Genomic DNA, 144,179 nt, shown 5'->3' with positions numbered 1-144,179 from the left:
TGGAAACCTCTGCGCCCCCCGCCTGCCCCCTAACATCCCGGGTCCAGCCAGCCATCTCCTGACCTTTCTTCTACCTGCCTCCCTGTCTCAGATGCAGGATCACCTGGCACCTTTGCCCTCCTCTCCCTGGTTCCTGGCCTTCCACCCCAGCAACCCCAGACCTTGGGTCATTCCTGTCTTCTCTACAACACCTGCGGGCTGCTGGAGAAACATAACGCACCAGGCAGACAGCATCACCACAAGTGGCGATATCCAGCTGTGGGCAGAGTACTCAAGGCTGTGTGGCCGTCCTCCACTTGTCCTGGACCTTCTCCCTCTCCCAGGCTCTTCACCAGCCATGCTACATCATTCCCCCTCTCCCAAGGCCTGTCCTGCTCCTCTTAGCTGATGACTTCCCCTCCTGACTCATAGAGAACGGAAAAGACATCACACACATTGTCACCATCTCATCCCACATGTGCTTCCTCTTCGGGAATTCCCCAGGCTGGCCAGCCCTCGCCGTTCCCTCTGTAAAGCACATTGACCACTGTCAGGGGAGGGCAAGGGAGAGGCAAGTGAGGCAGTCGTTTGAGGCACAAAATTTAAGGGGGCACCAAAAAAGCACAGTAATCAAAATAAATATTTTAAACAATACTTTTGAAAAATCAAAAATAATGCAAAAAAATCCATGACGAACGAAACATCAAAATTTTAAATAGGGACAATCTCCAACTCTGCACTTCCTTAGCCCTGCCTCACTCCTCTCACCCTAATCCCATCCTGCTGCATGTAGCCCACTGGTGCTGAATATTGCTCACTGAAAAGTAATCTTGACTCTGCATTCGTATGCACATCATGGAAACAAAGTTTCATCAAGAAACATTTACACTTACTATATTCAATACATATTTTCACTCAAAAAAAATTTTTTTTGATGGTTACCCACCAAACTCCATAAACCTTTTAGTGGAGAACTGCAATTTGAAGAAACCACCAGTAGAGGGATCCAAAGTTACTGTAAAGGGATCATCTCACCTTTTGGTCATGGACAAAACAAAAACAAATCCCAAAGTTCCATAAAGGAGATAATGTAATCCAAAGGGAAGACTAGGGGAGTAGAATTGGGAGATATTATATGACTGTCAGAAAAGAAAAGAAGTCATTTAATCATTCCACTCTGACTCCAGGTTCCTCTTGTTGGGGAAATAAAGGATTGTAATGAAACCTACCCCTCTGAGTGTCCCTTTATCATATCTATGGAAACACACTCAAACTTTAGGTCTCTTATTCTAGTCTGAATAGTTTCATATGAGTTAGGAAAAAGGACTGGTGTTTTCATTAAAAAATCAATCTGATATTCAAAATGTCTCATGAATCATCAGTATTAAAGGTGAAAGTGTCAGGTTTAAAAGCTATGAACTTAAACTTAAAGGATCCTCTGGGAAGCCACAGTAAAAATCAGTTTTACTCCTTTGTACCTTCTAGTCTTTCAAGTCCCATGGTAGGACAATTCTTGGCTCTTGCCCAGGAATGGCAAAAGAAAGATAAAATTACCTGTAAATTCTTAATGTTACATAGATTTCTACATTCTAAGTTTTTTTTCCCCCTAGCTTCTTCTAATGATCTATTGCTCGTTAAACAAACTTGTCCCTGCTAAAACCAGTCCAGGAGCCAAATGGGCATGTTAAAAGAAGTTACAAATCACCCAGAATTTATTGGAAAGCTTGTAATTTCAACTTTGTAGATTTTTCTCAGGAAACCCATTGCAGCAACTGGTGCTGAGAAGTGTAAGTATTTCCTATTTGATGGTAATTGCTTATCCTATCTTCAGGAAGGGAACAACCTGAAGTTTGAATTTATAACCCACATTTTACGTGTGGAAAATTATGTGTTCTCTCAGTTGTTACATCATTTATCAATTCAAATTTGAGGTTTTCCAATTTGCTTGTCCCCTCCACAAAAACCAAAATTCTACTCACCAGCTGTCTTCCCGTGTTCTGTGGCTGTGACGTAGGCTTTGGAACTTTAGCTCACATCGTGGGCAAAGATTAGGGGCTATTTGGGGTTATCCCTCTGCAAAGAATACATTTAGAGAGTTAGTTCTTGACTAGTGTTAGTCCAAAGACTTAAAATTCCAACTTAGCACGGATGTGAGACCTAGGCGAAACTTGGGTTACGTTACCATTTCTCACTGTTGGCCACTTGAAACCCACCGAGTGTGGCCAGCAACAAAATCCACACCTCCACACCTAATAACTTTCTTCATAAGATACACATGGGATAGGTTTCTATTCATGGATGTGGAAAAATAAAGGCAGCAAAATGCCAAATGAACAAATAGGCAAAGACAAGCCCTGAGTCTTTACTAAGGGAACTGGTGGCACAGGGATTGAGGAGCATTATTATATTTTAAAGGACTTAGGTCTTCCTACTCTAACCCATCATCATTGCTATAAAAGGGCCTGCTCTGTTTCACATCCCTAGAGACACAGTTTCCGTCACTCACGGAGCAGGGCTGCGGAGTCAGAAACTGGCTGCACTTTCATCCGTGACTCATCAGTTTCCCTAATGGCCTCTGGCCTTAGAGCCAGGAGCCTGGACCTGAATTCTAAGCCAGCAATTTAACCTCAGTCAAGTCACTTAACTAGTCTGAATCCTAAGTTCAGCGGTATGCTGGCAAATATTTTAAAACTGGCTCTCAAGGGTTCAAGGGGAAGTGTTGCGGACTTACAGCTTTTGCTGATTTCCTTGGTGTAAATACTCCCACCGTGGCCAATCTCAAGCTGCCAAGATGAAGTCACTTAATGGAAGGGGAGCTGGGAAGAAATATATGCCATCGGCTCTCCTGAGCACGTCCTAATTGTTACCAACCAGCGTCCTTGGACCCTTTAATCATTATAAATTGGTAAGAGGCCAGAGAAGGAATTCAGGCAAGGCTTTATTGGGACTCTTGCTGTAGCAGGAGGGAGCAAAAACAAGTAACAGGTGCCCTTGCTCCATTTGGAAAGAGCATGGGCTGGTCCCTTAAATGAGGTGAGTGTAGGGGTGGATCTCTGGGTGGGGCCAGAGGCGTGGCTTAGGCGGTCTGCCCACCCCCTTGGTGGTGCCGCGTGCAGGGATCATGCGTAGTACCCTTGCTCCTGGCACCTCAGAAGTGACAGTTGGTTTTAGGCCTTTTTGCATCTTATTGTTCATAATTTGCCCCAACTGCACATGCATGCACTTATCTTTAGTCCCTTAAGATTTCTTTGTATTCTGTTGGTCGGGGAGATGTTTGTCCAGGTGCAAGTTCTCCAGTAAAGGGTCCCAGGTCCCAGGTCCCAGTCTGTCTCATGACTCCAGCACAACACTGCTTCTTCCTCAGCGAAATGAGAATAATGATTAGTACATATTCCTGCTCACAGAATTGTTATTTCTGACTTAATTCAATCATTCACTCTTTCAATAAGCATTTGTAGGGAGTCTACCTATGCCGTAGGTGCTGTGCTGGGTCCTCGGGATGAAAAGTCAGGACTGTGCTGGGTACTCGGGATGAAAGTCAGGACTTTTGTGGCTCCAATAAAATAATGCACATTAACCAGAAAATTCCCACATTTTTCATCCTTAAAATGCTATACATACAAATGCAGGGATTGTTAACTTGAATTAGGTTTAATAAGTTGGATTTACAAAGGACTTCAGATCCTCTGTCCAAAAGGGCTTATATATGAAGACCTGTTTTGTTATTATTTAGTAGAATGAGATATTGAAGACCATATATCTAGAGAAGCTTTAATAATAATTTATTTATATTCTACCTACTTCCAAAAAGCACTTGAAATAGTTTTTATGTAAACAAAAAATATTAAAAATAGAAAACAAATCCAATGATCACAGAGATAGAAACTGAGACACAGAAGAAGAGAGGAACGAACAGATGGAAGTTCAGCCACTGAGCAAAATTCTCAAGTACAACATTGGTCTCCTAAGAACCAGGGGAGTGTTTATATTCATCATGTTGTTAAATTAATGCCTAAAAAAAACATTGGTTTCGGGCTTCCCTGGTGGGACAGTGGTTAAGAATCTACCTGCCAATGCAGGGGAAACGGGTTCGAGCCCTGGTCCGGGAAGATCCCACATGCCACGGAGCAACTAAGCCCGTGCACCACAACTACTGAGCCTGCGCTCTAGAGCCCATGAGCCACAACTACTGAGCCCGTGTGCTGGAACTACTGAAGCCCGTGCGCCTAGAGCCCATGCTCCGCAACAAGAGAAGCCACCACAATGAGAAGCCCGCGCACCGCAACGAAGAGTAGCCCCCTCTCGCCCCAACTAGAGAAAGCCCACACACAGCAACGAAGACCCAAGGCAGCCAAAAATAAATAAATTAATTAAAACAAACAAACAGCCCTTCCCTGGTGGCACAGTGGTTGGGGGTCTGCCTGCCGATGGGGGGTCGCGGGTTCGTGCCCCGGTCCGGGGGGGGGGTCCCACGTGCCGCGGAGCGGCTGGGCCCGTGGGCCGTGGCCGCTGGGCCTGCGCGTCTGGAGGGGCCGCGGCAATTGGAGGCCCGCGTACCGCAAAAACAAACAAACAAAAAAACACATTGGTTTCAACATGGTCATTGTATGGGTCCATAGTGTTTCATATTGTTACCATTTATAGTTCTGGGAATTTATTAAGCAATTATGGAACACCTAACCAAAACAGAAGGATGTGAAACTAAGAACATGTTTTCCTAAGTCTGAACCCTTAGGACCTATTCAGTGCTGAATAAAACGGGCTCCTGGACATTTCTCTTCCCCGTTGGCCAACTCGGTCTCCTGAACCTTCCCCTCGGCTCCTGCATGGAGTCTTACCGTAGCCTGGAGTGACAACCGTCTCCTCCATCCGACTCCCCCTGACTCCCACGCTTCCCACCCAGACCCTGCCCCAGCACCTGGTTCCCACAAGGCCCCGGGTGTAGCCACGACTCCTAGCCCTGCTCCTGTTTCCTTCCTCCTGGAACACCCTCCTGTCTTGCTGCAAGTTGGCACCTCTTACACAGGACAGTCCAGATCTCACCTCCACCAAGACCTCTCCAGCCCACGCTGATTCCTTCTCCTTGCCGTCCTATTGTACATGCAGTCACACGTTAACTGTTTAGTTAATTGAGGCTGTAAATGGACAGAAAATCTTACGACCTTTGCTTCTTTTCTTGTGAGAAAAGAAAAGCAAGGTGTGATTTTGCTTTTCATAAAGTTTTTTAGAAATAGAAATATGTTTATAGAATAATCTTAGAGTGAGGAGGGATAGTAAAGACAATCTAGTCTTATTTAATCCCCACCATCAGATGTGCCAAAAGGCTCTGAAGTGTGAAGAAACTGAGGCTCAGGGCAGTTAAGCTTATTGCCAATGTTTTGCCCTCAGAACAAGTTACCCTCTCAGCTTTGCATCAGCAGGCCCAGCCTTGGCTGCACTGGCTCTGCCGCTGCCAGTGTGGGATGCCTGGACCTGTCAGGCCTTGGTTTTCTCGCCTGTAAAGTGAGGACACTAGAACCTCCTGCACAGGTTGCTGTGAGGAGCCAGTGAGTGACGCAGTAGAGAGCTCACTCAGGGCTGACCCCCAGGAAGCTTCCGCAGCGTAACGTGCGGCTGTTATTTTATACATGGAGCAGTCACACCAGCCTGGGAGTGAGGCTGAGGAGCCTCTGCTTCCCTCCAAGAGCGGCATCTGTGAGCATGTTTTGGTACAGCGTTCGCTTAGGGCCTCATGTTCCTCTGACGGCCCCATCTTTACTGTCATCCGAACTTCAGAAGTCCTACCACTGAGCACAGTGAGGAGGGAGCAGGACCTACGTGGGGGTCTCCACTCCCTGGGTACCCGGTACTGAAGGGCTCAGGCTTTCCCATAGAAGCGATGTTGACGCAACAGCTGCGTCTGTACCTTACGTGGAGGGCTGTAGGGCATAGTGATGAGAAACACAGACTGTTGGGCTCTTTGCCTCATGGGATCTTGGTGGGTGAGTGTTGGGGGATGGGGGAAGTTTCTAAGAATAAAACAAGGCGAGATAGTGATAGAATACACCATTTAAAAATTACAAGACAAATGAAAACCTGGGGGAAATATCCACATCATATACTACAAAAGGTTAGTCTCCTTGATACATAATGAGCCCTTACAGATTAATAAATAAAAGATAAACAAAGGACATAGGCAGTTCACAAAAGAAGTAGAAATGCTAATAAGCATATGAAAATATATTCAATCTCTTTAGTTATCAACAAACTTCAAGTTAAAACAACAGTAAGATAGAATTGCTTTGTTTATTCAATTGACAAAGGTTTTTTTGTTAAATGATAATAACCTAGGTAGACTAAAGAGAGAATTCGACCTTGCTCTAAGGAATCGTGGAAACATGCATCAACCCCTTACCGTCCGCATATAGCGTGACCAAGCAAGTCCACGTCTATATTATTGGAAAAAATATCCAAAGATGCTTATGATTATTAGAATAGGTTAAAAGTTACAAACAACCTGAGTGTTCATGAGTAGAGTAGACGAAATCAATTATGTTTTTACTCTTTGGAATGAAATGTTCTACAGCTATTAAAAAACACATTTTAGAAGAATTATGATAACACGATATGGGAACCTGCTTATGATATATTGCTGAGTGGGGAAAGCAGGCTGCCTAATAGTAGGTACAGTACGACTCTATGTATTTGCGGGGAAACCTCTGGGCTATACGTGTCATGAATTGTCTCCCTCTTACTCAAGAGAGACAGACAAATTTGAGCATGTTTTCAGTTGTTTTAGCATTGGCTGAGGTTTTCTGCAGAGTAGATTTACTTGGTATTCTAGTTTTTGATTTACAACGCAGCTCCTAATACAGAGTCTGCTGAGTTTTGCATCTACTGAAGCTTTGGAGGTAGACCCAGGCAACCCCGAAGGAGGTTTGGCTGAGGTACTGGGTGTTAAATATGAATGTTTATGTATGACCAACTGTTACTGGTGCTTGTCTGTGGGTGAGGAGACTGATGGCAGTTTCATCTTCCTTATTTATCTTTACTGTCTAAATTTTCAAAACTAAATATATATCCTATAATGTATGCTAAAAAATTAAAATTTTAAAGGTAATTTTGAAGTGAGGATATCTAGGAGAGTGAGAAATAGTGTTTTCTTCTAGATAAAAGTATTTAATGAAAATTCAAAACGAGGCTTAGAAATAATTGTGTATGTGTAAATGTGTATATAAAAGACTAGAAGTAAATATGCCAAAAATCTCTATGTGGCTACCCCACTAGGATTATTAATAGTAAAATTATGAAGGATTAATATTTCCTCTTTATAATAACTATAATCTATATACATATTTATATACCTATGTAATACATAGAGAGACCACATCAAAGCTCCCTTGGAGAAAACGGTGGCCACTTTAACAGGAGACCGACCCCCAGGTTACAAGGAAATATGTGGCTTAGCAGAGATAAAATTTTATTCACCGACACCGGAATTTGAGCTTCATATAATTTTCATGTCATGAGATAGTAGTTTTCCAAGTTTTTTTTTTTCCAGCCACTTAAAAATGTAAACACCATTCTTATCTTGTGGGCTGTACAAAAATGGGCATTTGGTCCACCCACAGGCTGTATCTGCTGACTCCTGATGGAGAAAACAGAAAGAGGTGGGGGAATTCAGGGAGCTGCAAAGAGCAATCTCTTCTTAGTCGCAGAACTGATGTATTAAAAAACAAAGGAAGAAATCAAATGAGGTTAGAGAGAGAAATACGGTAATGGGGAACCAGACTACATAGGGTTCTGTAGGCCTTTGGGATAACTTTGGTTTTTAGGGACATGATGAGGCATTAGAAGGTTTGAGCAGAGAAACGTCATGATCTGACTTAGGCTTTAAACTTATAAAGTCCAGATTTAACCTGGTTTTCTAATAGGAAGTAGTTGAACTTTAATGGATGAATTCATAAATAAAACACCTAGGGAAAATTCCTTTCTGATACTTAATTTTTCTCCCAGCTGTGTGAACTCAATTCGTTCTTAGCTTAGCTAAATCACAGAGGGAAACACTTCTAAAAAGCCTGTCCACGTGGATCTCAACCAGAATGAAGTTGATTTCTCTCCATGTTTCAAAGGCTTTTCTCTGTTGAATCCAATGCCATAGAAATGCATTCGAATTCCACTTAGATGCTGACTGGTTACCAAAAAGCTCCAAAGTTCGAATACTCAGACTGAAAGAACGGTTTTCTTTTCCGAGACTAGTTTGTGTAACTCAGCAATGGAAGTATTTTCACTGCAAAGGAAGGACCATGGCCTGTAATCTGCTTTAGTCACCACTTCCCTGAGCAGAATGTTGGCTGCAGAGATAAGGCTGAGTAAATAATCTTGATGACTCAATGGAATTGCCTCGTACGTCATCCCACCTTCACAGCACCCATGTTAAAGGGTGATTGTGAGGCATAAATGAGGATTGAATCATAGGGCACCTAGCACCATGCCTGGCACCTGGTAGATGCTGAACAAAGGGCCCCAGTGCTGACTTATTTGTGTACTTAGGCTGGAAAGGAAGGAACCCCTTTGCTTCTGCCAGTTGTAATCACAGGCCCCTCGGTCCCACAGCTTCTACTTTTCATTTCTGGACCAGGCTTTGTGCTGATTCACTTATCCAGATGTTTCCTGCCTCTTTGTACAAAAAGTATATAGCTCTGTCCCTTTAGCTGTCATGGCCAGGAGGGAAAACCTGGGCACCCAAAAGAAGTCTCTCTTTGGAAGCAAGCTTCCTTAGCTTCACTTAGTTCCCTACATTCACTCTCTTAGATTCTTCATTTGGTTGATGTAGCCCTATTTGAAATTCTTACCTCAGAGCTCTTACCTACAAAATGTCCACACGTGAAAATGGTAGCACTTAAACAAAATGAAAGTGACACCTTCTAGTCTCCCTGTGCGGAATGAATACGATGAAGCTCTTGGCACAGCACCTGATTTAGGGTAAGCTTTCACTCATTGGTACCATCAACTGTTTTTTTTCCTCAAAGATAAAACACCTGGGGTTCAGGCCTTCAGACAGGGAAATGGCATACCTCTATTTAGCACTCATTTAGTGCTAGAAAGGGCCCTTAAAAAGTTGTGTATAAAGTGTTTACCTTTCTATTCTTAAAGGAAAAGAAATTTTTTACAGGAAACCAAAACAAAAATGCAGTTTCCTCACTTTAACCCTGTGCGGGAAGAGCCGCTTCGGAACTAGTGGGATCTAGAGTGGTCCCATCTCGCCATCTAGTGGACATGTGGGGAAAAGCCAAACTTAGAGCCAAATAATTGATCTAGCTATGATTTTGTTTTCCAAGTCCCTAATTCACCGAAAATGTGTTTTCTAATCAGAATAATTTAAAGTCCCTATTAGATTCACTAGTTAAGAGAGTTCATTCAGGGCTTCCCTGGTGGCGCGGTGGTTGGGAGTCCGCCTGCCGATTCAGGGGACATGGGTTCGTGCCCCGGTCCGGGAGGATCCCGCATGCCGCGGAGCGGCTGGACCCGTGAGCCATGGCCGCTGGGCCTGCGCGTCCGGAGCTTGTGTTCGGCAACGGGAGAGGCCACAGCAGTGAGAGGCCCGCGTACCACAAAAAAAAAAAAGAGAGACAGAGTTCATTCAATTTGTAAAGCAAAACGACAACTCTAGTATTTAAACTCTAAGCCGCAAAACTATATTTCCTAAATTATGTATTAATGAAGAAGTTCCGCCGGGAGAAGAGAGAATGCTCCCCAGGTGTTATCAGCTTGAGTTTTCATGGCCCATCATTCCCACTCATCTTGTACTTCTCTACCAACAGACCGTGTTTATTCTGGCATATGGACTGGGAGTGCCCCAGAGACCAGGGCTATGTCTTCCCAACACACTGCTGGACACTGGCAGGGACCAGAGTCATTCCATTCATTTTCCAAAAACGCAACTGTCTTTTGTAACCAGAGGGATTCTTGGCAAGGACCTGTGTTCTTGGTTTTGTGTGTGTGTGTGTGTGTGTGTTTCCTCTCCTTTTATTACTAAGGCTGTTCCTGACAAATATAACCTGCTTCCTCCCCTAGATGTTTATGAAAATTTCCTTTTTGCCTAGGATGAAAACAATGGCAGTCAGATTACCTCCAAAACTAAGTAATAGTAGCATATATGAAGTTGTTCTGAGACCCTCTAGTTACTGTTACAATTACTATTAACAACAAATATAGCAAGTGCTATTTTGAGTTCCCAGGCACTGTAAATTATATACATTTTTGCTAATCCTCATAACAATCCTACAAAACAGGCAGTATTATTCCCGTTTTAGAGGTAAGGACACTGATGCTCAGAGAGGTTAAGTGGCTTACCCAAGATCACACAGCCAGTGAGCGAGGGGCAAAGTCAAAACTGCACTCAGGTCTGACTGACTCCAAAGCCCCTGCTCCTACCCCAGGCAATGGGCCTCTCATTCACTCAGGTGCCTGTGACCTGCCAGACCCAGAATCTGGGGTCCCCTCAGTGCTGCCACCTCCATAAACCTAAGACTTAGTACCTAAGACTTTTAGTACCACAGAGCCCATGGCCAGTGAATCCAGGAGGCAGGGCTTAAATATGGAAATGACAAAGATACAGCAAAAGACTGCCGTGAGCTGCACTTTCCTCCCCTGCACAACTGGGGGGCTTTGACTGAGGGACGTTCTCCAAGACTTGCGGGTTCTAAGAATTCTGGGTTTCTTCCAGGAGCCATGAGGGATACTGGGTGAACAGGGTGTTGTCTCTGCTGCCAAGAGCCCAGGGCCCATGGGGGAGACACATGAGGGCTCACCCAGGGCAGATGCAGTTTGCCTCAGAAGAAACTCTCCCTCGAAGGGTCCTGTGAGGAGACTGTGGGTGACCCCGCCGCCTCCCACAGCCCCTCTCCTCCTCTGTCTCCAGGATAGAATAGAACAGAATAAAAGAACAGAACAAACAAATAGACTAGAAAGAACAGAACAGAATAGATGAGGACATCACACACCGTAAGCGCAATATGGTTCCACAAACGTTGGTTTTAATTCTGTGAATGTATTTCTGTGTGTACACTGCATTGGGATGTAAAATTTGCCCATCCCTGGGTCACACTCTAAGGAGTATGGAAAACCCTGCCCTAGACTAAACTGGAGGCCTGTGGGGCCCCAGGCGGCCCCCACCCTCACCTGTGGTACCAGGAGCCAAGGAGCCCATGTGCACCGCCGGCCCCAGCAGGGACGTGCTGTCTGGGTCTTGACTGTGCTCGGAGGATTGATCCTCTTGCCAGCCCAGGCAAATCCGTACCTGGAGGCAGGGGATGGCCTGGATGACCCTGAAATAATGCAGTCAACGCGTGGCCAAGTGTGCAAGGGCCCCTCTGTGCCAGCCCTGTGCCCGGCTGAGGCCCCCGCACACTCCCCAGCCCGCAGGGTCCACAGGAGAGAGGGGAAAGCAGCCCCGGCACCAGGTCATCATTTCACTTACCTCGAGGAATGTCTGGACCTCCTCCTCACGTCTTTCAGTTCCCAGGTTGCCGCCCAGCCCCGCTACCACCCCGGGCTCCTCCCAGCGGGCGGCTCTGGGGCCCCTGGCATCGGGCATTGCCTGGGGCACTGAGGCCACGGCCCCTGCAGACGCAGCTCTTCTATCCACGCAGGGGCTGGTCAAGGGCGCAACCGCTCCTGCTCTGTTCCTCCCTAAGAGCTTTCCAGCAAGACTGCCATCCCTCCGTCCTCACTGTCTGCTCCTGGTCCAAGGGGACCCACGCGGGATGGCCGCCCTAAAGAGGCGTCTCAGGGTTACTGCGGGTGCCCCGCAGTCACACCTGGAGGAGGGCGGTGGGAGGCTCCTCCCAGAGCCATTTTCTCCTCCACCCTCCACCACTTACCCATTCCCCATATATTAGTAATCTTTCACTGTTTAACAAATTCCCCAAACCTTAGTAGCTTAAAACAACAAACATTTATTATCTCAGTTTCTTTCTTCCACCAGGGATTAAACCCAGGCCACGGCAGTGAAAGTGCCTAGCCTTAACCACTGGACCACCAGGGAACTCCCGTATTATCTCGGTTTCTGGGGTCAGCTCAGCTAGGCCGTTCTGGCTCAGGGTCTCTCCTGAGAGTCCAGTAAAGCTGTTCGGTGGGGCTGTGATCATCTGAAGCCTTGAGGACTGGAGGGTCACCTCTAAGACAGATCAGTTCATCATGGCTGTTGGCAGGAAGCCCCCAACAAGGATGCTTGAGGGTCCTCAAAACATGGCAGTTGGCTTCCCCAGAGGGAGTGATCTAAGAGAAAGGAAGAGAACCCAATGCCATTTATGACTTAACTCAATTTAAAAATGGACAAAGGATTTGAAGAGCCATTTCCTCAAAGGAGTTATATGAGTGGCCAATAAACATATGAAAAGATGTTCATCGCTAGTCATTAGGGAGATGCAAATCAAAACCATGAGATACCACTTCACACCCACTAGAATGGCTATAATCAAAAAGACAGACAGTAACAAGTGTTGACAAGGATGTGGAGAAACTGGAATCTTTGTTCATTGCTATAGGGAATGTAAAACAGTGCAGTCACTTTGGAAAATAGTTTGGCAGGTTTCTCAGAATGTTAAGCATAGTATTACTATGTGACCCAGCAATTTCATTCCTAGGTTTATACCCAAGAGAAATGAAAATATATGTTCGCCCAGAAACTTGTATAAAAATGTTTGTAGCAGGGCTTCCCTGGTGGCGTAGTGGTTGAGAGTCCGCCTGCCGATGCAGGGGACGTGGGTTCGTGCCCCGGTCCGGGAGGATCCCACATGCCGCGGAGCGGCTGGACCCGTGAGCCATGGCTGCTGAGCCTGCGCGTCCAGAGCCTGTGCTCCGCAACGGGAGAGGCCACAACAATGAGAGGCCCGCTTACCGCAAAAAAAAAAAAAAAAAAAAGTTTGTAGCAGCATCATTCATAATAGCCAAAGGTGGAAATAATCTAAATGCTGTTTCCATAAATTAGAATATTTTTCAGCCATTAAAAAGAATGAAACATAGATACTTGTTACAACAGATAGGGACCTTGAAAACATGCTAAGTCAAAGAAGCCAGAAAAAAGACCACATATTGTATTATTCCATTTATAAGAAATGCCAAGAATAGGCAAACCTATAGAGGCAGAAAATAGAGTAGCGGTTGTCTAGAGCTGGGGTGGAAATGGCAGTGACTGTAGATGGGCATAAGGTTTCTTTGGGGGGTGATGAAAGTGTTCTACAATTAGATTTTGGTGAAGTTTGCACAACTCTGTAAGTATACTTAAAATCATTGAATTCTACACTTAGGTGAATTTTATGGCATGTAAATGACATCACAATAAAGCTATTTTTAAAGGAATGAATGTATCGATACAACAACAGTGATGAATCCCAAATAACTGTTGAGTGAAGGAAGCCAGACAAAAAAAGAGTACATGCTGTATGGTTGTGTTTATATAAAGTTCTAGAAAATGCAAACTGCTCCATACTGACAGAAAGCAGGTCATTGGCTGTCTGTACAAGGCGGTGGAGGAATAGCATGGGTGAGAGGCAGAGATTACCAAGGGGCAGGAGAAACTTTGAGGGTGGGTAGTTTTATTATCTTGTTTGTGATGATGGTTTTGTATGCATATGTCAAAACTTAACAAATGGTACCCTTTAAATATATGCAGTTTATTGTAGGCCAATTTTACCTCCATAAGGCTTTTCTAATAAATGATTTCATGATAAAGCTATGATTTGGCATTGAAACAAAAAGTTATCATGTATAGAAAAGCAAGGAAACAGAGCAGTGGGACATAAATTTTACGTTAGTGAAACAGATATTCATTAGAGGAAGAATGACCACAATCCCATATTTTCTTGTGAAGCAAGAACAAGTGCTGTAGGACACCTAAGTAAATTATGCTATAATATACTTTGTCACTGAGACTATGTGCTAAAGGGCCACCAATGCAGTGCTAAGGAATGCAAGTGAAGGGTGGGCACATGGCCCAACCTCTGAAGACGGAGAAAAGAAATTTCAAAGCAACAAAATCTGGTTGTGACTGATTCGTGCAATACGAAATCTTATCATTAAGGCATTGTGCCATCTTTCCTTTGCTGGGAGTCACCTAAGATAAAGATTTGTCTTATTGTCAATAGTGTCTTAGCCTCAATGACCTTGGGATAGAACAGGCCACAGACCCCCTAAGAGCTCAGTCTGAGAGAGGAGGCCTGGTAGGGAACTGGTGGCGGGGGGCTGGGGGTGGGGGGGGGAGTGGCCACAGATCAGAGGTATAGGGCTGGCAGTTCAGACCAGACCTTTCTTTTTTAGGAAAATAAACCCTTGAGAGTCCTTGGCTCTGCCCCATCACCAAGATGTAAGAAGGAACTTCTTGTCATCTTTTGCCCCCATGTGGAACCTTTAAAAGTGCAGTCTTGTCTTCTGCATGAGTCTGTTAGGGCTGGAAGTCAACTTAGAGGTCATCTCCAACCCCTCGCTGCTGCGTTTTTGGGCAAAGGTCTCTGTCCTCGCACAGATCACACAGTGAGTTAGTAGTACGTATTTCTAGATTTTTCAGAGTGACTCTAGAATTGTGATTTGCATGATCTAAAATCCTCGAATCCTAGAAGCATGGAGTTACGTGGGTCCCATGTCATCACTGCAGCCATAGTGGACATAGCAGAAGCATCATCAGCTGGGGAGACCCACAGACAGGTGTCTAGCCCTGATGCTGGGAAAGTACTCAACATCTGTGAGCCTCAGTTTTCTCAGCCATAAAGCATCAATTTACTTCATAGAGTTGGTGCAAAGATTAAACAAGATAGTGTATGTCAGAGGCTGCAAACTCAAATGCCTTTGGGGGCCAATCAGGCCAGTGGAGTCTGGCAAACTGGAAAGCACAGCCCCTTTCTAAAGAGAACTTCCCCTACTCTGTTCTGACCAGTTGTTATGTAGGAATATGGCCCCAGTGTTGCCAATTTTAAAAAAAACATTGCACAGTCCAAAGAAAAGATAGTTTTTATCGTTCAAATTCTGATATGTGTAAAGTGTCAAGGAAGCGATCAATATGGTGGTGGTCATTGTTGGGTGGCAGCTTCTCAGGAACTCCCCAGCCCCAGCCCTGCCCTATACAGTGTTCCTGGCAGGCGATGAAGTAGCAACATTCTTTGAGTGTTCATTTGTGTGCCCAGCTCTATGGAAGGTGCCCTAGATACAAAGACCAGCAGAAAAACAGCCCCTATTACAACCCTCCCTTGGAGGCAGGGAGGTTGGTGACAATGTTACAGCCTAGTCTCCAGCCTTGGTTCCTACTGAAAATTTCAGCCATCTTCTAGGAAGATACATTCTCTAAAATCATCTAGAAATAACACTTCTGGCACCTAATTTCTAGTTCCCATCTGAACTGCTACACATTTTACCTACGTTTTTAAAATGGTTTGTTGGTTTGCACTTAACCACTAAGGACGTTTATTAGTTTTTTTTTTTCTATCGTGCTGAATCTCAGTCCACATTATTTTTGGATACTCATAAGAGGTTTTACAAAATCATCTAGGCTTCCTACAGATCACTGCCTTTAAAAGTTCTGGCTTTCATCCCCCTTGTACCACCTACCATTATCACCAGTGATGGTCTCATTTTCACCAGATGCCCATGAACCTGAGTGCTGCCGTTTCCATTTATACAGGGAATTATAGATAATTATTTGAGAGGCTTTCCCCAAATCCCCCGGGGCTCATGTGACCAGGCAGTTGGGAGAGTCAACCCCATCCCACCGTGATGAGAGTGCACAGGGCAAGGTCAGAAAGACCAAGGTTTTGGAGAAAGCTCAATGTTTGTTGGGTTCACGAAAAACTTGCTTTCAGCAGTCCCTAGCTACTAATTGCCACTGTGAATGTAGCCAACTTGAATTTGTAAACTATGTAACATTTGTGAATCTGTGTCATTTCTGAACTTGTCTTATGCCCTGTCATCTTCCTCTGATCACAGGCAAAGTTCCTTTTTTAAAAAAAAATTATTTAATTTATTTAAAATTTTTGGTTGCGTCAGGTCTTTGTTGTTCTGCATGGGCTTTCTCTAGTTGCAGAGAGCAGGGGTTACTCTTCGTTGTGGTAAACAGGCTTCTCTCATTGAAGTGGCTTCTCTTGTTGCGGAGCACAGGCTCTAGGCACGTGGGCTTCAGTAGTTGTGGCTCACAGGTTCTAGAGTGGGATCTTCCCAGACCAGGGATCGAACCCGTGACCCCTGCATTGGCAGGCAGACTCTTAACCACTGTGCCACCAGGGAAGTCCACAGGCAAACTTCTTACAGGGCCTTGAGACTCCTTACCGTCACTTGGAATTCACTCCAGCCACCAAGACCTTTTTACTGTTCCTGAGTAAACTGAGCCTCCTGCCTTAGGGCCTTCGCTTTGGCTATTCCCTCTACCTGGAATATGCTTCCCCCAGATACTGTCTTCACTCAAGTTTCTACTTAACTGTCTCTTTATCAGAAAGGGCATCTGCTCACCCTCTTTAAAGTAGCATGCATATTCTTAACCCTGCTTTACTCCTTTTCAAGCATCTTTACTGCTTGACATTATATTATATACTTGTTTGGTTGTTGCCTGTCTCTACTAGAATGTTAGCTCGTGAGAGCAGGGACTTTTGTTTTGTTCGTGGATGTGGAGCCCTGTAGAATCCTGCCTGGCACATATTAAGTACTCAATCAATATTTGTTGCACTGTTTCACAAAGACTCACTTCATTACTTCCTTCACTAATGCCTACTTATGACTCAGCCAGAACAAAGTCTAACAAAGTCTAATGTATTGTTTTTCCCCCGGGTTTCTATTGTGACCTTTTCTGGGAATGCAACATTCTACTAGGATGCACTTTGATAATTAAAAATTCCAGAATTTCTACCTAGACTAATTTTATCACTGTTCTATAACTATTTATGGCTCTGTCCATATTTCTGGGAAATTACTCATTAGATGCTCCTATTACTATATTTTAATTATGAAAGAATAGAATTTTACCCACAAAAATTCTGTTTGTCTAAGGTCAGACTCATAGGTTTCTTTGTGCAGTCAGATTTTTCCCTCTGGTTTCTACTGTAAGTGTTAAACTAAGGTTTGCCCCTCCTCTCCCCACGCCCCTGCCCTGTCTTTGCCCAGGTCTGCACCCTCCATCCTTGTATTTTTCAAGTATAGGTTGTGACTTGTGACTCATGGCGGGTGATGAAATTAATTTAGTGGGCTGTGAACAGCAATTTTAAGAAAAAATATAACAAGATAGAAAATATTGAAAATGTTTTCATTTTGAAACTGTGGGACATAGTCCAAATAGTTTGAGAGCACTGCTTGGGCCTACATAGGTTGAAAAAAGTTTTAGCCTATTCTTCTCTTTAGTTGTCTTCAGAATATTCTAGAAGAAGGGTACATGTCAGGTTGTAGAAAATGGTCAGTTCTCTTTTAAAACATCCTCAGCAGCAGTACAAGTGGTGGGTACACCTGTTTCTTTAATGTATCTGCTTCATAAAGCAACTGTACCTGGAGCACTGAGACACATGCCTTATTTGCATGAACACTCCATCCAAACCCCTGCATTAAGAAACTTGACCAACCCTTGCATGGCTGCCGGCAGCCTAAGGCCATATCCTGGGGTGACCCGGCTCTCATTTTGAGTTTCTGTCAGGAAAAGCTCAAGGCTCTCACAAGAATTTACCATTCGTTCTAACCAACACCTAATAATAGGCCCCTCACCTCCCTTTCTTAGAGCATTAACTTTTTTTTTTTAATATTTATCTATTTATTTTGGCTGCACCGGATCTAGTTCCCCGACCAGGGATCGAACCCGGATCCCCTGCGTTGGAAGCGTGGAGTCTTACCCACTGGACCACCAGGGAAGTCCCAGAGCATTTACTAAAGAGGGCTTACAATTGTAAATCCTTCCTCTGTCCCTTTTAGATAAATATCTATGTATCTCCTACAACCCAGGCGTGTCTTTCTCAAGGCCCTGAAGCCATTCTTTTGAAGTGTAATTATCAGGAAGGACAGGGCCTCTGTCTCCCAGTTTTGTGGGAAGAGAGTATCTAACTCCATGGTTGCCAGCCAGCAGAGGCCGCTGCCTTAATCATATTTACAATGACCAACACTTTGTGCTTTCTCCCTTCCCTGACTCTACTTGAGCCCCCACTGGTTCCCAGTCCCCACCCCTCACCCTCCCTTTAAATCACCCGGTCACCTCTGCACAGATCATAGTAAGGTTCAGCCCGTTCCCCTACTGTCAGTGGTTACTGAATAAAATGTTTGCACCACTTTAACCAATGTCCAGCTTTGTTTACCTTTGACAGCATGTATGTACGCACACACATGCACGCACACACACCCCTCCTAAGGACAAACACTGCTTCTCAGAAATAGCTGAATCCTGTCATCTTCATTATCCACTGCATTATTTCTGTGCTTATTTCCCTATCTCACCTCTAAGTCATCAGTAAAGTCTCACTGAACTGTTCCAGCCTGGTCTGTGCTGTCCTTTGGGAAATTAGATAGAGTCATGTACAGGACTCTTCCTTTATAGGAGAAAGAGTAGGGATTATAAGATACAACTGTCTGTCCGCACTGGGAGTTTCTCCCTCTACCACCAAACTTGGAGGAACTGGGTTAGTTTTAGTAAGGGAGCAGGAAAGTTTCCTTACAGAGAAACCTTCCTAATGAATTTGTAGCCAAGAAGTCCTATATCCTCTTTTGCTCTTTCTCCAAACTTGAGAAATCAAGAGGCCCTAGGGACACTATGGTGTTGGGGTAGCTAGAGGTCAAGACAAAGAGGGTAGTGGGGTTTCTATGTTTGGAGACCACAGGAGAGGCAGCAGGTAAGGAACCCAGGCAGATGATCAGGGATGGGGCGTGCGTGGGTGTCAAGGTCATGGGTGGCATGCAGGAATCAATAACAAAGGAGACATCTGAGCATGCAAGAAGAAAAGGAAAATCCCCAGGTGTTAGAAACGAATGTGCAAGGAAAAACCAGAGTGACTGGTCATCAGGCAGGCTGATACTGGGCAGCTTGGGGGTGGGTGGGACCTGACCCAAATTAGCCCCCATCACCAAGGATCTTCATTGTGGCAGCATACAGGAAGAGAAAATGAGGCATAAGCCCACCGGAGGAGGCGATGGGGACTGAGATCCTATATAAAGGCAAAATCTCCAGGGAGAAGGAGGTTGGTCCAGGGGAAGCCACAAACCAGCAGAGAGCACCAAGAGCAGGAAGAGGCGCCAAGGAAAGCTAGGCAGATGCCAGGCCCTGGCCAAGCTGTCCAGGCAGCAGATTACCACTTAGATCCAGCAGGGAAATTGGAGGGCTCAGCAGTGAAGTTAAGGTCAAAACCCCATTTTGACTCTCAACTGGTGCACCGGCTCTCTGATCTACGGCCCAGGATTAACTCCAGAGCACTTCCAACCAGTGAGATGGAGCTGTGTTTCCCAAGATTGTCCGCCCAGAATCCCTAAGACTGAGAAGCAAGAACTTCTGTCTCTCGGGAGGCACAGGGGGAATGGTCTAAAGCTATTCATGTGACCCCACATTTCTTTAAAGCCTCAGGTTTTCCTTTTCAATTGCATAGGACCTTTGCATTGAAATCCAAAACAAACTAAATGATGACACGTTTACCAGTGCTTGAGAGTCACAGCTCTCTGGCTCATATGTCCAGTTCCACGTGCTCTGGTTTGAGAAGCACGGGTCAGTTAGGGCTTCAGGGACAACACAGTGACATTGGTGGAGGCAGGGCTGCCAAGTCAGACCAGAAACCAGAAACCTAGAGGGGGGCCTCCTGCGGGAAGGTGTCAGGCCAGGCAGGATGAGGGTCACAGTTTGCAAACGGATTGGTAAATGCTGGCTCGGAGTGGCGATGAGGCATTAGGGAGGGAAAAGCTGTCTACTTTTTTGCCGTTCTGTAAACCAAATCTGATTAATTTTAGCCTATGAGTTTATCTAAACCCCCTTGAATCAACCGAAATGTTTCAAATTTCCCCTCCTAAATTAATTTCTATTCGGATACCACTTACTCATATCAACCAAAACAAGCAAAAAAAAAAAAAATTCAGCCAGTGATTGTACACAACATATACTTATCCACTCCATACATATTTTATTGAATAAATAAAAACTTTATTTGTATTTTTACCTATAAACAATATCTTTAGCTTGATCACTTAAAAAGAAAATACAACTTCATGTAACCAAAATGCTTAAAGGATTTGGTTAACTAAGTGTTGATATTTTTATCTATAAATATGAAAATCTGACCTGTCAGAACTGGTTTTGCAGTAGCCATGTTTGAGATATTTGTGGATTTCCATGAAGGATGACTCTGCAAATTAAAAGATCTCATACAACACCCAGATCAGATACTAAGGGAAAAGAGGATTTTCCAACCCCAAGTTAGGACTTTATATAAGAAATTCCAGTGGTGTTTACCCACTTTGAAAATTTTACTGAGTACTTTCTTTTTCAAAATCAAGTAGGATAAGTGAATAACAGCAGTACCTCAAGGGCTTTTATAAATAGCAAAGCTACACTTTCATAGCTATAAGCAAATATTTGCATTTCCCTGAGAGCACAGTTTCTTTCAGTTCAAGAGCTCTGTGTGCCTGTGTGTCTGCGTGTTTCCTGAAGCCAGTGTATGCAGAATGTGATGAAAGCTAAGAAGAGAACATTTAATCTGTTGATGTTTGGGTGAGCTTAGCTCCCCATCCATTTCAGATCAGCCTTGGCAACTGGGACCCCTTCACCTCCCCAACAGATTCCACCTCATCAGAGCCTCTGGGCCTCACTCTCTCGGTCCAGAACGATAAGAGACCCAGCCAAGCAGCTCAGAGGCCGCACAGCAAATGGGTCTGACGGCTGGTCCTGCTCTAACTTTGTCTCACTTCTGAGAAGTGGGCTTCCTCCTGGAAGCCACTTGCCTGGAACCCCTGGTTCCTTATTCTCCCCTCGCACTTCTTGAAAATGGAGTCGTGCTTACAAACTCCAGGGTCCCTGACATCATTTTCTAGACCTGTGTCCTTAAATCTGACTTTCTCCTCTTCCTACCTCATCCTCTTCCTCCCAGTCAGGGGTACTCTATCCACTCATGGGACCCGCCTCAAGATCCAGTCTGCTGTGCCAGGACATCCTACACACCCTGCCTGAGTCCCAGGGCCCTTTGTCTCTGGCTCATCTGGCACCACCCTGCCTCGTCCCCCTGTTGGTAGTACGGCTTATGAGAGTTAACTTCCTGCAAACTTGATTTTGGTTTGTTTGTTCGTCTCAGAATGGAAGTTAGATTTTAAGAGATTCCATCCCTGGCTACTGCCTAGAGACTTAAATCCTGATGATATAAAGTTTCCCAAAAATGACTTGAAATTCATTATGTCCCTAAAAGTTACAGACTGGCAGCTTCAAGTGCAGAACTCTGGATCTTCTTAGTAGGTGTCTCTGTCCGCCAACCCATGCCGTTATTGAGAACTCTTGCATTGAGAACCAGATTTATAACACAGAGATCCTAAATCCTCAGTTTCCCGGCATAGGGTTAACCTGCTGAAAATTTGGGCTCAAAGTTTGCCAGTTGCTCTTATCAAAGGACCACCAGGACAAAGAGAACACTCTTTCTTGAGGGGAGGTTCTCTGCATTGCCAATGATGCTGTCATTGAACTTCCTCTTTGAAAGTTCTTTCCTGAAGTTGTCTTTGAAATACGGCTGATAGCTCCTATAGCCCAGAAGTGGTTTCTGAAGGCGATCTCAAAGAAAAACAAATATGTAAACAATGGCCACATCATTGACCAAAGAGCACAGCTTCCCAAGGAGATCACTTGGAAGGGCAATAAAGACCTGGATGCAACCTCATAACTTCATACACGTCTCATTTTCTCTAACTTGATGAAAAGAAAAATTATAATATTGACCAAGTGGCCTGTTTACCTGTTTATCGAGTGTTTCTAGGGTGGGGATTGGTCTTGCTCTTTGGAGTCCCTAAGGCTTTGCCAAACAAACATTTCCTGGAATGTTTGCTGAATGGAAGTAGATTAAATTGTTTCAGTTGAGAGCTTCATTAAGGTTATCAGTGTTTGTAAGTGAGGTATGTGTTCTAAATTCCCACAAATATGTTCGTATTTTCCCATCTCACTTTTCACAGCAAGGAGCTGAACTCTAAGCCACAGAGCTTTTCAAACACCAACATGCATTTATATTTATCCTCAATGATCTAAGCATAAATAGAAATCTCAGTTGTAATTTTCCAGGTCTTTTTATATGCTTTGAACTGTAGCTCCTTCTAACCATAACTTTTCTATGAAAGTTAAATTCACCATCAACTGTTAATACCTTCCCAAACTGCTGAGAAGTACAAGCACACAATGGCACATCTGACATGAAATAAAACTCTCTAAAGAGATTTGAAATCATATGATGAAAATAAAGGACATTAAGTAATGCAGTTACTATGTTGTTACCACTGTTGTTGCTGTTGTTGTTGTTGTTCTTTTTTTGGCTGCGTTGGGTCTTCGTTGCTGCGCGTGGGCTTTTTCTCTAGTTGGGGCGAGCGGGGGCTACTCTTCATTGCAGTGCGCGGGCTTCTCATTGCGGTGGCTTCTCTTGTTGCGGAGCACGGGCTCTAGGCGCATGGACTTCAGTAGTTGTGGCGCACGGGCTTAGCTGCTCCGCGGCATGTGGGGTGTCTCCGGACCAGGGCTCGAACCCACGTCCCCTGCACAGGCGTATTCTTAACCACTGCGCCACCAGGGAAGCCCCTGTTACTGCCTTTTAAGTACAGCACATGAAACAGGATCTCTTAATCTGTGTCCCCAATTTGGGGATTAGAATGAATTTCCAGTGAGCTCATATGAAAGCTCCATCTCCTAGAGTGAAGAACAGACACTGTTCTTTGAGTCAAAACTATGCCAAGCTGATCCAAAAACCAAATAGAAGGGAATAAAAGGATCCTGAAAACGAAGGTTCCAGGAGGGTGGGGTCACAGGGACATGGACCCAAATCACTGTCTAAAAAGTAGAAAGTGTGCTGTCAAGAAGAGCCAGTCATTCAGCAGTGGCCAGCAATGTAAGGATGTTTACACTGAAGAAACAAAACCAAAGACAACCCTCCCCCCGCCCTGGAAAAACAAAAAACGGTATTCTGAGTCTCTGCAAAAACCTTTTCTACATTGCAATACAACTGTTGGACACTGAGAGGCTAGGGCACTGGCCTGTGCTGAAGGTACAGTTCTGTCCAGCCATGACAGTTCCAGTCCACAATGGGCCTCCTGTGATCATAAAAAATAGAGGGGAGGACAGAAGTCTTTTACATCTTTCATAGCAAACAGGTCTTCCCAGACCCGTCTCCCCAGAACTGTCAGATGGAACAACCTATGAGATGCTCTTGACAAGGGGCCCAAGGTTTCCACACCAAAGATCCCAAATGGTTTAAATATAAGGGAAAGAAGAAAAGAAAAAAAGAAGCACCTTTATTTCCCTGCCTTGCTGAGTGAATCCTTTAGCAAACTTGTCAGAACAAAAATGAGCTGTTTTGTGTTTACCATGTTCTGAGATAGACAACATGACAGAACCTACACTAACTTTGAAATTGGAAGACCTGGGTTTAGACTCCTGGTTTAGCTAACTTGTAATCTGACTGACCTGGGGCAAATCACTTAGCCTCTCTTAAACTCGGTTTTCTCACCTGTAGAATGGGAGTAATAAAATCCAGTCACCAGGTCATTTGACGGTTAAAGGAATTGGTATACAAAAGTGCCCGGTATCAAACCTGGCATGGGACAGGTGTGTCTTGAATGTCAAGTATTATTCTTCTTTCCTCCTGAGGTAGGTCTCACAGACAGTTCTGGCTGGTCTCAAGTCCCAAAGCTGTGACTTCCAAGGAGCCGCCATGGGGAGCTGCGGTGAGCCCCTGATGTATGCACAGCCTGTAACTCAAGCTCCGCTAGCTGCTTTAGAGCGACCGATGCGGGGGAGAGGGAGGAGGGCTCCCCGCGTGGCTCCGCCCTCCGCGCTCCCGCAGTCAGACCGACACAGCTCCAGGCACGATCCTCCGAATGTGGGTGTACGACTTCCTGATGGTGACACTGCCGTGGTGCGACACCCCCCGGGGCAGGACGCACTCCTCCGTCAGTTTCTGGGCCTCGGGGTCCCAGCACAGCACCGTGGCGATGACCTCGTTCTTCTCGTCCCGCCCGCCAGTGATGTAGAGCCGGTTGTTGCAGGGCGCGATGCCGCAGCTGGCCCTCTCGTGGCTGAGCTGGGTCACCAGGCACCAGCTGTCCTCCAGAGGGCTGTAGGCGTACAGCGCTCTCATGGCCCCTCCTGAAGAGGAAAGGAAATACCGTGGGCATCTCACTGTTTTCTGCTTTTCTTCCCCATTAACCACTAAACTCCTACTCCTGGTTAGGTCAAGTCTACCATCTTGCCAATAGAAACAGCAAATTCACGGCTCTGCTCTCCAGAAAGCCAGAATGGATAACTAGGGGCAGCAAGTCTCATGCTGGAAACACTTCATAGCCCTTTAAACTCTGCAGCCCGGTGCTAATCAGGTTCTGAAGGACGCCTGTCTTCACATGGCTGCCAAAATGTACCATAAAGACTGCTTCCTGGCAGAAATACCACCTGGTGCATCAGATAGGCCCGGCTCCTAATCCCAGCTCTGCCACTTTTGGATCTGTAACCATGAGCACCAAGACCATGGCGGTGATAAGAAATCAGAAGGACCATGCACATAAAGCACCTGGCAGAAGGCCTGGTGCATAGGAGTCTTGCATTGTATTGATCTACATGGCAGTGACTAGACTGAGCATGACCTGGGACACCAGCCCAAGTTACCCATCTTGAGATTAGACCTTTGGGGCAGAGTCACGAGTCTGACCATAAAGACACAGGAAACCTGAAGCAAGGGAGAGAAGGGGTTTTGCCTTAATCTGTTCCCATATTTTGCATTCAGGAAGCCTTCTCTGATTAGCTCTCATTTGCTGGATTTATTTATTTTTGGTATTTCCTTGATCAGTCGTTCTCAATCCTGGCTGTACATTAAAATCACCTGCACATTAAAAACACCTGACACTGTGGCCAGCATCCTCCTTCTCCTTCTGATATTATTGGTCTGCACGAGCCCCAGCTACCCATATTTTTGGAAAGAGCTCCATAGATGACTCTAATGAGTAGTCAGGGTTGAGATCCATCACCCTTAACAATTACATGCCAACTGTGGTCTGGCTAGTCAGGCTTTCCTTCCAGCTAAATGCAACTGTTCAGAGCCCCCAAAGCAAGTCGGAAGAATAAAATTCCCATGAACACAGAATAAGAAATAAAGATAGCTACCATTTATTGGGCACTTACACGGTGCATATTTCAATTTCTGTGCATTGCTAATGCCTACAACACACTTTGCTCCCAAAGCAATTTCTTGCTCCTCCCCTGGGCACCACTGTCCATCTGTCTTGTATGTCTCCTAAATGGGGGCTGTTTCTGTCTCCAGAACTGCAAGGTAAATTCCACCAAGGCCTGGACCAATCCCATCTTCTCTTCTTTTCAACCCCACCCACATCACCCAGAAACTCAAGAATTCCCAGGAGGGTCTCATGTGCTCTACCTGCAGGGCTGCAGGTGTAGGGGACCCTACACTTAAATAAGAAGCCATGTGCTCACTTACCAACCACATAGATACGGTCCCGGAAACTCACTGCATTGATGCATTTAGCCTCTACTGGCATGGTCGACTTTAAATTCCACTTATTGGTTGAAGGGTCGTAACACTGAGTCTTGTCCGTGGCCAGTTTCCCATTGGGCCCTCCCCCAATCACATAGAGCTTCTTCTTATGGCTGGTGGCTGCGAAGGAACTGACATGGATAAGGAGGGGTGCAGCCTGCAGAGACACAGGGCACCGGGAGAAGCTGTCAGTGACACTGCCCAGATTGCTGCCATGGCTCACAGCACGCAGGCCAGGAGCCAGGGGACACAAACCCGGGAATCCTTTGCCTGAAGTCACAAGGCCTGTGGGCCTGACTCCCCTGAGACACAGAGAGGATCAAAGCGTACATTTCCCACCCTCCCGCCAGGCTCCAGATGTTTCTAGCCTGTTTCTCCCAGAGTTCAGTTCTCAGGGCAGGAGGGGTGTACAGGAATAAGTGTTTATACAGATGAAACCAGCCAATGTTGGAGGAGAATGCTTTCTCAGACATGCATATTCATATTTATTCATGTGCTCCTTCATTCAAAAAATATTTACTGAGTGCCTACTATGTGCCAGGCATTGTCCTTGGTGCTTATAGCCAGGAAGAAAAGCTGGTATAAGGGTTTCAGGTGGCCACAGGTACACATATTCTCCCACTCTGGGGCAACATACAGATCTGAGGGTTAAGCCAGACTTGTGTTTCCATCCTGTGAACCCCAGGGCACTAAAGGGGACTTTTAAGAGTCTCTTATCCATTAACATAACCCTCTTGGGTCATGGAGCAACTTTGTGATGGGACTTAAACTGAGAAGTTCTTGGGCACAGCCTTATAAATGTTAAGGGCTCCCCATAAAGTTCTTTCCAGGTTAACAGATCTTGGCTGGATGCCATCATGACCTGTCTACCTTTGCTTGTGCCTGTGATGACCACGTTTCACACACCCCAAAGCTGGAACATGCTCTGACATATAATCTGATAAGGAGAAAGAAAATTTGAAATTGGGAATAATCTGGAAGTACAGGAAGTGAGGTCACCTTACCTTTGTGTGTGTGTTGGGTGGGGGTAAGGATACTTAACATGAGATCTACCCTCTTCACACATTTTAAAGTGTAAAATACAGTATTGTTATCTATAGGCACAATGTTGTATGGCAGATCTCCAGAGCTGGTTCATCTTGCATATTGGAAACTTTATGCCCATCGATGAGCAATGCTTTGCCTTTTCTTGAGTATGATATATACCTGAGATTGCATTGCTAAAGTCTTGTTTGAAGGCACGCAAATGGTTCATCACTAATAGGTAAATAAATAAGGGCTGACTTCTAAATACTACCAAATGACCCTGGATTCAACAAACAGTGTAGTCAAGAGATCCTGGTATGCCCAGTGTGGAGAAGACAAGGGCAGATGGCATCGGAGGAGACAGAGACTCTAGGCCAAGACATGCAGACCAAGACAGGATCAAGCCTCCCGTCTACATCTGGGGTTCTGGCCAGGATAGGACAGGTACCCACATAGAGCTCCCCCACCTGGAAGGAAATCATTTCCGTGACCTGATCAGCAATGCTGACTCGATGGCTCCTATGAGGAGGGAAGCTCAGAGCCACTGAAAATGTTCTCAGTGGGAGCAGGGAGATCAGAAAGCCGTATACCTACATTGGCAGATACCAATTTTTTTTTTTAAGCTTTGAAGCAATAACACAGAGTTACTCATAGAAATAATCTATACCTCTGACCAGCAGTTGTGGAAGGGGTCATAGGTCTCCACATTGTTGATCCTCTGCAAGCCATCGAAACCTCCGATCACATAGACCTTGCCCCCGAGCACCACCATCTTATGCCTCCAGCGGCCTATGTTCAAATACTCAATTTGAATCCACTTGTTGATTGAAGAATTATATTTCCAAACATCATGCTGTGTTTCTTTGCCACCTAGGAGACATAGAGAGCATTTAAGAAACCACTGATATGTCAGAAATGCAGCTTCTCCCATAATTCCCCACTGGCCCAGAGTGTTAAATCCCCAGACGAGCACCAACCCCTGCCCCATCCCCCCAGACAAAAGAAATCATGAAGGTGCACGCAGTGTGGTTGCCAGGACAGAGCCTGCACAGGGTGACAGGGAGACACAGCGTAAGCCTGGGGTGGATCACGCACTGGGCTGTGCCCTGTGTCACCTCCGTGCTGTGAGAATTCAGAGAAGAGGAGGCTCCGTGAGCTAGGTCCAGAGAAGGCTTCAGGGGAGTAGCACCCAAGTCTGCCTAGGTGAGTGGGGACCAACAGGAGCCTGGACTCCCGTGTTTGTGAGGCTCAGGGGCAGGAAGTCAGGCAGGACAGGTAAAGTTGGACGATTGCAGGTGGGGATAGTAGGGCCTTGACCAGCGGGCAAATGAGAAACCAGCTTAAGTTCTCTGTTTGCTTATTTATTCAAACAAATACAAACCTGGGAAATCACCATGAAATCTTACAAAATTCTCTTGGTTCATAACTCTGATCTCTATAAAAACATAAGTGAGGTTTGTCCTTACTTTGAAACAACTTCTATTGGAACAGAATGAGATGCTCACCCCAGATCACCTGAGAGTGAGCTGCTAAAACATTTTTTCAAGACAATAGATAGAAAATATGCAATTCCGTTAGGGAGAGAGACCAGGACAAAGGAGAGCTGACTTTTCTGGTGACTTTAATAAAATATTTTAATGACTTTGTGTTTCCATTTCCCCATCAGCACAGAGTACTACCAACTACCTAAAACAAAGGATGTACCTTTCAGACTAAAATGTGCACCAGTGTGGAAATGAATATCATTAATGACGCTCTGTGTCACGGGTAAGTGTTTCTCAAGGGTGGAGCCCAGAAGTGGGATTCCTAGGTCAATGGTGTGCCCACCTTGAATTTTTACAGGTGCTACCAAAGAACCTTCCAAAGCTGTCCTGGTTGACTTTTCCCCATACCCCACCCACAGCGGATATTAGGAAGGTTTTTTTGGTTGGTTTGTTTTGTTTTACAGCCTGAGGGAGAAAAATGATGCCATAGTTTGGTTTCCCCTGGCTGCTAGGGAGACTGAGCTTCATCCTCTCCTGTTATCTTTTTGTTCATATGGTTTAACCATTCTGGGGGAGGGGTGCTGTATACCTCTTAGAGGTCTCTATTCAAAACACTGTGATATTGATCCCATTCAGGTAGTGTCCAAAATTATAAAATAACTATACACTTTCAAAGAAATGTATGCAAACTTTATTAAAAAGGGAAAAAAATGACAATTTTTTTTACTTCAGGATGTAAAAGAAGACCTGATTAACTGGGCAGGCATGTCATGTGCACAGATGATAAGACAGGTTATTGCAAAGATGTCAACCCTCCCCAAGTTAACCTATATATTAGGTGCCTTCAGGGCTTTTCATGGATTTCAGGACATGAAGTGACCATTCTAAGCTTCATTTGGAAGAGTAGATTTGGGAACATTTCTAAGAAACTTTTGAAAAAGAAGAAGGAATGAGAGAGCTCTCCCTAGCAAATATCAAAATATACTAAAAAGCTGTGATAATAAAAATAATGTGCTACTAGTATAAGACAAACGGATCAAATAAAAACAAGGTACAGAAACAGACTAAAAGATATAGAGATTATTAAATAAATGGCATTAGAACAATTGGCTATCTGTTTAGAGAAAAATTTAGATCCCTATTTCACATTATACTTAAAATTTAAATGTAAATGCTATAGAAGTAACTGGAGAATATATAGGAGAAGATGTTAATGATCTTGGGGTGGGGAGGGGTTTTCTAAGCATGACAAGAAACCTAGAACATATAGAAAAGAAAGTTACTATATAAAATATAAATCAAAGTTAAAAGACAACCCCACTGTCTGGGAGAAAGTGTTTGTAATACAAATAGCAAAGGAGATATAATAAGAACTCCAAAAAATTAATAAGGAAAAGACAACCAATAGAAAAACAAAGGGTAGGAACAGATCATTTTTAAAAAACAGATACGTTTAGCTAATAAATATATGAAAATATATTCAACCTCATTAACGATCTAAGAGTGTAAATTTACACAATCAAGTCTATTAAAAATGTAATTGATAATAAAAAATGTTAACAAGGATGTAGAAAATGGGCACTGACATTCATCATTGGTTGAACTGTAAATTGGTACAAACTTTCTGGAGGACAATTTAGCAATATCTACAAAAACTCTAAATTTACACATCTTATGACCACTTCCAGGAATCTCTCCATATATCAGCGCAAGTTCATAAATATATATGTATGAAAATGCCTATTGCGGTATTTTTTTCAGTGGGAAAATAAAAGCTGAAAAAAATTATGGTTCATTCATTCCATAGACAGCCCTGAAGCTGGTGAAATGAGCAGTAATAACAGTCCTCGCAGTAATGATAAATGACGACTAACACTGCTGAGCTCTCCCCACGTGCTTGGGATTGTGCTGTACTTTACATGTATTACATTGCTTAACACATGTAGTAGATCAATTATACCAACATGTAATGATGTCCAGAACAGATTGTTTGTTGAGTACACATTTCTGTTGATTTAGTACAACAAGTATGCTTTCATGTATCGCCTGTATCATTTTTATTTTTTTAACATTTTTATTGGAGTATAATTGATTTACAATGGTGTGTTAGTTTCTGCTTTATAACAAAGTGAATCAGCTATACATATGCATATATTCCCATATCTCCTCCCTCTTGCGTCTCCCTCCCTCCCACCCTCCCTATCCCACCCCTCTAGGTGGTCACAAAGCACCGAGCTGATCTCCCTGTGCTATGCCGCTGCTTCCCACTAGCTATCTATTTTACGTTTGGTAGTGTATATATGTCCGTGCCACTCTCTCACTTCGTCCCAGCTTACCCTTCCCCCTCCCCGTGTCCTCAAGTCCATTCTTTAGTAGGTCTGTGTCTTTATTCCCATCTTTCCCCTAGGTTCTTCATGACCTTTTTTTTTTTTTTTAGATTCCATATATATGTGTTAGCAGCCTGTATCATTTTTTAAAAGACAACAACAAATTGAAGACGGACAAAAGACAAGTTGTAGAATAAAACACTATGTGTAGTGTATGTGGCAAAGACTGACCATGATTACCAAACCTGCCTTTTCCTCCTGGGCACACGGCTAAACTACATTTCCCAGCCCCACTGCATGGGGAGCGGGGGTGCAGGGAGGGCATGTGGCTGGTTCTTGCCAATAGAATGTGAGCAGAACTGATGCCTCATGTCCAGGCCGAGGCTGTTGTGAGCTGGTGTGTCTTTTCAACTTGTTGGGTTTCTCTCTCTTCCCGAAATGCATCAAGCTTGAAGGTCACGTCTGGAAACAGCCTCATCATGAGATGGAAGGAGCCTAGGTCCCTGAATGACTGAGTGGAGCAGGTGCTCTCCCCCAACCCACACATACTTCTCTGGTGATTCATTGAGAGTCAGGGTTTGTTACAGCAGCTGGCATTACTTACTCTAAGACAATATAAAACCATTTTTGTAAAAAAAAAAAAATTAAAACATGTAGGATTGTGATGGCACAGAGAAGCTACCATATTTTACTTTACACTCCCTGTATTGCTTAAATCTTCTACAACAATTAAAAAATGTTTCTGTAAGACAAAAGAAAGCTAAACCCTAGTCTGTGGTATTAATAGACTCAAAGAAGAACTGACCTGCCCTTTATCTTGGAGGAGACCAGCTCTGGAAATAAGCTCTTTCCAAAACAAGTTCAGATTAAAGAAAACCTCCAAGAGAAGGGAAGGGATGTTTGTCTTTTCCCTTGGTGCTGCAAGAAGAGCTAGGTGGCTTTTAATGTCATGGGAGAGCATGAGACTCAGAGAACATGGATTGGAATCCTGCCTGACACTTACCAGTGTGTGACTTTAGGTAAGTTCCATACTTTTCTGAGCCTCGGTTTTCTCCATTTGTAATCCGGAGATTAAAATCACCTACCTTATAGAGTTGATGTGAGAGGCAATAATTAATTGCTACCAAAGAGTAAATTCATCTACTATGCTGTAAAGATGGTAGAGATTACATCATTTAATTAATATTTATTGAGCATTTACTATGGCCAGACACAGCGCTAGGTATTGGGAATACAGTGTTGATTCATGGAATTTAAGGACTAATGGGAAACAGGCATAGAGCAGTTAAAAACAATTAAGCAAACAACTTAGAAGTAAGAAATGAAAAAGTACTGGATGCTATTGGAGCATCTAAAAGTAAGACCTAATAAACTTGAGGGGAGAGGTCAGATTTGGGGGGAAGAGCAGATATTTTTATCCATTACTGTATTCCCAGTGGCTAGCTCAGTGTCCTATGCCTATAGCAGACACCGAATAAACTCTAGTACCACTTTCCTTCTTCCTTTTCCATGAAGGAAGTCCTATCTGCCTGCTCCTCCAGTTCCTACTACAATACTGCTCAAGGATTAGGGTTCACTCTCCATGATAAGACCATCTGAGTGCCCGGTTTCCATATCCTGACCCAGTTAGTGCTAGATCAGTGCCATCCACAGTAATTCTTCTGGGATGGTTGCCTGTCTCTCACTCAGGAAAACATGTAGTGCCTTGGGGGCTGGCTTTGGCATCACATGGCTTCTGCTTACCTGAGATGTAGACCTCATTTTTTAATGTCACGCATGCAAACTCCACCCACTTCTTATTCTCACTGTCCAGCTCGTGCTCTGTCATGGGGAGCTTGGCCACCTCCAGGCGGCTGCGCCTCAGGGGATCCAGGCAGGTTACCTCCGCCACAAACCGTTCATCCTTCGTGCAGCCACCGATGATCATGAACACCTCAGACTGGAACTCATGCATCCTGGGCTTGGTGCGCTCCGAAATGATCTGGAAAATCAATGGGAGTACAAAAAGGCAGAATGGTACAGTGGTTCAGAGCTCAGGCTGTGGAGCCAGAGGAGCAGAGCCCAATTCCCAACTCTGCCACCATAGGACCATGTGACTTCACCTCCTTGGGCCTCAGGTTTTTCTTCTGTATAATGGAAATTTTAGTGGTAACAACCTCATAGGTTTGTCATGAGGATTAAATGAGATAATATATTTAGTGTGCTTGGCCCAGGGCCTGATGTATAGTAGGTACTCAATAAAGGTTATCGGTTGTAGATTTTGCTACTTTTTAAGAAGTTCAGGTCTGTCTACCATCAAATGCACTTTCCTGCCTCTTCCCTCTTGCTTGGTCAGAAGCACTGAATCCTGGAATTTCATTTCTGGCCACCTTCCACTCCCCCCTGGTTTCAGTTTCTTGATGATATCCCAGACTTTGCTCGCTACCAGGCCTTTTCTGGAAGAGAAGTCCTGAGGGCACATAAGAGCATCCAGAGACTTAGGAGAAAAGAACCAAAAGGGAGCAAGGATGTGTCCAAGGAGGTTTGGGGACTGGGTCCCAACATCAAGCATATGACCCTTCAGAGCCTTGAACAAGCAAAGAAATCCATACCACAGATATCTGAACCCAGCTGAAAGAGCAGAGGTTTGGAGTCAAATACACCAGAGTTCCATCCTGGTTCCACCACCGATGGCCATGTGACCTTGGAGAAGCAACACAATCTCTGTAAATTCCTGTGATCATTCCTATGCTACCATGCCACTGTGAGCATTCATGAGGTTGTGATGTAGAGAGCTGAGCAGAGCACCTGGCACACGCATGGCCCTCCACAGCTAGTCACGGCAGTAGGAGTGGTGGGAGATGTCATATTGATGTAATTAATGAAAAGGGAGAGCTGCCCTCCTCCTGGTTCCAGCCATCCCTGGGCTTGATGGGGAAGGTTCTACAGGGGTACTGATGGGAGACAGAGAGGCGGCAGCACCTATTTCCCACGTGGCCAAAGCAGCTACTCTTTCCTACAAGGTTCAGCTGACCTAATATGGATTATGGAACTTCAATCTTGCCCACAGATGGTGACAAACAGTTTACCTGAGTCCACAAGTGGTGAATCCAATCAATAGTCACATGTAATCAGATCAGCCAACACCCAACCTCTACTTTCCCAGAAGAGACTTTGTTTTTCTGTGCCAATAGTCAGATACAGTAAATGCTGCATCCTCAGTTATTGAGGCCAGACCATGGCCATCAAGTATGTGGCAGGACTCTCCTTTATGGGTCAGCAGAAAGGAGTGGAGGTGTGTGGCAGTTTAAATCCTGGGCAATGGGCTGAGACCGAGGGCACTGACAGTGGAAAGGCCGGCTGGGATAAGGGTGGAAGGGGTGGTCCCGAGAACTTGGAGGCACTGTGAGAATACCAAGCTGGTAGGAGAGGAATGAGCAATGAGTTGGCACCACAGACAAACTTGGCCGATCTGAGATTTCTCCCTCCAGCCTCTAAACCTTCCTTCCCACAGCTGAGGGACAACCTCTAGCACCAATCGGGTCCTCTTGCAGGGAGGATTTAGGGATTATAGGGCAATGCTTAGAGGACAGCACTAGCTTCTCAGAACTGGTTCCCTGTGACCCTTACTCTGGTTCTGAGAGCCAAGCCTCAGCCTCCTCTCTGAAGCGCCCCCCCCCCCCCATCTTATTCACAGTGTCTGCTCTCCTGCATCAACAGCCTGCTGACTAGCAGGGGACCAAACCAGCCATGATCTTACTCCTGACTCCCAGGGCTGGCATCCCGGTCCTGAGTCCTGGCCTGTGGAAGACTCTGCTCCCACTGACTGAAGCCTGCATTCCTGCCTGCTGTCTGCATCTCCCCATAATATCTGTCCTCGATTGCCCACACTACCTTCCCAACCACTTACCCTGTAAGCCACTTGACATTGTTTTCAATGTCATTTTGTTCTTTCCTCCAGGAAGCCATTCTTGCCTTTCCACACCTGTTCCCACAGTCCTGAATTTCCCTATCACAGCGCTTTTCACCCTCATGTAATTTATTCTAATGTCCCTGATGGCAGGGATAGCCCTTTTCTCCAATGGATCCTCAGCACCAAGAACAGTGCCTGTGGGTTTCCATAAATGCTGGCTGAATGAATGAATGAATGAATGGGCAAGTTAGTTAACCCAGGACCTGATAAAGACTTTTTTTTCCAGTCTAGATCATTGTGGTAACCAGCTTCCACAATGGCCCCCAGCAATCCCCACCTCCTGGCATTTACGTCCTATGTTGTTCCCTCCACATTGTTCCTGGGTTGATCTCTATGCCAATAGAATACAGTAGTGTTGGTATACCACTTCTGAAATTAGGTTATGAAGGCACTACAGCTTCCATCTTGACAGCTCTCTCAGTCCTTCTTGGGTCATTTGCTCTAAAGAAAGACAGCTGCAATGGAGAAGCCCAAGTAGCAAGAAGCTGAGGCTTCCAGCCAACAGCCAGCAAGGAAGTGACTTCTGTCAACAATCCTGCAAGGGAACTTGCAAGTGGATCCTCCAGCCCTCTTTGAGCTTTGAGATGACTAACTGCAGCCCCAGCCAACAGATTGACTGCAACTTCAGAAGAGACCCTGCGCCAGAATCACCCAGCTGCATCACTCCCAGATTCCTGCAAACTGTGAGATAATAAATGTTTGTTGTTTGAAACAGCTGTTTGGGGATAATTTGTTGCACAGCAATAGATAACTAATACAATCATCTAGTTGATGGGACTGGCTGGGTATTGAGACCTGCCTTGTAACTCAGAACCACAGGACTGCCAGATGGTGGCACCATTACCAAATTGTAAGTTCAGCTACGTTTTGCAAAATATTAACCCCAAAGGCATGACAAACGCCAATCTGAAGTCAGAGATGGGCAAGTTTGTTGCAGACACACGGAAGTAAGTGTTTGCCAAAGAATCACACGCAACCATCAGGCCTACACAGTTTATTTTCAGATTGTTAGAAGTAGAGCAAAAACGTTTCCCCTTACTGACTACTCGTTGTCCAAAGAACCTATCTGAGAGCACCAAACAGAAGTGACCAAACTGCTTGGATAAAGCTCCTCAGGGTGAGCTTCTGCCCCGCTGCCCTCAGGAGTAGGTCCTCCTGACAGCACACATATCAGAGCAGCCTTTGGTATAGATCAAGTTGGTCCCTGGAGACTCAGGAGGCAATGAAATGAAGGGGTAACTTTCTCTGCCCCAAAAGACCTCTCCCAAGGAAGGTACCAGCTACTACTCCTAAATCAAATGTAAGTTGACATTTGCTTTTAGGGTTCTAAAACTTCCTTCTGTTACCACCTCCATGAGCTCAGAGGAGGGACAAGGTTAAAATGGAGAGATAATGATAGGACGAGCAGGGTTAAAGTTTGGGAAAGGAAGGTTAGGAGGAGAAATGTGTTCACAGAGTATCCTCCAGGCTTACACTAGTGTCATTAGGAATAAAGCCAAGATCACACAAGCAGCGAGAAGGCTGGGAGTTTCAGGGAATCAACTAGCAATGAGACACAACTCAGAGATCACAATGTTTGGTTGGTTCAGTTACCTAGACTATAAAATGAGGATGAGAAAAAGGCCTGAGCAGGATTTGGGACAATAAGGCAGAAAAAAACTAGGAGACAATGAAAAGAGAGATTTTAGCCTCAGAGAAAGAAAATGCTTGATTGTGGGAGATAGAGTACCATAAAGAACTGAGTGAGAATAGGAACAGTCTTTATTTCTGGGGCACTTAACATATGCCAGACACTGTGCTAGCACATCTCATTCATTATCTTATTTCATTCTCAGAACAATTCTATCAGTTGGTAGATATTGTTTTCCCCATGTTACAAGGACTGAGCCTTACAGCAGCTAAGTAGCTTGCCCAAGGTCACACTGTAGGTAAATTGTGCAGTCAAGATTAAAGCCCAGATCTGCCTGACCGGGAGCTCAAGTTCTTGACATTTTCTAGTTATCAGAATTCTCTCTCCTCCTATGTCCAAAGCTTATAATCCCACTCCCCCATCCCCACCCCATTGCACATACAAAAGGCAGAGCAGATATTTCATAGCAGCAGTTTTGCAGAAGACATAGTAGGGACATTTTATATAAGAGGAAAGCCTTTATCACCTGCATTTCAGGGAGTTAGGAAATGGGAAGCAGAAACGAAAATAGCAAGAATGTTGAAAGTACAGTTGATCAAGACCCTATACTTTGGGTTTTTTTTTTTTAGTTTTTAAAAAAATTTATTTATTTTATTTTATTTACTTTTGGCTGTGTTGGGTCTTTGTTGCTGTGCGTGGGCTTTCTCCAGTTGCGTCGAGCAGAGGCTACTCTTTGTTGCGGTGCGCAGGCTTCTCATTGCGGTGGCTTCTCTTGTTGCGGAGCACAAGCTCTAGATGCGCGGGCTTCAGTTGTTGTGGCTCGCGGGCTCAGTAGATGCGGCGCATGGGCTTAGTTGCTCCACGGCATGTGGGATCTTCCCGGACCAGGGCTCGAACCCATGTCCCCTGCATTGGCAGGTGGATTCTTAACCACTGCGCCACCAGAGAAGCCCCAAGATTGTACTTTAAATACTGAACTGAGAGCAGTTGCAGAGATTGATCTTGTCTTCAGGAATATGAGGGCTTTCCCAGTGCTGAGCCAACTGCCAGTGACCCACATATCCAGCATAGGACCCTTGTGGTTATCTGGTCTTCCTCTATCAGTCTGCTTATCACCCTTCATTTGCTTAGTGTCCTGTCTTCTCTGAAAGACCATAAGTTTAGAAAGGTAGAGACTGTTTTGTGGTGCTTGGTGCCATGTCTGGCATATAGTTGGTGTTCAGGATTTATTTGTGAAGAATGAAAGTACAGCATATGAAATTATAACACTAATGGCAATATTAGAAAAAAAAATCTCAAATTAGTGACCTTTATTTCTACCCTAAAAAACTAGAAAAGGAAGAGAAAATTCAACCTGAAGTAAGCAGAAGAAAGTAGTCAAGATTAAGGTACAAATAAATGGAATAGAAAATGTAAAGACTGTAGAGAAAGTCAAGTGAAACCAGAAGCTGGTTCTTTGAGAAAATCAATGAAATTGATAAACCTCTAACCAGACTGATCAGGAGAAAAAAGGAGACACAAATTACCAATATCTGGAATGAGAGCTATAACATCACTACAGATTCTACAGATATTAAAAAGGATAATAAGGGACTACTGTGAACAACTTTATGCCAATAAATTCAGCAAATTCTATGAAATGGAAAATTCTTTGAAGTATACAAACTACCAAAGCTCATTCTAGAAGAAATAGATAATGTGAATAGCCTCCTGTATCTATATAGCTATTAAAGAAATACAATTTGTAGTTTGAAGTTTAAAACCTTCTCACATACACAAAAAATTCCTTCTGGTTCTGATAGCATCACTGATAAATTCTACCAAATATTTAAGGATGTGTTTGCAGAGTGAATAAGTGACAATGGATCTGAGGACAACACAGAACTAGAAAAGGACAGACAGAAAAGAAGGGGCTCCCAAGGGGCCTCTGAAAGACAATTCCTAAACTATTTTGGCTAATATTTCTACCAATGGCCCAATGAAGAAGGCTTGGTAGCCAACCTCAGAACCATTGTATAGTGGTATACACGTGTGGCTGTTCATGTGTACAAACGTAACAAACTGCCCCTCTATCGTTACTTAATGATTATTTTGTTCCTCCCCACTAAGCCTATTCTTGTCTTTATAAAGTTCTGAATATAATATTTCTTCAGGAATTGTTAAGGAGAACCAGGTAGATACAAATGATATGTTTATTCACTATCTTGGTACGCATTTACTCATTCAACAAACATTAACCAATCCCTTGCTATATACCAAGGACTCTCCTAAGGTCTGGATGAAAAGTCCAATAAGACATATTTCCTACCATAACAACCTCCCTGTCTAGAGATATTTACAGATGAGGAATTCAACGGTTGACATGCAGTGGTTGGTGCTATGACAGAGCAATGCTCCAGTGCTATGAGACTGACAGAGGCCTCTGGAGAAGGTGATGCTTAAACTGAGTTTTGAAGCTGGAGCAGAAGTTAACTAGATGAAGAAGAGGAAAAAGTCATTTGAGCCGCACCTGCATTAGCCTGAAGGCTGAAAAAGCGTGTCCGCTTTGGGGAATTACAAGCAGTACACTCAGACTGTAGCAGGAGAGAGAGGTTGCAGATGACACTAGAGCAGCGAGCAAGAGACCAGGCTCAGAGAGTTTAGGCAGAAGTGTGGGCTTTATCCTGAAAGTGGTGGGGAGCCAGTGAAGAGGCTAAGCCCAGGAGTGAAATGATTAGGCTTGAGTTTTAGATCACCCAGCTGATGAATGAATTGCAGGGCGGCCAGATTGGGGGCAGAAAGCTGAGTTTTGAGGAATTCTCAGAGGTTCAGGAAGGAAATAATGAGAGTCTGAACCTAGGTAATGTCAGGGGAGATATAAGAGTCTCAAGGTTTCCCCAGAGTGGACAAACTGGGAAAGCAGCAGCCCTGTGGAATGGCGACTGGACAGGGCACACTCCCTTCATGTGTGTGTCTCCCCCACCAAACTCCCGCCCTTACACAACCGGAAAGGGGAAAGATGTGCCAGCCATGGTGCTGGGTGATTTCCAGATCTCACCTAATTCTCTCAGTAGCTGTCTACCATGTAGTATTATCGGCATTTTACAGATCAGAGATCCAGGGCTTCTGGAACTGCCTGACTCAAACTATAAACATCTACAGCATCTACTTCTTGATGCCCTAATGATTTGTGAGCCAGTCTCACCTGTATCTCTGGGAGGTCTGCTAATTCCTTCACTTCGCTGGTTATATACGGCATCTCTCATCATCAACTCACCTCATTGCCAGAAAGGTGGTACATCCTGGCTTCCTGTAGCAGCGGGAAGACCTCTGGGCATTGTCTGATGAGAGGATCCGCTTCCACCATCTCCACAAAGTACCATGGGTCCAGAAGTGGCAAGCGCACGTTCTCCAGGACATAGGGGAGCAAGCAGAGTCGTTCTGACTGTTTGTGCCTGACCCAGCTCATCACAGTCTCAAACACCTGAGACTCTTCTGTCACATAAAGGTCATCGCTCTTCAAGATGTGGTACAGGGTATCCACAGGAAGTTCAAGGAACTCTTCGGAGTTCAGGATCTGCACAAAGTTCTGGATGATGTAACTTTGAACCTGCTTCTTTAGACTGTCCAAGGAATGTGTGTCTGCCAGCCTCAGTATTCCAACACAGTTTTCTGGGTTCAAGGCTTCTGTGAGGAAGCTCGCACAGGCATCCACCATCCGCAGGAACTAAGAGAACAGAAGGGCAGCAAATCAGGCCAGAAAATGACTAGTCCACAAGGAGGTTTATCAGTGAGTTGTGTGTAGTAGCAAAAATTTAGAAACAACCTTAGTAACCCAAAGTAGAGGACTAGCTAAATAAATGAAAATATATTCATATTTTTGACAGCTGTATGGTCATTAAGAAAGCATGTTGTAGAAGAATAGTAAATGACATGGAAAATGTTCATAAGGTATTGAGTTGAAAAATCCATTCACTGAATCTTGATCAAGTGTCTAGATTTAATCAGCAACTTACAGGAAACATAGGGGAAAGAGGAACATGTTAAATGACACCACGTGAATACAATTAGCAAAACCCAGACTGTGGGAAACGCTACAGAGCAACCAGTTGGGTTTCTTCAACAAATACATCAAAAGGGGAAAGAGGAAAAGGGGGGTGGGGCAGCGAGGGAGAGCCGGAGCACAAAAAGAGATTTAAGAGATATATCAACCTACTACAAAGTATGCAGCTTATTTGGATCCCTGACTTAAACAAAATTTTAGAAGAGAAATGTTTACAGTGACCAACATTTGGTGATATGAGGCAATTATTATTAATTGTAAGTGTGGTAACCGTGTTGTGGTTTTGCTTAAAGAAAACTCATCTTTTGGAGCTATATACTGAAATATTTTCAGGTGAAATGAGAAGGCACTTCACAAAATCATACATACATTATGATCCTCTTTTTATAAAGAAAAATATATATTGAATATAGGCATAAAAAAAGACTGAAGGATATAAACCCAAATATTAACAGTTGTTAATCTCTGTGTATCAGGTATCTTGGGACAAATTATGCTGCAGTAACAAACAACCCTCAAATCTCACGGGCTCACAACAATAAATGTTATTTCTCACTCACATTACAGGGCTCACAGGGCTTCAGTCCAAGACCAAGGATGATGGAAAAGCTCTTGACATGCCAGTTTTGTGACAGAAGGAGAAAAAAGATGGCAAACTACACAAAGGCTCTTAAAACTTTTGCTGAGAGGTGGCACATGCCATTTCCACTCACACTTAACTGGCCAGAGTAAGTCACGGGGCAAAATTTGTTGTCAAGGCAACAATAATCCTCCCACAGAAACAGTCCCATAGGAATAGATGGAATATACTGTATAAATAATACAAGGCACCACACTCTGTAATAACACTATGAGATTTTTTTTTCTTTTTTTTCCTTTTTTCTTTTATTTATTTATTTGGCCGAGCAGTGCAGCATGTGGGATCTCAGTTCCCCGACCAGGGATTGAATCTGTGCCCCCTTCATTGGAATCATGGAGTCTTAACCACTGGACTGCCAGGGAAGTTCCGAGATTTTTTTTTCTTATTTTGTTTATTTATATACTTTTTAAATCTTCTAAAATGAATAAGTAACACTTTTGTAATAAAAAATTAATTTGTAAAATTGGCTTCCATGACGTATTTTTAAATTATCATCATCTTCATAAGAATATGAGTCCCATATGCGTATATAGCACTTTACAACTTACAAAGCCCTTTTGTATTCATCATATTATTTAATACTCATTTTACAGATGAGATGTCTCAAATGCACCTGTCCATTCTATTTGCTGCTCTCTGGAGCTCAGCTTTGAAAGAGTTTAACTTCCTACCTTCCCTCCTTGTCCACTGGGCCCTTTAGAGGGTCAAGTTGTCAATGTTCTTGGTTTGATCAGTTAGAAGAAGGATGGAAAGAGGGAGGCTGAGGGGACAGGGCCTGTTGGGGAGGGGTGGTCTGAAGACGGGGCCTACTGAGAGTACAGATGGGCAGGCCTGACCAAGTGGGAGGGTGCAGCCTGCAGAGGAGAAACTCTAATGACAGGAGCTGGGGGTGGTAGGGTTATGGGTCCTGAAGGGAGGGGACAGGACTGGTCTGAGGGTGGACCATATTGACTTAGGCTTTGTTCTTCACTCCAGAGCATTCTAGGGGGCACACGTCCCTAATATGGGGGGATCAATCCCAATTGCAAAATATTATCTTACCCTGTCAGACCACACTTTTCAATTGTCAATTCAGAAAACACTGACCTGATGGTCAATGTTGCAGAACGCCTAAATTCTGCTTCAGACCACCCTGTGAGCTGGCCCCAACGGCCTGCAGATCTGCTCCTCGCATGAGCAACTGAGGAAACAGTTGAGACTGAGAAATCTAACACCTGTTTAGTTGTTTGCAGATTTTCAGTTCAAAGAGTAAAAATATAAAACCGAGACCAAGGCTCGCTGAGCCCTCAGAAGCTGTAACCAGAGCCCTCTGCGGCTCTGCCCACAGAGACATCATGAGGGCTGAAAGGGAACTCACTTAGACGGCAGCCTCCAGAGCAGAATGGCAGGTACGCCTTGCCAGCATTTGCCTGAGAAAAAGATGATATGAAAATCAAAGAGATTTTCTAAATATGTAGTCTGGCCCTGGGAGGCCCCCTAAGAACCTGGTAACAAGGTTGCCTCTGGGAAGTGGAACTGGTGGGCGGAGTGAGGGTAGACAGGGAGAATTACTTCTCACTGTTTACCTTTTTGTACCCCAATTGGGTGCCATGTGGAGGAATTATCTATTTAAAATAAATGACATTTCTCACAAGTACAGAAAATACTAGAAGGGAATACATCAAAATGCTAATAGTGGTTATTTCAATAGAGTTTTGTAGATAAAGTTATTACAGTAATTTGTTTTTTAGACCTTGCTGTACAGACCAAGTTTTCTACCCTGAGCATGAAGTTGCTTTTAAAATCAGGAAAAAATAAAATAAATACTTTCTTGTGATTTTCAAGTACACAATGAGAAAATAAAATAAAATGTAAAAAAAAAAAAAGTGCACATACTAGGAGCCAGCCTAACCAGCTCATTTAACACAACAGCACTATAAAGTAGATATTTATTATCACTGCTGTTTTATAGATGAGGAACAGATTCAGAGAAGTGAGGTAATTTCCTCAGAGACTTACAATGAGAGGCAGAGCTAAAATTTGAAATAATCTTTCTCAGTCCAAAAATGCATGTTTTTACATTATTTCAAGTTGCCTCCGGTCAAATAGTGTGTGCACAGGACAAGGGCTTCGCAGATGCCGAGGGTCATTTGCACACTTCACTGGAAAACTCAGATGGTCTGATCTGTCCAGACCGAGGAAGGCCTGGCTGATAAGATGCCAGTTGCTACCCCTGTGTGATAAACACCAATGAGCAAAGAAGGGAACAAGGAAGGAGAATAGAATCAAATACCAAAGCTCCCACGTGTGAACAACAGTGACCCAGACGTGTCTCTCCCCACTCAGAAACCATTCGTCCACCTGTTCTTTTCCCTAATATGTATTGAACATTATTAGATCATAGGCCCTCAACCAGGGCTGGGGGTACAGAGGGGAGCAGAAAGAGACACAGTGCCTGTGCTCATCTGAGAAGGTAGACCGGTGCAGGAGGCAAGCAGGAATCAAATAATCACATGGAATGTGTAGAGTTACAGCTAGGATAAACACTATGTAACAGTTCAGTGATTCCACTGCCTGGACTGAGAAAGTCCACTCCTACCCCTCAAGCTGTGCCCAGTGGGGCTCTAAGTCAGCACTGGGACTCTCCCTGATGGAGTCACACCTGTCTACTCACCTTCTCCAAATAGCCCTAAGCTCACCTGTCACAGTGCCTTTCTATGCTCACACCATTTCCTCAGCCAGGACTACCTTTGTCCCTCATTACTACCTGCTAAAATCCTGCTTTCCTCACCCAAGCAAGTCTGACTCTGGGACCCCACTTTTAAAGAAAGGACTCAGGATAGCTTATCCTAATTGCAACTGAGAACTCCCCTTTTAAGTATACCTCAAAAGGAAGGAAGAGTTGAGTACCATGGCCATCACTCTATCTACAGGGCTGTCTCCTTCATTCAGAGTTGTTAGATCTGGGACCAACGGATGCTCCAGAGAGTTTATGAACCCCTACATTGTATGCAAACATTTGTTTGCACATGTGACATTTTTCTGGGAATTGTGTTTGCAGGAGACACTGGGTGGCTCTCTGGTATCCATCCACCCAGAGGACAAAGCCAATACAAGAGGGAGAGCCAACCTGTAGGACCAGAAAGACACAGAGCCAGAGTCTTAATCAGACTGTGCTTTGAGCCTTCCCTGCCTCTGGACATTTAAAATTCTGGGTCGATACTTGGTTAAGAAGGAAGAAGGAGAATGGAAGAGAAGGGAAGGGAAAAGAAGTGGAGAAATCCTACCTATTCATGAAGTTCTTTCTGAAAAGCCATTTCCTCCTTCATGGTTTCTTCAATTGCCCAATATGGAATCAATTCCTCCCTCCTCTGGGCTCTACTAGGCAACTCACTTGCCCCTCTAGCAGAACACTGTACTGCCTTGTACTATGGTCAAGTATCTCAAGGGCAGGTTCTAGGTCATCCGTGTGTTTTTATTTCCAGGAGCACCTAGCACAAACTCTGGCAAAAGGAGAGAAAGAAGGGAAGGAGAGAGAGAGAAAGAAAATATTTTTCAGATACCCAGTAGGTACCAAGATCTGTACTAGACAATTTCCCGTCCATTATTTTGTTTAATGAATAAATTTTATTTTTTAATGAATATATTTTAAGTAGGTATTAATATTGCCATTTGTACAGAGGAGGAAATAGAGAATTCAGAGTTGAGTGTGTTGCCCAAGGTCACACAGCTGGTAGGTGGTAGAAGTGATACTGGAGATCACCTGGCTAATTTTTCTCACTGAGCATCACCTTGCCTTTGTGACTGTTGCATTGTTGAGCTAACAAAATTCCAGGAGAGTCTGAAGAGGCCTTATAAGGAGAAGGGTGAGTGGGGGTTCTCCAAGTTGCCTACATTTCCTCTAAAATATGCTTCAAAAACATTTTTGAGTGCGAGGGTTGTGTAGGGCAGCATCATGGGATACCAACCAATGGCTGGGAAACTGCTGATGTGCAGGGCAGTCATGGGGACAAGAACTTGTTCTCTTTAAAAATATCTGGTTTTGGGCTTCCCTGGTGGCGCAGTGGTTGGGAGTCTGCCTGCCGGTGCAGGGGACGCGGGTTCGTGCTCCGTTACGGGAAGATCCCACATGCCGCAGAGCGGCTGCGCCCGTGACCCATGGCCGCTGAGCCTACGCGTCCGGAGCCTGTTGCTCCGCAACGGGAGAGACCACAGCAGTGAGAGGCCCGCGTATCGCAAAAAAAAAAAAAAAAAAACAAACAAACCTGGTTTTGCTTCTTCATATTTAAGATTATTTAGGACTTTAGGATAAGTTTTCTGTCTCAGCCTGTTCCAATGACACATGAACTTGTTTATTAAAGCTGAGTGATGATAGATAATGGCAACAGTCAACTTCCTATCTGGGAGAACATGTGAGTAAAAATTTACACCCAGGCACCTGACTCTAACAGGGAGACTAAAAATACAATGAAAGAAACCACTTGAAACATGGCTGCAGTTCCCATGAGAAATGTCTGCCTCAAAGAGAGTGCACCCCTCCCTCCCCATCTCTACTGCCCCTCTTCTGCTTCCCTTTATGCTCTCCAAAACCAGGCGTCCTAAAGAACTTCACCACTGTAATTCCACATCTCACTAGAGGTTCCTTCCACTCCAGAATAACTGAAGTACTATTTTGGTCCAAATCAGGAATTCCATTGACCATAGTCCCTACGTGGCCTTGGAGTTCTTGCAAAGGGTCTATAAAGACATTGATATTCTTACCTTCAAGTCCCAACAAATCAGTATATGTGAAGAGTGTGTTAGCTGTTGATGAGATGAATAAAATTCAAATTTATCTGAGAGTGTTTCTGAATTCATTGTGAACTTTTGTCACTATTTTTGTCTTCCCAGACAATAGATACTAAACGTAAAGCCATTCTTTTGTGAGGTCTGTATTGGTATTAAAGAGGGGTCTTCATACAAATTGTAAATTACCACTGATCCTAATCTTCCACCTTTGCCTCTCCCTCCCTCTCAAGCCAGACACCCGCCTCTGACTCTGTGGGAATACACTCTCCCACCCCTCGGATGGCCTCTGCTCCCTCCAGACTTTCAGTCCTTTCTCTAGACTTGACTGAAAGGTCTGCTAGTTCCTGTCCCTGTATAGGAAGCTATACAGGGTGGGCAGGAAAGGAAGGAGCTAAGACCTGCAAAAGGCCCACTCACTAAGGGGGGCAGGTGCTGGGGGACTGGGGCACTTAGAGGTACACCTACCTCAGAAGTGGAATCAGAGGGAAAGGGGAGGGGCAGTGCCCAAGGGTGTGGCAAGTTTGGTAGAGACTCAGGCAACAGACAGCCCCTGAGTTCCCGGAGGACATAGCGGGGGCCCCAACAGGCTAGCAGGGTGCAACAGGGGATATATGTGGGCTACACTAAGATTTAAGGGGATACATGTGGGTCACACTAAGATTCAAGGGACAAGTCACAGCTGCGGCTTAGTGACTCAGCCCAGGGAGAGGGTGAAGGCCAGGGAGGGACATCATTGTAAGGACTAAATAGAATGATTGTGTCTGGGACGTGGTTGAGGCTCAGGATGTTGGGGAGTTGAGTATGTGTGCATGTGTGTGTGTGCGTGGGTGTGGACACGTGTGTAGGGCACAGAAGAAAGTACCTAAGCAGGAGCCAAGTCCTGAGAAGCAGGTCTATGAATGCAGACAGCTACAATAGGTGGGGTAGCAGGTAGAGAAGGTGAAACCTTAAGTCTTTGCTTACAAGTTCCTTCTGCCTGGAATACGCTTCTCCAAACTCAACTGCCACTTGTTGAAATCCTACCCATTCTATGAAGTCCACCTCCTTCAGAGCCAGAAATTTCTCAATTTCTACATTCTACCTTGGGGTCTGGAAGCTCATTGGGAATCCTCGTTTTTGAGGCTTCAAGGGTAGTAAATGGAGGCAGGTACAGGAGCCAGAAGTTCTGGGCTTAGACCCCAGATCAAAGCTCCACCACTTGATGAGCTGGACTCTCTCTGAGCCACAGTCTCCTCATCTGGAAAGTGTTGGGAATAATAAACCCACCTTACAGGCTCATTAGGAGGGTATTACCTGGCTTGCTCACTCTCAGAAATACTGTCAATATCAAATGGGATCATGTAGGGGAAAGAACATGATAAATTGCTACTTAAATGTGATCTATATTTACAATTTTTATCTTTATTTCCCCCTGATAGCGTCTCACAAAGTGCCTTGAACGTAGCAGATACTCAGTACTTTGTGGTAGTTAGGTAGCAGAAAAAGTCAGAATCTGGTAGCAACGTGGATTGTATTACAGCTAAAACCCCACATCCCACTTCCTTATTCCATGATCTATAAACAGCAACTAGGGCATTCCAGGCTTACTTACTCAGGGAAGGATGAAAGGGTAGATGAAAGAAGACAATTTTGGCTTTTGTGTTTCTAAATACACTTTTAGAACTTACACTAGAAAAATAGTTTTGAAATACCGATTAGTGGTAATAACTGGGCCCTTTGACCTTCAAAATCTAGAATCCTAAAGAGTGTGTGCAAAAGTTTATGCCAAAACAGTAGAAATAGGAGAATGGATGATAATATAAGAGTCAGCTTTTCCCACACTGGAGGAAATAACAATTCTCAGGCCTGAAAGAGAGAGGAGAAACGGGGAGTCTAGTAATGGAGTGAGAAGCAGGTGTGGGTCCCTGGGAGGATCCCTCTGTCTCAATGCAGGCCAGAACTCCAGAGTAAGGGGGATGCTGGAAGCCCTTAGAGGCTGTGGATATGAGAACAAAAGAACATGTACCCTGACTGCCGAGATGAAATCAGAAAAGCAGAAGGCCAGTAGAGCAGCAGCAGAAGAGAAACTGCAGTGTGTTGTTTCTAGACAAAGCGGGCCTAGGGCAGTTGCTCCGAGCTCTCTACAGCTCCTGATCGGCACAGGAGAGGAAATGGATGCTTCTTGTGTTGCCCCTGAGAGGGACATGGAAATACTGAGAGGATTGGCAGGCCTGAAGAGGCCCTGAAAACAGGACAGAGAAAATGCAAAATGACCAGCAAGGACTGATGGCCAGAACCAGGTGGGACTGGCGACTTTCAGTTGATGCCAGTGGGGAAGGGGCTGATGATCAAGAGACAGACCGATGGGAATGTAGACGCTCCAGGAGGTGCCAGCATGGACCCATGATGCGAATGACCACGGTGAGCCTGAGCCAGATGCCCCTTTCTACAATGTTCTGGCACTGTGTAAATGCACCCTGCAACTATATAAGCAGCCCAAATCCTGAACTGATAAGGCTCTCCTGAAGTGGGTTGTCATTAAGTTGCCTACAGCTTCTGCCACTGGTAGAATGGGAAGCTCAGAATAGAGATTAAGTTCGATGTTAGAAAAATGATAGGTTTAGAAAGACAAATACCATATGATATCACTTACATGTGGGATCTAAAAAAATGATACAAATGACCTTATTTACAAAACAAAAATAGATTCATAGACATAGAAAACAAACTTATGGTTACCAAAGGGGATGGGGGGTGTGGGGAGAGATAAGTTAGGAGTTTGGGATTAACATATACACACTTCTATATATAAAATAGGTAATCAACAAGGACCTACTGTCTAGCACAGGGAACTATACTCAATATCTTGGAATAACCTATAATGGAAAAGAATCTGAAAAAGAATATATATATATATATATATATATACACATATATATGTATAACTGAATCACTTTGCTGTACACTTGAAACTAACACACTATAAATTAACTGTATTTCAATAATAAATTAAAAAACACAAAAAAAGAAAAAGAATAGGTTAATTCACACTTTTTTTTTTGGCATACCTGAGTTTGTAGCCTAAGATTTAGACCCCTATACTAATTGGAATTCAAGAACAATACAAAATTTAAAAACAGGCAAAATTAATCCATGGTGGCATGGCTAGAGTAGTAGTTACCCCTGGGGAGGTACTTCCTGGGGAGGGCATGAGGGAGCATTTTGAGATGCCAGGAATGCTCTAGAGCTTGATCTGGGTGGTAGTTACAAGGTTCTATACCTATATAAGAAAAATCATCAAGCTGTACACTTAGGATATGCACATTTTACTGAACGTAAGTTATGCCTAAAAATTTAAAAGAGCAAACATTGAGATCAAACACAGAAATGCAAAGTTAAGAGAGATGCTCTGTGGGCAGCAGCAGGCTCACTGGGGAGACACCTGGTAACCCCAAGTGTCCAAGATTCCCCAGAGGGAGTTGGGTGAAAGGGTTTGCAGCTGTGCTGGTCACAGAGCAACATACTAAAGGCCCCAGCTGCCTTCAGGATCATGGCTTGTTTCAGGCCTCGCTCTGAGGGGTGGATACAGTGTGTGTGGTGAAGAACACACAGGCTATGCACAGGAGTTAACTCAGGCTCCTCCTTCTCATTAGCCGTGAAACCCTGAGCATTTCCTTAGCATTGTTGAATCTTATTTCCCTCGTCTATAAATTGGGGGTAAAAATACCTACCTCATTTTAAATGAGATAATACAGGCAAAATAGTTGTTCTGAAATACTCTGAAAATGGCAACCGTTACTGTCCTGTAGACCCAGGAAATTAACCCTGATTTCTTAACACTCACAGTAGCCACACAGTATCACTGATTGACAAGGGGAATGTGTGGGAGAGGGTGCATCAGACAGTAAACGGGTTGATTTTATCTGGATGGTGGTAAAGAAAGCGTTGGGTTGGTTTTCTTGCCTAGATCAACCGGCTATTCTGATGTTGAGTAGACATCATCTGTGGGTCCCTGTCAATAAGAACAGAAATTCATCTGTACCTTACAGTAACGGGACCTACTTTTACCTAGGTGCCTGGCTCTTAGTAGGTGCTTAAAAATGAACAAGTATCAGTATTAGCCTGTGGAATACTTCCTCCTCTACTAGCTCATGGCATTTCCAAGAGCCAGAATTGGGCTTCTTAGTGTCCTGTTATAGGAGGTCAGGCAAATTTTGATGGCATCTTGAGCAGGTCCTCATATTCAGCTGGTGATGAACCAGAGCACCACATATTCACTGGCTCAACATGGTACATTTATGTACCATGTTCCAAGTACTGGGAAGCCAAGACGCCAACCCAGGCTATCAAGTCAGCCACTGACCACATGGCTCCCTCATCATACAGGTCTCACCAGCATCCATCCTGTCATTAGCAAAAGATACAACAGGAAAATAAGCAATGCCAGGACTTTCACCAAAGTCCCCTCAGACTGCCACCATGATGAAAGTTACATCACCTCCCCATGGGGTGCTGTGAAGACACCACATGGGTCTTCTCAGGCTCGGCCCAGGTGATCAGGCTGCCACTCCGACATCCCTCTTTCTTTCCTCACTTCAGCCGTAGGGACTCAGCCTGACCTCCTTTTTCATCCAAGCCCCTTCTAACCAGCTGCTCTGTATCTCGGGGATCCTTCCATCTAAGACTAAATGCAGGATGAGTATGGTCTCCCTGACCTCACATCTTCTTGCTGCCCTGAAGATAAGCTCACAAGCCCTTATTCTTTCATGAGGTTTTAATAATAAAAATGAAACTAACAGATAAGGCAAACTTCCCCAAACAAACATGGCAAAGTCCTCCAAGATTAAAAAATTGCCCAAGTTTTTATAGTCATGGTCCCTGATCTGTAGTTTCTGACCACCTGGCTTATGTAGAGCTCAGAAGCCTAGAAGTCCAGTCAAGGCAAGGGAGGGACATTTGCTTCTCTGGAGCCTCCACTGGATGACAAGCATCTTAAAATCCCTGCCTCACATGTGAACAGGTTACTTGGGCCTTTTCTCTTAGGTGCTTCTCTTACTTTTACCTTCCCCCAAAACTACTTAGAGAAAATATGTTCCTCACCAAAACTGGCTACTAAATTATAGCCAGGTTACTGCAAATCTCCTCAAGTGGGCAGATCATGCAGTACCTAACACACCCAAAGTTCCCTCCAAAGAAACCGTCTGGCCCTATGCCATACCTCACTGGACCAATGGGCCCTTGACCTAAGGGCAATCAGTGTTAACAGGCTAGCCACTCGTGAAGTGGCCTCACGTGAAAACTCTTTTCAAAGAGCCATAGTGGTGATTGGCTTGGTCAACTGAATTCTCCCTTCTGCCTTTCTGGACTGGGAAATCCTGAGAGAGAAGCAATCAGTGTTTAACAGGAAGAGATTAAGAGGAGGCCTGAGAAGAGAAGCAGAAAATGAGAGAGCAGCTGAGCCACATCAAAGGTGTGAAAATTAAGAAAGCTTTACTACTGGATGTCACAGGGAAACCAAGATAATCTGATTCCCGCTGATTTCAGTTCCACAAAGGAGGTATTGGCTTCTGTGGAGGTTCTAAAATGACAAAATAAAATGCCAACTCTGGCACACTTTCCCTGAAAGGCAGGTATTATTGTCATCCTAATTTTACAAATGAGAAAGCTGAGTTTCAGAAAATTTAAGTAACTTGTCCACAGCTACACAGCAAATAAGTGACTGAACGGGGATATAAACCCAGGTTCTGCCTGACTCCAAAGCCCATGTTCTTTCTGTTCCACCACCCTGCCTTATAAGAGACCATTACAGATAACTGTATATGTTTGACATCTAGAGAGACCCCAACGATATTATCCAGCATTGAAAAGAACAAGACAGGGCTTCCCTGGTGGCGCAGTAGTTGAGAGTCCGCCTGCCGATGCAGGGGACACAGGTTCGTGCCCCTGTCCGGGAGGATCCCACATGCTGCGGAGCGGCTGGGCCCGTGAGCCATGGCCGCTGAGCCTGCGCGTCCAGAGCCTGTTGCTCCGCAACGGGAGAGGCCACAACAGTGAGAGGCCCGCGTACCGCAAAAAAAAAAAAAAAAAAAGAAAAGAAAAGAACAGGACAGCTCTACACATGCTGACCTGTAACAACCTCCAAAACTTATCGTGAAGCTAAATAAAGCAAGACATCAAAATAGAGTGTTTACTGTGCCAACATTTGTGTTTAAAAAATGGAGGCAATGAGTGAGTGATAGATGCACATATACACTGTACGTGCATAGAACAGGAAGGACAGCAGGACAGGAAAAAGGAAGCTAAGAGTGAAGATGGCAAATGTTTCACTGTGTCTCCTTATATTTCTGAATTTAGAACGGGCATATGTCTTATCCATCCAAAAGAGTAAATAATATTTTTAAACCACAGAGTGATTTCAACAACCTATAAACATCTGTCCCTTATGGTGCCTTCAGGCATGAAAATATTCCCAGTTTTCTATGTCTGAGACTTCAAAGCAAGTAGTCCAGAAACAATATCAGTCAGAAAGCGAGTTAAACAGATGTCCAAAAGCTCACAGTACTCTTCTCTTATTTTCATAAGAATTAACACTCACAGGAAAATGAATAAAATAGCTTCAGAGAGAAACTATTTTTTTCCAAGAAGGTAAATAAGATTTGGAAAATTTTGAGGTGAGGGATTACCAGAATAGGAGAATCAACAATAAACAAAGCTTGCTGTAGTTCTATCCTGTCTCCATCTTCCTCTTCAATCCCTCTCATTAAAGCTCATTAAACTCTCCACTGAAGCTCACCACTTGGAGAAAATGAAAAGAAGAAGACGACGGAGAAGACAAAACTTTATGCCAAAATAATCTCCAGGTATATTAAAGATTTAGGTATCAAATCTGTAGATGTAAAAAGATTAAATGAACTTATAAGTGAGTAAGTACACAATCAAGCAATGGGGAAGGTCTTTCTAAAAAGGCAAACCAAAGGCAAAAACCATCAAGGAAATGATCAATAAACCTGACTAAATACTAGTTTTAAGCTTTGTACATTAAAAAACTATAACTAACAATTATGAGTCATATTACCAATGGAAAATATTTGCAACAGTATTAAAAAGATTAGAATCTTTACTATCTAAACGGTTTTTATAGGTCTCTTGAAAAATCACCCAAAACTGAAAGGAGAACAAGAAACAGAAACACAAACTCCATCCACAATGAAACCAAGAGACATCAGTAACCCCAAACCACACAATATAAAGACTGGTAAGTGACTTTGCTGAGAGGACAGAGGTCACACTAAGTTTTTCCCTCAGAATCCAAAAAAGTAGGAATATTAAAGTCCCCCCAAACCAGGAAGACCAGGGTAGGTGGGAGCTGACAGCAGGGAGTTGGTTTAAGAAGTTAAGCCTCTTGGTTCTCCTCCTTACTTCTTGCAGTCTAACAACTCCCACTTCCACTGGAAAAGACGATTTATCCTGTGGAGAAACAGACCGGAAAGGTTCTGGACTCAGGGACACCAGAAACTGAAGAAGACACATGAGGACATCTTACTTAAACTACAGGGGTTAAGCAAAGATTTGCACACACACCTACACCTACGTAACCGGTCCAGAATACATGCAGTTGACTTATAACCCCCGGCAAAAGACTGAATGATCTTTATCTGGAGAAACTGAATGGCCCTAGGAAAAGTTCAGCAACTACTGACATTTAAGGAACCCAAATAAAAAAACTGGCAGGCCACCTGATAACCCTAGTAAAACTCTCTAGTCTGCTCACTTCCCATTCTACTCCATGTGCACTGAGTTGAACCTAGTATATTACGGCCTCAGTATAAAATATGACTGGATAGCAAGGGTATTTGAAGAAACCCTCTGTAGTAGCTGAATGGTGGCTCCCCAAAATATATGTCAACGTCTTAATCCCAAGAATCTGTGACCGTTACCTTATATGGCAAAAGAGTAAATATTACTTTACATGGCACGAGGCATGACTAGGTCAAGTAGCATGAGAGGAGAAGCTTACCTGGTGGGCCCTACATGCAATCACATATATCTTTATAAAACACAGACACACAGGACACACAGAAGAGGAGGAGACAAGGTGACATGACTGCAGAGATTGGAGTGGAGTGAAGAGATGTCAAAAAGCCACCAGAAACTGGAAGAGGGCAAAGAACAGGTTCTCCGTTAGAGTCTCCACAGGGAGTATGGCCCTGCTGACACTTTGATTTTGGACTTCCGTCCTCCAGAACTGTGACAGAATAAATTTCTGTTGCTTTAAGCCACGCAGTTTGTGGTAATTTGTTATGGTAACAGTCCTAGGAAACTGATACGCCCTCTAAGATGAAAGTTGGAGACCTAAGCAAACACACAGAGTAAAGGAACTCAAAAGAAAGAGAAGGCAGAAGAAAACTTCAAACATATTATAATAGTCTCCAAGAAATAAGAATAGGAATCTATTAAAATAAATAGCAAGGATACAGTGGCAGAAATTAAAAACTCACAGAAGAGTTGAAATATACAGTTGAGGAAATCTCCTAGAAAGTAGAACAGAAAGGTCATTAGGAAAGAAAAGACAAGAAAAAAATTAAATTCAGAAGGTGTGACACTTAACTAATAATAGTTCCAGAGCACAGAATAGATAAAAGAGTTGGAAGAAAAGCATCAAAGAGAAAATACAAGAAAAGTTCCCAGAATTGAAAGACATGAATCTCCCAATAGAAGAAACGAATATAATAAGTGAAAAAAGACCCACAGCAATTGTAAGTGCTGTTGCAGACATGAATCTATTGACATAAAAAAAAAATGATGATATACAATATGGATGAAATAGATGAAAAAACACGTGTCCAGTGGTAACCTATTCTTACAAAATATGTACATAATAGATAACAATATAGAGCACTGCCTTCAAAATGTCAAAGAAAATTATTTTCAACCTTGAATTTTATACCCAGGCAAAATATCAATCAAATATGAAGGGAAAACAAAAATATTTTTAGACATTTAAGTCTCAAAAAATTTCTCTCTTAAACACTCTTTCATTGTAAGATATTAAAGATTGTGATCCATAAAAAAGTGGGAATATACAAGAAAGAAGATATGGGATCCAGGAAGAGAAAATCCAACTTAGAAATGAGGTAAAAGGAACTCCCGGTATGATAGCAAAGGGAACTCCCAGGATAACAACTGTGCAACAGGCCTAGAGAGTGACCAGTTAAAATTAGAGCAGGAGGAGAGAGGGAAAAGAAGTTATCTAAAATTGATGCCTCAAGAGATAACAGTGCACACAAATCATTTAGAAATCTGGAAGTAGATAAAAGAAGAAACATGTGAAAGTAATTGTTCCAGAAGAGTGAGCTGAAGGAGGGGGTGGGAATAGGAGATTACTTCTTCATTTTAAGACTTTTAGCTATAGTTTACTTTTTAAGCTTGTATTAGTTTCGTACAGCCGTCACAACAAATTACCACAAACTTGGCAATTTAACCAACCAGAAATTTATTCTCTCACAGTTTTGGTAGTCAGAGGTCTGAAATCAAGTTGTCAGTAGAGTTGGCTCTCTCTGCAGGCTCTGAAGGAGATTCCTTTCCATGTCTGTCTCCTATCTTCTCTCTCCTTGGTATTCCCTGGTTTGGTTGTTTTACTGACAAGGAAACTGGAGCACAGCAAAATTATGAAATACACCCAAAGTCACACAGCCAATAAGTGGTGGAGCTGGCATTTAAATCCAGCAGTCTGGCTCCAAGCTGTGCTATTACCACCCTGCTAGCTGCCTCTGTATAATCAATGCACAGAAAAGGACCCAGAAGTGTATATACTAAGGAAGCTGCCATATTGCCTCTGAATAGAAAGAGGTTGTAGGTAATTTTTATGTTCTTTTTGCTTGTATGGATTTCTAATTTTCTGAAATGAGTTTGTAATGTTATTACAATTTATAAATATTAAAACCTGCATTTTAAAAACAACATTATCTCCTCAGCCTATCATATAAGACCTACTTTCAGTTAGTGGGAAAAACAGGAGACCTTGTTACTAGATCCAACGCTGTCACTCAAGGCACACAGTAAGTGCTCAATACAATTTGTATTCATTAAGCATCTACTCTGGTGTCAGACACTGTACTTGAAGCTTAATAAATGCTATTGCTATTATTATTGTCAGTGTTACCTGTCCATCTTTAGACAAGTCAACAACACTTTCTGGACCCCAGGAAAGGATATTAGCATGAAGGTAACAATGACAACTGTGGTTTGATTGAATTATGGTGAATGGGGTGATTCTGCTCAAGCTTATTGGTCCTTTGGGGGGAAGCAGTGAAGAAGGGATACTTGCCTTGTAAGAGAAATTTCCCCAAAAGCATAAAAGCTGATCTAGAGAGAGTCCCTTCCATAACACTAGAAGGATTTCCCTGAAGTTAGACTGGTGGAATAGTGGGTAGAGGGGATGAGTTGGGGATGTTGAGCCTGAGGTTGCTGAGCCCCTCCCTCTACATAACAAAGGAAGTTTCCCTGCCAGTGAATAAGGCTGAGGGTTTAAGCAGATAAGGAGAGAGAAAGGACAAGGGGCTGGGTGAACAGGTGGTAACTGACTTGGCCACATTGCCAGGTAAGGCGTGACCGGTCCTTTGGGAAGTAACTTGTTCTGTATCTTTAAAATGCCCTGAGGAAACTGAGACAAAATTGGCTAATACTGCAGAAACCCATTACTCAGAATCATCAGTGCTCTTCCATGGTTGATTTTTCTCCCTCTTTACACTTTCCCTTCCTTGCTGGGCTTCCTAAATCCTGCCTAGACTCCAGCCTCACAAAGATAATCCAATTGCCCATGATCTTGACCCTAGACTCCTCTTTCCCCACCTTCCCAGACTTTGTTTTCTGTTCTTTTCAACTGCTGACCTACTGATGATCCAAGAGGATGCCAACTCCCAAACTCCCAAACCATGGACAAGATCTGATGCTTGTCTTCAGTCCCTGGGAATGACCTGGCCTGTCCCTGGACTCTGTTTATCATAAATCTCAACATCCTCAGTGGGATAATCTCTGTCATAACCCAATGGAACTGAGCTCAAGGTACAATCTTAGACCTAGGCAAAGATGGTAACTCAAGCTGGATCTCCTGTGATAATTGTGGATGCAATTGACGTAATCTGTGGGTCTAATTATTTTATGAAGCTAACTATAATTATTATAATCAGACTGAAACACAGTTAAATGCAAACAATAAAACTTAATTCTGAGGGTTCTCTATTCATCTTCCATGACACCCCTCATGAGAAGTGCTCTTCTTTCACACCCACCACAAATTGCTGAGCAGCAAAGTTCCTGCTTCCCCTGGAATCTAGACACTGCTCCCTGAGAGGCTGCACAGTATAGTGGCATCCATGTGGCCCCTGGGCTCAGAAAGCCCAGGGTTCAAATCACAGCCTTGTGTCTTATTCTCTATGTGCCTTGCTTTCCCCACCCACAAAGTAGGGGAAAGTGACTATCTCCCTGGGTTGTGCTAAGGAGTAGAAGGTACATATATGAATTGGTGACTGCAGTCCCCACTCCAATTAGGCTTCTATACATTGTAGTCATTGTTCCTGGAGTCAGGAACCAAGTGTAGGTTCTAGGCACCAAGCTCCCCTGGCTTCATCGCATTAAGGGGTCAATGACTCAGCTCTCCACTCCCCGGGAAATTTCAAGTAAGCACAAGCCCAGCTAAGTGTGTATGTGTGTCCCAGGTACAGGCCTGGGAGCCAGGCCAGGCAGGTCTCCAGAGAACTGCTGCTTTTTTCTCTCCAGAGGAGAGCACTGGGCCTGTTTGTTCACACACCTGGAAAAGGTTAGCAGCTTCCAGGACCCGCTGGACGTTCTGCTTGGTGATCAGCGCCTTGCTGGTGTACGTGTAGTTCAGAAGAGTGTGCATGGTCTCCGCGTCGACCCCTTTGATGATGATCCTCTCCTCATACTTTTCCTTTAAATCATTGCAGAACATGGCCCTGGGAGAGAGATATGTGAATGTGAGTCCAACCGTGACTGTTGGTTCCAAATCTAAACAGACCCCCTTCAGACCTGTCTGCCCCCATGGGACAGTGAGGTTCCCAAGGTCGGAACCTGGGGCGATTGCTCTCCATCCCTCAGCACCCAGGACCCACTAGACGTTCCATGAGTGCTTACTGAACTAATGTGTCCTGCTCTGCTGGGCCCAAGTGTCGTCCCCAAGGCAGTCCCAGGCAGGAAGAAAGACATTAAGAAAAGAGAGAGAGAAAGAGAGGAAGAAATCACTGAGAAAAAAGAGAGAGGAAGAAATCACTTGACAAGCTGATTTTTTTTTGTTTAATTTATTATTTTTGTCTCTGTTGGGTCTTTGTTGCTGTCCGCAGGCTTTCTCTAGTTGCGGCGAGTGGGGGCTACTCTTCGTTGCGGTGCGCAGGCTTCTCATTGCGGTGGCTTCTCTTGTTGCAGAGCACGGGTTCTAGGCGTGCGGGCTTCAGTAGCTGTGGCTCGTGGGCTCAGTAGTTGTGGTGCACGGGCTTTGTTGCTCTGCAGCATGTGGGATCTTCCCAGACCAGGGCTCGAACCTGTGTCCCCTGCATTGGCAGGCGGATTCTTAACCACTGCGCCACCAGGGAAGCCCCGACAAGCTGATGTTTGAACCTGTTGTTTTAGCCCATGAGGTCTTCTCCCCTGGGTCTCCCTCTGCCCTTCTTCCTGTCTTTTTTTTTTTTTTGCGGTACGCGGCCCTCTCACTGTTGTGGCCTCTCCCGTTGCGGAGCACAGGCTCCAGACGCGCAGGCTCAGTGGCCATGGCTCACGGGCCCAGCCGCTCCACTGCATGTGGGATCTTCCTGGACCAGGGCACGAACCCGTGTCCCCTGCATCGGCAGGCGGACTCTCAACCACTGCGCCGCCAGGGAAGCCCCCCTGTCTTTGTTTTAATAATAATAATCTTCCTACCCTTCTCCCTCCTCTTCTCTCCTCTCTCAGCTGGCCTCTTCCCCCTCCCCAACAAGAATATGACAGCATGACACAGAGAGCAAATGTGAATTCTGCAAAGTTAACAAATGCCAGCCTGGAACCAGAGGAGCAGTGGTGTCATTTGGGCAGACGACTGATTTACAAGCCAGTTTTTTCAGCCATAAAGTCTCTTGGCCAGAGGGGCACAGAGCCATCTGTGGAACCACACATGTTGTAAAGTGAGGTCATGAAGCACTCACCTGGCTGCCTCCTGATTCCACAGCAAACCTTGCCATCACGGCAACCACACAATTTCTTCCCAGCTCAGCCCGTCTTCCTGGGAGGAGTCGGACAACCTCACTCCCTAAACCTCCCTTTGTTTCAGTCTCTAGAGCAGAGTTGCCCAATAGAAATATGATGCAAGCTGTATGTGTAATTTAAGATTTTCTAGTAACCATAATTGTTACATAAAAATAAGAGATAAAATTAATTTTAATCTTTTATTTAACCTAATACATACAGAAATATTATCATGTCAACAGGTAGTAAATATTTTTGGTTATTAATGAGATAAGTTACATTCTTTTTTTTCATACTAAGTCTTCAAAATCCCTCAGGTATACCTTACACTTAAAGCACATCTCGACCCAGACCAGCCATAATTCATACGCTCAATAGCCACACGTGGCTAGTGGCCACTGTAGTAGGCAGCGCAGCTCCAGAGCATCAGTCCTGAACTCTGCTGTTGGGTCACCCAGATCTGCAATCATCTCAGGGGGTAAAGTGGATGTTACCCACATGAATGTCGTGTACATGAATATATGAGTAACAGGACATTTAGCAGGAGAGGGTGGGCAGTGATGATGGGGTGAAATGAAGCTTCATGTACCTGAGGCAACATATCAGTGGAATCCTACCAAAGTGAAATTTAGAAGTACCCCTTCACCTAAAATGTGGTTTTAAAATTAGTAAAAGGTGAATTTTGTTGAATCTGCATGATCTCAAACATTCTAATGAAAACTGAAAAAGTCTACAGTAGAGATGTTTTAATATTAAATGAGATAGGTATATAAATTGTCTCATTCAATGCCTTGCACTTCAAGGGGCTCTTCTGAAGCCTATGTATTTTGGGGGTCCCATGTGACATGATTATTGGGATCTCTGGGATCATTTGGACTCTTGATCAGGCTGTCACTGCTAGACACAGCTTCTGAATTCTCTTGGAATCAGTCACTGAATAACATCCTGGCCCAGCTCAGCCAATACTTAACTGGGTGTCTGGAATCCCCTGAAGCCAACCCTCAATAGCTAGTGATGTGTTATAGGGGAATGGGGGAGCAAGATGAGGGAGGGGAGGAGGCCAAGCAAAACAGAAGTCATACAGAAAGTCACTTTGGCCTAGTCCTGCAAGGGACCTCTGGAGAATACATTCCAGAATTGTCCCCAAAAGAGGCAAAGAAGCTGGGCTGTGATACTCCAGCACCTTGTGACAGTCTTAGTTACAGGCCACCCCAGAAGGAGGTAAATTCTCACGCCCTTCTGTTTTTTGGGTTTTTTTTTGGCGATACGCGGGCCTCTCACTGTTGTGGCCTCTCCCGTTGCGGAGCACAGGCTCCAGACGCGCAGGTTCAGCGGCCATGGCTCACGGGCCCAGCCGCTCCGCGGCATGCGGGATCCTCCCAGACTGGGGCACGAACCCGCATCCCCTGCAACGGCAGGCGGACTCCCAACCACTGCGCCACCAGGGAAGCCCACCTTCTGGGTTTTGATGTGTGTGGGTGTGCCTGTGCACAAGCAGCGTGATTCCAGGAAGCCTAGAGGAGGGTGGGAAGAAGCGCTGCAGTGCTGGCTTTTGGAAGGTGGAGGGGCTGGGCTGTCTAGGCTCTGACGCTAACTCACCACGTGACTTTGTACAAGGGAGCAAACCTCAGTTTCCTCTTCTGTGGAATGATATAACAATGGTCCTGACCCCAGTAGGCTGCTGGGAAGAATAAGATAATTACCACTCACCAAGTGGCTGGAACAATACCCAGCACTCACTAAGGGAAGGCGTCTCAGACCAGGTCAGAGGAATCTGGGCAGGCTGTGGGAGATACTCGGAGCAGGCAGCCGACCGCACTCTGACTCACAAGCCAGGACCTGCCAGTATTGGGCTTGGTCCAGTCAGGTCCCTGCACGGCTGTGCACCACCCATTCAGCATAGAGTTAGGGCTAGGGCCGCTCACAAACTGACTTAGAGACATTAGCATGGTGTGGGCACACAGTAGGAGCTCAATAAATGCTCATGGGAGAGAGAGGAAAGGAAGTGCTCCAAAGACTGTCCTTCCTCTGGGGCTTTTCTGGCCTGGTTTGGGTCCCAAAGTCCCAGCATTTCTCTGCTTTCCTCTGAGACTTTTTCACTGATTTTCTGCCACCTAAATAAACTCTCCTGGGCCCCAGACACCATGCTGAACACAGATAGCATGAAACTAAGGAGAAAACTACATATTTCTCATAGACCAAACTCCTAGGCCTCCTGCTGCTCTCTAGGAGATCCATGGATACACTTTAGCAAAGTTGGGAGACCCTGGGCAAAATGGGCCATCCCTAGGTTTCCACTTTAATAACAGTAATCTCTCACATTTATGGGTATAGCCTTTGTAGGGCAAACAGCATCATCTCTTTTGATTATTATACCCATTTTATAGGTGATAGACTGAGGTAAAAGTTAAGTGAATTGCCTAGGACCCTACAGGTTGTCGGCAATAGAATGGGGACAGGAACCTAGGACTTTGGGCTCTTAATCTGGAGCTCACCAGTGCACTAAAATCAAGAAAATCAGCAGTAATTCAAAGCCATTTTTAGGGGGTCAAACTACGTGTCAGCACTGAGTGAACCAGACCACATTTTGCTCCCCAAGAGCACAGCTGGGTTAGTTACTAACCATTTCCCCCTTAGCTTTTACAGGAGGTAAATAAAATTTTTGTGTAATAACAATATTTTCTAGACAGACACTGACCAAGTCTCATGAGATTCTTGTAAAACAGAGGTGGCTATGAAGATCCTCTTTTTACAGTTAGAAATAATCTCAGAGTAGGGAGTCAGTTGCCCAATACTTCAGCAGTGAGTCAGTGCCAATCCCGAAATAGAGCTCATCTCCCACAACAGCCATGAAGACAGCCATGGGCCCAATAGTCTCCTGGAATGAAGTCAGGCCATGGCCCCATCACTCTGCCTGGGCTTCGCTCCCCACCAAGCTCTGCCAACCTCACTCCCAACTTCATTCAGGTCTCTACTCAGATGTCCCCTCCTCAGGGTAACCATCCCTGACGCTCAGTCTAAGACAGTCACTCTCTAACATCATCTCTTTTGTTTTTCTTCATAACCCTGTAACAACCTGAAATTATATTACACATCTATTGTTAGCAAGTTTAATAATTGTCTCCCTGCTAGAATGTGAGCTGAGTGAGGGCAGGGGTTGTGCCATGTTCAATGCTATATCCCTGAGGCTAGAATAGTGCCTGGAACCTAGTAGAGACTCAGTAAATATCTGGAGAGAGAATAAATGAATGAATGAGCTTGTGCTTCTAGCCCTCGTATGTTTGCTTTTGACAGGAATCTGCACCTCCAAGAATTATCAAACACTCTCTGAAGGAGGAGGCTGAAGAGGCTGCCCATAGAGAACCGAGTCTAGGGCCTGGAGCTTAAAGAGGACACACCCACACGAGAACTTTCCACTCACAAATTCAATGAGTTCTTGATGCTCCAACAGTTTCTAAATGTCGTCCACTCAGGATTTTTCAACAGCCCAGCTTCGCTATGGCCCACCCCCTCCCCAGGCCTCCACACCTGCCACTGAACTTCCTGCTTCCTGAACCTCTAACCCCAATCACAGTCCTATAAACAAATATTCACCTCCACCACCCCCACTCTCTCATTCTTAGACCAGCTCCCCCCATGCTGACCCCTGCTCTGTTCATCTTCTAATCCCTTCGCCATCCCGTTCATACCAGGAGCTAACTCTTCTGCATCAGTGAGGTATTCAGGGTTGGAAATAGCTCTAACACTGGTTGCAAACTGAGTTAAATTCTACTTAAGGTTATATGTCTATATGTATATGTTGGCTAAAAATATTTTTAAATTAGTAATCATGTGCTGCTCAATGAACATTATACTGTTAAGAAAGGATTATTGGATATAAACCCAATATGGCCAATCAAAGGGGTTTCCACTCCAAAGGAAGCAGCGAGTCAGCAGATGCAAGGGTGACCTAGCAAGGGATGACATCACTATAGTCCCCCAGCACCTCTAAGCTGAAGACACCAAACCTTCCACCTGCCATTTCCTAAACAAAGGATGTATGTGGGCATTTGGCTCAGCCAAGTTTCTGACCTCAAGCTGTTCCCTAAGCCCTACCATGTAGACCCTGTCCCAACACATGAGTCCTGCCCACATCCTTGGCCTGCAGACACTCCAACCTCAAGGACAGTGGGTCTCAAAGTATATTCCATGGGTAGCTTGCATAAGAATTCCTGGGGTGTTTGCTAAGAATGCAGAATTCTGAACCTCACCCACCCTAGACCTACTGAATCAAAATCTCTGGCAGTGGGAATATGAACGTTATCTGGCTCATCCGGCCCCCGCCCATAATTGTTTTGCAAACCAAAGTTTAAGAACCAATGCCCTAGAGGGAGGTCACCTCACTTTCCAACCCAGCTCCCCTTGGCTCACCCTGAGAATGAGGAGATGGGACAAAGGTCCAGGTGGAGGAAACTGGCTGTGGTTCTGGGACAGACATGTCCCTGTAGATGCTCATCTTCTGAGATCCAGCCCTCCTAGAATTCCATGAGGCCTAGGGCTAGCCCCCAAATTGGAAGTGGGGATGGTGGTAGTACTCCTCTTCCCCTTCCCAACCTGGTGGGGTTTTAGATGGAAGCAGGTCTTGTCCTGGCCTCTTAAGTCTTTCTCTAACTTAGCTGTTTATACAGAGCCCCTGCAGCTTATATTCAAGTAACCCATTTCATTAGATCTAGTAGTTCTGAAACAGGATGTGGTGGCAAAACCCTATAGTCACAAACAGTGCACAATTCCCTGTTGTTAATCTGCTGTGCACATGCGAATCTCACACACCTGGAGGGATGCCTTCAGAGGACTGGGAGGTTCATGGGCATCTCTCTTTCCACTCCAGAGACATGACTAACAGCACTTTGTTGTCTCTCTCTGGGGCCTGGAGTCAGCTCCCTGAATTCACAGCTGCTGGCTCAGTATTTGCTCCAAGCTGACAGACGAGCTGGAACCCCAGAGCTGCCCCCGCCTGACTCTAAACATCATCAGACCTCAAAAGAACTGCCTCTACTAAGCTCCTTGCCCAAGTTCACCGTTCCTCAAGGATGCTGAACATGTACCCCTAGGGAACCAGAACGCCAGCCATGTCTCTATAGAATCAGAGTCCCTCTCAGCCCTACTGGACCATTGCTGAGGCCTCTGCATGCCGTGGATGGCCTCAGCCCATCCAAATTTGTGACAGAAAGAAGGGCTTGTACTGACCTGCAGGGTCAGACAGGCTCAACATCAGTCACAGCAAATGCCTGTGGCCAGAATTCAGCAATGATTCAGCCACAAAGACATAACGGGAAGTTCTTGCTTTGGCTGCCCAACATCATTCCTAATCACTTTAGGAGGAGGAACCAGATTTTCCTTTGGGGAACGACCCCTCCTGCAATACCAGTCTGGTAGGATGTCTCCCAAGCCACAGTGATTGGGTCACAGATGGGCCCAGGAAGAAGCCAGTCCAATTGAAACCAATTCCAGAACTTTCTCTGGAATTATTGGGAAAGAGAAGCTCTCTTCCCACTGCAGTTGCTGAGCTGAGAGAAATAAAAGTTCAGAGCTGCTGGAGACCTTCTTGCTTCCATGTGTGAAGACCCCCCTGAGAGAGAGACCAACACAAAGGAGAGACAAGAGATAGACTGTGAAACTGAGCCCTGATGATATTATATGAGCACAATGGTCCAACTAACCCTGAAACCAATACCACTGGACTTTTAAATCATGTGAGCAAATAAATTCTCTTTTTATATGCTTGAACCAATTGGAACTGAATATCTGCCATTTGCAATGCACAGTCCTGACCGACACAACTGGACAAGAGAAATCCTGAATAAAAACTGGGACCAAATGCTAAAGAAGACTAAATAAAAAGTGCCCAGAAAAAGAAACGTTAAAGTACTCTCAACATTGCTATATAAGGCTCTTCACAGTCTGATCTGTGCACCCACTTCCCCATCCCATGATGTATCAATAGCTAGCAGTTTCCAACATGTGCCTCTGTTTACATCAACACCTTTGGGCTGCAGACAGGACTCTCTATGTACACTCTATAGGGCCTATTTTTAATGTGTCTTTTCCCTCTATTAGATTCATGAGGATCTTAATGGCAAGGGTTGGATTTTATTTCTCTCTCACTTCTTATTTACTGGCCCACAGTAGGCACTCAATATTTGTTGGATGGATGGATGGATGAAAAGGAAGCTACACGTGCAGCTCAGTCCTATACTTGCTCCTGTAGGCCAAGTGGACTCCCCTTGTCTCCAAACCCACATTTCTCCTCTAACTGCCATGAGAATAAATAACAAGGACCTCCAAGACCAATTGATTGGAGCAAAGTATGTGTGTGAAGAACTATATTTTCCAGTGATTTTCTAAATCAGAACCCCAAGCCCATGGTGTTTATCCTAAGCCTTCCTACCTCAGATTTTACATTACAAAACATGGTGGTTGTTCTTCACTTTAATTTGCTTTTGCACATCTTCCACTTCCTTGCCCAAAGGTGAAACCTGGCTTCTGCTAACGAAACACTGCTTCCCTCACAACCCCCTTCAATGAGGTCTGCTCTGATTCTCACTTCCCTTAGTCTGGGAGTCAACATTTGTGCCTACTATCCACTGTCACACCCTGACTAGGCTGTTGCCCTGGAGGCTCCTTGTCACTCTCTTTTTCCAAACATTTTCCATCTCAACACCCCCCCACCAAGTACCCCACATTGGTTTCCTTATGGCCTCCATGTCATTATCCAGAAATCAAGGATCAGCCTCTGCTTCGAGATTTTTCTGAGCGTTCTCTGGCTCTGACCACTTAAAAACATGCGAACTGGTCCCAATCCTCACTCCAAGGTATTCAAATGTTGAGGCTTCCCCAGTCCTAAAAGTTATCCCTACTGTGACAGGGCAAAGATGATCATAAATGTGTTCCAGACTTCTCCCACCACCAGCTGCCACAGAGGAATCCGGACTGCCAGGCCTGTTCTTTGGGCTTTTATGATACAGAATCCAGAGGAAAGTGGGAGGGCAAAAGGAGATCTTCAAGCTGGGGATGGAGTGGAGTTTTGAAGCAAGAGGCAAAGGAGGAGTTACCCCAGGCTGGGCTACCCTCAGAGCTGCCCAGACGGGGCCAGAGTTGGGGCTGACATCCAGTCTGCACTCACCAAGTCCTGAGCCCTGATGTGGACAGCAACAGTCCCCAGGGAAAGAAGCACATATTTCTAACTGGTCCACCCAGACAGAACTTTTTAAAATTCATACAAAGATATCCTAAAAGCCAGCAGCGATCAGAGATGTGGATAAGAGAGGGGAACAGATTTTAATAGCTGTGGCGTGTTCTCCCTCAAAGTGTTAAAAACACACACACAAAAGTTCAGAGCTTGAGTTACTTTGAAATTACTTGTTCTGGGACTTCCCTGGTGGTCCAGTGGTAAAGAATCTGCCTTATAATGCAGGGGACGTGGGTTTGATCCCTGGTTGGGGAACTAAGGTCCCACATGCCTCGGGGCAACTAAGCCTGTGTGCCACAACTGCTGAGCCCATGCTCCTCAACTAGAGAGCCCACATGCTCTGGAGCCCACGCCACAACTAGAGAGAGAAGAAACCCGCACGCCACAACTAGAGAGAAGCCCGCACACCACAACTACTGAACTCGCGTGCCTCAACTAGAGCCCAAGTGCTGCAAACTACAGAGCCCACATGCTCTGGAGCCCGCGCACCACAACTAGAGAGAGAAAACCCGCACACTGCAACTAGAGAGAAGCCCATGCACCACAACAAAGAGCCCATGCGCCACAACGAAAGATCAGCATGCCTCAACGAAGATCCCGCATGCCGCAACTAAGACCCGCTGCAGCCAAAAAAATAAAGCAAATAAATAAATAAATAATAAACAAGTCTTTAAAAAAGAAAGAAAGAAATTACTTGTTCTGTTTCCAGGTTTGGCTCTACAGTGGGGTGGCACGGGTGGGTGGAGGACTGATAAAATTACACTACCTTCTCTCTCTCTTTCCAGTCTTGAAGCTCAGAGAAGTATGGTTTGTCTTCCAGTTTAGTTTGTCTTCCAGTCCCCCAGCCCTGCTTTCTTCCTCCCCTTCTCACCAGCCAGTGCTGCCCCGCTCCTTTCTGTCCGGCTCTCTGTTGTCTGGCTGCCTTGAGGGCCCTTAGAGAGGACTCAGAATGTCACTTGAGACTGTCTCCCAATCCCCACTGCCTCAGCCTTAATTCCGACCTCATTTCCTCTACCTGTAATTTCTGCAACCACCTGAGGGTCTCCCTAGATTATCAGGGCCTCCACATCACCGCCCAAAGGGTTAACAGAGAGGTTGGATCCCTCTCCTCATTAAAAACTCTTCCCTGTCTTCCCACTTCCTATAAGGTACATTTCACACTCTCCATTCTAACTCAACAAATTTTTCATGCTATCCTACCCTGCCCATCTCTCTTGGCCTTCTTGGTCCACACATATTCTTTACTCCAACTTTAATCTTCTACCTGTGGTCCCTGTCCTTACGCTGCATGATACTTTCCCAGATGTGGCTTTTTTTGGCCTGGAACACTGCTCCTTTTCTCCCCTTTTCTTGGTCCCCTTGGCCCAATGCCTACTCATCATTTAAAACTCTGCTCAGATATCACCTCCTCCAGGAAGCCTTCGCTGACTGCTTTTTCTCCAGTCTGACTTTGTCACTGGCAAAGCCCACTGGGGTCCCCAGAGAAAAATAAGATGGAATCTAGCTGAAAAGATAAGGTCTAACGTCTTCTTTTGTGCTTAGTTTTGCCTGTAGGGGGTCGTGTGCAGAGGCCTTGCACCTAACTCAATGGATTAGAGTTCCCTGGGCAGAAGCACCGGGCTGGACACCTCAGCTCCCAGACTGTGAGCAGAAGCGCTGCGCTCAACACCGCCATTCAAGAGGGCGGTGGGCCGTGTGCAGAGATGCTGTGCCCTGCACTGCAGTTTGGAGTGTGGGCAGCGCACCTGCGCCAGCCCAGTGAGAACTCGGTACCCTCCCCTCCAAGGAGAGCCTTATAAAAGCAGCCCCACCCACGGCCTCTCGGGAGAGTGTGTGCTCTAGAGTGCCAGCTGGCACTTCTCCATTCTCTGATCAAAGAATAAACCTTTCCTTTGCTTCAGAACCAAACTCGGTCTCGTTCTATGGGCACGAGAGCGACATCAGGCAGGAGGACCCTTGTTGGGGCACGACTCTAAAGGGTCCGTAACAATTTCATGCCCCTTCCATAAGCAGAGCTCTATCATATCCCTTATTACCCAGTACTGAAACACTGATTTACCTGTCTCTCTCTTCCAACATATTGTGATTTCGAAGTCAAACAAGAACCATAACTCATTCATCTTTGTACACTCAGTGCCTGGCCTTGATAAATTTGTGCCAGTTGAATGAATACATGAATGGGTAAGTGGGTGGAATTTCACTAAACTCACTCAACACCATAGTACTGAAAGCTTAATATTTTGTGCCCCCAACCCCCAGATATTTGCACCTTAAGAGAGGTTATATGATCCGGTGTTCCTCAGTTAAAGGCCTACAGATCACTAGTGGTACATGAAGAAGTGTAGTAGGAGTGCAGCTTTTCACAGCAATTACTAAGAATTCGCCCTCGCTCCTTCTTCGGGGTCATCTGTAAAATAGACATCGTCTGCCAAGCCAACCTGCTATCCTAAGCTTTAAGGATACTGCCAGTCATTTGAGAACTTTCCTAAATTTCCTGATCTCCATTCTCTTTTTTTTTTTTTTTTGCGGTACGCGGGCCTCTCACTGTTGTGGCCTCTCCCGTTGCGGAGCACAGGCTCCGGACGCGCAGGCTCAGCGGCCATGGCTCATGGGCCCAGCCGCTCCGCGGCACGTGGGATCTTCCCGGACCGGGGCACGAACCCGCGTCCCCTGCATCGGCAGGCGGACTCTCATCCACTGCGCCACCAGGGAAGCCCCTCCATTCTCTTTGTCCTGTTTCTTTTGTGTGCTGTGTCCACCAACCTCACCTTCCTGGAATTATTCACCAGGCATCTGCTCCTCCCCTAATTCCCCCAACACCAGCCCCCTGCAAGCCTGAGCTCGCTCTTCATGATGTGATCTCTTGAATGCCAGTCAGCTCTTACTTGACCCAAGACCTGGACCATTATATGCAAAGCTGCTGATCATTAATTTTTATAGATCCCTGAGTGTCTCCTCAGAAAAAGCTATGATGCAACTTTTGGTTTGATTGTGTGGTTTTTGTTGGTTTTTTTTTTTTTTGGCCGCATGGCATGCGGGATCTTAGCTCCCCAACAAGGATGGAACCCGTACCCCTGCAGTGGAAGCAAGGAGTCTTAACCACTGGACGGCCAGGGAAGTCCCTGACTGTGTTTTAAAGTCGTAACAGTGTCAGCGCTCCTGCAATTATTGTGGCCTTGAAGCTTTCCATAAAAGTTACATGTACTAAAAGAATAAAAGAATCCTTACAGCTGGCAGAGGACATACAGGTTGGCTAGATGATATTCTTTCATAGCAATGGGGATTTATCTTTAGACAGAAATGGCTTCTCCAAAAGAACTTGAGACGGCTTATACTAAAGCAGCAGAGGTATTATAAAATAAAACAGTAACAACAGAAAGAAGATAAGAACTAAGGAATTAAAGTAGGAGGAGAATATATCACGGAAACCTAGGCTAAGGAAAGCTGACGCACTGAGCTTCCTGACAGCCAAAGCAAATACAGAAGTATAACAAGTTGGCTAATTAAAAAGTAAGCCAGGATCTGTTATCCGTCTTTAATGGAAATTTATTTTTCCTTTTGTCCAGTACCCCTCCTCCTCTTTCTGGAAAATGCTCTTCTCCCCACCCAGGTCCCACTCAAACTATGTGGTTCAAGTAGGAGCTCTCACCTTTTTATACACATCTCTCTCTCTCTCTCTCTGTCACACACACACACACACACACACACACACACACTTACCTCTTTGTCCAACAGTAGACTCCTGAGCTAAGTTGGGCTGACCATTGTGCCCCATGTTCCTGACAGTGATTGGTCTAGGACTGGGTAATTGAATGGAGCTGAGCCAATCAGTCTTTCCTGGGGACTTTTGAACTGAAGCTAGCCTCTCAGTTTATCCCTAGAACAAAAGCTGGGAGAATTGAGTCTCAGAGCTGCCAACAGGCAAATTCCCCATCATGAGGCAGAAGTGCACCTGAGTAATCCTTCCTGAGAGAGAAGCCAAATGGATGGGAAGAAATCTCCCTGACTGCATTCAGGGACTTTGTTCCTCTTCCTCCTGGGCTCTGCTACATTCCGGCCCTTCCTATGCTTTGGTTATGTGGCCAAATACCTTCCTCTTTTGCCTAAGCTGGTTTGACTTTGAGTTCCTATCCCTTGCCACCAAGAGAATGCTGACTAATACGGGAACATTGAGCAATGAGATGGATGGTGAGGTCCAAGGAGGTTTTACCAAAAACAAAGATGTCAGGGACTGTTTGGCATTTACTATAGTAGAATTGAGTTCTGTAAAGGCATTTTCATAAAGAGACTGTTACATATCCATGTACTTGATGCAGGGATAAAGCTCAGAACTTAAGATGTAAATGATGAAAGTATTTCTCTGTTATGTTTTAGTTGAATGCTACACGGAACATTATTCAAAACTGGAGAAGAGAGACATGGGAACATATGTATATGTATAACTGATTCACTTTGTTATAAAGCAGAAACTAACACACCATTGTAAAGCAATTATACTCCAATAAAGATGTTAAAAAAAAAACTGGAGAAGAATATTTTTTTCTGTTCTTGATTGAAAGAAGATCCATATGCTCTAGACACCAGGGTGGAGATGACAGAGCTTACATTTTATTGAAAATTCAAAGGACCTGATTGCACTTCTGCCCTAAGGCAGCAACCTCTGCCCACCATCTTCCAATCCTAAGAAAGGTCTGCAGGAGTCACTTTGTAGGCATAGCACATCTGTGTCCAGATGGTCACATGAGTGACCTATTGAATCCACAACATTCTGAAGCATTTGGATGTTCTCACTGCTCCTTCTAATTTTTCCTATGGTGACCACACTTTATCATCCTTCCCTTTTCTAAAGTTGTGCAATGGCCTCCCAACTCTTTGAGGACTTCCTGCTCTGACCAGGATGCCACTTAGTGACAGAACCTGCAGGAGGAAGATCAAGTTTTTATTCATGTCAAACATTTACAGGGTGTGCTGTATGCCAGCTACTGCAGTGGTAGCTCACACTTTCAGCCTGATTCTAGTCCATATATGATGGATGATGCCATATACTCTCACAGGTATGCCCAGGGCTACCCACAATTTGGAGGGAGAGGAGGAAGGAAAGTGCAAGTAATTGTCCTCTTGTCTTCTAGGATCTCAGAATCCTTATCTCTGATGCATACGTGACAAGAGCAGTGGAATTCCCTAATACTTGTTTATCTCATATTACTTTAAGCCCTATTCTGCCTCTGATGCAGGCCTGTCACATAGTCGCTGCATATAATGGACCCTTGGCAATTTTTGGTTGCCCAGCATCTGAAACCCTCCTGAGGGGTGGCAAATCTCCCTCTGAATGAGATGTAGTTTGTGGCAGAAGCCACTTCCCTATCTAGAAGCTGCAAAGTCCGATGCTCACTTTCCAGCTTGTCACAGTTAATACCCTAACATGTGTAACTCAGACTTGATCAATCAGCTACACCAACACCAGGCTATGAACTGGGAGCTGGTGGTGCAAAGGCAGGAATAGAGGAAAACCTGTTCTGGTCGAGGCAACAGAAGCAGCAGCAGCCTCCAGTTTCCCGAGACTCCAGTGGCAGCAGTGCCAGGGGCCACAGCCGTGCTAGCATTGGCCTCCAAGGTCCTGCAGCAGCAAGGGAGTCCTCCCCACAAGGGTTCTAGGTGGCTTTAGGTTGTGGTCCTGGCCACTGCCTGGCCTCCCTTGCTCCTGTCTGTTTTCTGAGTTTGGTACTCCAGCCTTCTGGAGGATTCTGTGAGTTACCTACCTACATCCCCTTCTCAAAAGAGCCAATTGATTTCTATTCCTTGGAACTAAGAAATATGACTTATTACCATGCATAAAATGTTTAGGCAAATAAATTTATGAGTGAATCTGTTTTATTATGTGTATTTCACAATAACTCACCAGGATAGGTAGACACAAATCATTAGCCTCACTGTATTGTTTTTCTGTTTGTTTGTTTTTTATATAAATTTATTTATTTATTTACTTATTTTTGCCTCTGTCGGGTCTTCATTGCTGCGCGCAGGCTCTCTCTAGTTGCAGCAAGCGGGGGCTACTCTTTGTTGCGGTTGTTACGGAGTTCGGGTTCTAGGTGTGCGGGCTCAGTAGTTGTGGCGCATGGGCTTAGCTGCAATGCAGCATGTGGGATCTTCCCGGACCAGGGCTCGAACCCGTGTCCCCTGCCTTGGCAGGTGGATTCTTAACCACTGCACCACCAAGGAAGCCCAGCCTCACTGTATTGTTGATAATGGTGCTGGGCCTCAGAGGAGCCAAACAATTCCTCCAACATTTGCACAGCCAAGAAAGGGCAGGGTCTGGACTCAAATTCCAGTGACAGAACTTTAAGATAGTGTTCTTTCCACTATATCAACAGCTATTGGTTCCAGCCCCAATGATGTCCCACAGGTTTTTGAGATCCTATACTTTGAAAGCATACTGTCTCTTCACCTCACACTCTGACCTGCCTCCTGATTTCTCACTTAGCCCTTTGACCCAGGCCAGTACCCTAAGGCATGCTGGGTCTTTGCTACCAGCATCTGTCAGCTCAGCCCCCAGACACAAACTGGGTGAGTGTTCCTACTATATCCTGCCTGTGCATGTGTGTGCAAGCACACAGAGGCAATAATTTTTACATCTTCTCCTCATTTTCAGCTTATGTAGACCACACTAGTGCACGGCAAGGAAGGGGAGTTAATGGTCTTGCACAGGAAATGTCCTAACAGCCATATTTCTGCCCAGTGGAGAGGTCTGTTTTCAGTTTGGATCCCAGTAGGGAAACCGTTCTTCCTAGCAAAGTGAATTCTCTGGAGGGTGAAATGGAGACAATGCTACCTACTTGTCATTATTAATTGCCAACATTGTGAAGATTAAATGAAGTGAAAAAGAATCCAACAAAGTTCCTGGCATGCAATGAATGCTAAAAAAAATGTTAGCCTTTCCACTTTCCAAGCTGTGAAAAGTACTTAATACAAGGTGTTTATTACTACATACTTTATAAAAACAAAATTTTGGAAGCAACCTATATTCACGATGAAAGATTTTCTTATTATGCTTCTGTTAAAAATGGTAGCTATATAAATAAATAAATAGTAGTTATGAAAACTATGGAGCACTATGGGGGAAAGGTTATAAGAAAAAAGGGTGCAAAGCAAGATGCAAAGTATACATAAACTATGTTTACAAGTATATTAAAATATGCAGATGAAAAAAGGTAGAAGAACAACACCAAAATGAAAATTAGCTTTATCAGCAAGTTCCATAATCCCTTACCCTAAAATCGTGCAGCTGGATGTGCTCTGGCATTCAGAATTGTTTGGCTATTACCATATCATGAATACCACATAGTACCTCCAGCACTCCTTAATCGAACACATTAGCACCTCAGCAGTGAATATATGAATAGTTGTCCTAAGTGAAATAATAAAGACTCTAAGTAGCCTCCTCTCGGTTCAGAAGAGGAGATGAGTGGGGTCCCAGTTGGATTTGGCCATCTAATAAATTACGAAAAACTTTTCCGTTTTCAGCACTTTGGGGATTTTGAAACTGCAGATAAGAGATTATAGACCTATATATAGTACTTAAATATTAACCACCATATTGGTTCTGCCAAAAGGACAATATTGAAGTGTAAAATACAGAACCCAGTGCCAATCAATGCCAAGTACGATCGTCAGTCCATTTGAGTTCATCAGCAGTACCCACTGTGGCAGTAGCAATCCTCAATGTTTTTGCCATTAGCCAGATTTTCAATCCAGACCCAGATGGCTGTAACTCATCCTTGTTTATTCTATCACCTGCACTTACTGGCTCCTTTCTAGATATCTTACGTCATTATGGAGAAAATGCAAACGATTACATATAAACAGAAATTATGAGTAGCCTCTTGCCCCCCTTTCTGTCATCCAGTAATGGGTTAATATAGAATAATTATTCATAGGTTGTGCCCACAATACCCTTCCCATTCCTGGCCTTGTGCTTGATTTTTGTAGCTAGTGGCTAAAGTCCCCTTATCATAGCTTCAGGGAACCAGACCCAGAGACTGAGGTACTGAGGTGCAAGGCAGGGGCCAAGGAGCAGCAACAAAGGAGCTTGCTGTTGACAGCCTCAGCCTGGAAGCTTATATATTCATGGAGGAAGAGCCAGTCATCACGTAGGACTGAGTAGCCTGGTGACCCCTCCCTACATCAGCACTACCCCCCTCCCTCTGCCAACCCTGGGAATCAGAGCATGGTTGCCCTCATGGGTCAACATCAGAATGTGCCATATTCTGCAGTGAGTTGCTCCCCTGCAAATGGACAGAACCACTGGCTTAAATGGAGATCATTTGGGAAGTGGGGCCCTGTATGCAGGATGCACAAGCCCTTCTAATGACTTTGATCTGGGGACCTGTCCAGAGACAAAACACAAATGGCAGCTTTGGAGCAATCCTATAAAAGACACTAGTAATCTTATACACTTAAAAAAAATATTATTATAAGTGTTAAATCTGCGCTTCCCTCGATTTTTCTAAGCTTTATTCCCCCTCACCCTTTTCTCAGCCTCAACTCTACGTGTTTGCCCAGATTCCTCATTCCATTGCAGGCTTTTAAATAGGCCCCCAAAGGGAACTACATTGTCTGAGTTACTAATATAGTTCCTATTTACAGCCACCGTGGTTACACATGCAGCTAGACAACAGCTGGGCAGCAGGTTCAGAGAAGCTGTATAGGGTAATGGAAGTGATAAGATAAAGAAGTGGTAGATCCTCTGATGCATTTGGACTACATGAAAGATCACTGTGGAGAGGCTGTGAGCAAAAGATACCCCGAAAACTAAGCAAATGGAAAAAAGAGTGAGTTATTAACTTCAGGAAAGACAAGAAGGTTTACAAGAAAGAAAATGTAATCATAAAACACAGTTTGGCTCAACAGGAAACAATGTTTTCATAGATATAATGTAAACTCTTAATCCAAATGTATGAAAAATGTGATAACATTATATTGAGAGAGGATAGGGAAGGGAAGGGAGTTAGGTATAAGTGCTAAATCCTTATCAGACCTACTAGAAAATTAATAAATGATGTCTATCCCTGAGAAATGAAGAAAGAGCAGTATAAGAGTATTTTGTAGAAATATAAATATAATACCAGAAGAAACAGAAACAGCTAAATTTTGAAAATGGTGGGCTCTAGTGACCAAGACTGAAGGGTGGAGGAAGTGAAGAGGAATTTTTGGTTTTCATTATAAGCCTTTAAATACTATTTGACTCTTTGTTAACTACTTGTACATAGTACTTTGATAAAAATTAATTTTGATGAAAAAGATATAAATGAGGGGGCTTCCCTGGGGCGCAGTGGTTGAGAGTCCTCCTGCCGATGCAGGGGACACGGGTTCGTGCCCCGGTCCGGGAAGATCCCACACGCTGCGGAGCAGCTGGGCCCGTGAGCCATGGCTGCTGAGCCTGCGCGTCCGGAGCCTGTGCTCCGCAACGGGAGAGGCCACAGCAGTGAGAGGCCCGCGTACCGCAAAAAAAAAAAAAGATATAAATAAAAGTTTGAAAGGCTATGAAATGAGAGTTCATAGAAATAGAACTGCAGATGACCCTTAAACATATGAAAAGATGTTTGACCTTATAAAAAATAAGAGAAATACAAATTAAAACTAACCTGAGATACTGTTTCTCATCTATCAGATTGGGAAAAACCCCAAAATTAGATGCCATCCTCTTTTGGCAAAGCCATGGGGATTGCAAAATTATTTAACCCCTATTAAGAAGAATCTGGCAATATCCATTAAAACAGCAGATACATTTCTCTTTGACGCAGCAAACCCTCTTCTAGAAATGCACCCCCAGACACTCCTGAATGCATATGAAATGATGTATAAGATTATTTATTATAACATTGTTTATAATAGCAAAAAATTCGAAACAATCCAAATGTCTATCAATAGAGGATTGGTTAAATAAACTACGGTTCACTTAGTGGAAAATATTTATGTTCTCAATGAATAAAGAAAAAAAACCCTACATAATTTTACAACCAGCTTCAGGCCCTCCAGAGCACAGAGGGCTATGTCAGAAGCTTCTCAGACAGAGCAGACTCTCTGCCCTTTCAAAGTCTGAGCATAAGAGGAACTTGGCTACCAACCCTTTTCAAAATCTTAGAGACAAAGCAAGACAGGCGGTGAGGCAATGTCAGACTTAATGTCAGTCCTAGGTCCAAATCCCACTTGGGCACTGCGTTAACTGAGACACTCCAAGTTTTGGTTCCTCATCTGGAAATGGGGAGACAACTCCCCACCTCAGGGGGGTTGTCATGAGGATTAAGTGGGACAGTGTATGTGACACAGGCGGCACAGGGACTGGCCCACAATAAGTGTTCAACAACAGAAGTTATTTTTAATAGTAGTACCGGAAAAATGAATCCTGTCTCCAGGACTGTGGTCATTATAGGAGGACAGTCACCTTGGAAATACCAAAATGAGAATCAAAAGAGAATGGAAGGAATTTCCCTTCATAACCACGCAATTTGGGAAGAGACTCTTCATCCACAGGCAGACACGTGCACTGCATGGCCGCCTCCAACTTCTCGTTGCCCGTTGCTGCCTCTGGGGCTGGCACACACTTTCCCTAAGCACCCTACATCAGCAGGGTTGGAAGGACCTGGGCCCAAACACCTTCTGTTTAGACTGAGAAACCCCAGGACTGGAGACGGCACTGATGTACTTAAGAGCACAGAGCCAGCGGTCCTGTTTCATAGCCAGGTCAAGCAGCTAATGAAATCGCTAATCGGGTATATATTTTATAATAGCAGTTTTCTAGTGACCCAAAACAAAAAGATTAAACCTGAAAGTGAGTGCTCAACACATCAGCTAAGTTGACTCTCATTCATTTCTGAAAGGGGTTGTGATCAATGTGAAATCATATGATCAATATTGGTAGAGTGAATAATGTGTTTATCTGTGTGAACCCAGTGTTATGGCCGTGCCTACACTTTACCTTTTATATACTTCTTGTGGAATAAAGCCTCCAATCTAGGGGCAGTTTGTATTGCAATAAAAACAAAAATTTCTAGAATGTGCCCAATCCTTGCTCCAGCAATGACTAGATATGTAATGTTGGGTTTACATTTCCTCATCTGTAAAAGGGCATATCAGCCACCTTCATTATGCTACTGCAAAAATAAAATCAGATAACTGTCTGTCTGGCATATAGCAGGCCCTGCTTCCTACAAACCCGTATATCCTCTTGCCTCGTGTACATACGGTACCTAATCAGTCCCACAACAATCTGTCAACCTTGCTTTTTGAATTCCAAAGATTTTCTCCTAAGCATATCAAAAAATGAAAAAATAAAATACCTTCCATGATATTTACATAGGTAAATAGTTTTTAATTTCCTCAGCCAGAACAAAGAATTAAGAAGAATCTTATTAAGAAGAATTACAAGAGTATTTCTTTTTCAAGTTTTCCAAGTACCTTTTGCTTCCACATTTCCCTTGGGGACTGGTTCCCACCATGTCTACATCGATCTGGAGAACTCTGGATCCAGCGGAATTCACTGGGTTCCTGATTCTCCCACATTCCTACCCCCAAGCTTTTGCCCAATACACAGCTCTTAGCTGAACTAAGAAGAATGAGGCGAAGAATTTCAACAGAGATATATTGAGCATCTACGAGATGCTAGGCACTATGTGAGACCCTCTTCCCTCTCATATTTAATTATCACAATAATCCTGAGAGGTAAGCATTATTGTCCCCATCTTACAGATGACAAAACAGAAACTCAGAGCATTAAGTGATTTGCCTCAAGTCACAGGCTCAGGAAGGGTCAGAGTGGGATGGAACCCAGATCCCTTGAATTTGTTGTAACTAGTGGCCTCTCACTTCGAAAGCACCTTTGTAACTGCTTTCCCTTCCTACCCATTCACTGCACTTAAACAGAAGCCCCTAATTTTCAGCAGATCATTGGATAACTTTGAGTGGTCACGTTGTTTTCTCTACATCTATTGGTGAACAAAGACAGCATTATGTTTCCAACACACTAGTCAGATGGTGGCGGGAAAATCCCCATAACTTTGGTAATTTTCCACCCTCTGGAACAAAGACATATACACATTAATGTTCACCATAATGTATAAACATTACCCTTAAATGATGCAAGCTCTCTTAATATGACTTAAATTCTAAACTTTAAAGTTTAATAGCTTCCTTTTTGGAATCTTGAATAGACACACAAACAGAAATAAATATACAAACCGTAAATGCAACAGCCAACTAGTTACACTGGGCTCTCACATCAATGCACATTTCCCTGATGACCTGCACCCAATCTGACTCTCGTCTAGGCGTGCTGACCTGAAATAGTTGCTGGCCGCGGCAAGCACCACGCGGTGGCAGGAGAATTCCTGAATGTCCACACACAAGATGACGTCTGTCAGAGCGTTTTCCACTCGGAGGGTCTCCAGGCCATTCTGCAGAATTAAGGAGAGTCCAGTGTCGTCAAATTTTACCTTATCCCCATTTAAGATTTCTACCAGGTCTCCCCTTTTCTGGGAGGGCTCATCTGTAGAAGGTGCCAGGGGCCCTTCCAAACTCTTCTCTACCACGTTGTCCATGGTCCAGGTGCCCCTTTGTCCTGCCATCAACATCCAGACTGAAGAAGTGCCCAAGTTTCAGGCAGGTCACATTGCAGAAGCTGAGCGGATTTCCTGTGCAGGGCCCTCCACTTATCACCAGCTGTCACACACACATAACAGGAAGTCTTGCACTTTCTCATCCTGTTACTACAAATGCCAGTAACTTCTATTCTTCTTCTTTCTGTAATCATCACAAGCTTAGAAATTACTTAGAAGGCTGTGTAGGAAGCCACTCCAGTGAAAAGGAGTGGCTTCTCAGAGTCTGCTATTAGTGCTGTGTGGCTATTTCAGTCCACCTCCCCCACCCCCCTCACATCCGTGAGCAGGAAGCCTCTGGTTCTGGTTATTACATTCATACTTCTGGTGCTTCTGTATCCCAAGGTGTCAATGATGGGACGGGCAGGGGACATTCCAAACCCTCTTCCTCCTTCCTCCCAGGAGTCTGAGACCCCATGATGTGCCCCAGACCAGTCCCTTGGGAACCTTGGAAAACCCACTTAGCTTTGGCATTCTCATTTCTATCAGCTCTGCATGTCATCTGTCTTTGTCTTCCTCCCTGCTCAGGGGAAAACAATGTCATGGCAAATATTAATGTTCCCCTTCCCCCCAAAAATGTCTATTGTTTTAGATATTTCTCTGGGGGCAGAGAAGAAATGGTCTCCAGAAACTCCACCCCCAGGGTCTTCTCTCTTAGAAGACCAATCAGGGTAGGTCGACACCAGATGGCCCTAGGAAGCCTCAAATTGGCCTGACCTCACCCAGCATCTATTGGTCATGCATCTAGTAGTAGATCATGAAGTATTTTCATTGCCTCTGTAGGTCTCCATTACATAGAAATAACTGTCTTTTATTAAACTCCTGCTATATCCTAGGAAATGTATAGGAGTTAAGGTATTTTTAAGCTTATAACAACCCAGTGGCACTAATATAACTTTCCTCATTTTATAGCTAAGGAAACTGATCAGCAGGAGCCCAACTGTCTGTCCTCGCCAGTGGTGACCGAAGCCTCTCCCAGAGTCCCAGTTCTGCCTCAGCTCTTCTTCTCTTCTACGCATGGATACTTACTCCTAAAATTGGGGCCTTTGATATTCTCCCAACACTTGTTCTTCATCCAGAGCTCTGTCAATCAAGATGCTTTTGGCTTCTGGGAATTCCCTGGTGGTCCAGTGCTTAGGACTCTGCACTTCCACTGCTGGGGGCACAAGTTCAATCCTTGGTTGGGGAACTAAGATCTCATAAGCTGCACGTGCATCCAAAAAAAAGATGCTTTTGGCTTCAATGACAGAATATCCCATCAAAAGTGGTTTAAACAATAAGAGTCTCATAAGAAGCTAGCGGTGTGGAGTCCCAGGTTGATCCAGAAGCTCAGTGATGTCATCAAGGACAGAAGATTTTCCCATCTTTCACTCTGTCACCCTTGCTGTGATAAAGGTGTACCCTCATGGTCACATAATAGCTGGCACAGTACCAAACACCATGTCTTCACAGAACCCTGGTCCAAAATCGGGATGAAAAGGGGCAGGCCTCTTCTCCATCTCTCTCTTTTTATGAGAGAAAATTATTTCCTAAAATCCCCATCACACTTTTCCTAGGTCACCTGGCCACCTCAGACCAAACACCAGGAAATATAAATTGAGTACCACAATTGCCTTGCACCAAACATGATTCATGCACTGGGACTAGTCCACCTCCCCCAAGATCAAGGAATAGCCATCTGATAGCTGAACACAATCAGGACCTGTTAACACAGAAGAGCGTGGTGGGCTGGTGTACAGTTATCCCCCTGTGCTTGCCACAAGGACACGCACAACCCGAACTCCTCCTGCAGGCCTGGGCAGGGAAGAGCTCAGAACTGCACCTCCGTGACTCTAACTATGCTCTCCAGTACAGCTGAGGACAACACATGACCCGATGCCTCTCATGGCATTTTGTCCTCTAGAACCTCTCAGATTATAAACAACATTGGCCATAATCCAACTCCATCCAACCACTCCCAAAACACCAAAATTAAGAATATAACTCAATTCTTCATTCATGGTAGATCCTATTCACCAAGTTCCCTCATAGTGTTCCATATATTTACCTTGCAAGTCCACCCACCCCATCCCCTGACATAAGCCGATAACTGCTGTCTTCCCCCCAAACCCTCCATTTTCCTAGTAAGCAAGCACACACAGAGCTGTACCATGAGTGTGATAAGATCTATGATTAGATTTTAGCAGAAACGTTAAAAAACACAATCAGTGCATCTATGTCAACCTGGATATGTTCTGAGATTCAGCATGAACTTATAAATATTCTCTACAGATACAAGCAAAATAAATCTGTTCTGTGGAAGCTTTATTTTCCTACCAGGCAGAAAAATATACAAAGCACTGGCAAAAGCTTTACTACTGAGAAAACTATCTAATTATATCTTACTAAGCTAGTTGGCTTTATGATGTTTGTAAGGAACAGATTCTGTCCCCATACAAATGGGTAGCTGTACTCAAGGAAGATCTCTATTCCTAAGGCCAGGGATTGCCCCTTCTGACCCCAGTCAACCATCTTCCCTAACACAAATTATACTGATAGAAACAAGTCTTGAAGAATACTTTTTTTAAAAATTAATTTTATTTTTGGCCGCTTTGGGTCTTTGTTGCATGCAGGCTTTCTCTAGTTGTGGCGAGCGGGGGCTACTCTTCCTCATGGTGCGCGGGCTTCTCATTACAGTGGCTTCTCGTTGCGGAGCACAGGCTCTAGGTGTGCGGGCTTCAGTAGTTGTGGCACATGGGCTTCAGTAGTTGTGGCTCGCCGGCTCTAGAACACAGTAGTTGTGGCACATGGGCTTAGTTGCTCTGCGGTATGTGAGAGCTTCCCGGCCAAGGGCTCAAACCCGCGTCCCCTGCATCGGCAGGCAGATTCTTAACCACTGCGCAACCAGGGAAGCCCTATGTGTCACTTTCTATATCTATGCTTTGTTTGACAATAAAAAAGTTAACAATAATAATAGTAACATAGTCACCATTTATTGAACACCTACCAGAAGCAAGGGCTTTGCCAACCATTATCTCTTTTAATGCTTACAGTAGTCCTCTGAAGTAGGTATTGTTGTTCCTCATCTTAAGCATGTGAAAACTGAGGCTAATAGAGGATTAATGGCTTGTTAAGAGCATACAGCTCCAGGGACTTCCCTCGTGGCGCAGTGGTTAAGAATCCGCCTGCCAGTGCGGGGGACACGGGTTCGAACCCTGGTCCGGGAAGATCCCATATGCCGCAGAGCAATTAAGCCCATGTGCTACAACTACTGAGCCTGTGCTCTAGAGCCCACGAGCCACAACTACTGAGCCTGAGTGCCACAATTCCTCTGCCTGAGGAAATACAACACATTCAGATTAGAAAACTATACATAGATTTAGCAACACTTTTGTAAATTCAAACCAAAACCATATGTACATCCTAGGACAGAGTTCCCCAGTCATGGCACTACTAACATTTTGGACTGGATAATTCTTTGTTGGGGAAGAGGGAGCTGTCCTGTACTTTGTAGAATGTTTAGCAGCATCCCTAGCCACTATCCACTGGATGCAAGTAGCATCCTTCCTCAGTGGTGAAAGTCAAAAAATGTCTGTATACACTGCCAAGTGTCCCCCCAAGTGGCAAAATCACCCTGGCTGAGACCCACTGTCCTAGATATATACCTATCAAGAATTTTAAATGAGGTTATATCTTGGTGGTAAGATTGGTAATGCTTCTTATATCCTTTTTGCTTTATATGTATATTTGAAATCTACTTAAATTGTTTCTGGTTGAGGGGGATAGTGTTACTTTCTTTTTTTCTCATTACAGAAGTAAGGATGTTCACCGAAGATTTAGGAGCTACAAAGAGTCCAGAATATCATTTCCCAGAAATACCTACAATGTTTTTCTTTTTTTTTTAACATCTTTATTGGGGTATAATTGCTTTACAATGGTGTGTTAGTTTCTGCTTTACAACAAAATGAATCAGCTATATATATACATATGTTCCCATATCTCTTCCCTCTTGCGTCTCCCTCCCTCCCACCCTCCCTATCCCACCCCTCCAGGTGGTCACAAAGCACCGAGCTGATCTCCCTGTGCTATGCGGCTGCTTCCCACTAGCTATATATTTCACGTTTGGTACTGTATATATGTCCATGCCTCTCTCTCGCTTTGTCACGGCTTACCCTTCCCCCTCCCCATATCCTCAAGTCCATTCTCTAGTAGGTCTGTATCTTTATTCCTATTTTGCCCCTAGGCTCTTCATGACATTTTCTTTTTTCTTAAATTCCATATATATGTGTTAGCATACGGTATTTGTCTCTCTTCTGACTTGCTTCACTCTGTATGACAGACTCTAGGTCTATCCACCTCATTACAAATAGCTCAATTTCGTTTCTCTTTATGGCTGAGTAATATTCCATTGTATATATGTGCCACATCTTATTTATCCATTCATCCGGTGATGGACACTTAGGTTGTTTCCATCTCCAGGCTATTGTAAATAGAGTTGCAATGAACATTTTGGTACATGACTCTTTTCGAATTATAGTTTTCTCAGGGTATATGCTCAGTAGTGGGATCGCTGGGTCATATGGTAGTTCTATTTGTAGTTTTTTAAGGAACCTCCATACTGTTCTCCTCAGTGGCTGTATCAATTTACATTCCCACCAACAGTGCAAGAGTGTTCCCTTTTCTCCACACCCTCTCCAGCATTTATTGTTTCTAGATTTTTTGATGATGGCCATTCTGACTGGTGTGAGATGATATCTCATTGTAGTTTTGATTTGCATTTCTCTAATGGTTAGTGATGTCGAGCATTCTTTCATGTGTTTGTTGGCAGTCTGTATATCTTGTTTGGAGAAACGTCTATTTAGGTTTTCTTCCCATTTCTGGATTGGGTTGTTTGTTTTTTTGTTATTAAGCTGCATGAGCTGCTTATAAATTTTGGAGATTAATCATTTGTCAGTTGCTTCATTTGCAAATATTTTCTCCCATTCTGAGGGTTGTCTTTTGGTCTTGTTTATGGTTTCCTTTGCTGTGCAAAAGCTTTGAAGTTTCATTAGGTCCCATTTGTTTATTTTTGTTTTTATTTCCATGTCTCTAGGAGGTGGGTCAAAAAGGATCTTGCTGTGATTTATGTCATAGAGTGTTCTGCCTATGTTTTCCTCTAAGAGTTTGATAGTTTCTGGCCTTATATTTAGGTCTTTAATCCATTTTGAGCTTATTTTTGTATATGGTGTTAGGAAGTGATCTAAGCTCATACTTTTACATGTACCTGTCCAGTTTTCCCAGCACCACTTATTGAATAGGCTGTCCTTTCTCCACTGTACATTCCTGCCTCCTTTATCAAAGATAAGGTGACCATATGTGCGTGGGTTTATCTCTGGGCTTTCTATCCTGTTCCATTGATCTATCTTTCTGTTTTTGTGCCAGTACCACACTGTCTTGATTACTGCAGCTTTGAAGTATAGTCTGAAGTCAGCGAGCCTGATTCCTCCAGCTCCGTTTTTCATTCTCAAGATTGCTTTGGCTATTCGGGGTCTTTTGTGTCTCCATACAAATTGTGAAATTTTTTGTTCTAGTTCTGTGAAAAATGCCAGTGGTAGTTTGAAAGGGATTGCATTGAATCTGTAGATTGCTTTGGGTAGTAGAGTCATTTTCACAATGTTGATTCTTCCAATCCAAGAACATGGTATATCTCTCCATCTATTTGTATCATCTTTAATTTCTTTCATCAGTGTCTTATAATTTTCTGCATACAGGTCTTTTGTCTCCTTAGGTAGGTTTATTCCTAGATATTTTATTCTTTTTGTTGCAATGGTAAATGGGAGTGTTTTCTTGATTTCACTTTCAGATTTTTCATCATTAGTGTATAGGAATGCTAGAGATTTCTGTGCATTAATTTTGTATCCTGCTACTTTAGCAAATTCATTGATTAGCTCTAGTAGTTTTTTGGTAGCATCTTTAGGATTCTCTATGTGTAGTATCATGTCATCTGCAAATAGTGACAGCTTTACTTCTTTTCCAATTTGGATTCCTTTTATTTCCTTTTCTTCTCTGATTGCTGTGGCTACAACTTCCAAAACTATGTTGAATAAGAGTGGTGAGAGTGGGCAACCTTGTCTTGTTCCTGATATTAGTGGAAATGCTTTCAGTTTTTCACCATTGAGGACGATGTTGGCTGTGGGTTTGTCATATATGGCCTTTATTATGTTGAGGAAAGTTCCCTCTATGCCTACTTTCTGCAGAGTTTTTATCATAAATGGCTGTTGAATTTTGTCGAAAGCTTTCTCTGCATCTATTGAGATGATCATATGGTTTTTCTCCTTCAATTTGTTAATATGGTGTATCACGTTGATTGATTTGCGTATATTGAAGAATCCTTGCATACCTGGAATAAACCCCACTTGATCATGGTGTATGATCCTTTTAACGTGCTGTTGGATTCTGTTTGCTAGTATTTTGTTGAGGATTTTTGCATCTTTGTTCATCAGTGATATTGGCCTGTAGTTTTCTTTCTTTGTGACATCCTTGTCTAGTTTTGGTATCAGGGTGATGGTGGCCTCATAGAATGAGTTTGGGAGTGTTCCTCCCTCTGCTATATTTTGGAAGAGTTTGAGAAGGATAGGTGTTAGCTCTTCTCTAAATGTTTAATAGAATTCGCCTGTGAAGCCATCTGGTCCTGGGCTTTTGTTTGTTGGAAGATTTTTAATCACAGTTTCAATTTCAGTGCTTGTGATTGGTTTGTTCATATTTTCTATTTCTTCCTGATTCAGTCCTGGCAGGTTGTGCCTTTCTAAGAATTTGTCCATTTCTTCCAGGTTGTCCATTTTATTGGCATAGAGTTGCCTGTAGTAATCTCTCATGATCTTTTGTATTTCTGCAGTGTCAGTTGTTACTTCTCCTTTTTCATTTCTAATTCTATTGATTTGAGTCTTCTCCCTTTTTTTCTTGATGAGTCTGGCTAATGGTTTATCAATTTTGTTTATCTTCTCAAAGAACCAGCTTTTAGTTTTATTGATCTTTGCTATCGTTTCCTTCATTTCTTTTTCATTTATTTCTGATCTGATTTTTATGATTTCTTTCCTTCTGCTAACTTTGGGGGTTTTTTTGTTCTTTCTCTAATTGCTTTAGGTGCAACGTTAGGTTCTTTATTCGAGATTTTTCTTGTTTCTTAAGGTAGGATTGTATTGCTATAAACTTCCCTCTTAGAAGTGTTTCTGCTGCATCCCATAGATTTTGGGTCGTCGTGTCTCCATTGTCATTTGTTTCTAGGTATTTTTTAATTTCCTCTTTGATTTCTTCAGTGATCACTTAGTTATTAAGTAGTATATTGTTTAGCCTCCATGTGTTTGTATTTTGTACAGATCTTTTCCTGTAATTGATATCTAGTCTCATAGCGTTGTGGTCGGAAAAGATACTTGATACAATTTGAATTTTCTTAAATTTACCAAGGCTTGATTTGTGACGCAAGATATGATCTATCCTGGAGAACGTTCCATGAGCACTAGAGAAAAATGTGTATTCTGTTGTTTTTGGATGGAATGTCCTATAAATATCAATTAAGTCCATTTTGTTTAATGTATCATTTAAAGCTTGTGTTTCCTTATTTATTTTCATTTTGGATGATCTGTCCATTGGTGAAAGCGGGGTGTTAAAGTCCCCTACTATAAATGTGTTACTGTCGATTTCCCCTTTTATGGCTGTTTGTTAGTATTTGCCTTATGTATTGAGGTGCTCCTATGTTGGGTGCATAAATATTTACAATTGTTATATCATCTTCTTGGATTGATGCCTTGATCATTATGTAGTGTCCTTCTTTGTCTCTTCTAATAGTCTTTATTTTAAAGTCTATTTTGTCTGATATGAGAATTGCTACTCCAGCTTTCTTTTGGTTTCCATTTGCATGAAATATCTTTTTCCATCCCCTTACTTTCAGTCTGTATGTGTCTCTAGGTCTGAAGTGGGTCTCTTGTAGACAGCAAATATATGGGTTTTGTTTTTGTATCCATTCAGCCAATCTGTGTCTTTTGGTGAGAGCATTTAGTCCATTTACATTTAAGGTAATTATCGATATGTATATTCCTATTCCCATTTTCTTAATTGTTTTCGGTCTGTCACTGTAGGTCTTTTCCTTCTCTTGTGTTTCTTGCCTAGAGAAGTTCCTTTAGCAGTTGTTGTAGAGCTGGTTTGGTGGTGCTGAACTCTCTCAGCTTTTGCTTGTCTGTAAAGGTTTTAATTTCTCCATCAAATCTGAATGAGATCCTTGCTGGGTAGAGTAATCTTGGTTGCAGGTTTTTCTCTGTCATCACTTTAAATATGTCCTGCCAGTTCCTTCTGGCTTGCAGAGTTTCTGCTGAAAGATCAGCTGTTAACCTTATGGGGATTCCCTTGTGTGTTATTTGTTGTTTTTCCCTTGCTGCTTTTAATATGTTTTCTTTGTATTTAATTTTTGACAGTTTGATTAATATGTGTCTTGGCATATTTCTCCTTGGATTTATCCTGTATGGGACGCTCTGTGCTTCCTGGACTTGATTAACTATTTCCTTTCCCATATTAAGGAAGTTTTCAGCTATAATCTCTTCAAATATTTTCTCAGTCCCTTTCCTTTTCTCTTCTTCTTCTGGAACCCCTATAATTCGAATGTTGGTGCGTTTAATGTTGTCCCAGAGGTCTCTGAGACTGTCCTCAGTTCTTTTCATTCTTTTTCCTTTATTCTGCTCTGCAGTAGTTATTTCCACTATTTTATCTTCCAGGTCACTTATCCGTTCTTCTGCCTCAGTTATTCTGCTATTGATCCCATCTAGAGTATTTTTAATTTCATTTATTGTGTTGTTCATCATTGTTTGTTTCATCTTTAGTTCTTCTAGGTCCTTGTTAAATGTTTCTTGCATTTTGTCTATTCTATTTCCATGATTTTGGATCATCTTTACTATCATTATTCTGAATTCTTTTTCAGGTAGACTGCCTATTTCCTCTTCCTTTGTTAGCTCTGGTGGGTTTTTACCTTGCTCCTTCATCTGCTGTGTGTTTTTCTGTCTTCTCATTTTGCTTATCTTACTGTGTTTAGGGTCTCCTTTTTGCAGGCTGCGGGTTCGTAGTTCCCGTTGTTTTTTTTAAAATTAATTTATTTATTTATGGCTGTGTTGGGTCTTCGCTTTTGTGCGAGGGCTTTCTCTAGTTGTGGCAAGTGGAGGCCACTCTTAATCGCGGTGCACAGGCCTCTCACTATCGCTGCCTCTCTTGTTCTCTGCAGAGCACAGGCTCCAGACGCGCAGGCTCAGTACTTGTAGCTCACGGGCCCAGTTGCTCCGCGGCATGTGGGATCTTCCCAGACCAGGGCTCGAACCCTGTCCCCTGCATTGGCAGGCAGACTCTCAACCACTGCGCCACCAGGGAAGCCCGTTCCCGTTGTTTTTGGTGTCTGTCCCCAGTGGCTAAGGTTGGTTCAGTGGGTTGTGTAGGCTTCCTGGTGGAGGAGACTAGTGCCTGTGTTCTGGTGGATGAGACTGGATCTTGTCTTTCTGGTGGGAAGGTCCACGTCTGGTGGTGTGTTTTGGGATGTCTGTGGACTTATTATGATTTTGGGCAGCCTCTCTGCTAATGGTTGGGGTTGTGTTCCTGTCTTGCTAGTTGTTTGGCATAGGATGTCCAGCACTGTAGCTTGTTGGTCGTTGAGTGAAGCTGGGTGCTGGTGTTGAGATGGAGATCTCTGGGAGATTTTCGCCGTTTGATATTATGTGGAGCTGGGAGGTCTCTTGTGGACCAGTGTCCTGAAGTTGGCTCTCCCACCTCAGAGGCACAGCACTAACTCCTGGCTGCAGCACCAAGAGCCTTTCATCCACACGGCTCAGAAGAAAAGGGAGAAAAAGTAGAATGAAAGAATTAGTAGAAGAAGAAAGAAAGAAGGGTGGGAGGAAGGAAGGAAGGAGGGAAGGAAGGAAAACAAGAAAGAAAGAAGATAAAGTAAAATAAAGTAAAGTTAACATAAAATATAATAAAGTTATTAAAATAAAAATATAATTATTAAGAGAAAAAACCAAAAAAATGTACGGATAGAACCCTGGGACAAATGGTGGAAGCAAAGCTATACAGACAAAATCTCACACAGAAGCATACACATACACACTCACAAAAAGAGGAGAAGGGGAAAAAATAATAAACCTTGCTCTCAAAGTCAACCTCCTTAATTTGGGATGATTCATTGTCTATTCATGTATTCCACAGATGCAGGGTACATCAAGTTGATTGCGGAGCTTTAATCCGGTGCTTCTGAGGCTGCTGGGAGAGATTTCCCTTTCTCTTCTTTGTTCTCACAGCTCCCAGGGGCTCAGCTTTGGATTTGGCCCCGCCTCTGCGTGTAGGTCGCCTGAGGGCGTCTGTTCTTCGCTCAGACAGGACGGGGTTAAAGGAGCCACTGATTCAGGGGCTCTGGCTCACTCAGGCCGGGGGTAGGGAGGGGCACGGACTGCGGGGCGAGCCTGCGGCGGCAGAGGCCACCGTGACGTTGCACGAGCCTGAAGCGCGCTGTGCGTTCTCCCGGGGAAGGTGTCCCTGGATCACGGGACCCTGGCAGTGGGGGGCTGCACAGGCTCCCCGGAAGGGGTGTGTGTGTGGATAGTGACCTGTGCTCGCACACAGGCTTCTTGGTGGCGGCAGCAGCAGCCTTAGCGTCTCATGCCTGTCTCTGGGGTCCGCGCTTTTAGCCGCGGTTCGCGCCCGTCTCTGGAGCTCCTTTAAGCAGCGTTCTCAATCCCCTCTCCTTGCGCACCAGGAAACAAAGAGGGAAGAAAAAGTCCCTTGCCTCTTCGGCAGGTCCAGACTTTTCCCCGGACTCCCTCCGGGCCAGCCAAGGCACACTAACCCCCTGCAGGCTGTGTTCACGCCGCCAATCCCGCTCCCTGCGCTCCTACTGAAGCCCGAGCCTCAGCTCCCAGCCCCGCCCGCCGTGGCAGGTAAGCAGACAAGCCTCTCGGGCTGGTGAGTGCCAGTCGGCACCGATACTCTGTGCGGGAATCTCTCCGCTTTGCCCCCCGCACCCCTGTGGCTGTGCTCTCCTCCGCGGCTTCGAAGCTTTCCCCCTCTGCCACCCGCAGTCTCCGCCCGCGAAGGGGCTTCCTAGTGTGTGGAAGGCTTTCCTCCTTCACAGCTCCCTCCCACTGGTGCAGGTCCCGTCCCTATCCTTTTGTCTCTGTTTATTCTTTTTTCTTTTTCCCTACCCAGGTACGTGAGGGGTTTCTTGCCTTTTGGGAGGTCTGAGGTCTTCTGCCAGCGTTCAGTAGGTGTTCTCTAGGAGTTGTTCCACGTGTAGATGTATTTCTGGTGTATCTGTGGGGAGGAAGGTGATCTCCGCGTCTTACTCTTCCGCCATCTTCCCGGAAGTCTCCATGGGTTTTTTTTTTTTTTTTTTTTTTTGTGGTACGCGGGCCTCTCACCGCTGCGGCCTCTCGAGTTGCGGAGCACAGGCTCCGGACGCGCAGGCTCAGCGGCCATGGCTCACAGGACCAGCCGCTCCGCGGCACGTGGGATCCTCCCAGACGATGCATGAACCCATGTCCCCTGCATCGGCAGGCGGACCCCCAACCACTGCGCCACCAGGGAAGCCCAATGTTGGGTTTAAAAAATATATATATTATAGGGCTTCCCTGGTGGCGCAGTGGTTGAGAGTCCGCCTGCCGATGCAGGGGATACGGGTTCGTGCCCTGGTCTGGGAGGATCGCGTATGCCGTGGAAAGGCTGGGCCCATGGGCCCATGGGCCCACTGGGCCTGCGCGTCCGGAGCCTGTGCTCCGCAGCGGGAGAGGCCGCGACAGTGAGGGGCCCGCGTACCGCAAAAAAAAAAAAAAAAAATTATAGCCATCTTCATTGAAACTATTTCCATGAAGCCTTCTCTGATAGGTTCGGCTATATATTCTCTCTCATTTTCCTATATTTTTATTTCTCCTAAGACATGATTAAATATTTCTTGAGGATGTGGATCTGAGATCGTTTTCTAGATTATAAAATCCTTGAGAGCTGGGAGGTGTCTTCTGTTTGTAGGGTGACCAACTATCCTGGTTTGCCTGGACTGAGGGATTTCTCAGGATACCAGACTTTCTAGGCTAAAACTGGGACAGTCCTGAGAAAACTGAATTTGGGGACTTCCCTGGTGGCACAGTGGTTAAGAATCTCTTGCCAATGCAGGGGACACGGGTTCGAGCTCTGGTCCGGCAAGATCCCACATGCTGCAGAGCAACTAAGCCCGTGAGCCACAACTACTGAGTCCGTGTGCCACAGCTACTGAAGACCACGTGCCTAGAGCCCGTGCTCCGCAACAAGAGAAACCACCACAATGAGAAAACCACGCACCGCAACGAAGAGTAGCCTCTGCTCACCGCAACTAGAGAAAGCCTGCACACAGCAACGAAGACCCAATGCAGCCAAAAAAAAAGAAAAAGTAAAACAAAGCCTCCACATTAAAAACGAAACAAAACAGGGCTTCCCTGGTGGCGCAGTGGTTGAGAGTCCGCCTGCCGATGCAGGGGACGCGGGTTCGTGCCCCGGTCCGCGAAGATCCCACATGCCGCGGAGCGGCTGGGCCTGTGAGCCATGGCTGCTGAGCCTGCAGGTCCAGAGCCTGTGCTCCGCAACGGGAGAGGCCACAACAGTGAGAAGCCCGCGTAGCGCAAAAAACAAACAAACAAAAAAAACAAAACTCTATTTGGTCATCCTATTTCTGTTCCTCCTCCAGCATGCCAAACACCCTGCCTATTATAGGCATTCAATAACATTTTCCCAATTAATGTTGGAAGAGAGAAAATAGTAATGTTTTCCTTTGATGGAAGTGAAAGTGGTCCCGTCTTAGTTTCTTGAGGAGCCTCAATACTGTTTTCCATAGTGGCTGCACCAATTTGTATTCTCACGACAGTGTACTAAGTTTCCCTTTTCTCCAAGTCCTCACCAACGTGGTGGTGAGGTCTTTTTGATGACAGCCATTCTGACAGGTATGAGGTAATATCTCATTTTGGTTTTGATTTGCATTTTTCTGATGATTAGTGATGTTGAGCATGTGTCTGTTGGCCATCTGTATATCTTCTTTGGAAAAATGTCTATTTAGGTCTTCTGCACATTTTTTAACTGGGTTTTTTGTTTTTCTGACATTGAGTTTTATGAGCTGCCTATATATTTTGGATATTAACCTCTTATATGTCATATCATTTGCAAATACTTTCTCCCACTCAGTAGGTTGTCTTTTAGTTTGGGCAATGGTTTCATTTGCTGTGCAAAAGCTTTTAAGTTTAATTAAGTCCCATTTCTTTATTTCTATTTCCTTCTTAAAAATAACTTTTGTTAGGTGTTTTTCTGACTATAAAACAAAAATAAATCACCTTGTTGGAAACTTGGAAAATTTAGAAAAAAAAAAAGTTAAAATTTGGTGCCCTGGAATAGACTCATATTGATTCGAGAGATTGAATAGCACGCATTTCTTCCCAGCTTCAAGCTCAAAGACATCATATTGGTTGAAACTGGCCGTGACAGGAGTATTTACACAACAGAATGATAAATGCTATGAATCCGGGCTTTTTTTTTAACCAGCACACAACTGATATACCGTCTTCCCCTTTACACAACTTAGGTCTCGAGGCCACCTTGAGACCGTAACACCCTCCAACCCCACTTAAGGCTGTACTATCGGATTGCAGGGGCGTTCTGCCTAAATCCCCCTTTTCTCAAAGTAACTGGATTGAGCCTCTGCTCCTTACATCTAAACAGGCTTCACTAGAACAGAGACAGAGCAGTATCAGGATGCTCTTCCAGCTGACCCGTACCCTGGTCAGCACACCGCCCCTCCTCCTCGGACATTGTTGTCGTCCCCACCTCCAAGTACTTGACATGGCAGCCACATCTACAGCCCAGCTTGGTACCTCCAAGCTTCTACACCTGCCCTGAAGGCAAATGCAGTTTTCCTGTAAAGGGAATTTCTCAATAGACACTGATTTTTGAGCCACTTAGCCCATGTAACCTCTCACTCCTTATCCTATTATGACTTCATGTCACAGTTTGCCACTTAGCTAAGCTTGCTCAAGCTATTAAGGGGTTCTATTTTTCTCTTTTTTGGCTGAAACTTCCAACTTCCAGTAATTTGCCAAAATGACCAACACAAAGGGAAAGAAGAGAGGCACCCACTATGAGTTCTCTAAGCCTTTTAGAAAACATGGAATAGTTCCTTCAGCCACATCCATGTGAATTTACAACAAAGGTGATATTGTAGATGTCATGTTCAAAAAGGAATTCCCCACAAATGTTCCCAGGGCAAAACTGGGAGAGTCTAGTGTTACCCAGCATGCTGTTGGCATTGCTGGAAACAAAGAAGTTAAGGGCAAGAGAAGTAATGTACACACTGAGCATATTCAGTCCTCTAAGAGCTGAGATAGCTTCCTGAAATGTGTGAAGGAAAACGATCAGAAAAAAGAAGGAAGCCAAGAGAAAAGTGCTTGGTTTCAATTGAAGTGCCAGCCTGCTCCCCCGACAGAAGCACATTTTGTGAGAACCAGTACAAAGGAGCCTGAGCTGCTGGAACCCATTCCCTATAATTCATAGAGTAAAACGTGTAAAAAAAAAAAAAAAAAAAAGACCTCTGGGCTGTGAAAAAAAAAGTTATTAAGGGCTTTGGTGGCAGCCCTCAGGTTTGGAATTCATGGAAGAACACTGGCAGTGGGAAGAAAGAGGATGCAAGGCAAGACTCCAGTCCTGGAACAACAGCAATACCAACCATGGCACTCAGAGGACTGAGGACTAGAGATGGACATAACGTCAAAGCAAGGTCAGCTGGTTACAGCTTATGGAAAGGATTTTAAGAAACAGATCAATGTCTCCGTTTCTTTATCTGTAAATTGTAGATATTCACCTTGATGTGTTGTGAAGAGGGGGAAATGAGTTAATACATGTGAAGCCTTTAGCACAATGCCTGGCATATAGTAAGCACTATGTAAGCATTAACTATTACTATTTAAACATTTCTGTAGAAAAGAAATTGTGTGCATTTCATTCTAAATCTGGCTTCTGGCTCCAGACCAAAAAACTCCTTCAGTACAATAGCCTTTGTTAGTATCCACAGGCTGTTTATTGTCCCCATGTTATCTTGGATCATTTCCACATAGTACAGAGGGGCCAATAGACCACCATCTCCCCGGGGAAAAAAACATTCCCATCACTCCACCCTGTGCGTCAGAAATATTATTCTACCTAGAGTCACAATTTATAGAAGTATTTATCCATCTGAGAAATTCTTCCCAGAAGTAAACTGGATTAAAGAGGTAGTTTGAAACTACATTATCCCATATATCTCTCTCTATATATATATCTCACATTATATGTATTATATTTATTTATAATATGAAAGTATATTATTTTCAAAGAATATATTCAAAGATATAATGTATTATGTATATTCATTATAAACATTAATATGTTATAAATGATACTATTACAATGAAGAGATGTAATAGTACCTCTTACTAGTTGAGATGCTACTGGGTCAAGTGTTCTGTGTGTTTTATCTCATCTTATTTCCTTATGTCCTGAGAATTTGATAAAATAGGTTGCTTTCCTCCTTTTACAGCTGAGGAAACCAAGGCTCAAAACTGAACTTGGGTGTTTTGTTCCAGGTCACACAGGCTGTACTAGGTAAGTCAGTAATAGCGTCTGATTTGTCCATGCCCTATTCTAATGGAAAATTCCCAGCCCACCTCCTCTGTTGCCCAGGAAGCCATTTTTGGGACTACATGACTCCACTGCTTCCCCTTGTTACTAACTAGAGTGGATGCCCCCATCCAAAGACAGCCACGTGTATATAGAGATTAGTTCAAGGACATATACAACTGGCTCAACAAGATCAGATGGGACAGCAAGAGTCTCTCTCTCTATTTTGAAATAAGAAACACAGAGTTTGCCATTTGAAAGCAGAAAGAGGTGGCAAAAAGATGTATCAAGAGATGCCACAGATAGAGTCAGAACCATGCCAAGTTAAAGCCATTTGCAAGCCAAACTTCTGAAAAGCAAAAACTGTAAGTAAGCAGAGGGACTTGGAAGGTTAAAGAGGAGACTGAAGCTGACATGTAGAGAGTAGCCGAGACAGGTCACCCTGAGACTGGGTGGAGAGCCATGGGCTGGATCTGGATCCACCTTCTAGCTCTAGTTACAGCTCTGCTCTTGGATTTCAGAGAGATTTCTGCCTAGATCCCACTTGTCTTGAAGTAGCTTGATAGGGACTTTGCTCATTATATTCACCTGGGCCTCGCTGGGACAGAAGCAGAGCAGTGCTGAGATGCTCATCTGTCTGACCCTCCACACGCTAACCACTGCACTACCCTTCCTGCGTGGACCAGGGTTGTTGCCAGGTGCCAAGATGGGCCTCAAAAAAAGATCAGAAGCCATAGCTGCAGCCAGTGCTGATTCAGTTTTGCTATTTATACCCAACCCTACAGTGGACTTTCCAAATGAAAAGTCAAGGAGTAAATTGGAAACAGCAAAAATTCCAAAGAGTGGGTTTTGTCAATAAAAGCAGCCCCCAAATGTTTGCTTACTGCTAAGTACACGAGGAAAGCTACAGAATGGTAGGTACAAGATGTTTCTGTTTCTGCAAACATAATAGTGTATGAAAATAGATAAAAGACCAGAAGGAAAGGCATTCATTCATTCATCAGATGTTTCATGAGTATGTTCTAGGTGCTCAGGATACAAGGGTGAGCAAAAGGAGACACAGTTCCTACCCTCAAGGATATTTCAGTCTAGTGAAGGAGATCAACACACACACTGCAATCATTCTAAATGTTTGAGGGAAATGTACTTGGCGGAAAACTTTATCAGGGGCAATGTGACCCAGTCAGAGAAGTCAGCGAGGGCTTCTCTGATGACTGAGCTGTGATGGATGAGTATGCAGTACCCGCATGAAGCGTTGTCCAGGCAGAGGCTATAGCATAGGCAAAGCGCAGTGAGGAGGGACCACAGCAAGTATAAGGAACTGGAGGAAGGCCATATGGTTGGAGTAAAAAAAGTAAAAAAGGTTGGGAGAGAATGGTGTGGGATGGAGCTGGAGAGGTAGGCAGGGCCAGATCATGTAAGGTCTTACAGGCCAGGTTAAGGAGTTTTGTCTTTACCTCTGAGAGATTCGGGGAGCCAGTGAGGATTGAGTGTGTAAGATATAATCAGATTTGCACTTTGACGATAGCTGTCTCTGTATGGAAAACAAATTACTAGGAGCCAGCACGGATAAGCAGGAAGAAAAGGGGGCCAGTGTGGAGTCTATCACAGTAATCCAGACGGCATCCAGATGGGAGCTCATTTTACTATTCTTTTATATTTTAAATTTGAAATGTTTGGAGGAGTGTTTAGGGAGCACATAATCTCCAGGGAGCACACAATCTCTAGCATGGATGGAGAACGAGGCTTGAAAGGTGCAGCTAAGAACAGGCTCAGAATCACTCTGAAGGATCAGCCCGGTAAGGACACCACTTTCCTTATGCCCGAGTTAAGATGCTGCAGTTGGGACTTCCCTGGTGGTCCAGTGGTGAAGAATCTGCCTTACAATGCAGGGGACTCTGGTTCGATCCCTGGTTGGGGAACTAAGATCCCACATGCCTCAGGGCAACTAAGCCCGCGTGCCACAACTACTGAGCCCGTGCTCCTCAAGTAGAGAGCCCACGTGCTCTGGAGCCCGCACCACGACTAGAGAGAGAAGAAACATGCATGCCACAACTACTGAGCTCGGGCGCCTCAACTAGGGCCCATGGGCCACAAACTACAGCACCCACGTGCCCTGGAGCCTGGGCACCACGACCAGAGAAGAGAAAACCCTCACACCATAACTAGAGAGAAGCCACAACGAAAGATCCCACGTGCCTCAATGAAGACCTGACGCAGGCATAAATAAATAAAATAAATAAATAAGAAATCTTAAAAAAACAAAACAAATCCTGCAGCTTGCTTCACTGACACAGTAGAGGGCAGGGATGCCACTGCCAGAGCCTCACCAGGGACTCAATCTTACAACAAGCTCCCAGCTGAGTAAATAAATCCAGCAGAGATGGTCACCTCTGAATGTACCCTTAGAATTAAAGGGTGAACCTGAACCTCTAAGGGTAAGACCGTAGCATAGTGTAGGGTGTAAGAGTTGGGGGACGGGAACTTCCAATCAATCTCATTTTGAAACAGCCAGGTGGCCTTCTCACCCTTAAAACATTTCATCTAGGGTGAAAAAACGTGAGCAAGTCTGTTTGACATTTCAAGCTACAGAATTTCAATACATCTTTAGACGAGAGATGAAAAACAAGGAAAACATTGGGTCAATGAAGTCTACTCGTTCTATATCTCCATTTCAAGGGAAGCTTTCATGTATGTCTCTGGATATATCATCCACATTATCCAGAGATTCTCAAATTAATCTAAATTCTTTTAAACTTGACATACTGGAAACCTGATACAATAAATATGATTCAGTAGCTCTGATCTTTTATGATTCTCAGAATATATGTAGAAACATTTTAACACATACCAAAAGCATTCAGGAAGGACTTTTAGATGATCCCCATTCTGGGTTAACAACACTGCTGCTCAGAATTGTGGATATAATAAATGAGAAGATAAAATATTATTAAAGGGTACCATGTATAGCCAATAGTCTATCCATCAACATACTTAGTCATCATGTTAATCCTTCCAGGTACAAATATAGCAGGAAATATTGAGGGGGACAGCACTCAAAAGTAGAAGTTCATGCTCACTTTTGAATCTCACACTGCCTTTTCGTAAATTGTCTCCTTCAGTATGGTGTGTGGAAAGGTGAAGTTATAGTAAACTAATTTAAACCAGGGACTGGAAAACTTAGCCATCACTTTCTCAGAGGGATAATTGGAACTAGAGTGCTTATACCTGGAGAGAGGATCCTAGTGTGGAGAGAGTCAGGAGATCTGTCACTCCATTCTAAGGGTCTAGGGGCTCTGCTTGAACAGGAAAGCAGAAGACCATTAGAAAGGACCAAACTGGAGTCAGAACGACCTGAATTTTAATTCCAGTTATTGCATTTACCACAATGTGGCCTTGACAATTTGCTTAACTTTGCAGATCCTCAGTTTCTTCATCTATAAAATGGGTTAGCCATCTTATAGCATTGTTGTGGTTATCAAATGAGAGATGATTATGTAAAGTCCTTAGCACCAAACCTGACATACCATAGTGCTAAATAAATAACAACTATTATTAAATAACAAAAGTTTCAAACTCTGGGCTTCCCTGGTGGCGCAGTGGTTGACAGTCCGCCTGCCGATGCAGGGGACATGGGTTTGTGCCCCTGTCCGGGAAGATCCCACATGCCACGGAGCGGCTGGGTCCGTGTGCCACGGCCGCTGAGCCTGCGCGTCCGGAGCCTGTGCTCCGCAATGGGAGAGGCCACAACGGTGAGAGGCCCACGTACCGCAAAAAAAAAAAAAAAAAAAAAAAGTTTCAAACTCTAAGCAAAAAAGAGCAGAGACATAAATTCCCTCCAGACATGAGAACCATTTGGGCCACTGCCTGACTGACTGACATGTAAATTATGTCTAGCCCTCTCAAAATAATCCACCTTAACGGAAAGTCATTTCTCTGTCTGAAGTCGACAAAATACACTCCTCTTGCTAGGCTGCCCCTTTCCCTGCAGGCTCTGTCCTGGATCATAGACAAGTCCAAGATGACACTGATGATGGGGAGTTGAAATGGGCCCTTTTCCAGAATTTAAGTTTAATCAATATGTATTAAATGCCAAGCATGGGCCAGCCACAGTGCTGGACACTAGGGGATACAGAGGGGACTAAATATCCTCCAGCCCTGCCTCAAGGACCTCCCAGCCTAATGAGGCCAACATGAGAACAGAAAATCTCTGAATAGTACGTGGAACATGCAGGCTACTATGAGAAAATAAGACACCCTAAATTATATGAAGTTTTAAATCCAATCTTCATATATTTTCAACATTTTATTCTGTTCCTCAGTTTAGTTCTTTTCCTTAACAATTAAACACTCAGCAAATGGGCTTAAGTCCAATGTACATTCAAATGAGGAAACAAAGTCTACCTCTCTGTTTGCTTCAAAAGTTGCCGTCTTTGTCTCGAATGTGCTAAATTTGTGAGTTCTACGGTCCTCGTCCCTGGCATCAGAGGAGAGATACCTAATACGGTCTGGAGGAGTCTATGCCAGAAAGGATCTTTATGTCACACTTTCTGTGAGAGTCACATTGGGGATTAGGGCTTTCAACGTATGAATTTTGTGGGGACGCAATTCAGTCCACAGCATTCTGCCCCTGGCCCCCAAAATCCACGTCCTTATTGCATGGAAATTACATTCACTCCATACCAACAGCTCCAAAAGTATTAACTCATTCTAGCATCAGCTCTAAAGTCTAAAGTCCAAACTCTAAATATCTAAATCAGATGTAGGTGAGACTAGAGGTATGAGTCATCCTGAGGCAAACTCCTCTCCAGCTGTGAACCAGTGAAATGAGATTAAGTTATGTGCTTCTAAAATGCAATGGTGGGACAGGCATTTCCATTCCAAAAGGGAGAAATAGGAAAGAAGGAAGGGGTGATAAGTCCTGCAGGAAAGGCAAATTCCATTAGATCTTAAGTTTCGAGAATAACACCCTTTGGCTTGATGCCCAGCCTTCCAGACCCCCTGGGGCAGCAGCCCCACCTCCACAGCCAGGGTCATGCCCACAAGTCTCCAGTACTTTTAATAGAGAGAATTTAATATAGAGAATGTTTAACTAGGTAGTAAAGAATTGTTAACTAAGCAACCGAAAAGGAAAAAAAAAAAACAAAAAAAAACACCACTAAGCTACCATAGAGGTAGCAAAAGCAGGAAGGAGTTCATAGCCCAGGGGAACCAAGGGAAGAGGTTGGAATTATTAAAACTTAGGGATCTGGAGGAGGGTACCAATGGATTGGGACCCAGACTTCTGAAGAAAGGGGGCCAGCCAGCAGTGATGGTATCTCTGCAGGGATGCCATGAGGTTGGCTTTGCAAGTTGGTTAAACCTCAAACTGGATTGAACTGTATGTTACTTGCTAGGGCAGTAACTGGGTGACTTAACAGAAATTTATTGTCTCACATTCTGGAGGCTAGAAGTCCAAAATCAAGGTGTCAGCAGGGTGGGTTCCTTCTGAAAGCTGTGAAGGAAGGATCTGTTCAAGGCCTCTGTCCTTGGCTTGTAGATGGTCTTCTCCCTGTGTTTCTTCACGTTGTTTTCCCTTTATGCATATCTCGGTGTCCAAATTTCCTCTTTTTATAAGGACATCAGTCATATTGGATTAGGGCCCACCCTCATGTTAACTTGATTACCTCTATAAAGACCCCATCTCCAAATAGGGTCATATTCTGAGGTACTGAGAGGTAGGACTACAGCATATGAGTTTTAGGGGAACACAATTCAACCCATAACAAACTGCTTCTGGAATGAACTACCTCTGCCAGAGCGAAGGAGCAGCATTGCTGGATGCTGATGACAGGAACAGGGGGCCAACCAGAAATAAACCAAAAGCAAAGAGGAAAAAGTCCCTTCTTCCTCATCTAGCCCTGCAATCTCCCTCCGACGTCCCTCATTGACAGAGCCTAAAAGAAAGCAGCTGGCCAAGGAAGAATGTTATTCGCAGAATGCCAGTCCCTGCATCACAAAGCAGAATACAGACGGGTGGGTTTGAAGCTGAGAGATGATACTTTAATAACCGACACAGCACTGAATAGTTTGTACTTATTAATCACTAGCATCAGAACTTTTCTTTTCATTTTCCACACATTTTATAATATAAAAGGAAAAATTGCAATAAAATATTTAATGGAACAGACATACTGGCTATGCTGTTAAAGCTGTACTGACGGCCGGTGGGCTGGAACATCACCGTGCCTCAGCTCACATTCTTCTGTCCACTGATACACAGCAGTGTATGGGTGGCCTTCAGAACTGAACTGCCGAAGGCCAACGGGTAATACGTATGGTGCGTAAGAAAACAGAAACATTGGAAGTCAAGTCGTCAGCAAGTGTTGTCTCCATTTTGTAGCTCAGGAGGTGAGAGTTCAGAAGGGGAGGTCATTTGCCCAGTGTCACACAGCAAATAAGTGATAGAGCATGGATTGGAGCTGGGGCCTGATTCTCTGCACCTAATCTGCCAAACGAAGATGACAGTACTTACCCAGAAGAACTGTTCTGAGGATTAAAGGAGTTAACATGTGTATTGTGCTTAAGACACATCCTGGCAAGTCCCAAGAGTACAACAAATGTTGGCCGAGTCTGGGGATTTTTCTACCATCCCAGGCTGTCCCGTTACACACAGTCATCAAAACTTTGTGGCATTTGGAGGATAGAACTGCAAAGAATAGAGATGGGGTTGGGAACAAAATTCCTTTAAATTTTTTAAAAATCATAATATATTTTGCTATCCAATCTTTCTGCAGGGAGTCATGCCTTTTGGACTCCCAGGATCTAGTGACAAACATTGATGGGGCAACAGCCACATGGTAAACACTGAGACAGACAGAGTCCCACCTTCAAGTGACAAGCAATGACAACACAGAAAAGGGCTGTGATGAGGACATCTAGTGTGGGAGCCTGTATCAGGGAAGCCTGTTGTGGACTTGAGGAAGAGAAAGCTTTCATGGAGGAAGTCACGTTTAAGTTGAAATCTGAAAGACAAGTAGGAGATTGGTAAGCATTTCAAACATAGGCGAGAACTTGAGAAAAAGTCTAGAGGGAGCAAGGAGTATTCAAAGAACTGAAGGAGGCTGACTGTGGCGTGCAAGTTGAGGTGGGCAACAGACAAAGCTGGCAAGATCCCCAGAGCCTATTCCTGAAGGACTATGTGAGCCACAGGACCCTGGACATTACCTGGATGATGGTGTAGGACCACAGAAGGGTTTTAAGCAAGTGAGGGACCATTAGACATGCACCTTAAGAAGATCAGCTCTGGACGCAGCATGGGGGATGGTTTGGAGTGAGGTAAGAGGGGAGGTGGGGAAATCAGAAAAGCTGCTACCTGCCAGCAAAAGCCAGATGAGAGTTGACAGAGGTCTGAGATAGAGAAGTGTCTGGGATGGAGAAAAGCACATGGATTCAAGTAATATTTAAAAGGTAGAGCCCACAGCATTTGGGAGGTGATTAGAAGAAAGGAGTGAGGGGCAAGAGGAAGAAGAAAAGAGAGAAATAAAGGAAAACACCCAAGTTTCTACTTTGGGCAACTGGATAGATGGTGATATCCTTTACCAGGATAGGGGCACAGGAGGTAGAGCAGGTTTAAGGCAGAAGAAGAAGGGTTTAGGTTGACGTTTAGGGGCTGAGTTTGAAATGTGAAAGGGTCATCCCGATGGATGTGATCCCTAGGTAGCTGGATTCTTTGTAAAACATCACATCTTATTTTCCCACTTCTACTGGTGACCAGTCCCACTTCTCCAAGCAGCTGAGCTCTCTATGAACCAACCAATAAGTGCCTTGAGTACCACCTGCTATCTAGAGTATTATTAGCCTCTCATTTTAATAACCGATACATTTAAATTTGCTCCCCTCCAAAATTCATTCTTAACAAGAACAGGATGTGGGTGTACCCCACACCTAATTATATATGTATTGTGAACTCTATTTAAAATGAGACCATTGTTATTCAACTGTTAGATACTTTCTAAACCCATACCGATTTTGTGCTCTTTATTTTGCTACCACCAACTAGGATAGAGGGTCCCATTTTTTTTTGTAATGTTGTCCTGTCTTATTATTCTTCACAAAAGTAAACACTAAGAAATGGAACACAAGTTATTTGAATTTTTATTCTTGAAAGGAAAATTCTAAGCTTCACAACATCAAATCAGATTTCTTAATCTGAGAATATGGCCAGCTTAGATTCAGAAAATGTAATGGCAAGAACATTTACATAAGTGGATATTACTTTTAATTCAGCAATCCCTATGTACAAGGCTCTGTTTAACAAATTTTGGCCTGCTTTGGGGGAAAGATACCTAAGTGTAATTCTGGTCTCCTCCACAATGGGTCAAGTAGCAGCTGCAGTGGAGGAAGCGGTGAAGTTTTTTCAGGTGTAGGCTTCTGCCAGGTGGGAGCTGCTTTCCCCAGAAGGAGCGGTGGCCAAGCCCCAGGCAGAACATCCAGTGGGACTACACCTTTGAAGACTGAGAGAATAGGAAAGCCATAGCCCACCCAATCCAAAGGAATAATATATGTTGAGAGGGATTCAAAGAAGCCACTTCCTCCAGGAAGCCTTCCCTCATTCCATTCAACCCCGGTTACGTGTGCCTCCCATTTGCTCACATAGAACCCAAGTGCGGTGGCACTTGACACCCATTGTTGGAAACATGTGTTCTAGTGCCCATTCCTCCACTACACCAGTGTGCAGTGTGAGGGCAGACACTGTGCCTGGGATATTTGCATCTCCCTAGTGTCAGGCACAGTAGATACTCAATAAAATCTGATAAATAAAACAGTGAATGCCCTCGACACATGTTTCTCAGGCAACTGAAACATCAATAAAGACACTCTGATGCTTAAATACATAAAAACATGTAATTTTATAAAATCTTATTAACTCAGCTCTACTACTAAGGCAAACCCCAGCTCCCTGTAAATTCCTTTTAAAGAAGGAATTGTTTTAGATGTGCTCCACATAAATGTGGTTTCACTTGATCAGCCACTATGTGAAGTTTACCTTTTCTCCTCTGCTCTGATCCACCTCCATGGGGCACCATTCATGCATCCTTCAATTCACGCGCATTTACTGACTGCATACTCTATGGCAAGCGTTGTGCTAAAGGCAGGATGCGCAGCACTGAACATAATAGAACCAGGTCCAGGCCCTCATGGAGCTTAGGCCTGGTATCCACTGGCACCTACCCACCTCCAGAACTCCAAAGACCCTGAGACTGTCACGTGGGCATAATACATTTTTATCTTTAAGCTCTTGAAAATGTAATGTGTTGATAAGGCAAGCCCGTGCTAATTCAGGAATATCTAGCGGTTTGCCATCCAGAGTTAAATAACAAGTCTGCTAAATATTTTAATTTTCCCAAGCCAACAGGGAACTGATCAATTCATACTGAGGCATATCCAAGTTTCCTGTGGCCTCCCTCAGTGTGGGCACCTCCCCTGGGATGTCCGCCCTGATTGCCGTCTTAGAATAGCCAAAGGGAGACAATGATGCCCACGTCATGCAGCATCATTTGCTAAGGTCTTTCCATTGCCTGCTTACAGGCTGCCCTGGTGTGAATTCGGGAAAGGCGCCCCCTCTGGGCAGGCACTTGAGTAAAAGGCCTCCCTTCCTCCCTAGCAGATATAGCCCCACTCAGGGGCGCACAGCTGGGGGAGGGGAGGTCAGCCAGGATTTCAGTCCCAGCGTGCCCCCTCAGCACAGTCCCACGCTGAAGCCCTGTTACCAACTCCCTGTTCCATGCACCGGGTACAAAATGCATTAGTGCATTTACATTACGTGTGTTTAAATTAACGTTCCTAACTAAGGAAACCAGTTTTTCTGGGAAATTACTGAACTATATGGAAAGCCTTTCCTAAAATCCCAGCAGAAGCCACAGAAACTTTAAGCACAATTGAAACTCATTAAACTTTTTCCAAGACTACAACTCATTTCTGCTAAATAACTAACTCTTCAACACCTGTGACTTCACTGAGCTGTGAGCAATTCAGAAATGGAAAACGAACAGAGCCCCCCAGTTGTGCGTTTTGGGACTAAGGCCCGGCACCTCCCTGGACAAATATCAAGGTCAGTGTTCCCCACAACTCGCCAAAGTCACATCACTGAGGAAGTGCAGCCTGGTAGCCTTTGAGTCTCTCAGAGCTTGAACTCCCAGCAAGTCATTTTTCTCAAGCAGCAAGTCAATGAATCCCCTCATCCTAGCCACTCATTATATAAAAATAAGCCATTCGCTCTAGCCTTTGGGTTCAACCACTTCCAAATGCCCATAAACTGGTTATAGTTCAAGCACAGGCCTGAGGAAAATGCATAATCTTAATCATCTTCTCCATCACACCATTCAATAAACCTCACTTGAAATGTGGCCCTAATGTCAGCTGGGGTAGCCCTGCCCCCTTTAAGATCTAGATAAGACAGACTCAAATCCCAATTCCAGGTCCTGTGGAAAGTCCAGGGCTCTCCTGAGATTTCTACAAATGGGGCAGGGCAGCCCTGATTCCCAGCCTCCCCGGAATGGGCTCTCCATTCTGCGCTCTAGGGTTGCTCCTTTATCCTGGCCCTAGTGCAGTTCACCCAGGACCAGCCCCTTCACTTGTGACTCCGAGAAGCGACTGTGAAAATGAGGCTGCCATGGGGAGAGTAATGGTCCCTCAGACACCCGGCACTGGGCAGATCTCCCGACCCACTCCTAGTCCAGACCTCCTGGCCTTGCTTGTGCCTCTCCCTCCTTCTCCTCTCCCCTCTTTCCAGTCACCACCACCCCCTGGTCCAAATTCTCCTCTCAGTTTGAGAGGAGCCATTCAGTACCCCTTTCCCAAGCCACCCCAGGCTCAACTTCCTAAAGCAAGCCCTTCAAGGGGCTCAGCTGAACAAATAGGCCATATGAGTGTTTCAACAGAGGCCTTGATTTTATAGGTTTTTTTCTTTAACAAAATTCACCATCCCTGAAGACAGCTGTGGTTTCAGAGAGCCATCTTCTCTTTGCTTTTGTTTTTCCGATGAATGGCACAATGGAAATCAGGCGCTTGAACCTCCTTCTTCAGCTTGATTAAACAGTGGAAACCGTTTTTCTCTCCCAGACCAGGTGTCTGGTCTATGGTAAGTGCATTCAACTTTTCCAAGCTTAAAGTACTGAAATTGCAAATCAGCAGGTGGTTTAGACCTACTGGTTTAGAGTGCTAGCTACCTAGGGTTAAAGACAGAAAGAGTTTAGTTTAAAGTCTCGGTTGGGCCAGGGCCCAAGACCTGGTCCCCTTTGGTTGACGAGCTCCGTGGGACACAGCCTGTCTCAGGAGCGCTGCTGCACAGTGGCTCCTGCCCACCTGGACGTTCGATGGGCTACACGTGGCAAAGGGCCAGCCTCGTTTACTCTTGTGGCTTCTTTGGGTGACAGTCATTTTGTTGTTTCCTCTGATCCTTCTCTGCCATCCCTGCTCACACATCAAGAGCAGAAAGGGGGCAGCTTCCAGGCTCAGCCTTCCATCTGTGTACCCTGTACAGCTACTTTAAGGCCTTACACCCACCCCCAGAATCACACAAGCCCCACAGGGAAGGGAGACTTCCGCATAAACTTGCTGTTCACATCCTTTGTTTTGAACAAGTCCATTCTGATGCTGCTGCTTGTTTGGGGGATGATTTTTGATTCTCCACCCTGGCCATGTGGCCTCAGACTGCTTCAAGCAAAGAGCCCTCCCTACCTGACCTGCCGGGGATCCTCATGCCCTGGCCCCGCTCTTGTAAGTAGAACATTCTCCTGTCCTGAGAATGGCATCGGGCCACCATGAATCCACAGTCCCAGGCCCAGGAGCGCTTGCTCCTCCCTGGTTCCCTTGTCCCACCCCCTAAAAGCCCCCAGCAATACCTCCCCCCAGGGCTGCTAACGCAGCCCTGAGAAGAGGCCTCAGCCACGTAGGCTGAGGACTGACAGCTGCGGCAGCACTGTCACGGGGCCACTCCTTGCCCGGTTGCCGTTGCTGGAACATTTTCTGGCAAATGAATGCAGCTGCTTAATTTCTCCATGCAGTTTGTGCTTCCATGGCTGTGACTCTCGGCGGAGGCAGAATGAGTAGTGTTTTGGTTCCCTGCCTGGTGAAAGTGATCCACATCCAAGGACACATTCCTTATGTGATATGTACTGCTTTTCCAACTATCTCTGGCAATGGTGAGCTCAAACAGCAGAAAACACCACTGCTGATGGCAAGGATTACGAAAAAGAGACTCTGCGGCTCAAAGAGGTCATGCTGTCTGGGAAAACGCCCCCACAAAGACATGCAGAAATTTTCTTCCAGCCCTTTGGATGCCTGCAGTCGTGAAGCCAGCTGGAAGCCAGGCCCAGTTTGGGGCAGCAACAGGGAAGAAGGCAGCAGCTGTTACAGGGTAAAGTCAGACAAAATGCAGAGGGGGCCAAGAGGCTGGTGTGAGGTCAGGCAGGGTCAGGCAGGACATGGATCAGCTCAGGCCTGTAAAATGCCCGTGAGCTGCGGACTTACAGGAATGGCCCATCTAAGCACTGTCAAAGTGAGAAAACTCACTGCAGGGATCTAACAAGACTTCCTTCATAGAACGCCACCACCAGATCCATTCTCTTACTCTCTGCTACTGCGGGCTCCTTCAGGGAGGTTGAAGAATCCCTGTTTCCTGTTATCAGATGATTTTACTAACAGGAAATTCTTTTTCCTAGTTGGTGGCATATTGAATGAATGAATGGATGGATGGATGAATGAACGAATGAATAAGAAAGCAAGAAGTATGTGCAGGTGTATTTCGTAGATAGAACCAGTAGCAAGGATTGAGTTTAAGGCCAGGATTTATCACCCTCCCCAAACTATCTCTGAGGACCACACTGACTGTTGAGTTTCCAATGAGGTTAGGAGTATGATTTTCATGGACCGGTACCACAGCAACAGTACTGATAACGTGATCATTTGTCGGAGAGCTGCTGCTATGTACCAAACATTGTGTCATACACTGTATTAAATAGGACTCTTGTGTGTTCTGTGCAAGCAACTTTGAGAAGAGTGTTATTTCAGGGAGTGGATGTGATAGCTGTTCTGTAATGCATTTAAAGAAGTGCTTAGGGCTTCCCTGGCGGCGCAGTGGTTGAGAGTCAGCCTGACGATGCAGGGGACACGGGTTCGTGCCCCGGTCCAGGAAGATCCCACATGCCGCGGAGCGGCTGGGTCCGTGAGCCATGGCCGATAAGCCTGCTCGTCCGGAGCCTGTGCTCCGAAGAAGTGCTTAAAAACACACATAATAAAGATGTTTAAAAGAATTGTACATGCAGGATACTTTGAGAAGAGTGTTATTTCAAGGAATGAGACTGATAGCTCTTCTGTAATGCATTTAGAGAACTGTGTATAAACATTTGTAATAACTATGTTTATTAAAAACTGGTACCCACTTGGGACAAATAAACAAAATCACTGTTTTACTTGTATTTTTTAAAAATTATTTTATTTATTTATTTATTTTTGGCTGTGTTGGGTCTTCATTGCTGCGCACGGGCTTTCTCTATTTGCGGCAAGAGGGGGCTACTCTTCATTGTGGTGCGCGGGCTTCTCATTGCGGTGGCTTCTCTTGTTGGGGAGCACGGGCTCTAGGTGCGCGGGCTTCATAAATTGTGGCTGGCGGGCTCAGTAGTTGTGGCTCGCGGGCTCTAGAGCACAGCCTCAGTAGTTGTGGTGCATGGGCTTAGTTGCTCCACAGCATGTGGGATCTTCCCGGACCAGGGCTCGAACCCGGGTCCCCTGCATTGGCAGGCGGATTCTTAACCACTGCGCCACCAGGGTAAGCCCAACAATGTTTTTTTAAGTGAAAAAAATAATAGGGCTTTTGTTGTTTCAAGTAACAAAACCCAACTCAAGTTGACGTAAGCATAAAAAAAGAAATTGTTACAGATACAAGGAGCTCACTTTGAACCCATGAAGAGGAATGCTCTTAGGCTTTCCTAGGGCAGGGAATGAACCAGTAGACGCTCTTTTCTCTTAACATCTGATTTATTATTTTTCTCAGACTGACTCTTTTAACTTCTTTATCCATGGGTAGAAAACACGACTGCCTACCACCCACATTTATGTGCAATCATTTCATCTCTCATAGCAAACAATTACCCAGCGCTTGAGGGGATATTTAAGATACATTCTTAAAGGGCTAGAAAACAGAGGCTTTGAAGCAACCAAATGACATGACAGGGTAATTAACATAGTCTCATGGCCTGTGGAAAATAGTTTTCCATTTGTCTAGGAAGAAATTGAACTGGCCTAGAATGCCATTCCCCTGTTTAAACTTAATCTCTTAAGTCATGATTCAGCCTGCCATCTTATAACCTGCTACTTCTTGGTAACCTCCTATCACTTGGAATTAGGTTGCGTTTCTTTCCAGCATGGATCACAGGTGCCACCAAGTCTTAAAATACACTAATGATATGTTGGATGTCAACCGTGACCCAAATTCACTGGAAATCAACTTCTTTAAAGCATTCAGCTTCTCTAAAAGGCTCAGATCCTCCAAGGTTTACAGAGATGTGTCAACAAAAAAATTAATCAATAGTCAAACTAAGAAAGAAATGGAGGGGGATTCCCTGGCTGTCCAGTGGTTTGGACTCTGCGCTTTCACTGCCAAGGGCCTGAGTTCAGTCCCTGGTCGGGGAACTGAGATTCCACAAGCCCCATGGCCAAAATAAATAAATAAATAAATAAATACCAGGACTTCCCTGGGGGCACAGTGGTTAAGAAGCCGCCTGCCAATGCCAGGGACACAGGTTCAAGCCCTGGTCTGGGAAGATCCCTCACGCCAAGGAGCACCTAAGCCCGTGCACCACAACTACTGAATCCCACACGTCTAGAGCCCATGCTCCACAAAAAAAGAAGCCACCGCAATGAGAAGCCCACACACCGCAACGAAGAGTAGCCCATGCTCGCTACAACTAGAGAAAGTCCACGCGCAGCAGCGAAGACCCAACGCAGCCAATAAATAAATAAATAAATACCCAGTGTGATTTAAAAAAAAAAAAAGAAAGAAAGAAATGGAAGTTTTATTCCAGCCAACCTGAGGATTATAACCCAGGAGACAGTCTTTCAGAAAGCTCTGAGGACTGTTCCGCCTTTTAGAGGTCAAAACACAGTTATACAATTTTTTGAGACAAAGAGTTATACATCAAAGTAACATACTGACAGTTTACATAGTCCAACAAGGTGAGTAGTGGGTTACTGTGACCTCTTACAGGACTGAGAAAGGAAGGTTATCTCCTAAGGAGTTACCTTTCTTGGGCAAGGAGGAAATGGCTTTTCTTTTTCTTTTTTTTTGGCAACTAGGCGTTCCTGTGTCTCCTAAGGGGATCTAGTTAATGTATTATATAACACAGATGCACAATACACACTAAAGGGGAGGGGGTAGTGGCTCAAGAAGGCAGAGAGAGAATTTTACCTTTAAAATTTTTCTTGTCCTGCCTTAAAAATAATTTTATTTCATCAGATGGGAAGATAAAGTTAAGCCAGGCTTTGCATTTTATTATGTCTGTGAAGCGTTTTAGCACAATGAGATAGAAATTGAAAATCTCCCACCATAATGACCATACCATCATTTGTCGGGCCCTTCCCATGTATCAGACGCTTATACGCAAACAACTTTGCGAAGATAATTATTTCTTAGATAGAGAAATCAAGATTCAGAGAGATTAAGTGACTTGCCCAAGATCATTAAGCCAATAAGTGACATAGATAGAATTTGACCCCAGATGTCTCTGACCCCAAAGCCCATGAGTTTTCCACCATACCATGCTGATCAAACAGTCATTTTCATCTACTGCTATTTGCAATTTGAATTTGTTGTGGAGGAAAGAATGGAAGTTTTAAACATAGGGTGGTATCCCAGAATTTCTCATCACTTCTGTGTTTCACCACACCCCACCCAAGTCACCTTGGATTTTCTACCAGTTGGGTGTACACGAGATATTTTCAGCCTTAGGAGGTCTTGAGGGCTCCAGTGTAAGCAAGTATCCTGTCCCCAAGGAGGGAGGTCTTCATCTGGGCCCTGAAGGACTGAGGGATTTGTCCTTCAGTCTGGCCGTTATAGGGAGGAATGCTTAAAGTGTTGCCCTTTTTGCCATTCTAACAAGATTTTCTTGGAGAGAGGCTGCCCAGGCCTTAAGTAAGTTTCCTTCTCTGTCATATTCTGACTGCAGAGAAGACAAAACTAATCACTATTAACATCTATCCTCCCCAGACCCTGAGGATCCTGTCCTCCTCTTCCTAGGTAAAATGTGGGGTGAGGCAGTGTCCCGCTCAGTTGGAGGAAACACCACATTGAAGTGGCATCCTCCCCGCTGAACAAGTTTAGGGCCCTGTAATTTCTCTCTGGGCTCTTCTAACTCGGGTCCACGTGGTTCCTCCAGAGGATGACTACTCCTGGATGTTGCCCCTTTCATTCATTTATTCACTGTGTATTTACTGAGCACCTACTATCTGCCAGATACTATTCTAGGTGGCAAGAATACTGGTGTGAACAATTTAGGAATGCTTCTCTCTTCATGAAATTTACATTTTGGTAAAAGAAACAAAACAAAATAACTAAACAAAGAAGTAATAAGGTTCTTTAAATTTGTGATAAGTGCCATGGATTAAAAAAAAATAATAAGGCAATTGGATAAAGAGTAACAGAGGTCTCAGGAAGAGCTACTTTAGAAAACGTACTCAGGAAAAGCCTTCTCAAGGAGGTGATATTAGAGCAGAGACCTGAAGGCTGAGAAGGATGCAGCCTTAACAGAGTCAGTAAAAGAGCATTCCAGGCAGAGGCAACAGAAAGTGCAAAGTCCCTGAGGTAAGCAAGAGACTAGGTCATTCAAGGCAAAGTGGTTGCAGCATAGTGAGTGAAAGAGAATGGACCATATGAACTTAAGAGGAAGACAGGGACTAGATCATTAAGGCTTTTGTATTTGATGGTAAGGAGTTTGGATTTTATTTTATAGGAAATAGGAAAATAATAGATGATTTAAGCAGAGCATTGACATGATTAGATTTAAATGTTTAAAATTCACTCTGGTGATGTAGAAAACAGATTTAACATGGGAGGGGTGGAAAAAGGGAGACCAGATAAGAGAGCTTGTCAGTAGCCCAGGAAAAGTTCATGGTGCCTGGGAGTAGGGGATGACAGTAGAGATGGAAAGGAAAGGATGGATTTGGGATATATTCTTCAGGTAGAACTGACAAGACTTGGTTATGGACTGGAAGTAAGGGATGAGAAAAGGGGAAAAGTCCAAAATGACTCTTAGATTTTAGGTTTAAGCAACTGGTTGGAAGGGGATGCTTTTTATTTTTATAGGAAAGAACTGAAGAAAAATAAATGGTGGAGAGGGGAAAATTTGGGGCATATTAAGATGCCTATTAGACTGGCAACGAGTAGAATTGCCAGTACCAATTAGATTCTTAATTCTGGGGTTCAGAGAAAATGTTTGGGCTAAAGGTACACATTTAGAAGTCATCAGGATAAGGAGAGTTAAAATCATAAAATGGAAAGGGAGAGCATATCAAGAAAATGTAGGCAATGAAAGGAAGAAGACCCAGGACTGGTCTCGGACACAATCTCATTTAGAGGTTGGATAGAAGACGAAAAATCCAGTCTTAACAGTACATTGAGCAAGAGGAATGCACTTGGAATAATCAGAAAACCACTTTATTCTTTTTCTCCACTACCTGTTCAGACCATCCCCTTGGAACTACTGCTCCTTGAACAAAATCAAGGACAATTTTGTGACTTTTTTAGACATTCTTAAGTAATAAAAAACCATCCAGTCACCTGTGGTCAGACACACACACAGAGTCTAATTTCAATCAGTAATATGAATGGTCCAAAGTAATTACCAAATCTTCCAAACTCATGAGTTGAAGTTTCTCCCCCAGCTGAGGCGGGCTCCAACCTGGCTGTCTCTAGTGGGAGAAGAGAGTATAGATGGGTCTTTATTTCTCTCCCCTAAAATGTGCAGTCCCCTTCCCCCCCACTAGGCTGCTCCTTATTCCTCCAGGGGTGAAGCAGAGTGGGGAGGGTGAACTAAACAAAGATACCTGGGCTTGGCAGGTATTTAGAACTTATTCTTTTTCCCATGGGACGATTTATGGTTTTGTTTTGTTTTTTTTTTAGAGACTCCACCATCTCAGGAAATCTTGCAATGGCGGTCCCCTTCTGGAGGTAAATGCATGTCCTAGGGCTGGTCACTTAAAATTGTTCCCTCACCACCTCGGAATTCAATAGTATATCTCCAGGGTTTGTTTGTGGTTTGTTTATTTGTTTTTCTCCAAGGAGCCCTCTTGGGCAGGATCTAAGAAAACCCCATGCCTGCTCTTTACATGTGTACTACATCAGGTCCATGGAAAGCACTCAAGCCTCATTTGCCTAAAACTCTGGGAGAACAGCCACCCTCACAACACAGCATCTCTTTGCCATCAGAGGAGCCACCAGCCACCGTCAGACTCCAGTCCTCTGTGCCCCACTCTCCAAGTGCTTCCCAGTAAAGCCTCTTTCACCAAGCTACCAGGGAAGAGCAAGTACTCTCACTGCTTCCCTACTGTGAGGGAAAACTTACATTGCAGATCTCTCTAAAGTAATTTTCTCTCCAATTTCCTATGCACTTTGATATCTTCAACCTTTTTCATAAACTGGAGGTATTTAATCAACTAAGGGACATAAAACCCACTCTTGGCTGGTCCTTTGCAAGTCCTAGCTAATTATCTCCTTGAATCATTTTCTAAGATTGTGTAAGGAAGATAAAGCTGAAGAAAAAATAGGACGAGTCCTGTTTTTCAATCGTGTACCTAGAAATCTGAGAAAGAGTAACCAAAGGGAAAAGTAAAACCTGGAGAATATGATATAGCAGAGGCTGAAGGGTACCCAAGTAGTCACATGTTGCTAAAATGTGGAAAAGATGAAGACAAAAAATGCTCACTGAATTTGGTGCCCTGTGCCACTCCATTTCAGTGTAGTGTTAGGGACAAAAGTTAAATTGATACGTTAGATACTTCCCCAGAACCTGTTCTCGCCTTCTTCCTTGCAAACAAACCCCCTACAGCCAGCTCCACTGTAAATCCTGGTAGGTCCAAGTCAACCACTACAATCTACTTTCCTCTGGCAATGATTCCTTTAGGAATGTGCTTGTGATACAATTCTGGCCAAGATGTGAGGGGAAATCTGTTGGAAGATTTCTTAGAGGTCTCTTTTTTCTTAAGAAGAGCCACGAGGAGAAGGCAGCTCCTCACTTACACTGGCTATTGTCATTTCTACATGTGACATTTAGTTCTGTAGAAACCATCTTGGTAAAAGCCTGAGGATAAAGTCAATGCCAAAGAGGAGGACAGAGCCAAGATAATTGCCCCAAAGCAGAGCCAGAGCCCATGCCCGGAGCCCACTGTACCTGTGTGTGTGGGGGGGGTTCTTGTTATTTAAACTCATAAATCTCCATTTTATTTGACACAGTTGACTCCGAGTTTTCTGTTATTTAATGCCAAAAGAATCCTGAAGATAAAGAGGAGGCTTGAGAGAGGTGAAGAATTGGAGACAGAGCATAGGTAATTCTTTTGAGATGTTTTTTCTGGAAAGAGAGGCAGAGAAATGGTCTGACAGCTGGAAGGGGATGAAGAATCTAGTGAAGTCTTTTTTAAAGATGGGAGACACAATAGCCAGGTTGTGTGTGTGTGTGACACCTACTGATGGGAATGATCCAGTAGAAAGGAGAGAAGGCGGAGCTGCAAGCATCTTCCTGCCACCTCACTTAAAGTGCACAGCCTTTCCTGGAGTCTCCCTCACTTATCTTGCTGATGCCCCCACAAAAAAAAGGGCCACCAGTTCTCATAGTATTGTTTCCACTGTCTGACTGCAACTGCTTGCGGGCTCCCTCCCTAGTGGTCTGTTAGTGGAATCCCTCCAGCCATCTCTGAGCTTTTTCTTTGTCAGGAGTAAAAGCAACAGCTGATCTCTGCAGGGTGGGTCTCTCTAGGACAACCTCTGCTCAAGCAGGAGTCCAGCTTTTTATTTTCTTGAGGTTCTTCCCAAGGAGATCCCAATCTTTCAAAGTTTTGCTTCCCCTCACAGGGAAACACAGGCTACCAGCTTGCAGTTAACTGTTTATCCTCCAACCAGAGCCTGCCCCTAAGCCCCACTTCACCCAGGGCTGCAGGCAGCTCAACTTAATGAAGTTTGTTGTTACTTAACCCCCTCGTTCCATAACATTTTACTTTCCAGTTACAGTTGCACAAAAGGACATGCACTCGTGTCTGTTGGAGTATAGAGCCCCTCTCCTCCAAGGTGGAAAACCTGGTCTTCAGGTCATCTGCTCTCTCCCCTCCCTAGCCTACTGAAGTCACATACAAATTAACTTAGGGTACCAGGTCTTTCCCCAGGGGAACAGAAAAATTCAGTCCCAGCTGGCTCTTGAGCTACATTTGACTGCATATTTACTGAACAACGGTGATCCAAAAGGGCATTGCTGTAAAGCATTTCCAGTAAAAATATAAAAACAACGCAAAGGACCAAGTGAAGAACAATGTTGATTTGCCTTTCTATTGCTTCCTGTCCAGAGTAATGATTTGTTCCACATTTCACTTCCCCTACTCATTTAACAGTAAAACAAGATATGTAGCCTAAAATGTTTAACACACAGGCTATTAGGTACGATTATCTTCAGTCATATAGGAACACCTGGTAAAAGCCAGACAACTGAGTTTCATTTCCCTATAAAATTTTAACAATTCGTTAACTAAAACGTTACAATTAACCAAAATATTTTAAATATCTAAAACCAGCTCCCTTTGTTGATTAAATTCAAATTGATTTACTAGTTCTTGTTTTACCACATTTTCTTACTAACGTAATTTTGGCTAAACTATAGACCGTGTTTAAGTAAAGAGAAACAAACCAGCCAAATACTCACTTTCTAAAATCTTCACACTTACCTGTCATCACTAGGAATGATACTTCCCACTTAGAACAATAACTTAAACTAAGTCACACTTGAAATTTTTAATGATTTAGAGTAAAGAATTTTAATACTAAATTAATTTACTCTCCGGGTTTGTTATATTAAAATTTGCACCTGTGCATACTTTAAGATTTAGCTGTCTCACATCCTTTTTTAGAATAGGGCAGTTATTAATTAATTAAATATTTTTGTGATGATCTTTCTCCAGATGATGAGTCCTTGCAACGAACATCAACAATATATGGCTGTGTGGAACTCTACTCAGTGCTCTGTGGTGACCTAAATGGGAAGGAAATCCAAAAAAGAGGGGTTATATGTATACATACAGCTGATTCACTTCACTGTACAGCAGAAACTAACACAACATAGTAAGGCAACTATACCCCAATTTAAAAAAAATAATAATAATTTATGGTTGTAGGAGACTCCTTTTGGGATTCTCCCCTGAAAACTGCCCCTTCTCATGGGGGTAATTTCCATATACATGTTCTTGCTGATTTCACTTTCTTGGCCACATTTGATTGGCCCAGAGACAGACACTCAGCCAAGCTGGGCCAATCAGATTTTCTCTTATGGTAATTTGGAATTGTATATAGCCATTCTAGTCAGGCTTTATGGGTACTTACGAGGATCGATGGGACACAGAGCAGACAAAAAAGCAAAGGAAAGAAAAGAATGAAGCACACTCTCAGAGAGAACAGAAATAAAAGACCATGGAGCCTCAAAAAGAGAGATAAGGAAGGAGAGACAGCTTGGTTTCTGGTGGCTTTCCAGCACCTAATCTGGTACCTCAGAGACTCTCTTTCATTTGGTTCTCTGAAATACCCTTGTAGACTTGTGCCTTTATTTAGTTTATGAAAGTTTAAGTGAGTTTCTGGAACTTTGAATTAAATCTTCTCTAAAATGACAATGAAGCCCGCAGGGCTACTAAAGTATAGAGAGCAACTGGCAACAAGAACAATGCTAAATTTCAACAATACACTTTCTTGAGTTCCTGGGTCTGATCTTTGTTTCTTTGATATGTTAAGCACTTATATAGACTGACTAATGCTTTCAAAGTGTTTCTGACCACAACGCACAGAGTGACATCATCAAAATGGTGAAATAGGGCTTCCCTGGTGGCGCAGTGGTTGAGAGTCTGCCTGCCGATGCAGGGGACACGGGTTCGTGCCCCAGTCTGGGAAGATCCCACATGCCGCGGAGCGGCTGGGCCCGTGAGCCATGGCCGCTGAGCCTGCGCGTCCGGAGCCTGTGCTCCGCAACGGGAGAGGCCGCAACAGTGAGAGGCCCGCGTACCAGGAAAAAAAAAAAAATGGTGAAATAGGAGTTTTCTACTATCTTACCCCCAAAGGTCACTGATTCTGACAATCACCCATGGACAAGAGTGCCTCTGTGGAATTCCAGGAGTCCAATGGAGAAGTTACAGAACACAGTTGGAGAAAAAAAAAAATCTTATGTTGGACACATTGATGAGAGTAAGAGGAAACAGTTTCACTTTACCTGTGTCACCCCTCCCCCAAGGCAGCACAACTCAGTGCCAATAGAGACCTACTCAGCCCATGATTTCTCCCACAGGAGAAAGTGAGAGTGTGTACCTAGCTTCCCCAGCTGTGTAAGATGCTGCCAAAGAGACCCACTTCTTTCTCACCGCATCTAGAATATTTCTGAGTGCTGCAGGACTTGGGGACAGAAAGTGGCCGATAGACCAGCAAACGGGGCTCTTGGAGGGTATCAAAGGGACAGAGGTCCTATTAACTGCGTCATGGACTCCATCAGGAAGACTTTCCACGAGCTGTCAGGGATACCTCACCTGCAGATCCCCCAAATGGCCCACAGAAACCCACAATGCTCCACATGCCTCACCCACACACACCCTACCCCGTTGCAGGCTCCCTGTGTGCGCACCCTGGAGGGAAGGGAGAGTGAGCCTTTGCAGACAACTAGCGAGCACACACAGAAAGCTGGCCCAGCACTTCAGGACTGGGAGAAAGTAAACAAACTTGTGCTTTAAGCACCACCCTAGGGGAAGCAAACAGGAGGCTATCAGCATCCAGCCTGGTTCTGCATACAATCTTCAGAATTACCCCCACCACCCCTTCCTCCATGTGAGGACAGAGCGCGAAGACGCCATCTATGAACCGGGAAGTGGGTCCTCACCAGACACCGAATCTGCCGGCCCCTTGATCTTGGACCTCCAGCCTCCAGAACTAGGTTGCTGCAAAAGAGGAGGAGGAGGAGGAGAAGGAAAAGAATAAGAAGACCATCAGGATTACTGAGAACGTCTTGGCCTGGTGATGGGAGCATAACCAGGAAACCTAATGATGCTCAAACGGGAGCTGCAAAGTGACGGGCAATCACTGGCAAGAATAGTTTTAAATTTTAATGAAGTCCAGCCTATCAGGACTTTCTTTCATGAATTGTGCCTTTGGTGTTGTATCTAAAAAGTCATCCCCCTACCCAACGTCATCTAGGTTTTCTCCTATGTTAACTTCTAGGAGTTTTATGTTTGGGTCTATGATCCATTTTGATTTGATTTTTGTGAAGCATGTAAGGTTTGTGTCTAGATTCATTCTTTTTTTTTTTCTGTATGTGGGTGCCGAGCTGTTCCAGCATCATTTGTTGGAAAAGCTACATTTGCTCCATTATACTGCTCCTTTGTCAAAAACAGTTGACTGTATGTGTGAGCCTGGGCTTTCTATTTTGTTTCATTGATCTGTCTGTTATTTCACCAGTGCCGCACTGTCTTGATTACTGTGGCTTTCTAGTAAGTCTTGAATTCAGGTAGCATCAGTCCTCAATTTTGTTCTTCTCCTTCAATACTGTGTTGATTCTTCTGGGTCTTTTGACTCTCCTTAAAAACTTCAGGATCAGTTTGTCACAATCCACAAAATAGCTTGCTGGGATTTTGATGGGGGGTTGCGTGGAATCTATAGATCAAGTTAGAAAGAACTGACAAATTGACACTTTTGAGCCTTGCCATCCATGAATGTAGACTGTCTCTCAATTTATTTAGTTATTTGATTTCATTCATCAGGATGTTGTAGTTTTCTCATATAAGTCTTTAAGTCTTTTGTTAGATTTACACCTAAGTATTTTATTAGGGAGGCTGTTAATGTAAATGGCATCGTGTTTTTAATTTCAAATTCCACTTGTTCATTGCCAGTATATTGGAAAGCGATTGACTTTTATTTATTAACCTTGGATGCTGTAACTTTGCCGTAATTGCTTATTAGTGTCAGGAGAGTTTTTTTGTTGATTCGTTGGGATATTGTTAATTTTTTGCAAATGTATTTAACTTCTTAGAACAACAAGATATTTGAATGAAAAGGATTATGAAATTTTCACCAATAGAGGTTAAATGACTGTCCCAAGCTCAAATTAATGTCATTTCATCAGTTTTCACAGTGCTTATTTTCCTAGTTTCTTTGATGCTCTAGGACACTATCATTGAGTTCTTTGTGTCACTGCCAGCAGTTCTTTATAAACAGGGTAATCGAACTTGTTCTGCATTTAGATGGTCATGCACTCAACGTGAGGGGTGTTGATGTCTTGACTGAAGATCTCCTCCAGGGTGGAAATTAAGCTAATTGTATTGTATTGATCATCACATTCACATTGTGAACTGTTCTCTCAAGATTCACTTCCCATAACTTGCGCTAGAAATAAAGAAAACTAAACTCCACCAAAAAAAAAAAAATAAAGAATTACCCCCACCAAGAAAGAACAAGAAATGTGGAGTAGAGATATCCATAGAAAAAGTCTGAGAAAGTGTCAGAATCCCTAACAGGGCTGACAGAGGTAGTTCTATTTCTCTCCCAAGCCGGTCAACAAGGACTGAAAGAGGTGACTGCTTCTTCAAATGCGAAGATAACAATGCAGGACTTAAAGAAACATGAAAAATCAAGGAAACATGGCACTACCAAAAGAATACAATAATTTTCCAGTAACTGACACCAAAGAATTGGAGAACTGTGATTTGCCCAATAAAGAGTTCAAAATGGTTGTTTTAAGGAAGCTCAGTGAACTACAAGGAAACACAGAAACACAATTCAACAACATTGGGAAAACAATACTTGAACAAAGTGGGAAGTTTAAAAGAGAGATAGGAATCATAAAAAAGAACTAAGTAGATATTCTAGGATGAAGAATGTAATGAATGAAATGCAAAACACAATAAAGAGCATCAACAGCAGATTGGATCAAGCAGAAAAAATCTGCGAAGTAGAAGACAGGTCATTTAAAATTATCCAGAGAACAAGGGAAAAATGAACGAAAAAGAGTGAAGAAAGTTTAGGTGATCTATGGAACACCATTAAGATAATATTCTAGGCATTATTAGAGTCACAGAAGGAGAAGAGAAGGAGAAAGGGGGGGAAAGCTTATTTAAATAAATAATGACTGAGAACTTACTAAATCTGGGGAGAGATTTAGACATACAAGTTCATGAAAATCACAGGTCCCCAAAATAGTTCAACTCAAAAAGATCTTATCCAAGATATAATAAAACATTCTAAATTCAAAGTTAAAAAGAATTTTAAAAGCAGCAAGAGAAAAAAAATCCTCACATACAAGGGAACTCCCATAAGACCATCAGTGGATTTCTCAGCAAAAACCTTGCAGGCAAGGAGAGACTGAGATGATATATTCAAAGTGCTGCGAGAAAAAAACTGCCAGTCAATACTTTACCCATCAAAGTTGTCCTTTAGGGCTTCCCTGGTGGCGCAGTGGTTGAGAGTCCGCCTGCCGATGCAGGGGACATGGGTTCGTGCCCCGGTCTGGGAAGATCCCACATGCCGCGGAGCGGCTGGGCCCGTGAGCCATGGCCACTGAGCCTGCGCGTCCGGAGCCTGTGCTCCGCAACGGATGAGGCCACAACAGTGAGAGGCCCGCGTACCGCAAAAACAAAAACAAAAACCAAGTTGTCCTTTAGAAATGAAGAAGACTTTTCCAGACAAGCAAAACCTGAGAGAGTTCGTCACCACTAGAACTGCCTTACAAGAAATGCTGAAAGGAATTCTTCAAGTTGAAATGAAAGGATGCTGTTAGTAACATGAAAATATACAACATGCTAGTAAAGGTATGTATACTGTCAAATTCAGAATACTCTAATATTAGAATATGGTGCTGTGTTAATCACTTAACTCTAATATAAAGTTAAAGGCCAAAAGTATTAAAAATAAACATATCTATAATAATTTGTTAATGGATACACAATATAAAAAGATGTTAAGTTGTGATGTCAAAAACATAAAATGTGGGGGCAGAGTAAAAGGGTACCATTTTTATATATGATCAAAGTTAAATTGTTATCAGCATAAAACGGACTGTTATATCCATAGAACATTTTGTGTAAGCCTATGGTAATCACAAATTAAAAACCTACAGTAGATACACAAAATATAAAGAGAAAGGAATCAAAGCACACCATTATGAAAAATCATCAATTCACAAAGGAAGACTGCAAGAGAGGAAAAAAGGAATAAGGGAACAAAACAGCCAGAAAGGAAGTAACATTTCATAAGGCTATAGCTGCCAGAGATAGTGAGTGATTCCTCTGATAGATCTGGGCAAAGTAAATTGAAAACCATCTGGAAAGGATTCTCCATTCTATGTTCCATTAAGAACATTCATGGTTCATGGGAAGAGGTCAAAATACCAATGTTAACAGGAGTTGGAAAGAAGTTGATTCCAGCCCTCATAGATGACTTTGAGGGGTTCAAGTCTTCAGTGGAGGAAATATCTGCAGTGGTGGAAACAGCAAGAGAACTAGAATTAGAATTGGAGCCTAAAGATGTAAGTAACTGAATTGCTGCAGTCTCATGATAAAACTTTTCAGTATTTTTTTCTCTCTGTGCCTCATTTTGAATTTGAATTACTACGGCTTCAGGTTCACTGATTTTTCTTTCTTCTGTAGTATCTTATCTGCTGTTAATCTCATCTACTACTTTTTCATTTTACATATTGTATTTTTCATCTTTAGAAGTTCCATTTGGATCCATTTTGCATCTTCCATTTCTATCTCAGGTGTTCCTTTACCTTCTTAACCATATAGAATGTATTTATAAAAGCTGCTTTAACATTTTTGTCTTCTCATTCCATCATCTCTGTCATTTCTGGGTCTGTTACTATTGGTTGACCTTTCTCTTGCTTGTGGATCATATTTTCCCACTTCTTTGCATACCTGGTAATTTTTTTATTGGATGCCCGACACTGTGAATTTTATACTTGAGTGCTGGGTTTTGTTTAATTTCCTCAATTAGTGTTGGATTTTGTTCTGGTGTACAGTTAAGTTACCTAGAATCAGTTTGTTCTTTTCAAAGCTTTCTTTGAAGGCAGAGCAGCCTTTAGTCCAGGGAGAATTTAGTCTCACTACTAAGGAAATACCCTTCTGGCATCTCTAGTTGATGCTTTAGAAATTATGAGATCTTTCTACTCTGGCTGCTGGAACACAAACTATGCCCAGCTCTGTGTGAATTCCAGGAATTGTTCAATTTACTGCTTTGTGGTGATCCTTTCCATGGCCTCAGTAGTTTCCTCTCACACATGTGCAGGTCACTCAGCCAAAGGCTTAAGGGAATCTCTCTGAAAATATCCAGAGCTCTTTCTTTGTGCATTTCCCTCCTCTCCAGTACTCTGCCCCCATGAGTTCTAGCTACATTAACCTCTCTGAACTCCAGTTTATATTTTTAGCTCAGAGAGTTCCTTCTCCCTGCGCTGAGTCCATCCAGGCGGCACACTGAGTCAACTGTAAAACTCACCTCATCTGTTTTCCTTCTCTCAGGGGCCGCAGATCTGTCCTATCTGCTGACCAAATTCCAAAAACTGTTGTTATATACTTTGTCCAGTGTTTTAGCTGTTAAAGGCTAGAAGGTAAATCCAATCCCTATTATTTAATCATGTCTGGAAGCAAAGTCAGCTCACGAAAATCAGACAGGAATCACCCATTTTATTTAAAATACCACTAATAATTATGGCAAATATTATTAGTCAGGACAAAAGAAAAAAAGAAAAAAAAATCAAGGTAACACCACTATGTATTTAGCAAATACATACTACCTATATTGTGCCAAGACTATTTCTGGTCATGCGAGTCTTATGCCGTTCTTTGAGGGTTGTAATCAAGAAGAGTAAAATGTTCCAGTCCTCAACACACAGGAGATCTTGGGGAACCTATGTACAGAAACCAGTGAGATGATGGTCCACTCTTCTCTGCCTATTTTAATCAACACTTAATCATGAAGTTACAATCATGCTGCCCTCTTATTCTTCATTTCATTACCACTAAAGATCCTATATATCATATTTTTCTTATTTTTAAGTGTATACTGTTCCTGCATGTTCACTACAGAAAAAAATCAGAACATACAGATAAACTAAAATGGGAGGAACATTCACCCAAAGTTTAGACAGAGATTACAGGAGATAACAATTAAAATACCATAAGAGGGCTTCCCTGGTGGCGCAGTGGTTGAGAGTCCGCCTGCCGATGCAGGGGACGCGGGTTCACGCCCCGGTCCGGGAAGATCCCACACACCGAGGAGCGGCTGGGCTCGTGAGCCATGGCCGCTGAGCCTGTGCGTCTGGAGCCTGTGCTCGGCAACGGGAGAGGCCACAACAGTGAGAGACCTGCATACAGCAAAAAAAAAAAAAAAAGAGCCAAGAACCCAGAAATAGATTCAAAACACCAGACGTGAAGCACCTACTACACAAAATAAGTAACACATATGAAACATTAAATAAATATTGGCAAATGAATTAATATTGTCTTTAACACACACTGTTCACTATTTTAAGCTGCAGGTGTATTAAAGAACTAAATATTTTAATAAAATTTTTATTTTTGTGTATGATAGATAAGTTTAAGATTATTAAAGAAAAATAAAATGCATTTATATTATAAGAGATACATTTTATACATAGATATATACCAAAACCTCAGTGCAATGAAATGGAATAGGACCCAACCACAAATATGCAGACTGGGGAAAAGTATACAAGGCAAATGTGACTGAAAAAGCTCATAAAAATTCTGAGAATCTGAACCTTATATAAAAGCAGGTCTCAGCAGCCACCACAAATGTAAACATTTTTAAAGTATCCTTATTGCCCAGACTTTGGAAATAAATACACCTAGGGGTCACATTTGCATTTCAAATTGGTCCAATTTTTCTTAGCACCAACTGGCAGGCTACAAAGCTGTTGACACATTTGACCTAATTATTTCACTTCTAGGAATACAGCACCAAAGAAGTTTGCATTCTGGGCAAAAGCTTTTATGCTAGTACTGTTTTGAATAGTTTAGACAAACAAATCTTAGAAAACTGAGAAACTTCAAAAACTACAGCTACAGTAAGTATTTAATCAAACTAAGACACTTTAGTTTGATGGAATACTAGACAAAACCATATTAACAATTTTAACCACCTATTGAGCACTTGCTGTGTGTCAAGTACTGTGCTGGGTGTTTTAAATATTCTATTTTGTACTTTCATTTAATTGCTTAATAGTCTGTATCTTAGGTACATATTTACAGATGGAGAAATTAAGGCTCAGAGAGGTTATGTGATGGGCTCTGCAATTAATAATAGCAGACAGACAAATCAGGTCTGTTTGACTCCAATACCTTTCAAAAACTCTTTCCACTTTATCATGGAATTTCAGGATCCAAATAGGGCAAACCCCAAAGTTTGTAGAAAAAGTCAGAAGACATAAATCTTTGAGACCAAAAGGATGCGGTATTCAGAATAAAATTCTCTATTACTGGCCGCCTACAGAGATCTTCCCAGGAAGATTTGTAATTTTTTTCCTTAAATTTATCTATTTTATTTTTGGCTATGTTGGGTCTTCATTGCTGTGCACGGGCTTTCTCTAGTTGAGGTGAGCGGGGGCTACTCTTCGTTGTGCTGTGCAGGCTTCATTGTGGTGGCTTCTCTTGTTGTGGAGCACCGACTCTAGGCTCGTGGGCTTCAGTAGTTGTGGCACGTGGGCTCAGTAGTTGTGGCGCACGGGCTTAGTTGCTCTGAGCCATGTGGGATCTTCCCAGACCAGGGATCGAACCCATGTCCCCTGCATTGACAGGCGGCTTCTTAACCACTGTGCCACCAGGGAAGCCCCAAGATTTGTAATTGTGATTGCTATACAAATTTTCAACACTGTACTCTTTTTTAATCACCTAAATACCAGTGTTTTTGTTGATGTAATACCATTTTTAATCAAAAGCTTCATGCACCCTTCTTGGCCCTCTCTCCAAACCCTTTCTCTGTACTTTCTCTGCCTCTTTGACACCCTTGTCACAAATCCTCCCTCTTATTCAATCAATTCCTGCCAGTCGCCCCCCTCCCTGCCTCTTCCCATCACATCTACCCATCCCCCATTCCTCCCCACCAAAGAAGCAGATCTCTCTGCTGCGGAAGGGACCAAGCACATCTTTCAAGAGCTGGGAAAGAGAATTCAAAACTGCTGCGACAAGTGGTCCTGAAAACTCACTCCTGAGAGCTGAGCAGGGTAGAAAGACACTGAAGCTGCTGGATCTGGCAACTCCAGGAGACCACTATGACGATAGCCCCCTTCTCCAGATGAGGGAACTGAAGTCCAAGGGAACAGCCACACCAGGAGCGACTAGTGGTATGTTTAAAATTTTTTTCTATGTGAAATATAATAAATATGTAGTTTCAATGGTTTTATTTTATTTCACAAATTCTGAGATAAATACAGAAAGACCAATATTGCTATTATGCAATCATAACCTGTACATGCATTGTTGATGAATGTAATTGCTTCATCAATTTCTGTGAAGGGACCCAGAATGCCTTTGATATGTCGAAGACATGAATTTAAAATGTAACTGGTTGGGGAGGAACTGTAGATATTTAAATGATCTGAGAATCATCAGGAAAACCTTCAGATACAGATTGATAATGAAAGAGGAGAGAAAGAAACTACCCGCATTTACCTAGGACTGTCCGCAGGAGAGAGACAGGACTTAATGAATTCTAATCCCTACAAAAGTGCACCTTATAGTGGAAGAGAAATTCTCCATGCTCTGTCATAGCCAAGCTAATGCAATGGGTGCATGTGCGTATGGGTTCACACACACACACACACACACACACACACTGGGCTGAACTCAAGAGGTACAAACAGGAAATGGCTTTATTTTTCTCCTAACACTGTCCTTTAACATGCCTCACCGGATCTCTTTTTTTAGCCCCTGGACAGAATCTCAGGAACATCTTAACGATTTTCAGGCTCTTGTGGTTATAGGAATAGCCTCTACTGGGGACCTTAAAAAAGTCCAGTCCATAGTAAGTTAAAAAACTCACATCCAATTCAATACTTCTCTCCACCTCCCCCCGAGGCTTGACCAGTGGCTTGGGAATCAACACTGGGTAAGAACACATGTGTGGTCTGCAATGTCAACCCTTGTTTCACCTCATCCACCTCATCTTCTGGCTCTTCTAGGGTTGGGTTAGGGGAAAGGGAAGGGGAAGGGAAGGGAAAGTTCTTTTAACTCAGGCTGGTGCAGTCTGTGGTCTCTCTTGACTAACTTAGTTGGCTGAGGTTCACATACTAGGTCTTTAGAGGGGAAGCATCTGTGGGTTCTTCAGAGGCCATCATAGTATCTTTGTAGTGCATGGTTCCCTGATGTGGGTGATGTCCTGTACTCTCTGGTTAATCTACTACAATCCACCCCTGCCTCTCCTGACCTCTGGAGATAACCACCACTTCCTCATACTGCTGGAGTCCTGACAGGTAGCCCTCTGGGACAGGACCCCAGCAAGGCAACTGAAAGCCCACTGCCCAGTTCAGCTTCCATTTGGCCAGGGAACTCACCATCCTTACCCCACCAAACTATTGCCCTCTCTCTAACTACACCATCATAGTCTTCTCCAGCCTGCCTCCTACTTTCAGAATTCTTCAGGCTGGAAGAAAACACTGGTCCCTAACCTCACTCCCAGGGTCTGTATGTCAGGCTTCCCTCAAACTCTCTTAGCCCTAAACTCTGGTTCTATGGAAGCATGGAGGCTGTAATCCCTTGTCAGTCCATCACTTAACCACATCACTCCCTCCTAGGCAGACTCTCAAATGAGCCGCCTTTGAAATCCTAGTCTCCTGTGAGGCTGGAGGTGGGTGACAGAGGCTGATAGTCACAGGACCATCTCTGCCATCTTTTAGGAGGCCCTAAAGGTATGTCTAACAACACTCTTTAGAAGGGGGAGAGGTGTTTATCACTGGCTTTGAGAATTTAGCCAATATTCTGAGACATCAGAAAAATCCCATTTCATACCCTTTTATAACAGCAATTCAGTTCTATTCCTTGACATGGTTATTGGTTACTCAAGTGTGTTCACACTAAGAAAAATTCATTGAACTGTTGTTTGTGCTTTGTGTATTTGTCTTTTTGTAGGTTATACTTGCATAAAAGTTTACTTACAGGAAATGATTCTGAACCCATTGTGTGCTGGATTCTGTGTCAAGCATTTTACATATCTTATCTCATTTAATCAGGCTGACTACCATTCATTAAGCACCTACCGTATGTCCACACAATGCTATATTCTCTCTTTTAATTTTTATTGTGATATATAACATATACACAGAACATGTTCAGTTTAACAAGTAAAGTGAACACACATGTAACCACCACCCAGATAAAAAAAATATATTGATTGCCAGCACCCCAGAAGCCCCTCATGTATCCTTTCTTGGTAACAACCCCCTGCAATATTCTTCACATGAATAATTTGATTTAATCCTTACAACAATCCTGGGAAATTATCAGTGGTTGCAAGCTTGAAAATCCCCAGAGCTCACCTAGATCTAGGATACATGTGAGTTCTGATCAGGCAGAGTGCAGAAACCCCACTGAGCACCTGGGTCATTCAGTAAAGACCCCAGACGGGGTTTAGGTCTTTCTCTGTCTGACTTATTTCATTTAACATAATGCCCTTGAGGTTCATCCATGGATCAAGCATCTTAATCAGAAATTGAGTCTTAAGTCCCTGTTCAGTTTCTATGATACTGGGTTCTGCCCTGCTCTCCATACCCAGAGGGTAGACTAAGCTCTTGAGGTCCAGTCCCTGGACCTATAGCTCCTGCAATGTTCTGCTTATCTCCTTAGCACTGAATTCCTAGATGTGCCTGGACACTGGCCACTAGAACTTACTCCTTTACCTGCCCCACCCTCATGAGTCCCTAGGCTCTGGTTCCAATCACCCAGGGTCTGGCTCACTCATTCATTCAACAAGCATTTATTGAGCACCTACTATGTACCAAGCACTAAACAAGGTCCTGTAGACACAGCCATGGACAGGACAGACAGAGTCACTTTTCCAAATAAGTTGTAGTCTACTGGGGGATACAGAAAAGTCATAAGACAATTACAGAACATTGTCATAAGTCCTATGAGCAAGCAGGTCCAGGAAGCTTTGAAAGTATAGAGGGTGGATGCTTAATTTGGACTTCAGGTTTAAGAAACACTTTTTAGAGGTAATAAAATCAAAGCTGAGACTTGAAGGATGAGTCGGAGTCAGCCAAAATGATAGGAAGAGTAGTAGAATGGTCTAGGCCAGAGGTTCTCAAAATGTGTTTCCAGACCAGCAGCATCAGCATCAACTGAGAACTTGTTAGAAATGCAAGTTCCCAGACCCTTCCCCAGACTTACAGAATCAGAAATTCTATGTTTTGGGCCCATCAGTATTTGTGATTCTAATGCATAGTATAATTTAAGAATCATTGATCTAAATTGGGGAACAAAACGTACAAAAGCCTGGAGGGAATGTGGCTTCCTTCCCCTACAAATCATACCACAGTTATGAGAACGATGATTCCGGTGCCTCATCTGAGATGGCAACTCCAGGCCATCCCTGGATAACAGAAGAACAGAATAGGAAAGGACTACCATTTGTTAAATACACCTATGCTTCACATAGTTTCTTTTATCTACTTCTCACTACATGCCTATTATCATGCCCTTTTCACAGATTTGGAAACTACGGTTCAGAGACAGTAAGGAGCTTTGCCTAACCTCACTCAGCCAGTAAGTCCCAGAACTGGGATTTGAACCCAAAGCTTTTTCTACACCAGCCTACTGCTTCCAGGGAAAAGAGCTCAAGATTGAGAGATGAGGACAAGATCAGAACATGGGTTCAGCTCTGGGTGAGCCGTACCAGATAGGGTGGGGAAAGGAAATCCAAGTCTCTCCCTGTGTTCCCTCCTCTCAAACTCCCACTCCCCAGAGAGGACATGACCAACAGGCAAGAGCAAGGAGGCCAAGCTCTTCCACTCAGGTCTGAAATGGAAGTAACGAAACCAAGCCCAGGTTTTCTCAGTTGAAAAATCCTTGTTAAAGCTTAATCATTTAAAAAAAAAAAAAAAGCTTAATCAAAGTCTGTGTTTGAGACCTAAAGCTTGTTGGAAATAAATGGTATAATTATCTGGAAAGCAACTTGATAATATGTAGTAAGAGCCTTAAGCTTTCAGATGCTAACATAATTGTATCTGTAAACAAAACATAACCATGAGAAGAGTTGTGATATATTATTAAGAAAAAAGGTGGAATAAAATTATTTATTCAGTATGATTCCAATCATGTTTAAAATACCAAATAAAAAGACTAGAAGTGGACACACCAAAATGTTAAGATAGTTTTCCTTCCATCTAATACTCACAAAAGAGCTTAAGTTTAGGAGAATGATTTATGTACCAAGATGCTCTTTATAGTATTTTAACAGCAAACTAGAAACAACCTAAATAGTCCACATAATGAAAAGGGATAAATAAATTACATTTTGATCATGTGATAGAATATAAAGCAATTATCAAAAGTGACAGTTGAAAAAAGTATTTTTGCCAAGTCCTTGGCTCCTGCCTGCACTCCCCTGCCCTGGAGGCACGGTCCAGATACCCTCCAAAATGATGGTGAGAGGCAGGGCCACAGAGGGCAAGAATCAGCCACCTCTTCTGGGGCGTCCAGGAAATTTTCAGTTATGAGATAAGGTCCTCACTTTCCTCTCTCAGAGAACTCATGCCACTGTGTTAGGTATTAAATATGGACCCAGGGAACCCCAGACTAAATGGGGCTTAAACAGAATGCAATCTGTTTAAACCTCGTCTCTTGCTGGTTTAACCCCCAGCACCCTACACATCTTAGATGGTGAGTTTCTTGTAAGTAGAAATGTGACCAGTTGACCTCTGAATCCCTGAGGAGGAGAGCATCATCATTTCCATTGTCAGCTGTGATTTTATCGGGGGCTGCCCCTTGTTCTGCACTGGGGCAGGCCAGGCATTGGACTCTCTACACCCAGAGTCATCCAGCTGCTGCCCACGACTAAATCTGACCCATCATCTGCTCTGTAGGTAGTTTTACTGGAACATACATACACAGACACACACACACACACACACACAGTATATTTGTGGCTATGAGAATAGCCATGATATTTATTAAGGAACAAATGTGGGGAAAAATTATATATACAGTGTGATTCCAATTTTAAAATGCTTAATGAAAAGAATAGGAGGAAACACACCAAAATGTTAAAATAGCTTCTCCCTCATCTAATATGACAATCCATTATAGTAATTATGCCCACTCCACAGGTGCAGAAGCAGGGTGATTGCCTCTGAAGAGTGGAATTGTGGGCGGCTTATTCCATTTCTTTACCCTGCTTTCTATATTTTCTATAATTCCACCACTTGTTCTTATCCCAAAAGGTGGGAGGCTGAGTCCTGAAGGAAAAATCCAAAGATGATCCCTGATCCTCAAATGAATCCCCTCTGCCCAAAGGTACAGCCTGCCATCTGTCATGGGCCTCTGGGGAAGTGAGGATGCAGGTGGGCATTGGGCTTCCCTGAGAGGTCTGGTCCCTGCAGGCCTAGAAAGACCATCCTGTGCGTGCAGCTGTCTGTAAAATTTAATTAATTTTAAAATTAAATTTAAATGCAAAAACCTGAACCATCCCTGATTAATTAAACTTAATCCAATTTCTTTTTCTAAAAAAACCTGATCCAGGGCTTCCCTGGTGGTGCAGTGGTTGAGAGTCCGCCTGTCGTTGCAGGGGACACGGGTTCATGCCCCGGTCTGGGAAGATCCCACATGCCGCGGAGCCGCTGGGCCCGTAAGCCATGGCCGCTGAACCTGCGCGTCCAGAGCCTGTGCTCCGCAAAGGGAGAAAAATCCTGATCCAAGGAGGGCTGTGCCCTCCTCTCAGGGAAATTTGGAAATTCCCTGGTGCTGTCTCCAGCCCTGCAGCCTCCATTTCTGCCTTATCCACTCCTCTGGTTCAGAATCTTTTCGTAAATCAGAGAACCCAGCTTCCCTCTGAGGGTTTACTGATCTGATACCTCTTTATGCCCACAGCTCCCCCGGATCCTGTCTGAGCCCCTTGGTGACCCAGCCCTTGGCTTCTGCCAAGCCCCTGATTCCCTGCTCTGCCCCTGCTGGCTACCCACCCAGCCAGCACACTCACACCAGCTCTTGATCTTGTCCTCAGCACACAGATAGACACAACATTTTGTTAGTGAAGGTAGAGATGCAAAGGAGTCATATTTTATTTCTGATGGTGACATCAGCAGGAGTTTGTGTAGCTCCTGGCTAGAGTTGACAGCACAGAAACTAGCTCAGGCAATTCGCGTGCTCTCCATTTTTGCTCTTTCTCTTTGTCTGCACTTTCCGCTGCCTCTCTTTTCCCACCAAGCTTTGCTGTCACTGTTAGATGTTGTCTCAAATAGAAGTTCTCTGATTCTGAGCGGAGTCAGACCCATCAGCTGGACCTTGAGTCCTCCAGCTCCCAGTGGTTCTTTAATAAAGGTTGAGAACTTGTGAAACTAACAGGTAAAGTTCTCTAGCAGCACTGGCCAGCTCCCTGCTCTGTAGGGCTTTATACATTACCTCCCTCTAGGCTGCAAATTCACTTTATACTCTAGGGCAAATTTCATTCCTGGGAAGTCTGAGGTACCTGGACCAATAATTCAGGCCTCTGTATCCTCATCTTGTGGCCAGTTCCACTTTGAACCCACTAATGGAATGGGAATGGTTTATAACCAAGCCCCTGTCTTGAAACCTCAGATGACCTTGATCCCCTTCTTGGGTTCCCAAGTCCAAGCCAGCTTGGCATCCCAGGGATACGAAGGCAGTTACCCTACAGAAGAGCCATGTCCTTCTTAAGTACTGTCTCAGGTGCCTTGACAGGTGCTGTTGTGAAGTGTTGTGAGCAGAGGTAAGAGGACCCACCCTGGGGTCTTGGCTTACCTCTGGCCTAAGGTAAATGGGATGGACCTTGGGTGGTAACCAAGGGGTGTCAGCCAGACCTCAATGGGACGGGAGCCTTAGAAACTGATCCCAAGACCACCAGCTGCTGGGGTTTTGCCCCGCCTCCTACTGGGCTCTGAGAGGGCTCCTAAATTAGGTTGGGTTTAGCCAGCAGAGGATATCTACGACCACAGTTAGGAGGGATGGGGTAAGGCAAAGTCAGAGTCCTTTCCCCTCTGTAATAGTCTGGGTTCCCCAGAGAAACAGAAGCAATGGGATTTATTATAAGGAATTGGCTCACGCAATTATGGAGGCTGAGAAGCCCCAGGATTTGCAGTTGGTAAGCCGGAGAGCAAGGATGAATAGTATAGCTCCAGCCCAAGTGACCCAACAGCAGGAGAAGACCAGTGTCCCAGCTCAAAGACATCAGGCAGAAAGAGAATTCTCTCTTACTCCACCTTTTGTTCTATTCTGGTCTTCAACCAATTGGGTGAAGCCCACGAACATTGAGAAGGGCAATCTGCTTTACTCAGTCTACAGATTCAAACGTTAATCTCATCCAGAAACACCTTAACAGACACACCCAGAAATAATGTTTCACCAAATGTCTGGGCACCCCATGGCCCAATCATGTTGACACTTAAAATTAACCATCACACCCTCACTGGGCCTCAGCTTCCTCAAGTACATTGAGGAGATTGGATCCAGTGATATTCAATCTTATTTCTGGTTCTATGAATGGGCCTAGGCCATTCTGTAATCAGACAGGATAATAATGTTATCTAAAAGGTATGTGTTGTGAGAAGCAAATTAGATAATATGTAGGAAAGTGCTGTATAAAATAGTGAGATTATTAATATTATTAAAGTGCAAAGTTTATGTGATTATTATTGCTATTAATTATCATAATTATCATGCCCTCTCCCTGGCTTTTAACCATATACCTTGTTAGTTAATGCTACTACTACTGTCAGTTACATCTTGCAGCCCTACTGTCCCCTTACATCGTCACAATGTTTCATCCACCATCATCTCAGTCATTGTTAACTTTAGTACCTGTTTTAAGATGTAGGTTTCATTATTATTCAAGTATAGTGAGGCCAGCACAGGAGGAGGTGACTGCCATTGAAAAGATAACTCGTTATTCAGAGTTCCCAAAAGGTGGGGGCACATCACGCCACACAGGGCCACAAGGGGAAGCACTAGTGTGGATCAGGGGGCAGAAGAATCAAGGGGAAAATGTGGGCAATACCTCTATTACGGTTTTCACAGGAAGGAATAGATGAGGCAGGGTACGTAGGTTTAGGATTGTCTAGTTTGAATAATTTCAGCAGACTCTGGGGCATTGGGGCCGTCTCTAGTTGCCAGGTACCTAGCCCTGAGGCGATTAGGACAGGGGAACAGTGGCCCAAAGGTGAGAGTCCTGGGAGCACCCAATAAACCAGGTGGTTGGGGTGTGATCTTGAGTTGGTTGGTTTGCTTTCCCAGGGGAATTGTTTGCTTATCTGTAGGAATTTCCTAACCCTGGGAAGACAGAAACTTCCGGTGTCAGCTAAGCTGCAAAAAGTGTCAAAAATAAAAAGACTTAACCCATCCCGATTCTTAATACATACGCTGAGTAGGTATTAGTCCTTACTATCACAGTTAATTCAATTGAAACTGAGAGTTCACAGTTAAGAGAGGTCTTTCTTTCTCTAACCTTCATTTTTTCACTCAACAAGCACATACTAAGCACTTACTATGTAATGAGCACTATGTTAAGCCCTGGGATACAAAAAAGAAAAATAGACAGTCCTTTTCTTAGTGGGTAACAAAATAAAATAAGTTTAAATATCTTTAATAAACATTACAATAACAGGAAGTCCAGTGTTCCATAGTAGGAGAGGCCCCAAACACAGCCTGAAAGGGACGAGATTCCATAATGCCCCAGTATCCCTACCTCCACACCTCCTTCAACTCCATAGTGTGGGGTTCAGGAACAGAGCCTGTGGCTTAAAAACTGAATAAATTTTCCTGTCTTCTCCCAACAGCTCCTCCAATAAGCTCCCTTTGAATAAAATTATTTTCCCTTTCCATTTCTGAGAACTAACCATAAGGAAATCATGCAGTAAAGCAGAAATCTATATGCAGAAACTGATTCATTGCAGAGTTATTGAAATTGGGGGAAAAAATTTGATGCAACATAAGTATCCAAAACCAATGGAGTAGTTTAACAAAGTAGAGCATATCTACCAAGGCACATTATTAAGCAAAAAGAACTGTATAATGATTCAGAAGGAGCACAGACCCCAGAGTCAGATTTTCTACGCTCCAGCCTTTGGGCAAACTAGTTAATGTTCCTGAATCTCAGTTTTCCTGTTTATAAAAGCGGGGGCTAGCTAATAATAGTTGCTACCTCACAGTGTTGCTGTGGAGATTAAATAAGAAAATGCAGGCAAAGCACTTAAACACCTGGAATAGTGCTCAATAAATGTTGGCCATTACTGTTCTCATCATTAATATAAAGTCAAAGAAAACAGTTAATTGGGTGGACTTAATACACCACAGAAGATATTCCTCATAGAGTCTTAAGTTAAAAATATATATATTTATATAATAGTATGTAATCAGATTCTGAGCCTATGTGAAATGTATATGAAATGTTTAAATAGTTGTATTGGTAGCATAATGGCATTATGAGTAATATTTTAATGAAAGATTTACTTTAACCTTATTGCAAATTTCTGTTTAATAAAAAATGAAAAGGGGGATATAAAAATAAAATTAAAAATAAAAAGCAAGGGAACACTGAAAGAAATTGTATGCTGAGAAATTCAAAAAACATCAATAAATTTGTCCTGGTATTCATGTCTGAAGAGTTGATGAACCTAAATCATCTTCACTTTGCGGACAGATATCTTTTTATTAGCATATAAAACTCTAACTCTTCTCAATATTTAGTAATAACATGCTGATGTAAGCTAGTTCCAAGCTGCAGGTCAGTGTCATTGGGACTGCCAAGAGGTGAAAGATCAAGACAGATCAGAGAGAAGGAAACAGAAAGCCACCTATTAAATGGTGATATATAAGAGTTTATTTTGCATGTAAGTATTAATTCAAATATGCAAAAATATGTATAAATAGCTATAGACACACTATAAATATAGATACAAAGAAATAAAAGGTTGGAAATATATTGCTAACAGTAGCTCTCTTAGGGTTGGAAGATCATAGATGATATCCAATTTCTTCCTTATCCCTTCTAAAGTTTCCTACAGTTGGCATGTAATACTTTTAAATTTGGAGGAAGGGAACTTTAAAAACTATTAATTTCTTCTTTTTAAAGCAAGGGATTATTAGTGAGAAGGTAAGAGGGAGAGTGTGAGCCAGTAATGTCATAAATTCCCCAGCACATGTGACTGTTCACTCCCAAAAGTCACTGAGTGGGAAGTTAAAAATAGAAAGAGCTGAGGGCTGAATTTGGGGGGGTAATGAGTCCCACAAGAAGGGCTGTGAGCAGGGCAAACTGAGGTGAAGTACAGGAGTGGGGTGACTTGGAGGGAAAGGTAGTTGACTGGGGTCCACCCTTAAGAGTACGGCTACATAAGCAGGGCGTGCTGGTCCAGGGACCCAGCTTGGAAAGACTTTGTGGAGGGTATTGCTTCAGGAGTGGGAGAGTTGTTTTAAAGGTTCAGTAGAGAAACCGAGTTCAGTCTGATCACAAAGGAAGCAGCCGTGTCCTCCCCCAAATCCCATTAGCCTATCAAGCAGGCTTTTCACTCCCAGAGCTGGAAACTAATTTCTGGTCATTCGTAGCCTCTTACAGCCACCCAACTCCTTCCCAAAGAATTCTATGTGCTCCCAGGAATGTCTTGATTTGGGTGCTTGTTGAACCAAAAGAAATTTTCCACTGCAGTCCTTTCAATCAAAAAGATACACAAGGGGCTTCCCTGGTGGCGCAGTGGTTGAGAGTCCGCCTGCCGATGCAGGGGACATGGGTTTGTGCCCCGGTCTGGGAGGATCCCACATGCCGCACGGAGCGGCTGGGCCCGTGAGCCATGGCCACTGAGCCTGCGCGTCCGGAGCCTGTGCTCCGCAACGGGAGAGGCCACAACAGTGAGAGGACCGTGTACCAAAAAAAAAAAAAATACACAAACTTCCTGTACCTCTAAAACTAGACAGGCCTTTAGAAATAGTTCACCCAAACACCTTCATGGTGGAAGGCACAGTGCTCCTTTTAGAGATGAAGAAATTGGGACTCAAGGAGATTAGGTGATTTGTCCAGGGTGACTGAGTAAGTTATGGCAGGGCTCCCCAGGATCCCTCTCTTTTCTATGTATTTTTTCCATTACCCCATGTTGTTCTTTGTTAAACAGGAAGAATCTTTCTTTGCTAGGATCTGTCAATGCACCATTATGTCCTGTCATAATAGTAATTATCATTATATTTTGACAAAATAATACTTAACCATTATGTCCTGGCTGAATAATACTTAACCATTTATTGAGGTCTATGTGCTCTTTTCATAAGCATTTAATTCTCATAATAAGAAGGTATTATTAGGTTTCACACAAAGAAGCTGAGCTTCAGAGCAATTAAATAAACCATCCACTGTCACCCTGACAGTGGTAGCAGAGTCAGGATCTGAACCCAGTCCATCTGAATCCAAAGTTACCTTCCTGATTCTCCATAAAGAAACACTGTTGGCTATATATACACAATGGAATATTATTCAGCCTTTAAAAAGAATGAAATCTTGCTATTTGCAACAACATGTATGAATGTGAGGGACATTATGCTAAGTGAAATAAGCCAAACACAGAATGACAAATACTGCATGATATCATTTGTGTGTGGAATCTAAAATGTGTTGACGCTATAGAACCAGAGAACAGAATGGTGCTAACAGGGGCTGGGGGCAGAGGGACGGAAAGATGTGGGTCAAAGGATGTAAAGTTCCAGTTATGCATGATGAATGAGTTCTAGAGATCTAATGTAGAACAACATGATTACAGTTAACAATATTTTGTTGTATACTTGAAATTTGCTAAAAGGGTAGATGTTAAGTGTTCTCACTGCATAAGAAAGGGAAAGAAGCTGGGGAAGGAGTGGCAGACACCATGTCCAGCTGCAAAGGTGGTAAGAAGAAGCCCAAGAAGCAGGCCAAGGAGATGGATGAGGAAGATAAGGCATTAAGCAGAAACAGAAAGAGGAGCAGAAGAAACTCAGGGAGTTAAAAGCGAAGGCCTCAGGGAAGGGCCCCCAGGTCACAGGTGGAATTAAGAAATCTGGCAAAAAGTAAGCTGTTCCTTGTGCTTGAGGCAACAATGGTCCTTAATTCCATTCCTATTTAAACATTTGGATCCCCTGCCATAACATCGGTTGCCACCTATAGCTAGAAAAGTATAGTCTTATTCTTTTTTAAAAAAAATAATTAATTTATTTATTTCTGGCTGCGTTGGGTCTTCATTGCTGTGTGCGTGCTTCTCATTGTAGTGGTTTACTCTTGTAGAGCACGGGCTCCAGGCGCACGGGATTCAGTAGTTGCGGCACGCAGGCTCATTACTTGTGGCTCGCGGGCTCTAGGGCGCAGGCTCAGTAGCTGAGGCGCACGGGCTTAGTTGCTCTGGCATGTGGGATCTTCCCGGACCAGGGCTCGAACCCATGTCCCCTGCATCGGCAGGCGGATTCTTGACCACTGTGCCACCAGGGAAGTCCCTGAAGTGTAGTCTTAGTACCTATTCTACATTTAAGAATAAACTTATGTTAAAAAAAAAAAAAGGGAAAAAAGAAACCGGTAACTATCTGAGGTGATAGGTATGTTAATTAGCTTGATTGTAGTAACCATTTCACAATGTGTACGTATATCAAACCATTAAACTGTACAAACTCTACTGTCTAATACACCCCAGTAATTTTTTTAAAGTACATAAATAAAAATACCTTGACTGTACACATACCAAAAAATCCTCTGTAGAGTCTCGTCTTTCAAGGAGCTGATTCTCCATTAAATTCAGCATTCCTTAAAATTCTCTCATTAGTGGGCTTCCCTGGTGGCGCAGTGGTTGAAAGTCAGCCTGCTGATGCAGGGGAAACGGGTTCGTGCCCCGGTCCGGGAAGATCCCACATGCCGCGGAGCGGCTAGGCCCTCGAGCCGTGGCGGCTGAGCCTGCGCGTCCGGAGCCTATGCTCCGCAACGGGAGAGGCTACAACAGTGAGAGGCCCACGTACCGCAAAAGAAAAAAAAATTATCTCATTAGTGAAATTGTCTTTTCTTCAATTAAAATGGCAACCTTTAAGCATCTTGACATTATATAAGAACTAAATCCCTAAACTGGATTCATCCTAAACACCTCCATAGAGCTTTTACCTTGGATTTGTTTTTATTTCACTTGAGTGTGCAAAGTATTATTATGATGTATTATTATAATAATGATTTGCACACTCAAGCCAAAAAAAAAAGGAACTCAGGGTAAAATTTTTATGAGAACCGTAAAGGAGAAATCTTAGATACTCCCTTGTGTTTGTTTGTTTTATTTTCCATTCTTTGGGACTTCCCTGGTGGCACAGTGGTTAAGAATCTGCCTGCCAATGCAGAGGACACGGGTTCGAGCCCTGGTCCGGGAAAATACCACATGCCGCGGAGCAACTAAGTAACTAACCGTACTGACCCTGCGCTCTAGAGCCTGCAAGCCGCAACTATTGAAGCCCGCACGCCTAGAGCCCGTGTTCCGCACAAGAGAAGCCACCACAATGAGAAGCCCACGTACCACAAGGAAGAGTAGACCCCACTCGCCACAACTAGAAAAAGCCCACGCACAGCAACGAAGATTCAAATTTATTAAAAATAAATTTATTTATTATTTATTTATTTATTTATTATTTATTTATTTATTATTTATTATTGAAAATAAATAAATAAATTTATTTTTTTAAATGGCAATCTTCAAAAGTTTTGCATTATTAAACATCAACTCTGGCATTTAAAATAAAGTAAATAAATTAAAAAAATAAATAGTAAAAAGCAAGGTGACCTCCAATTCCTTACTCGTGTTGGGGACAAAGATCACTCAGAGTTCATCCTGAAAATCATCTAAATTTAGAGATTTCCTACCGGAGCAAAACTTTCATGCACCAGTAATAGAACCAGGCAGCCTTTCCAAAGTATGTCAGGCATGTGCTTGCAATGCTGTCACAAGCAGCGTCGAGTATCTGTCCCTGTATGCTGGTGACCTAGGAGCCCTCGCTGTTTTCTAGGCCAGTTGCAGAGAGATCTGGGGCTGGAAGCAAAAGAGATTGCACAATAGTTAGCACAGGTGCTTATTTTTAATCACATTAGTCAGGCAAGCACTTTTTAAAACATTTTTTTTTAATTTGAAAAGTGTATATATGTAGGTAGTTTTTGTTTTTGTTTTTTTTAATTGTCAAAAGCTTACTGAAAAAAACAAAGGTCTCGACCCCTACTCTTAGTCCCTTGGTCTGCATCTCAAAGGCAACCATGGTTTAAGTTCAGCGATGTGGCCTTTGAGTGTGGATATTTTATGAGCAGAGGCAAATTGCTTTTCTACATCTTGTGGGCAGTCTCTCTCTTTTTTAATCTTATAAATGCCCATTGGGAAAGACAAAAGAAGTTAGAGGACAGCACCCTGGTGAATGTTCAAAAAGTCTGGCTTTGGTTTCTATCTTTTCTAAATCACTTCATGTCTTCAGGCTTTTTTTTATCAAATATAGTTTACAAAGGCTATATGTTCTTTTACTCCTCCTTTCTTTCCTTCTTTACCCCTCCTAAAGCAAAGGACAGAGCATAGAGGACATAGCTAGAATTGGTGGGGAAGGGGACAGTAATAATAGTAATAAATTTGGTTGTTATTGAGCACTTACTATATCCCAGACACTATATTTTTTTTCTCATTTCATCTTCAAAACAATTCTATGAGGTAGGTGTTTTTATCCTCATTTTTACAGATGAGAAAACTGAGAAAGATTAAGTAATTTACACAAGACTATATAGCTAGTAAGAAAAAAAGCTAAGTTTTGAACCTAGACTCTTCAAGTCTAAAGCTCCAGTGGAAACACTTAGGTTTCAAATCTTCATAGGGAGATAGAGAACATGACTGTCAAAGTGCTAAGCTATGTAAGGGAGTGAAAAATAACAGCACAAATTAGGGTGGTCCTGGACTAGCAGTGTGTGGGAACTGCTCTGAGATCTGCATTAAAGTTTTTGGGAGGTTGCACTGTTCGCAACAGATGCTTCAGACAGAGCATCCAATGAGCAGTGAGAATTCTTGGGCTGGAGATAGGTGGGCCAACCTCAACCAACACAATCTCCTAAGAAACTGGATGGAGTCTTTCAAGAATAGGAAACGTCTGCTGCAGATATTCGTGGTCAGGTCTAGCCCTTTCATACCTACTGAAGGATTCTTGGAAGGCTGCCCATCAGGCAAAAGGGATGGACAAGACACAAGATGGACAAGACACACTGTCCTAAACTGCAGGCATTTGGAAGAAGAGTGCCAGAGACAGCAGAGGAACATCAAGTTGGAATTAGTACATGCCTCTTAAATGTCACAGGGTGGCAAGAAACTGGAGATGAAGTCAAAGTCTGCTGGGACCAGCAGCAGGAATTCTATGTGGACTCACAGCCATCTGTGGGACAGACTGCTGAGCAGCCTGTGGGATTATGGTCATTTTTAAAAACTGGCCTAAACTTGTGACCAGATGCCATGAGCAGGAGAAGACACTTTCCATATGTGTTCATACCTGAGAGGGTTCTGCAGCAAGTCATAGGACAAGGTGCTATGAGGTGTCCCTTGGAGAATCAGGCCTACCTAGAGCAGTCAGGGCAGGAGTAACTTCCAAAACATCAGGTTTCTTCAGAGACCAGAGGGGCCACCTAAATTCTCATTACTGGGGAAGTAATCAGGAAGAAGAGAGGGAGGTGAAATCAGATGTCCTTGGGGCAGAAAAATGAAGAGAAAAACAGGGACCAGCATCACATGCAGGGAGGATGCAAGTATGCCTCAGTCCCCTGAAGTCAGAGCCCAGGGCTCACAGTGGTAAGCAGTCATCCTTACCTGCATCTGGTGTGGCAAGTTTGGTCACAAACAGGATCCGAGGCACCTAGGTACCAATTCCTGGCACCTCATCGACTTCGACCTGTGAAGGATGGTTTCAAGAACAAAGCAAGCTTTGCCACTACACCCATACCACTCCCAAGAGAAACATTTCTTGTTTCAGAAGGAAAAGCTCGGGAGCAGGGGTAGGGAGCTCACCTTCTAGGTGGCAGAAGACTTACCTCTTTTCCCAGATCTCAAAATGGAAAATTTTCCATCTATGTCTTTCCTTGCTAAATCCTAATACTACTGTGTTTGACTCCAAGGTTTAACTGGCCTAGTAGGGCCCACGACTCTCTGGGCCTGGGTGAGACAGCCTTCCTGGTAACTATAGAGTCAGAGAGAGTCAGACCTCTGTATCCAAAAGAGCTGCAGAGATGAGTCACATCTCTCTTCACCAGAGAAGGGAGGGAAGGGATAGGCCTCAAGACTGGAGAGGCTCAGGTGCCACGAGCAAATAGTGTATTGTGTTCACTCTTGTCTCCACTCAGCACTCTGAGGAGTTATTGTGTAACAGACTTGCTGAGATGTTAAACATGTCTGTGGAGGAAAAAAGGGTGGCGGTGGAGTGCGCTGAGATAATTTGTTATTTATGGCATTCTGTATCTTCTGAAGAGTGGAACTCTCTTGTTTGAAAGGTGATGAGTGTGAAAATGCAAAGTACTGAAAAAGAGATGGCGGGGGGCGGGGTGGAAGGGTAGAGGGGATTGTCTAGGGGGAAGGTGGCAGAGATCATGGAAGGGGAGGAACCCCAATCTTGTGGCTGGACAGAGGCCCAGAGAAAGGGTGGATGGTGGGAAAAGAGGAGTAGTTGGTACCAAGGAGGAGCTGAGGTGAGGGAGCAGAGATGTTTAAAGGGAATTGTTAAGGAGTTTTGTGATGTGAGATGCTGTATAGTTCTCTTTGTGAAACCTTCAGTAAAATCTCCATTCATCAAGTGCTTTGCAGCTGGGGCTTGTTGCAGGGAAGGGGCAAATGTGCCGAGCCCGTAGCTGGTCAAAGGATCCAGCTGCATTCAAGGGCTGGGTATAAACACAGTGCTAGTGTCACATTATAAAGGATGTGGGAGGTGTGCACAGCTTCACAACGGGTGAGGGAGAGAGGAGAGGATCAGAACAGGTGGCACCAGAGATGGGCCTTAAAGGATGACCAATATTTCTACTGGAATTTGGGACAGGGGGACTTCAAGTGCAAGAGACCTAGAGCAGAGGCAGGGAAGTCTGAAAGTGTGTGGTATGTCTAGGGAGTGATGATTTACTATGTCCCAACTGTTGTCTGCGTGGGGAAGAGGAGCAGGCTGGAGAGAAATAAAAGAATGGCTGGAGGAGCTACGGACGCTTGGCCACCTTCAGACCTTAAAGGCTGTCACGAATGCTCTGGAGAGCAGAACAAGAACTTCCATGTGGTGTGTGCAAGAAGACAGAATATGCAGCAATATACTGTATCCCTGAAAGGAGAGGAAATTGGTCTGAAGACCCTCGGATTCCCCTCAGTAGTTACCTACTTCAAATGATCAAACTGACCTGGATTGTAAACACTGCATAAAATACATCATGTTACGGGGGGGGGGATGAATTGGGAGATTGGGACTGACATATACACACCACTCTATATAAAATAAAAAACTAATAAGAACCTGCTATATAGCACAGGGAACTCCATTCAATACGCTGTAATGGCCTATATGGGAAAAGAATCTAAAAAAAAAAAAAGAGTGGATATATGTATATGTATAACTGATTCACTTTGCTGTACACCTGAAACTAACGCAACACTATAAATCAACTATACTCCAATAAAATTTTTTTTTAAATCATATTACCATCACTCAATTTCAGCAGATTGCCCCTGGACTTGACACCTCTGCTTCTGTTCCAGTGCCAGCTGAGGAAAAGGCTGCCAGGCAGGCATGCTCACTGATTTGTGGGGTACGCATAACTCCCAGGGCCCTCTACCAATGCCAAAACCACCTCTATTCCGGGGGCTGCCTGAGGAGCTCCCACACCCATCAATAGGCCCCTGCCTGTCTCCGGGGCTGCTGTCCTGTGAGTCCCCTCACTCCTTTCCACTCTCAGAACTGTGATTGATCACCCTGCATCCATCTGCCCCAAGAGAATCTGAGGACCTCATCATGCAGGCCAGTCCAAGGGCGTCCCAAGTGGTCTGGAGGCACTTTTATTTCTCTCAAGGCCCCTTAACCTCAAGAAGTAGAGATCACTCACCGGTTAACAGATACATATGGAACATCTACTTGGTATACTGCAACACAAAATGAATAAGACATCATCCCTGACCTCAGGCATTTCAGAGGATACTCAGTTGGGAAAGGCATGTAAATATATAGCTGACCCTTAAACAACAAGGGTTGAATTGCAAAGGTCCACTTATATGCAGATTTTTTTTTCAGTAGTAAATACTACAGTACTACACCATCCAGGGTTGGTTGACTCTGTGGATGTGGAAGCAATACAGAGGAATTGGGTATGTGGAGGACTGACTATAAACTATACACAGATTTTCAGGTGTGCAGAGGATGAGAGCCCCTAACCCCTGCATTAGTGTGATGTCACACAATTAGTGTGATGTCACACAATTAGTATGATAACTGCTGGGAAGGAGGTAAAGATGGGCTGCTGCGGGAAGAAGGAGGGGAGATACCTAGCCCAGAGGGCAATGAGGATGAATGGAGGGTTTCCTGGAAAGAGGACTCACAGGCTGACTCCTGGAAGGAAGAGCAGGAGCTAACCTAGTGAATGGGGTGAAGGGGAAGAGGGGGCATAAGGGGCATAGGGAGCAGGATATGGATGGGAATGGCCTGGAGACAGACAGCGAGAGTCCTTTGGGCAAGAGTCCTGTGGGAAGTTCACTGAGGCTGGTGTTCAGGCTGCAGAGTTGGGCCCCAGGGTGCATCAGGAAGACCCTTAAATGCTCTCTCAGGGAGTTGGAACTTTATGATGGTATTGAGGACCCCCAGGTGCTTAGCTGCCTTTCTACCCAAGGAAAAATGAAAAGCCATCCAAGAAAGGAAGTTGTATACTGTTTAACTCATCGTTGAACAATAAATACATAGTCTTAATAACATAAACATTAAATAATTAGTTAAGCAGAAATGTAAGATATTGGAAGGATGGGGGACAGGGATGACAGCTCCCTTAATGGGAAATAGCCATACATTATATGGAAAGATAAATGTAAATATCAGAATAGCTCAAATTGTTGAAAGTGGCTGCTTCTGGAGAATGAAGAATGAGGAAGGGTGGGAGATGGTACTCCAGTTGTACTACTAGACTTGTAATATTTAACTTTGTAAATACACTTTTTAGACAATTATGTACCTATATTAATACATATATATATATTTTTTAAATGTGTCAACCCCAGCCTCAACACTTAATAACTGAGTGACGAGGGCCAAATGTTTATCCCCTATGTGGCTTAGTTTCTTCACCTGTAAAATGGGATTATAACACTATCTTGCTGGGTTATTATGAAGATTAAAGGATATACGTAAAGTGCCTAACACTCTGTCTGGAGCTTAGTAGAAACTCAATAAATGGTAGGTATTTTCA

At 43.8% G+C, this 144,179-nt stretch overlaps 1 protein-coding gene, 1 long non-coding RNA gene and 1 pseudogene across 4 annotated transcripts; 1 reads left to right on the top strand and 2 right to left on the bottom strand.

The window, feature by feature from the left end:
• Window positions 1-22,847: 22,847 nt before the first annotated feature.
• Window positions 22,848-78,658, bottom strand: KLHL6 (kelch like family member 6). 3 transcript variants are annotated; one of them, XR_003433524.1, is made up of 8 exons: window positions 78,315-78,658; window positions 57,330-57,495; window positions 39,349-39,798; window positions 32,254-32,491; window positions 27,367-27,569; window positions 25,617-25,830; window positions 23,640-24,277; window positions 22,848-23,223 (listed from the first exon to the last, which is right to left on the bottom strand). XR_003433524.1 is itself a non-coding variant. In XM_027110753.1 (7 exons), the coding sequence occupies exons 1-7, from the start codon at window positions 78,605-78,607 to the stop codon at window positions 23,976-23,978; spliced, it is 1,866 nt and encodes a 621-aa protein (XP_026966554.1). In that variant the 5' UTR covers window positions 78,608-78,658; the 3' UTR covers window positions 22,848-23,975. The 3 variants fall into 3 exon arrangements, 1 of the variants encoding a protein (XP_026966554.1); XR_003433530.1 differs by having other exon boundaries at window positions 22,848-22,963; XM_027110753.1 differs by having other exon boundaries at window positions 22,848-24,277.
• Window positions 78,659-135,684: 57,026 nt separating this feature from the next.
• Window positions 135,685-136,941, top strand: LOC113622275 (translation machinery-associated protein 7 pseudogene; annotated as a pseudogene).
• A 1,499-nt stretch (window positions 136,942-138,440) lies between these two features.
• LOC113622242 (uncharacterized) lies at window positions 138,441-141,129 on the bottom strand. Its single transcript, XR_003433464.1, has 4 exons — window positions 140,793-141,129; window positions 140,572-140,653; window positions 140,258-140,404; window positions 138,441-138,777 (listed from the first exon to the last, which is right to left on the bottom strand). It is a non-coding gene; the product is annotated as an uncharacterized LOC113622242 (long non-coding RNA).
• Between the last annotated feature and the right edge of the window lie 3,050 nt (window positions 141,130-144,179).

Source organism: Aethalodelphis obliquidens, unplaced genomic scaffold (assembly GCF_003676395.1).
Source record: "Aethalodelphis obliquidens isolate GAN/ISIS:26980383/991018 unplaced genomic scaffold, ASM367639v1 scaffold1, whole genome shotgun sequence".
NCBI classification, from domain to species: Eukaryota; Metazoa; Chordata; class Mammalia; order Artiodactyla; family Delphinidae; genus Aethalodelphis; species Aethalodelphis obliquidens.
The sequence above is the reverse complement of the archived record's forward strand: the minus strand, read 5'-3'. Positions and strand labels throughout refer to the sequence as shown.

Excerpts from the sequence above, each read along its gene's own strand:
- KLHL6 (XM_027110753.1), bottom strand. The coding sequence starts at position 78,607 with ATGTTGATGGCAGGACAAAGGGGCACCTGGACCATGGACAACGTGGTA. Across the intron at positions 57,496-78,314 it reads GCGGCCAGCAACTATTTCAG|GGCCATGTTCTGCAATGATT; the intron begins GTCAGCACGCCT and ends TCTCTCTCCCAG. Across the intron at positions 27,570-32,253 it reads AAATGAGGTCTACATCTCAG|GTGGCAAAGAAACACAGCAT; the intron begins GTAAGCAGAAGC and ends TATGTCTCCTAG.